The 123233-nt window shown below is 41.5% G+C and overlaps 7 protein-coding genes across 9 annotated transcripts; 3 read left to right on the forward strand and 4 right to left on the reverse strand.

Annotated features, from left to right (window-relative positions):
• Window positions 1-1615: 1615 nt before the first annotated feature.
• On the reverse strand, window positions 1616-9049 carry LOC135495753 (zinc finger protein 184-like). Of its 2 annotated transcripts, none has more exons than XM_064784638.1 (2): window positions 8987-9049; window positions 1616-8504 (listed from the first exon to the last, which is right to left on the reverse strand). In XM_064784638.1, the coding sequence occupies exon 2, from the start codon at window positions 8451-8453 to the stop codon at window positions 4692-4694; it is 3762 nt and encodes a 1253-aa protein (XP_064640708.1). In that variant the 5' UTR covers window positions 8454-8504; window positions 8987-9049; the 3' UTR covers window positions 1616-4691. The 2 variants fall into 2 exon arrangements, with proteins under 2 accessions (XP_064640708.1, XP_064640707.1); XM_064784637.1 differs by having other exon boundaries at window positions 8957-9042.
• A 1614-nt stretch (window positions 9050-10663) lies between these two features.
• LOC135495529 (E3 ubiquitin-protein ligase AMFR-like) lies at window positions 10664-21237 on the reverse strand. The gene is made up of 13 exons (XM_064784275.1): window positions 20816-21237; window positions 20314-20406; window positions 20023-20187; window positions 19683-19835; window positions 18684-18724; window positions 16939-17071; window positions 16369-16610; window positions 15930-16126; window positions 15471-15715; window positions 15092-15166; window positions 14820-14950; window positions 14389-14499; window positions 10664-14226 (listed from the first exon to the last, which is right to left on the reverse strand). The coding sequence occupies exons 1-13, from the start codon at window positions 21071-21073 to the stop codon at window positions 14040-14042; spliced, it is 2031 nt and encodes a 676-aa protein (XP_064640345.1). The 5' UTR covers window positions 21074-21237; the 3' UTR covers window positions 10664-14039.
• A 244-nt stretch (window positions 21238-21481) lies between these two features.
• On the forward strand, window positions 21482-23017 carry LOC135496104 (DNA replication complex GINS protein PSF3-like). Its single transcript, XM_064785239.1, has 3 exons — window positions 21482-21657; window positions 21878-22152; window positions 22307-23017. The coding sequence occupies exons 1-3, from the start codon at window positions 21522-21524 to the stop codon at window positions 22538-22540; spliced, it is 645 nt and encodes a 214-aa protein (XP_064641309.1). The 5' UTR covers window positions 21482-21521; the 3' UTR covers window positions 22541-23017.
• Window positions 23018-33990: 10973 nt separating this feature from the next.
• On the forward strand, window positions 33991-45254 carry LOC135495410 (uncharacterized). Its single transcript, XM_064784014.1, has 5 exons — window positions 33991-34204; window positions 43242-43339; window positions 43702-43906; window positions 44340-44489; window positions 45098-45254. The coding sequence occupies exons 1-5, from the start codon at window positions 34124-34126 to the stop codon at window positions 45200-45202; spliced, it is 639 nt and encodes a 212-aa protein (XP_064640084.1). The 5' UTR covers window positions 33991-34123; the 3' UTR covers window positions 45203-45254.
• Window positions 45255-46496: 1242 nt separating this feature from the next.
• LOC135495407 (L-proline trans-4-hydroxylase-like) lies at window positions 46497-49980 on the reverse strand. Its single transcript, XM_064784012.1, has 7 exons — window positions 49856-49980; window positions 49268-49349; window positions 48874-49066; window positions 48447-48538; window positions 48100-48190; window positions 47633-47914; window positions 46497-47311 (listed from the first exon to the last, which is right to left on the reverse strand). The coding sequence occupies exons 1-7, from the start codon at window positions 49869-49871 to the stop codon at window positions 47201-47203; spliced, it is 867 nt and encodes a 288-aa protein (XP_064640082.1). The 5' UTR covers window positions 49872-49980; the 3' UTR covers window positions 46497-47200.
• Window positions 49981-50127: 147 nt separating this feature from the next.
• Window positions 50128-56882, forward strand: LOC135495409 (L-proline trans-4-hydroxylase-like). Its single transcript, XM_064784013.1, has 7 exons — window positions 50128-50280; window positions 51162-51243; window positions 53673-53865; window positions 54210-54301; window positions 54572-54662; window positions 54965-55246; window positions 55532-56882. The coding sequence occupies exons 1-7, from the start codon at window positions 50265-50267 to the stop codon at window positions 55631-55633; spliced, it is 858 nt and encodes a 285-aa protein (XP_064640083.1). The 5' UTR covers window positions 50128-50264; the 3' UTR covers window positions 55634-56882.
• A 14785-nt stretch (window positions 56883-71667) lies between these two features.
• On the reverse strand, window positions 71668-92354 carry LOC135496041 (homeobox protein araucan-like). Of its 2 annotated transcripts, none has more exons than XM_064785150.1 (7): window positions 91800-92354; window positions 85865-86104; window positions 83614-83723; window positions 80851-81179; window positions 74767-75294; window positions 74501-74584; window positions 71668-74101 (listed from the first exon to the last, which is right to left on the reverse strand). In XM_064785150.1, exons 1-7 carry the CDS (start codon window positions 91812-91814, stop codon window positions 74085-74087), a joined length of 1323 nt encoding a protein of 440 aa, XP_064641220.1. In that variant the 5' UTR covers window positions 91815-92354; the 3' UTR covers window positions 71668-74084. The 2 variants fall into 2 exon arrangements, with proteins under 2 accessions (XP_064641220.1, XP_064641219.1); XM_064785149.1 differs by having other exon boundaries at window positions 74501-74587; window positions 91800-92353.
• Window positions 92355-123233: the final 30879 nt, after the last annotated feature.

The following is a 123233-nucleotide window of genomic DNA, read 5'->3' on the forward strand; positions in this document are numbered from 1 at the left end:
TTCGTATTTTACGTAACCATTAATCCTCAGTACTTGTCCCGCGACAAACTTGGCTGCAGGTCTTCGGCGATTCCCCACAACCGTATGCTACCTTTCTTCTCCAGTTGATCTGCCCATTCATTTCCACGTCTCTACAGTGTTGGCTGGTCTCTGAGGAGTACTCTTGTTTTGAAGAAGACTTCTCATTTCTGATCTATTGTTTCAGACGTGGGTTGTAGTGCGGACCGGGAGTTAGACTGGCTGTGACCATTGGTTACACTGTCTCCATTCGTAGGACATCAGTCTCGTCCAATATCAAGTTTAAGATAAACTGGGTGTGAGCATAACAATGAAAGCCTCATGGACTTAGTGGAGACACCGTCTCCTGGCACAACCAGTCCTTCTGGTCAATGTAACAGTGAAGGCGATCCTGTGGCCTAATGGTCTTAGTGGGGACATTGTCTCCTGACACAAACGGTCCTTCTGGTACGTCAATGTAACAGTGAAGGTGGTCCTGTGGTCTCATGGTCTTAGTGGGGACATTGTCTCCTGGCACAACCAGTCCTTCTGGTCAATGTTACAGTGAAGGTGATCCTGTGGCCTAATGGTCTTAGTGGGGACATCGTCTCCTTGCACAACCGGTCCTTCTGGCCAGTGTAACAGTGAAGGTGATCCGGTGGCCTAATGGTCTCAGTGGGGACATTATCTCCTGGCACAACCAGTCCTTCTGGCCAGTGTAACAGTGAAGGTGATCCGGTGGCCTAATGGTCTTAGTGGGGACATTGTCTCCTGACACAAACGGTCCTTCTGGTACGTCAATGTAACAGTGAAAGTGATCCTGTGGCCTAATGGTCTTAGTGGGGACATTGTCTCCTGGCACAACCAGTCCTTCTGGTCAATGTTACAGTGAAGGTGATCCTGTGGCCTAATGGTCTTAGTGGGGACATTATCTCCTGGCACAACCAGTCCTTCTGGTCAATGTAACAGTGAAGGTGGTCCTGTGGTCTCATGGTCTTAGTGGTGACATTGTCTCCTGGCACAACCAGTCCTTCTGGTCAATGTTACAGTGAAGGTCGTCCTGTGGCCTAATGGTCTTATTGGTGACATTGTCTCCTGGCACAACCAGTCCTTCTGGTCAATGTTACAGTGAAGGCGATCCTGTGGCCTAATGGTCTTAGTGGGGACATTATCTCCTGGCACAACTGGTCCTTCTGGCCAATGTAGCATTAAAGGTGATCCGGTGGCCTAATGGTCTTGGTTGGGACATGGTGTCCTGGCACAACCAGTCCTTCTGGTCAATGTAACAGTGAAGGTAGTCCTGTGGCCTAATGGTCTTAGTGGGGACATTGTCTCCTGGCACAACCAGTCCTTCTGGCCAATGTAACATTGAAGGCGATCCTGTGGCCTAATAGTCTTATTGGGGACATTGTCTCCTGGCACAACCGGCCCTTCTTGCCAATGTAACAGTGAAGGTAGTCCTGTGGCCTAATGGTCCTATATTTTCCCATATTTACAAAAAAAATTCTTAAGACAATGGACTGACATGTCAATTAGTCCCAATTGCCTCACTAGCATAATGGTTCAGAAACCAATATTGTCCAACAGAATGCCTCATGAAGAAACAACAAGCACAATATTCACTACATCCAATATTATTTCATCATCTGCAGTACAAAACTAGTTATTAAAACTCTTAAACAGTTGTGTTACAATGTACAGCACCAGTAGAATCTTTTAAAATCCAAAAAACAATCCAAGTGCACACACAAACTATTTACATGTGCATCAAAATTGGTTCAATTTTATCTAGGCAACAACGTTGGTGCAAGGTTTTATTTAAATCAGTTAATCTATTCCTCAGCTTCAATTTCTTTAAATCTTTGCTAATTTTAATCTGTTCTAACCACACAAGTGTGCATGCAACAAACCCGGAAAGAAAAGGAAGCAGTGGAAATGCGTGAAAGGACTTGCGTTTGAATGCTGACACTGCTTTAGAAGTGTACAACCTGACCAGATAACTGTAAACAACACCTAATACTAGAATAAATGCATTAGACTCAAGCGTAGGGGGGTCAGTGCTCAAAATAACCCCCCCAAAAGTGTCTTTTGGAGCATGACACTTGGCCCAGGACCCTCACTTTTAAAACTCTTTAACTTAGAAATCTGTTACAGGACTCCTGAGATTTTGTCAAGACTTTAGTTTGACTCCCGAGTAAGAAAGTCTAGCTCGAGCTGCGAGGGGTAAAACTTCTTACAGTACAATGCTATTTAGACGATTTTGGTGCGTCTCTTTCACATAGGCCTATTATATGTAATATAGCCCTTTTGTACAGGCGCATGGCTACACAGTATCTTTCATAAGTGAAAATCAGCTGGATTATATACAAACCAGGTAAGTTTGATCATATTCTTTAATTCAAATCAAATTTTAAATGTGTCACTGTAACTCAGATGCATAAAACCATCAAAAAAGAACACAAACATATTTACATTGATGAAACAAATAAGTTTCGTTGGGTAAAAGCAGACGACATCTCTTCAAAGGATCAAATATCTTTACGCCGACCACACTGAAATGGACTGGACGACTGAGTGCAAGAACATTTTGAGTTATGAATATGTTTTATGGAAATACATTGTACCGGTATGTTAAATGATAACAAATTCTGATATTCTTTGTATCAAGTGTGACCGTATGAAATAGTAAGCACTGTCTAACCGGAACCCAAAAATCTGCGGCTTAATTTATTCAATACTTCGTTCTTTCTATATATGATGAGCCAACATTAGTAACGTGATTTATTACTAACCAAATGTTATAGTTATTACACGCATTAGTGACAATAAAAGCAATAGAGTACATGATACATACCCTAAATGAGATGTTAACAACTACATATTATATGTCTATGTAACAGCAAGAACATAAATAAAGTATCATACTTGATAGATCAATGGTTATGGAGATGCAATAACTTACAGGACAGCTGCCTCAGATAAAATGAACACCTTGGGGTAACGCTAGTATATAGAGAACTGTAGGTCAGCTGTTGGGAGATCCTTCTCTCTTGAGGACACCTTTGGTCGAATTGAAAGGATATGGCCAATTTGGATCCAAAACGAGTGTCTCAATCATGCAATAGAGAGGAGAGAAACACTCAAAAAAGATATCAAGCAGCTGAGCCTACTGTACTGAAGCTTGATAGGGGATTACACAAAAGCTATAATAAAGTCAAATTATATAGTTATGAGTTTTCCTCATTCCTTAACATGTACACAATGTCCTTAAACATGTACCGGGTATGTACATTTATTCCAGGTTTAATTTTTTCCCTAAGAAAGTACAGCTTTTACCAAATTATGAATGTAGAAAAAAGTGCACCGATTTCAACAGCAAAACGGTGAAAAAGTCCCATGAGTAAAAAGATGGATGGAATACCACACAAGCATTACAAATTATTTACAAAGCCAAACCATATTTAAGTCACCACTAAGTACATATATAGCACTACAGATAACAAACAACTTAATACTACATCTACAATGTAAACTGCGAAAGATGCTGCAATATTCATCTCAAGGTCATACATCTTTATCTGAAGTACATAGGGACATGAGGATAAATCTTACTACCAAGATTCTTAATGATATCTAATTGATTGATAGGCTACTTTTTGTTTACACTATCAAACGTTTTGAAGTTCCCCATTTCAAGACATGTAATAGGGAAAGTGAAATCTCGTGATGGGGAAATAGAAGATTCGAATTTTCCCATTACAAGATTTGATTTTTCCCATGAGAAGATTTGAATTTTTCTTATTACAAGACTAGTTCTGTACTTGTTAAAGTAAAACACATTTTGCCCAATCAAGAGCTACGCCATTCGGGTCAGCTCTAGCAGTGAGGCAGACGACGATAACCAGATACCTTGATAACTCAAGATAGTAAAACAATGTTAACACAACATATATGAATTCAATGAGGCAGTGGTTTAGCTACTTGTACATTCAGAGGAGATATGGATGTAATCTACATGGCTAACCAATCTACATAGAGAACTAAAACAATCCCAATATACACATATAAAACCAGAGAACACAACACAACATACCCATAACTACTCAAAGCAGAAAACAATAAAGCCACATTGGCAACAGTAAAACAATGCTAAGAAATTACCTATCAAATCCCCCATACAGCTTCTTCTTTACTGATGCAATTATGTAGCAAAATTAGAATAACAGTTGATAAACTCCCTCTGTTCTCATTATGTTAACCATTCAATGAGACCATGTTACCCAAAGTAAACTGTGTCTGATTATTTGCTCGGCCCAGATGATCCCTCAATATTTACCACGATACATTTTGTACTCGATTGTCACAAAATACATGTGTAAATAGAAGTCCAAGTGCCACATACATGTACAGTTGTAATTATACCCTCCATTATTCCCAGATACTGACAGTCAAAGAGGACGTCAACTGTCTCTTTTGACCTGTGGCACAGGACAGACCAAAGCTTGACATCAGTGCATGTACCAACAAATATCAACAGGCTGCTGTTGTCTCCCTTCCAATTCCTTTAAAGCTCAATTACACTCAACTGATCAGTTCTTGTAGCAATTTAAACCTTCAAACCCATTCCAGAACACCGTCCCGATTGTCACTGCTAATGCTGAAATATCTACGGTCAATATTCGGACACCAGCACATCATTTCTTTTCATTAACATCCACAACAGCCTCGAGTGGTGTCCCCTTCTTGTGATTCTTATACTGACTAATCTCTAAAGTCTTAGAAATAATGTCAGCGTGTTGCTTCATATGGGAGGTCAACTGAACGCGACTGATCGATTCGAAGCCGCACTGGCAGCATCGGAAAGTAACAAGGGTACTGCCATCTGATTTTCCTTCCCTGGTAACGCCAACCTTTACAACTTTTTCAGTATCCAATAGTTCTTTTACATGTTCAATAACCTGGACGTTTTCAGTATCGGCGTCAGTGTCGTCATCGGTGTCCTCACGTGAGGCGGCAACCTCGGGCTGACATTTGATCGGCTGATTCATGTTGTTTTCATAATCTATGGCAGCATTAATGGCATCATTTGCATCCTGGTAACTGTAACCGGTTTCGCTCGCGTGGCGCCACATGTGGGATTTTAACGACGGTAAGTGATGGCAGACGTACCCACAAAGATTACACTTATACTGCTCCAAAGGCTGTTGAACGTACCGCTGATCATTGATATGACGTTTCATGTGCGACTTCAAACTGCGCGTTGATATGGCCGTGAAGTCGCAAAGATTACACTGCATTGGTTTGTCATCGAGATGCAGACGACAATGATTACGCATCCGACCGAGCGTGGAGCACGAAAAATTGCACTGTTCACATCTCAGCTGTTTGATATGAGATTTCTGATGTTTCTTGAGATCATCCTGCGACTGTAAAACCAAGCCACACTCGTCACAATAGAGATTCCCGGCAGATCTTTCTTCCTTCTCATGATTTTCATCCTCGCATTTCTCCGTGTATGCAGCATTACAGTCCTTGCAATGATACCTCTCTTTATGAGTTTTCGCGTGATTGCGGAACTGGATCGGGTTGAACGTTTCAAATTCACAAACGTCGCAGGTGAACGGTTCCGTTTCATTATGAGCTCGCATATGTGCACGCAACTGGCTCTTATAATTGAATGTCGACGGACACAACTTGCACTGATAAGTTCTAATCTTGCAGTGCTGCAGCATGTGGTCTTGCAGTGCCTCACTGGCCTCCGCGATAAAATCACAGAGTGAGCACTCGAATGGTTTCTTACTCTTATGTAACCTCATATGTTGCAACATAAGTGTCGTCGACGCGCTCATGTAGTGACACAGCTTGCAACGGTATATTCCAGTCTTGTGTTCCAACTTCTCGACATTTTGGAAACTTTCAATATCAGCCATCTCCTCGGAGGAAATAAGTTTACTGCGAGAGCGTTTGGTGACTCTTGAAGCAGGTTGAACTTTTGTTGGACAAGGGGGAGGAGGATCACTCTCCTCATGGTCACTGTCGGATTTTGACCGCTCCCGAAGTTGTTCGATGACAGCTAGCAAAGAACTACTAATACCACTTTTGTTGCTGCCACGTAATTCCCTTGATATACCACTAGTAGATGACCTTGTGCGTCTGCTGACTGAACTTGCCTCATTGGTGACGACTAAAATATCCTGTCCAGGTGTAGGCCTACCATCCAGCTCATCAGATCTCTGATGTTTAGCATCACTTGTCTTTTTATCGACAATTGCCCTCTCTGCCTTCTCACATACCGACACAAGCGACTGGGTCAGCTGATCATCCGACATGGGAACTTCAACCTCATCCTGAGATTCAGATGCTGGCTCTACCAGAGGGATATCAGTAGGGACTGGAGACACCCCTTCGCTTGCCACAGAAGATGCATCACTCGTAGCTTCAATCACTGGTACTCTCGGGCTCCCACGGAGAGTCAAATCCGCCATCGGGCAGGAATCTTGTACATCCTCAACGACCACATTTCTGCCCACTTCACTAACTTCGAAATCATCACGGCTCCTCTTCGCATCAATTTCATCATCATCGTTATTCAGATCTTCATGTTTTCGCTTTGGAACGATCTCTGCGTGAGATTCCTTCTCCTCTTCCATATCCTGGTTCACAATCACTACATTCGACATGTCGGCTTCAGAAAGGAGACTCTGCAACTGTGTCGGGTCAACATTCAAGACAACCACTTGGGCACATGGATAATCGGGCGTAACATCCTGTGAACTTGCCATCCTGCTGATAACATTTAAACCATTCTCAACTTGCCCTGGCAACACAGCATTTGACTGAAATGCCAGTTTATTCAAGCCTACAGACCGGACCGTGTTACCCGAGTTGGGCAGCACGACTGCTTTACCAGGACCACTAGTGGAGGCAGACGAGGTGATAGGTGCCTGACTGACTCTGATATTTTTCAGAATTGGGATGCCACAGGCTCTGGTAGTGTTGGCAGAGCTCACAGTAGCAACAGGGAAGCTGGAGGATGCGGTGGCCATGTTTGGAACAGCAGAAACTGGCATAGGTTTCATGTCTGGTGTGTTCATTACAGCAGACGCTTCCATCTGTATACCTCCAGGGGGTTTTCCAACGATAGTCATCTTTGCCAATTCTTGAGTTTTCACTCCTCCCTGCAGATCGTCATAAATGCTGAGGGGCCCATTCTGGAACATTGGGTAGCCGACATCTTTGTGACCAGAGTGCTTCCATATGTGCGACTTAATCGTACGCTGGTGCTCGCATGTATAACCGCAAATACTACAGCGAAAGATCCTCATTGCTGCATCGTAAGAAAATTTCGCCGAATCTGGGTTGAGGCAAGTGTTGTCAGACTGATTAGGTACGAGGCGTTTGGGGGTAATTTGTGTCGCAGAATGAGATTTCATGTGCTGGACGAGACCCTGAGCATTCTCACATGTAATACCACAAATTTTACACAGCATCTGTTCGCAATTTTTGCTCTTTTTCGGAACAGTAGGTTGAGTATTTATCTTTTTCTTAGGAGCCAAGACAGGGTCCTTTACAGTCGGTGGGTGTAATGACTTTGAAATACTTTTACTAGTGTTCGGTGCCATGTTATTTAAATGCTTGTTTATGATATGATTCTCTAAAACATCCTGCTCTGTAGACGTGAACCCACATTCTGAACACTTCAGGAGGACAGTCTGGGTTGTGTTTGATGGCTCCATGTTGTGCGTGGCTCTATGAGCGGCTAGTTCTTCTTCCTTCGCAGACGTGAAATTACAATTGTCACATTTTAAAGTGTTTGCACCTTGGCTGCATGTCCCAGATTCAATATGCTTACAGATAAGTGACTTGTCTAATGTCGCAAACAAGCACTGCTCGCATGCGAAAACATCGCCATCGTCTTTTGCATGTTTACCGACATGCTCATACAGGGCGTCGCGAGTCGGTAATGACGTATGGCATATTGAACAGTCAAAATTCCACTGACTGGCATGCATTTTGATATGATTTGTTAGATGTCCTTTCTTGCGAAATGTAGCGTTACAATGTGTGCATTCAAAAGGTCTATCATTGCTATGAACAATCAGATGTTCTTTCAAAGCATAGCTGCGTTTTCCAGCATAGTCACAAAACGGGCACTTAAAAGGACGGTCAGTGCTGTGAACGAGATCAACATGCTGCTTCAGATAATGTTTATTATGACTAGAGTAGTCACATTCATCACATTTAAATGCCTCTTTTCTTGTCGGAGATGTTTTTGGTGATGAACCAGGATTGCCAGATTTTATTGTGTTTACCTGGACCGGTACAACACTAACGGCAGGCGTCTGCGATCCTACAGATCTATTATCAACATCATCAGTGTCCGGTGTCTTACTACAGATCTCAGATAATCTTTCGATGACAACGTTGAGGGCTTCAGTACCGGTTTTTTCTTCCATTGCTTGCCTTCATGAGGAGTGGTGATGACATTTTACCCAAGACAGGTGAACCTAAAAATAGAAATGAAAAAATTTGTAAGCAAGTTTTTTCTATCATAAACCTTAAAACTTGGTTGAAAGTCAAACGGCAAAGGCCCAGTCACAAGGCCTAATAATGATGATGATGATGATGATGATGATGAAAAGTCATTGATTTGAATATCATCGATTCAATAATTGATTGTTCATGCACTGCACAGTCACAGGTAACGCGGTTTCATCATGTGGGGATAGCACTTCACACAGTATGAATAATGAATGGGTATAAAGACCAATAAATTGTGTTGTGCGCTTTGTATGTGCACGTGTCCTGTGTCTGTCAGTGGTGTGCGTTGTTGTCTGGCGCAGCCTTTTTGTTGATGGGCCTACTTTTTAAACAATGTTTTCTACAATATTTCATCAGTATTTCGACTCAAAAGAACAATATATGGAATCTTAATGAAAATATATTTTATTCTAATTACATTTCAATATCGATCCGGCCAAAAAAGCACCTTTCATTCAAGATTTTCAAAAATATTTTCCCTCGCTACAAATCACAAAGTTCAACATGGCGATAAACGCAGTCACGTGATCAGTTTGTATGCCAAAGAAAGTCACATGACTAGCATTTTATGCATGCCATTCGAACTTATGCCTGTAAATAATCAATTCGGAAATAATATATTTGTTATTTGGTACCAACGTTTATATTGGACACCAATAATTAAATATACATCGACTAATAGCCTTCTTACCATAGGGTTATTTGACAAAATGGATTAAATCCAACCTAATTATCAAACTCTCGATTTTTCTCGCGAGTTCCGGGCACCTGCTTTAACCACGTTCCCAAGTTTGGCATGTACATTTTACGTGCACAAATCGAATACAAAACCAACTGGCTTCACCGGTGAGGTTGCCGGCGAAGCCATTGCATTTCTTTGCCACGTCCACTTCTGTTTTGGTCCACAAAAGCATTAAATTCACCATGCCTGAGACAATAACGAACGTTGTGAAGAAGTTCTACAGTGAATACATGAACAATACACCTCAAAAATTGAAAATAATAGATGCATACCTGTTTTATATCCTGCTAACGGGAGGGTTCCAGTTTTTGTACTGTTTGCTGGTTGGAACTTTTCCTTTCAACAGCTTCCTCTCTGGTTTCATATCCTGTGTGGGGTCATTTGTCTTGGCAGGTGAGAATACACTCTATACGTTTTAATTTATGTCTGTTTAACATGACTTGTTGAGATTTTGGACAAGACAGTGGCTATGGTGGTGTCTTCATCACTGACACTGACTGTACTGTAATCATCTCCATCTTGGACATAGGCCCTAATTACTATTTGATACTTGGGGCAAGGCTGAAGGTTTCACTTTCTTCAGTGTCTAATTCTGCATCTCTTTTCAGTCTGCCTGAGAGTACAAGTCAACCCATCCAATAAAAATGATTTCCTCAGCATCAGTCCAGAAAGAGCATTTGCAGACTTCGTGTTCGCTCATGTGATTCTTCATCTCGTCATCATGAACTTCATTGGTTGAGCCACCTGAAGGTTTGTATTCAGTCTGTTTACTTATATCAATTTTCACAACCACAAGACAAACATTGACGCCATGTTATGCCCAATTTGAACTGACACTCAAAATATCCCTATTCTGTCTTACAGGACATCGATGCTGTCTACTTGAAGGAGATTGTGCTGCCATTTGGAACGAAGGACGTTTTATACTTAAGATTGAAGATCATGGAAATATCACAAACAGAAGGAATGGGGAACATTTTATAGAAAAAAAGCAATTTAAGATGTATTTATTGTGTATATGTCAAGTGGAAAAAAAGATTTGAAATGCATTCAATTTTGTGGTCTTGTTTATTCTATTAGTAGCCTACACTTTAAAAGTTTTGTCACAGAGTATTTTATTGTTGACTATGACGACGAGAATACTGTCGAGCTGGTGATGTGATAGTCTCTAAGACGTCATGACAGTCTTGTGCAACCAAGCGATCTGGTGATGTGATAGTCTCTAAGACCACTCTGCCTTGACAATTCGGCATCCGTCTCCAACCAATCGAGCCAGTGATTGTCCCTAAGATGTCCTGGCATTGGATACCCAAGATGAAACCCTAAAAGCTGAGCTGTGCTAAATTCAGACATTAATATGTAATGAACAGAGAACAGTTATGGTGTAATCTTACATATTTATTCATAAAGAATATGAAGGAAACAAGTGTTATTTTCGTAACACTTCCGGACGATAATAAGATGAATACACTGACCGCAAATCAAACTGATGACTAAGAGATAAGGCAACACACATTCTTTGGGTTATGAATCTATCTATGCCAGATATTCAAATGGAAAAAGATTTAGATGGGAAAAAGTTAATCCTTTGAAATTTCTTGCATACCCTCGACAGCAGGGTGCCCCAAACTCAAAGAATAAGTGCAGCCATTATCTGAAGATAGATGATTGGTTGTTCTAACGATGCGCCGAGTGTTGCACTTGTGATAATATTACCTTAAAGATCTACGCCGTTCGTATACAGTACTTTGGTGGTTTACATGAATATGGCATACCACTAAACTAACCTGCAACAATTGCAGACTTGTTTCACGCACTGAGCTGATGTCCGAGGCCTTTATGATATAACACCAACACCACGCACGGACATTGTTAGAACAACCAGACACAACACATGTACAGCTTATAATGAAGCAGGCAGTTTTTCAAACATAGGGAGCATAGAATACAATAAGGAATCTCATAACATCATACCACCATTATCTCTCATCATGTTCTGTTTACCACGGCGAAATAATACCTCCCCCCCTTCTTTACGCCAATCTTCCCCCAAGCTATATCCTAGAGCAAGAATACAACTACTATCATAGCACATTATTTCACTAGTCCCCACCCCCAAATTGACAACAAAACCGGTAGGTTACCTCTCGTCCATTTTAAAAGGCAAACACGAAGTCTTGGACAAACAGGAATACACACTGTTAAACAGGATGAAATACATAGCTGAAGTACAAAAATATATATTAGCATTTAGATATGATGATATTCTATACAATTCACAATTTTCAAAAGACAAAATCATAAATTTTTTTGCTAGGCATACAATTTACATAAATTAAACCCAAATGAATTAAAATAATGAACACGCTCAAAAGTTCATGCTAAATTGTTTCATGTCATTTCATTTATGCGAAGAATTTTGGAACTTTCAAATTTAACCATCCGCAAATTTTTGAAAATGAGAACCAAGCTAAGCGAAGCACTAAACACTAATGATGATAGTTTGGAAAAGATGCATTGTTTGAATTCGAGGTATTTTATTTAATTAAATATAATGTTATCGTTACACTCAAGGAACCAAGTGCAATTTACGGCAGCAAGTAAGGATTAGATTAGAGATCTTATCTATACTTGATGGCAGTGACAACTGTTGTGCAAGAACCCCATCCTGGATCATTAGTAAGTAGTTGTGACCCAGTGACCTCAGTTGAACACAAACTAAACTTGCATAACAGCATTTCAATGAAAAGCCTATTGTAAAAACCTCTTTATTATCGTGAGCCTAAATGTAAGCAAACAACATCCTTTTCAGATTTTGTTTCCACTTTAGGCTGTCAAAATGAACAGTTTTACAGTATTTGCATCCAAATGATTAATAGCCACAGAATCTTACACAAGTTTTCCATTCAAACAATATTTCACTGTCAAACTTCAAACTGATACTACTTAATATGATAGAAAAGATGACAATTTCACTGTGTATTTGACATCAATCTGTCCTACATACTGTGTCGACACTATCTAGCGGGTCGAGGGGGTCTGTACATCTTACCTTTAATAGGCCTATGGGTATCAGACACGCCTGAACAAGCTAAATAGCATTTACACGGTGTCACTGATACAATTTTGTAACTTACATTTAAAATGAATACAAAACACTCTAGAAACATATGCAAAAGAAAATAATACTTTTTTGGAGACCATCCAAATTATCACAATGTTTTGCCTTATTCAAGACACAATGTCTCAGTACCACACTGTCCCTATTGGAACCAGTCTTAAGTATATACAAAAAAATTCCCCCCAAGTTTTTTACCAATGTAGCCAACATGAGCGTGAAAACCGTTCCAGCGACACCAGCAAGATGTTTTTGATATTCATGGATGGTCTCAAACTACAGGGCACATATATTGCCATTGAAAACTTAAGCAATCACAGCTTCATTTTAGAACTGGCTATCCTACACTATTGCATTCCTCAATTTGAAAACAGCACATCATCGTCAATACTCCGAAATAAAATTATAGTCTGATATCACCTATGCTCTAGGTTATCATCTGACTTTACACTTAAAAATGACTTAGTAGATCTCAGATGAGCAGCTCAATCAATGGTACAACATGGGCATTTCTGACCAGGACCCATTTATACATCTAAAGTCGTACTTCCACCTATCAAATCCCCGTGTCTTTTGCGCTTACACCTATGAATTGCCGTGTCTAAATAGACCCGTGTGTCAAATCCCCGTGTCTATTAGCCCCATCGAGCTCGATGGGGCTAATCGGGGGCTAATTTAGACTCGTGTTCAACACGGGTTTTTTGATAGGTGGAATCTGAATAGACACGGCAATTGCAAGTTCTAAGATCCGGCGACAGATGGCGCGGTGTAGTTGCCTCGGTATTGCGCCCCCTCCAACGGGAAAGAAACACAGGAGAGCTCCCTACCTACAGCGCACCTGTCGCCGGGGCTATTAACCATTATCTAACACAACTGATAGGTGTAAGTGCGCCGTGGGTTTTTTGACACACGGCGAAGACACGGGTCTTGAAAAAACACGGGGTTTTATGATAGGTGGAACTACGACTTAAGTGTAAAGTAAGGCAAGTTAAGACAAAGAGACCAGCCCAGAGTCTCACACCGACTTAGGGATTCAAACCAGGGATCTCGTTGTGTTGAAATATTATACATTGGCTACGTCATATGAGGTGCTGCCCTATTGAGAAATACAGACATTCATATCGACCGTTGGCTCAGAGTTACTCTGCTACCGCACTATTTTTCATTTTCATGACATTTTCAAATGCACTCCCTCTCAACTTTGAAAACTATGGTATATACATGTACAATGATGTCACAAAATACTTGCTTCTTAACAAAAACTCAGCAATCAAAGAAATATACATACTGGCACTGCTGTGACAGGACTAGTAAACGCTGTATATGCAAATATTTTCGCGAATCAAAACTGTCCCAAATTCTGAGACACCCCTTGTGCCACACTCAGCGATTTTGATACTGTTGTTGTTGTAATATTGACATCAATAACACATGAACGAGATTGTGTTGGAAAAAATGATGTTTGAACAATAAGCAGTAGGCATCATGGGCTATTTTTTGGGCTCTCTCAGATTGGTTTATTTCGTCTTGTTCAGATTGACCCCGCGAATTTGCAAAATACTGTCTTAAACAAATAATATTTTCTCGTGAAACGTTTTACGTATACAGCATTAAAGCCAAAGTTCATATGACAGAAACGACTCATTCATCATCTCTCCGGGCTAGCAATCGCTGCTGTGCTGCCCGGTAGGCCAGCTCCCTCTGGTTGAGAATGGGAGAACGACTTCCCCGGGAAACATTTGTGTTATCACAGTCCGACTCGCTATCACTATTTTCCACCTCATCTGACGAAAAGCACGTCAACTCTTTATTTGCCATCATGTACTTCCTGAAATGTCAAAAAAGATGGTCAGTTTAACAGACCACAACCCCATCGCATAAAAGATCCAAGAAAGAGAGTGACACCAAACTCAGACAAAAAATTAGACACATCATGTCTCTGTCGCACAATGCACTTGTCGTGGCACATTTTCATATTAAAAATACTTACTTCTTTGCGACTTCCAGCATCTCTTCTTTACGTTTTTGCAGCATATTTTCCCTTTCTTTTGGCGACTTGGAGAATCTGAATCCACTGCCAGAACCTTGCATTGGCTCATCGCTGCAAAAAGACGGAATTAGAAATTTAGGTACTTTAAACCGGGAGATATTCGTGGCCATTTAAGTTAGCGGTTTTGTGAAATTGCAATTTTGGAACTTCGAGATGAAACATGCAGTACCGGTGTATTCACATGGTGGACACTACAGACGACAGGATTCAATAAATTTGGGTGATGCAAAGCCAAAATTCTAGGTTAAGCCATCTGGTAATTTCCTTCACAGGTGTTATTCTGCGGGTAAAGACATGACCCAGCAAATGCCGCTGAAAGTAGAGGAACCTTCTCGTTTCACCATTTATAAAACGTGAAATCCGTTACATACCATTCATTCACTGTCTCCTCACTTTTTGATAAATCAGGGATATTATCATCTTCATAGAAGTTATTCATGATGAGATGCGACCTGTCTGAATTGCGACTGGTACTTTCATCTGAATGCGTTGATTCACTGTCCTGAAAGCGGGATTGAGAATATGAAGATGGATTCCATAAAGTTTCTGTAGATCGAAACTTTTCCCGAATTGTACAAAGCATGATCAATAAGTGTCAGCAATTGGGGGATGGGTGGTCACCAAAGACCAGTAAGAATCTTACCTCTTCATTTCCCTCATTGCTGGATGAATCTTCATAAACAGGCCTGTCCGTCGTGAGGGTGGTAAACGCACTTGTCTGAAATAAACAGAAGCAGGGTTGCATTTTTATGTTCTATTATGCAAATTGGCTCCACAAACTTGTCTGAGAGTTGGGGCTTTGAGCTTTGATAAGTTTTCTGATTGGCCTGAGCTACTGTTATCTACAATTCAAAAGTAATATAGTAAAAGGTTTAATTTGTGACAAAAATGAGGCCCAACAGCTTGAGGAATGCCAAACTATAAAACATAAATCAGATCAAAAATTACACTTAATTTACTTCAGGTCGGACACTTTCCCCATTTCCATAATCTATTCTCGACTCTTCAAAAAGAATTCTTACCGGTGGTGCGATCACCCTCCCCTCCAGGATATTCTCGATTGTCTGCTCGACAGAATTCGAAACTCGCAGATCCTCTTCCAGGACGCTCAGGGGCATATTGGGGAATACGCCCTGCACCTGCCGTGCCATGTGATCGAAATGTGAATTCTGATTGGTCGGAACAGGTTGGCGCTGTTGGTTAGCGAGTAATCGAGTATGCGTGACCTCCACTGAGAAACTAGGGAACCAACTGATGTACCTTGAGCCTTATAAAAAGGAGAGAATTTATTACAAATGATGCCTCTAGATGCAAGAGGACCCTCAGTTTTTATCCAACTTCTTCAATTCTCAACTATTGGAAAATAGCAAAGCAACACCAAAATAACATCTTGTGTTGATAATTTCAGGCTTCTAATGAGAAAATAAATCTTTTTTTTTTGGAAGTTTATTGGACTCAAGTTGGTCTACTCCTAAACTTACCATCAAAATGGAAGAAATGATTGGAAGTTTGATTGGCATTGCCATTGGCATTGACAGTGCCGTCCGGCTGCCCCGTATCAGCATCCCCAGCACCCCGCTCCGTTGGACCAGCTGTCTCCTCCTCCAGGGGGTCACTCAGAGACGTACGACACGTAGGACATGTCGTATCTTGCTCCAGCCATGAGCGCAAACATGAACTGAAAATGGTGAATATAATAACAAACCACTTTATATTACGCTTTATCCTGACATAGGTCTAAAAAGGGCTTTACAATAACTGACACTATTTATAAAGGTCACAACTTCGGCACTCCGGGATTTCAAATAGCATCTCAGTCCATTTGAGCGCGACCTGTGAAGAAGAAAGGGGTTCGAAGAAACAACCCTAGCATTGATTGAGACTCGATCGGGACACTGTAATGGAGAAAGTGAGACTTACTAATGAAATATATGTCCACAGGGGAGTTTCCTGGCTTGTTCCATTTTATCCCAGCAGATGGCACAATCGTCATCGGCTTCCAGGTCTTCAGCTGTAGCCATGGAAAATCTTTTCTCCATACTATTAACAACTCTGAGATAATTTTTATGTCGTTTGATTCTTCTTTGGAATTCATAGAACAAGTACCTCAGCTGCATACAGATAACGAGGCTGGCCATGCTCAGGAAGATGTTACCCCAGATCTGCAATATATAATATATGATTACACCTTTCCAGAAATGGGGCGCTGAGTGTCCGAAATAGTGATGTCATAAGGGGAAACTAGGCCTTATGGTGGAGGGACAAAGGAGATAGTCATGGTTGACCAACACACTTGAATGCCTTTGATGACGGACAAGGGGGAAAAAGTTAGTTCCAATGCAAGCCACCAATTTCGGGAAGCATGTATAACCCCCTCATTTTCATGAGCCTCATATCTTTGCAAGTCTTGCGTAAAGGGGCGAACATTACAAAAGACCATACGATTCAAGATGGAATCGGGACACCCTGTAAACTCAACAAGTGACTTACTAGCATATGAAGGTGGTGTGCAAAGTCCGTCAAAAGGGCCGCCAACTCGAACACTAATTCGGTGTAATAAATATAGAATCCGCGATTTTCCCATGTCCCTTCCAGGCTGATCTCCCACAGATGAGTGCCATACCTGCAGAACACAAAATATAACAAAACTGATTGAAATGAAACAATCTTTAAAGAGTAACTCGTGTCAAATTTCACCATATAATGTTTTAGCTGTTTTTGACAAATGACTACGTCACTTTCTCATAAATCGGGAAGGTTTTCGAATCGAAATGCACATTTTCGAGAAACTGATGGTTTAATCCCGCCCGGGTGGCTTGCTTCGATGCCGTTTTCGTTGATGACGTCACAACATGAACATTTTCGCGGTCGCGGTGGTTTACATTCAGCGATTTTATAATAAATCTAATCAAAAATGGAAAATTTGAGCTTTACATTTGTGATCAACAATTAAAAACGGACGTATTTCCGCAAAGTTGTAAATCACATCATAGTATCACTTTAAGGGCTATTTAGATATTTGATTATATTTTTAAAGGACTTGTAAAGAATTTTCAATTATCATCATCATCATTATTAGCAGCATCCCATCGGGTTTTGGCCTCCTCATAGTGTATATATCACTATAAGTTATATTTGAGGGCAGACAAGACAAGTGCCTTAGACAAAACATCAGTGTACATGTAAATTTTAAATAAAGCCGTTGTCTTTAAAAGTTCAGCCCAATCAGTTTTAGCCAAGTCAGTCATAATACATCAATCACACACATCATGAATAGCTTAAAATGACAACTGATATCAGTCTCAGAGAGTCAGAAGATACAGAAATAATCTGATGAGCTATTTGAAAAATGACTGTTGTTATTTCCAAACAGACTGAACAGCCTCGGGGCACAACTGTCAATGTACACGTGTGCTTTAAATCATCTCAACTCATCTTTGTCCAAACACCAGTACACTAGCTGTCCTATTGATTTCTGTTAAAATGTGCAAGTGACATTTGCCAACTTTGCATGAATCGCCTTCAAGTTGTGTTGAATTTCACTTCGTTTTCATGTTGGTAAAATAATTCTAATACAATAACAACGATTTTGAATGCAATGTAATAAATGTAAGTCACACGAACATGTACATCGTAATTCAAAAACAAATCAGACAATTCTACATAACATAACAAATAAAATTTCACAAGCATTATAGCTTGCTTCAAGATGAAGAGTTTTTATATCACTCTCATTTTCACTATTCACAATAATAAAACCCAATCAAACCTAAACTTTACAATTTAAGCCTAATCTAATAAATATATGCAGCTGTTCTATCTGCTTTGACCATATATTGACCAGTCTAGACTTCCCTGTGAACAATTGTTCTCGAAAACCGATTACAGAAAAAGACAATGATTGATTGAGGTCACAGCCGGCAGATAAAGACAATGATAGAGGTCACAGGTGTCACAGCCGGAATTCAGAAGTCTCAACAAGCATTCATCAGAGGTCTCAACAAGCGTCACACTCCCTCTTGATTTGGCCAATCAGAATATCAACACATGAATCGCAACAAGGTGTTTGATGTTTGTCAGAGTAGAGGTCAGTTTGGAGTGACACTTCCTCTGTGCTTCCAACATGAGACGTCATCCCTCGTTGGGGTCAAGTTTATTCACACAAAAATGAAAATCCAATACGACAACATATCACCATGAAGGGGGAAATAGGGGATAATTCCAAGAACACATACCTTGTTATGACGTAAGTTGTGCTGATGATTAACAGGATACACTGAAAAAAAAGAAAGAGAACAAAATTAATGACATACAGTGTAAAATAAAGAGGCCAAATTTCACTGGAAGTACAGTTGTCAGTGCATGGAACCCCTCTTATTGGACAACTGTCCACAAAAGGACACGCTCACTAAGAAGGACACAGGTTTTTGTCCCAAAGCCGTCATTTCCATTCATTCAACTGTATGTAATCAGGACAACTCCATTTACCAGGTCAGTCCCAAGGGTGACCTTATAGAAGTACTTTTATGTAAGAATTCGAGTTAGTTACATATAAACTGCTGTTTTCACCTTAAGTCATCTTCTTTTTGGTCATGAACTTGTAATGATAATCATGACACATTTATCATTATAATCATTATAATAATTACAATATATTTTATAAGTTTATTATCAGGCCACATGTCTGTAATCACCTATGCCTCCAGCTACAACATCTATACGTACAGCTACACAGCCAGGTAATAATTTCCACCATGAAAAACAACAACAGGCCCATCAATATTATTGCTACAAGGCCTTTCGAACCCAGCTGGCTGATATCTAGGCATGATCTATTAAACTGAATAGGCCTATACAAATGCAAATGTGTATGCGTATAGCCTGCAGGTTGTCACATAAACTTGCATATGATATTAAAATCATCATCATGAAAAAATACTGGTAGTAAAATCTGCACATCAGTCATTAGGCATGCCAGGATTTACATGAGGATTGTTTTGGAGGAACCATTTCACTCAGGAGGGGCAGTAGTCACAAAAAGCCAGCTTTGATGAGAAAACAAACACATTTCTAAGAGCTAAGTTTGCTGATGCCTGCACAGTACCATCAACTCCCTTGATTGGTGGTACATTCTGTCGTGATTGATGGTACATTCTGTCGCCACAACCCTTTACAATGACGTCAATGTGGCAGAAATGGAAAAGAACCAGTAACATGGTATCTAGAATCCTCACCTCAGCGACCATGAACGCAAACGTGTTGAATCCGGTCTGCAGGCCAACATAAGTACAAACCAAGATAAGGAACGAACACGACAACAGTATCACTGCGAGCAACGCTAGGACTCGGATGTGGGTCCACTTGGGGGTGGTCGGCGAGAATGAGAGCTGTAAAGAAGGAAAATTATTTAGGCAAAGTTCTCAAGGAGTAGGACAATGTATGTTTGATCAAGTTATCGCAAGACAACATCCAATCTAAGTTGGAAGTTTCTTCAATCATGTCATGCTATTGTCTAACAGTGTAACCCATCTTCTAAATTCACCAACATGTATTAGTATTATGACAATGACTTACATATTCAAAGCGGTCCTTGCAGAGTTGAGTGAGTAAGTGAAGGAACCCTAAGACGGAGAACCAGCCGCACCACATGACAACCTCATCCATGTTTTGAACATTCATCACTCCGAAGATGAAGATGAACTTATAAAACACAAAGTTCCAAAATTTGTCCCGGATGTGCTGTAACACAGAAATATATTTATGATCATATTTATGATAATAGTTTTAACTGAATTTTTACATTGGACTAAATAATTGATAATTTTCCTTATGCCAAAAGCAACACAACCGCAATGAGGGGCTTACCTGTTGTTCACTGACTCTCAATTCTCCGAACACCATATTTTGTATAGTCTTCCCGACCAAAATCAGACCGCAGTATGCCATGTTTATCAATGTCTGAAATAATCAATAAGAAAATTGATGATAGATATTATCAACTTGTAAGACATGAAATTAACACGAGATAGACATTCATACATGTTATGTTAATAATTCCCTTCAAAAAGTGGCGATATAATGCACAATCTTCTCACGAGGTGGCAATACAATATCGCGCAATGTTAGTTGGAGGTGCCATCGAGACTGAGTGAGACACTGAGAGCCACCGACAAAAACTCATCAGTTGCAAACTAACACGACTTAAGAGTCTGTGTTATCACATTACCACGCGTTCTTTTGTTTCTCGTGGCTATATTTAGATTTGATTTGATCTGAATGGCAGTGTCTGCCCGTTACGATGTCAACTATGAAAATCTGACAGCTCTTCTATCACAGTATCTGTGCTGCGCCAATTATTAACACTCACCCAAACACACCAAGTTTCCTGGATCAATATTTGGAATACATCAAATAAATAATGATCCCATTTTTGGAAAATATTCACCGCACTGTCATTGTGAGTGTCAGGATCCTGACCAGTATCAGTGATATTTTGAGCCTGTTCATAATTTTCAAAAACAGCTTGATGTGCAAAGAAGACAGCACAAATCAGGAGGCCAACACTGAAAGTTGTGTATGTTTGCAAACTTGGAAGGGGCAGTCTTTCCAGCAGAACTACTGGCATGATGACGATCGGTGCGAAATCCAGATTAATTGAATATAATCCCTGTGATATAGACAAAGACAATTCCGTGTTGATTGCCAATATTATCCACTACGATCGAGGAAAACACTGTTTATTTTCACTAGATTTTCTGAACTGGTTTCATCATTTGTAAACATGGCGTGACCGAAGAACATACAAACTTGTCGGCGTGTGACTGCGCTGTTGCAAAGTAATGCACATAGCCAAAGTCAGTTTTACTAAGTATTCGTTCATTAAATTGATAACATGTCACAGACTACTAGAACCGTATAATTATACTTTTAAAAAGAGTTTCATAACTATGTGTTTTCCAATTTCCCAAAATGCGTATTGATTAAGAAAACCTAAAAAGTAGTTTTTCTCGTCTCGTCTCGCGCACTTCGGCGGTATTTACAAAAGTTGACCTGCTTTGAAAAAAGTGACAATAATGTCATTTTCAGGCAGTTCTACGCCAACTTTAAAATCCACACCAGGTTATGCTGAAGGTTACTTCAACATAGATGATATTCTTGCATCACAGGAACGAGTTCCATGTAAATTTCAGCTCCCAGTGTATGGTTTAGGTAGGTTTTTTATGAATATTTGTTTACCATGACTAGGCCTACAGGCTGTCCCAAAAAAGGGGAAACGATTAGGATGTCCAATCATCAGTGGTCATCAGTGACAATTCTGTCAATCTGTTGCTGTTAATCAAAGCAGGGAGTGGACCTGATGCTTGGCCTGTGGTTCCTTTTAATTTCACTCATATAAGTTTTTTAATCCAAACTCTACTTTCTTTTCTAGGTTTTATTGATCCTAGTTCAGATGGAAAAGACATCTTGCCAGGTACGAAAATGGAGTGTCCATTTTGGTTGGCGAAGGCGCTGTGTAGTCGCAAGCGACGTATTGTCTCCGTGGAGATTCCTAAACAGTACCGTGAAGGATACAGAGAAATTCTAAAAGCTGATGCAAACGTCGTTGATCTTCACAAACTTGGTCCACACTTCTATACCTTTGGAACCCAGCTGCTCAGTTTTGATCACACAGAGTCGACTGATATTGCGAAGTCACTGTTACAGGTTGGTTTATTTCTTCTTTGACAAGCAAATTTAGGTAATTTGTCTTTCGTTTTTTATTTTGCTTGTAAATACTGCCACCTGGGGAAATCATTGTAGTGATGAAAATAACTTTCTCCTGCTGAAGACTTACATGCTTTTGTCTTTTCACTTTCAGACATTTCAAGATCGGTTCAGAAAAATCATGGATTCCTCGCAGAATGCATATTATAAAGACGCCAATGAGCTTGTGTCAAAACTTGATGAAAAGGAACGGGAACTTTTCAAAGCAGGACAACAGGGTCTCAGTGACTTTCAGCGTTGGGAGACAAGACTTTCTGAAAAACTTGTGACTTCTCAAATGGTAGCCAAACACAGGAAAAGGAAAAGGGCTGCTATGGAAACATCATAATTTTATACAGACGATTGGTGTCCAACAAAGTGACATATTTCAATGTACCAGTATCAAGGTGTCTAACTCAACTGTAAATAAAATGTAAAATCCAACAAGTAAATTATCTGAGGTTTGTTATTATTGTGGAACTTTCTATTCTGTATTCATTGAATATAATAATAATTTATTGTAAAAAACCTCCAAATAAGGAGCAGACAACACAAATATGCAATAAAAATCATACACAGAGAACGAATAAAAAAGCGATCAAAAGGGTGAAAGTAAAAGCTTCAATAGTTTATGGCGAGTCTCACCGACAATCGTGCGTGAGGAAATCTATTCTGGTTGTGAAAATGTCTTGTTAGCTTTGCTGTGATTGAACATTGGTTGTATCTTTGCCTCTGCATTCCCAAGGTTGTTATAGCGTCTCATTACCCCAACCTGCGATTGCAGAACTGGCTCTGACACTTCCTCCAATCTTGGGATGGTTGGTTGATCCAGTGGCAATTTCGATCAAGTTTCTCTTTGAGCAGGTCTGCATTGTTGATGATGCTCATTGAGATCTTCTTTTCACTTTTGTGCATTGTTGCATCTGAATATTCTATTGCCTATCTACTGGACCAGCTGGATCTGGGACACTTTGAGGTATCATTATTTAGGTTATCAACTGTCATTACAAGTGACTTATTGGAGCAACTAGCTGGGGAGAGTGACTCAACCAGTAACTTGATTACAGCGCCACCACTCGGGGCCTAATGGTATTAACCTATGCTGCCATCTGTCCGAAGGAATTGGAACTAATCAGAAAGGTCAGCAGGTGCGCGTGACGTTCTTCCCAATTCACCCCAAAGCTGATGACGTTTTGCACAGCGCGCGCGCTGAGATAAACACAAAAGCTAAAAAACTTCAAACACTTTTCGAAATAAACATGGAAATCGCCAACAAAATCCAGAAAGATGTGTGTGAGAAGATAAGAAAATACACATGGCAGGTTCAAGAGGTAAATTGATGTTGCAAATGTGGGAAAAAATTCAGTAAACCGATGATCCGACTTGCTGTTTCCCTCTTCTGAACTTTCCATGACCATGTTATGTAATATGATGTATTGTAATTGTACGATAATACATTGCTTGCTTGAATATATCACATCCTTCCTGTTGTCAGTGTCGCCTGTGTATGTGTTGGAAGCGGACCTATGACTCTCCTATCTAGCCCAAGTTTAAGCTGGCTCCAGTCGATCGAGGCTGACATCAAAATAAGATTTATTCCAGCCAATGGCAATGCCTAATGTGTGTTTAATAAACAGTAATTTTGTTTTGTACTTCCAGGCATATGATTGCACTGTTGTATATCAAGACCTGCCATGCACTGGTCTATCAGTGACTTTGAGTATGGAGGACGACAAGTACTTTTCAGTAATACCTGCTGTTTTAAATACTGCTGCGCTGTTAGCGGATTCCCAAACAGGAGTGTGAGTATTTTGATGGATAGTAGTCCCCTATTATATTCCTCGGGCAAGGGATTCAGCTAGAGGTTTAAGTTCGACTCCTACAATTCACACACAAATGTGTGATATAAACGGCAAAGTAAAAAAAAAATGGTCAAAAGTTAAATTTGCATCAGATCGTTTAGCAAGGCACGGCATAAAATTTAAATTCTTCTAATATCTTGCCAACTCGCTGCCACATGTATTATCATCATTTTCTTTGTTGCCTTTTCAGTGGTGTTGAGGCCACCCAGAGAGATGTCGACTTTATCCGCATCTTGATTCTCGATTGTGTTCTCCAGTGCCTTGACCATACAAGTTCAGAATCAAACACATTAGATGAAACAGTAGTTAGTATAGTTTTCTATCAAAGGACCTCACTTGAGCATTTTGAAGAAAAGTCAGGAATTTAACCAAGGGTGGACTACGTCTGCCAGGAAGGGTCCATGAGAAGGGCCTAGAATATTCTTAAAACTCCTCAGATACCTGCTATGCTAAAGAACCTGGACTCAAGATTAAAAATACAGTCTGTCGATCAGTTTTAATGAATAAACATTAAATGGAATCATTTTATATATTATTTGCAGATCAAATCGTACATCCTGAATGTCAGCAGGTTTCGGACCTTAGAGAGATGGGTTGATGCACCATCAAGGTGAGTTGCATAGGGGTTGCATAGTCCAGTGGTTGGCCTAGTTGCAGCCCTAACATGCTGGGTTCCTGACCCGACTCTGACTTCATTTGTGGCAGTGGGTTAGTCACTTTAGCTTGTTGATTGCCATCTCCTTTGGATTAGATGCCTGTGGTCTCTGCACCTTTCAAAAAGGGAGGAGTACCCCTTAAATTCCCACCAATGTTTGCAATGAAAAGTCAACTTCCCTCAGTTGAACACTAAGGATAGGAACTTACTTCAGCTTCAATTTATTGTTCTGTCCCGGTTTCAAAAGCTTGTGTTTTCTGCACATTTCAGGTCAGGAAAGGAACAGATGAATTTCCTGCCAGATCCTCAAGCGCCTGTGAAAAATTGTGCTGAAATAGACTTGGGCAAACACATGAAAAGTTCTACCAAGACAGACTTGACCCAACCCAGCACAAGACGTCGGGACAGGGTTTCAGATAAAAATGTTGGCTCTGATCATGAAACTGATGATTTTATGGATTGTGGTAAAAACACTGTTGGCACTGATCAGGAAGGTGATTTTTGTGGCACTGCTTGTTCTAATTCATTAGTTGAGAAAAGCGCAAGTCGGACGGCTGTCCCTGAGCATGAGAGTGGTGAAGAAAAGAGGAGAAATTGTCAGGACGCTTTGGTTGGGCAGTCCAAAAGAAAAAAAGCAAGGCAAGAGAGTTGTATTAAAAGACTGAGTGCTTCCCAGGAACTCGGTCAGATGTCCAGTAATCGAAGCAGGCGGTCAGCAGAGTCCTGGTCAACTCCTCGTCGAAACAAGCAAAGCGGAACTGCAACCTCTAGTGCCAGTTCATTCTCAAACGAGCATCATCCTGTATCGGATTCCCTGATGAACTACAAGGGTGAAAAGTGGCTAGATTATGTCAGGAAAAAATTCCCTGCGCTGTCTGAATGTCATGTTATGAAGTTGGCTGATGCATTCACAGACGAAATTGAAAGAATGCGGAATGCAAGAAGAGGTAAGAGCTCTCCCCATACTATTCAGAAGTGGTCGCGACAATGAGAGTAATGAGATAAATCTCCAAATATCATTGTAAATGAGAATTTTTTTCACAGAAATTTTTGCACAGAGGTACACTCTTAAACAAGCGGCAATAGTTTGTTACTGCTAAAAGGTTGCTGGAGAGCCTGGGGTAAGGGTAAAGCTGGATGATGGCCTCTAACGTTGTTGATATCAGGCTATCAACTCGAAACCATTTCCTAATCTCCTGACCTGTTCTCTTTTCAGGTAATAAATTTACTGCTTTCATAAAGAAAACAGAGAGAACTTCTGAGAAAGGCAACAATCCAGCTGTGGTCCGTGGAAAAAGTATCCCCAGTGGCGTTGCAAGGGAGTTATCTGAGGCTTCACCATTGCCTGTGAGGAGGAAGCAGGGAAGTAGTCAGAAATCAAAAACTAGGCAAACAAGGTCAAATACGAGTTGGAAAACGGGGAGACTTGATACAGATGGAGACAGAGATGTTGTAATTTCATGTCCAGAAAAAGTTGTGACCACGACCTCTGAATATACTTTGAAGAGATTGTCAGTCTCGATTCCTCGGCTGAGGATTGCTCGAGACGACACAATGCCACAAAGCACGACTGTTAATTCTGATGATGGCAATGTTGCTGGACAGAATGGGGTTAATCGTGATAATCAAGTAAAAGGGAAGGATAAAGCAACGCCTTCTGTTAGTCATGCAGTGAAAGTAGGAACTGTTGAGGCAGGCATAAATGCTAATAATAGGGACATTTCTGCAGCAGAAAACGATGAAGAGGTTGATAAAACGTTAGACAGTTGGCAAGCCCAAGTCAATGCAGCGAAATGCCCTGGGATTGAAGCATCAATCTTGAGCACAAGAAATAAAAATGTTGCAGGTCCCATGAGTGACTCTAACACTTGCGGGACAGTACCCAAGACAAAGGCGCTGTCTCTCTTCAAAGAACCCAATTCACGTCGAGAGCGTGTCCGATTCAGGAAGTTCTGCGGCCTTATTGATGCCATAATGGTGAATTCGCCGATGGAACAAATATTAACTGGGTCTCTTGCAAAGTCGGGCATGCCTCTCGGTGAAATGGAAGATCTTCACACCCGCCCTGGGGACCAGCAAACCGGTGCAAGTCATTCGGTGCAGGATTCCTCATATGGTAGTGATATGTTCGATACATTCCTCGACAACTTATCCCCCGCAACAATGGAGAGAGCATGTCGTGTCCCATTGGTTGAGGATAAAAGTGGAAATGCAGTTTATAAGGAGTGTCGCGTGACACTTGTTGACATTTATAAATGTATTGGGTCGGCTGAAGATGTTAATGAAAACATCGCTGTTAAAAACATTGATGCTTGCAAAAATTTGACAGATGAGTCGCTGCTGCTTGCTGACCCCAGCCCCGATGTGCAGGTCACACCGTCAAAGGGAAGTCTTTCTCAGTTACAAAGGATTGTGAGGCAGTTGGAGAAATGCGAAAGTGTTGAAATAAAATTGCCACCGAATGAAGAAGCAGTTGTTGACACTTCCGAATCAGATCAGACGTCTTCTGTTCATGTCAGCGTAAGGCCATCAAACGATGATACTGGTCTTGTGCAGTTTAAGGAAAAATCTGATGTTGTCAAGTCTAAGGATGATGCTGGTATTGGGCAAGGAAAGGATGATGGTGTTGTTGTGCAGTCCAAGGACAATGCTGGTGTTGTGCAGTCCAAGGACAATGCTGGTGTTGTGCAGTCCAAGGACAATGCTGGTGTTGTGCAGTCCAAGGACAATGCTGGTGTTGTGCAGTCAAAGGGCAATGGTGGTGTTGTGCAGTCTGAGGATGATGCTGATGTTATGAGACCAACAAACAATGGTGTTGGGTCGTCAAGGGGTGATAATGGTGTTGGGTCGTCAAGGGGTGATAATGGTGTTATATTGAAGGACAACAGTGTTGTAGTTTCAAAGCATGATTCTGCTGTTATGCAATCAACGAAAAATGCTTGCGTTGAAATAGTTGACAAATTACCTGTAAAGACAAGTGATGCAGTTTCCAAATCGACAGTAGATGTTGGTGTTGATGATACGCAGTCGGACAAAGATGCAGGTGTTGATGATGTGGTTGGAGAATCCCGAAGGGTTAGTCCGGAAATCCTCATTGTGGATTCAAAGAACTCTAGGACAGTGGACAGTGATGAAAGACTGTCATATGGGGGCACTGGTATTGACAGGGATGTTACACAGATAAAGACACAAGCTGATGTTGACATGGAAGAACTGGTTCCATCAACGAGTGACGAAGAAGAAGACGAGGTCGGAACTCAGATGCCACTGTCCTGGAACCCTGCTGTCAGAAAAGACATGGCGATAACTGATCAGGACTCTAAAAACTGGGCAGACGCTGAAGAGAGTATTGCAGAATCTGCCCAAAACGGTTCGAAAGTCATGAAGGAGGTCGCAATGTGTGAATCTCATTCCAAAGAAAACAATGAAGAAGCTCAGAGTGTTGTGATTTTAGACAAGGATTCTGAGCATAGTTCTGTCTGCATCATTTCTCGATCTGGTTCAGTTGACAATGATTTGTCATTAAGTGTAGATGACAAAGATGATACAAGTTGTCCTGGAGGTGGGCCATTGAAAAGGCTTGATGTAGCTCAAAAAGCCAACAGATCTTTGAGTGTTGAAATAATAGAGAAGGGTGTTATGGGTGGCTCTGGGGCTCTTGTGTCAAGCGGGTCTGCCTCGGCCGAAAACATTGACAGATCTTTAAGCGTTGAAATTATAGATAAGGCTTCTGGGTGTGGCTCTAGTAATGTTCAGTCCAGTTGGTCAGGTGTGGCAGAAAAAAGTGAGTCTGGTACGAGCACCCAGCCTCCCAGTGGCAGTGTCACCAACAGTTCATCAGAAAATCACTCGCAACCAAATAATGCTAGGGCAATACCAGATCTTAAACGAGGTCATCAGGCAACATCCTATGTTCGTCAGTTTTTTGCGTTTGTGCACAAAAAACCTAACCCCTTTAGTGGTGTGAACTTTGGTTACAGTCCTTTGTTAAGTAGTACACAGAAGGAAGATGTGTTTATCAAAGAGTCCATTGTAGACATCAGCACCCTTGAGTTACCTAGTCAGATTGTTCCCGATTCCCAACAAGGGAGGATCAGCCATATTTTGGAGACTCAAAATCAGAGTGGAGGGAGTAGCTCTTTGTTTAGTTCTGCCAGTGGAGCGTCATGTCCCATCTTAGGTGCTGGTGGTGAAATAAGAGATGCTGAAGAAGAAGGTGATAAGTTGATGGATGCTTCTGGTGATAAAACGACAGACGCTGGCACGGAAAGTGGAAATACTCAGTCGAGTTTAAAATCTGATCAAATAAACTCTGTGGCTCGTAGGTACACAGACACTCACATAGATGATGTGAATGAAGTGACACGTTTGGGGAGATTATCGCATCCTGGAAGTAATCAAAACTTTGTTGACGAAGTAAATTCTGTGGAATCGTTTGTCTGCGCTGGGTTTACTGGGATTGCCGAAGAGGATCATGGGCTTGATGATTCTCTTGAGTTGGCATCTGCTGGTCAAGAAGTTTGTCCAGGCCTTTCTGGCATCGCAGAAGAGGGTAATTTGATGGGCGATTGTAAAGAGTTTCCCTCAACTAGTCAGGATGCTGATGTCTCTGGTCAGTCGGAAGATAGTTCTCCCAAAGAACCAAGACTCTGTCGTAGAAGTGCACTTGGTCAGTCATGCAGTCAGGACGCCGATATAGAAAGTGATAATGAGACTCAGGTGTCACCACAAAAACAAAAGTCAAGGACTGCTCCTGTCAGTTCTGGTGTTGTTGGGACATCTTCACTAAAGAGGCCAAGACTAAGGCCTAGAAAGAGTCAACTTGATTCAAATTATCCAGTAGCTGCCGTTAGTGTTAAGGCTGTTGGGCCACCATCGCCGAAAATTCTAAGAGGACGCAGAAGGAGGACTTGGGCTCCTGAAAAAACACATTCACGGGTTATAAGACCAAAAAAACCACAGATATCACCTTCACCAAAAAGGCCTGTAGGAAGACCAAGGAATACACAGAAACCCCTCACAATTAGAGCACTGCTCAAAATTAAAGAACAACATGATAAACTACGAGCGAAGAGTCCTGAACATTCTCAAGGTCACATTGCAGCTGGAAATGTTTCTGAGAATGAACGAAAGATTTTAAGGGTCCAAGGTAATCAGAGTCCTTTTTCCGATGAAGATATCTTTGCCCCTCATCCAAGCCCCAGGAAAATGGTTTGCCTGGAGAGTCAAGGCTTTACTGTTGACGTTGAAGAGTTGAGGTTGAATGAGTATAGTAGGTCAAGTGTTGGAAAAATGTGTGACAGGGCTTTGGCTGGTCCGGAGTCTAAAGATCAGGATGTGGGGAATAATAATGAGATAGGTGAAAGTCAAGGTTTTGAGGTTGATTTTGGCCAGGATTCAAATGGGATGGACGGCAGTGGTAATGGTATTGCCGGTATTCACGCTAGTCAGGGTTTTGATGTCAATTTCCATGACCATAGTCTATAGTAAGAGACCCTTACACAGGTTTGATGCTCTGACCTTGGACCGGTTTTGACCAATTCAGTCTTTCTCAAGGAGTATCGGAATAAAAAATATCTGCCTCCATAGCCCCAAATGATGCGGACATAACATCTACCAACTTGCATCTACCAATAGAATTGTTTGAAATTGTAATAAGTTGGAAATTCATGGTTATTTATTGTTTGAAAATAAAGTTTGTGTTATTTGCCATCCTCAAGAAATCGATCATGGGCATTTGGTTTTGAATGTTAAATTTACTATTTTGAGGAAAGCGGAAGTATTTGTTGGCTTCACTGACTGCAGGAGAACATTGACCCCTACTTTCAACTTGATGGTAATTTGCATGAATGTAGGTGACCATTTGTGTCACTGTCAATTAATGTTCTGCTCAGAATTCATCGTTGCAGTCTTGGCATTAAGAGTTTGTAAGATGAGTGTGGTTAACTGAGTTGATTGAAGGAAATTCTCGGCAGGAACTCTGTAACAAACTGTTGTGATGGCAATCAATCCTCCTTGCTTCTCCTTAAAATATATTGACAAATGTAATCTTTACTAATTTACATTCGTTTTGTCTCTATTAAAGTTTGAATGTTATACATGTGTAGTTTTCGTTTACATCTGAGTTGGTGAGAACCAGAGTCTATGACTAACTAAAGTCTTAGTTCCACCTATCCAAAATCGCCGTTTTTTCGACACCCGTGTCTTCGCCGTGTGTAAGAAAAACCCGGCGAGCGCTTCCACCAATAAAATCAGCATAAGATATTGTTAGTCGATCCGCCGTGTCAAACCCGTGTTTAAATTAGCCCCATCGAGCTCGATGGGGCCAATAGACACGGGGTTTTCACACACTGGTCTATTTAAGGACGGCAATTCAAAGGCTAATAGACACGGGGTTTTCACGCACTGGTCTATTTTTGCACGGCAATTCAAAGGCTAGTAGACACGGGGTTTTCACACACTGGTCTAAGCACGGCAATTCAAAGGTGGAAGCGCAAAAAACACGGGGTGGAAGCGCAACTTAAGTGACTCTGACAAAGGCTTATTTAGCTTCACCCATTAACTCATAGATGGCAGCTCTCCACTTTCCTTTTCTACTTTTGCATGAAAATATCAGAAGTTGAGGACCCCCGCTGACCCATTTTTGTATGTCACTTAATCGACTCTGGTTCTCACCACCTCGGCTGTGAGTTATTGAACCCCTGCCGTGAAAGACCCTGTGTCCCGAATAGATCCCCAGTGGTAGTGACCAATCTAGATAGAAGTTCACATACATACATTACCTGTCCCTGATGGAGCCAATTGACCTGAACAATGTGTTCTAAGGCTTGAGGAACTCCGTTATAATGGTCGTAGTCTCGTGTCTCTTTTTGAGAAAGCACATCTAATCCCATCTCATTTCGAGACGGAGACTTGGCATTGAGCGAACTCGTTGACTTTAGTTTCTGCGACATTTGAGTCTCGTGATCACTATCTATCGGCGTCCTGACTACAAGGTTGACAACGTTCACTCCTAACTCAGAGGCTGGTTACTCTAACGACGGAGACACCATGAAATGATTTGGCCAGAAGCTGAGCCCACGACCTCAAGATCATGATGCTGATACGCTATCCACTGCCCCCACTCCTTGCATCTCTATTACGCGCACGGAGAAAATCCCATTGCTCTCTCAAATCATTGAGTAACCGAAGATATTTGAGCATATGTTTAACGTTTCTATCCATCTATATCGGCGACATCACCACAGATATTACAGTGAGAGGTTCCATTGTACGCTCTTCAAGCAGGGGATAGCCTCGACGAAAAGGTTCCTGTCTCCACATAAGACCTATTCATGTCAATTGACCTCCTAATGCACACCCATTTCTGATTGTGACTTTGTCTCCCGAAAATGGAAAATTGGGGACATCTCGCCTCTTATAATTATGGTGGCAGTAACGAAAGCGCCCCACGAACAGGCGATTTGGAAGAATGCTAAGAAGATACAACATTTAGCTAGAAAACATGCCAGTCATCAGGCAAGGTTGCCTGGACAACCACCTATTCGACCACCTTATATTGGATATTGATCGCACTCTTGCTGTAAACCGTGTTATTTCTGAAGATAAGTTTGCGGACATAAGCGCGGAGGTCCTTGTTGACTTCAACGATATGATTTACCAATTTTATCTGACAATTCGATACACTAGTTGACAATAGGTAAGATTCAGCGTGATATCGCAAATTCAGTCTTACGGACGATTTACCGTCCTATGGACGGCCCTCGCCTATGATATGAACAAGAAAAGCCAATGCTAGCAAGTCAGGCCTCAATGGACCAGAGCCGGGCGTTTAGTGGATGCTCTCGGTATGGTATTTTAATTTGCAACTGAATCTTGTGGACGACATTGCGTCCACAGGACGACACAGTCTAAGAGGACCAACGGCCCGGCCCGCCCTCTGCACATTCTCGTAGACGCGGCTGCACAACCTCTCGTGTGCACTCTCGACCACTGCACGAAACCCGAGCAGCTTAGCGAATGTCTCAAGATGTCGGGTCCGCACGGGAATCCTAACGCTGAACAACTCCCGATCGATTCCTCACCGCATGTTCAGGCGTTTTCCATAATGGGTGCTTTCTAACTGTCCTATTTTACGGTCCCTCATCCGTACGGATATCCGTAGAAAAAGACCCGCGTGCCACTTGTCCTAGATCATCACATATTTAGTCGTTTGATAAGGTAAGTGGTCGGCATGTGCTGGCCAGGAAGTCGTCGGCGTGGGTAAAGCCCGCCCGAGGGCGCCAATAAGGTGGGCGCTTCGAAGGCCTGTTGTTGACAGACAAAATTAAAATTCGTCGGAAAAACAAGGACTGCAATCATTTTTATATCACAACTATAATAACCGTGGTATCAATTTGCCGTACAGTAGTGTATTTCGTTGGCGCTGTTTCAGTTTATTTCAACGGCAGTCAAGGATTCAAAATAATATATCATGTACCGGCTGTGACTTAGTGAAAGTTTCACTAATTCGGAATTATCATTCTACCTCTTATTAAGTCTAACATTACGTTCTAAGTCATTTATATAACATTGACTCATGCAAAAACACTAGTAGCTGATTGAACATTCACCAGACAGGAAAAACGGTGACGGAGCCTGGACATCAAAATCTATATTTAGTTCAAATATGATGACGAAAGCAATTAAATTCGTCATGACTCTTGAGAAATGTTTGCTTCCAAATCCATTGATCTTTAAATAAGGAAACCTTTCTCGGATGGCGGATGCAGGACTCTGTGGGAAGCGGTTGTGTGCCGGCGACTGACGTCGGGTCGTCTTGATTTCGCCACTCAGTCTCTGAAACTATTTTAAAGTTATAAGTGAATAATATTTTGTTGCTTAATCATAAATAGCAAACATTATACGCAATTCCAGGAACATCTATTGAGATGTTGATCAATTGTTCACCATGCCACTTTCACCAACTCAGTCAATCGGTTGACGATCCAAGCTTACTCATCACAACCACATAAAACAAGCTAAAAAATACGTTTCTCCAGAACCGCGTCTTTGTGAGATTACTGGTAATTCGGTCAGTCATATCGAACGACCGAACTCCATTACTAATTCCTAGCGTGTGGAAAGGTAAAGATCGATAAAGTAGTATTTATGTTGTGAATGTGAATAGTCTACAGGTGTTATAACCATTTGCTTTGAGTAGGTCACCTTGAGGCGAGGTTGGAACCATGTGACGTCGTTGAAAGCAATGTTTACACTTCGTTGAAGAAGAGAGAGTTGACAGTGACGTATCGTTTGGTATAAAAAGCGCGCGCTTTCGGGTCGCACTCACAACCAACCACGACACAGATCTCACCATAGCTCGAGCAGACGTGATTTTGTTTTCGTTTTCTTCATTTATCATCTGAAAGGAAAGATGGACGCCGCAACGATCTCACAGCATCTTTTCGTATTCTTCCACATTTTTTCACTTCTTCAAGTAATATTCGGCTGCGAGGTAAGTGAGATTTTAAAAACTTTCCTTGTTTTTTGCCCATTTATTCCTTTTGATCAATGACATACATGTAACTACCAAAAAATGTCAATGACTTTTCTTCCCAATAGTTTATTGCTATTGATTGATTGAAAAAGAAGAGATGATATCTGATGATTTCAATTTGCGAAAAGAAATTGGACAGGTTTTTGAAAGAAACACGCATATCACCTGAAATATTTAAAGTTAATACTACATCACATGCAGTTGGTCACTTACTTTGCTGGAAGGTTGTCAACAAGGTCACTTTATCACAAGCCGCTAGACTATGATTGATGTCTCTAACATAATTTTCGCGGCACAGGAAAATTCATAAACTAAAAACGTGTCCTGAACAGTTTGATATATGTATTTCGATCTGCACTTTAGGTTAACGACTTATATCCAATACATTGATTGATAAAAGAAGTGTCTTTAATGTATCTATCCCCTCTGACTACGGTAAGGTATACTCCTAAAACAACCGCAAAATTAACTTTTGCACATACTTATATACATTTAATGTAACTGTACAGGTACGTAGGCCTGAAAATACTTAATAATCTGTAATCAAAAACACGACAGTAAAACGTGCACCCCACAGTCGTGCCTGAAACTCAAGCTATGTGCAATGTACAAATAGTGACAAAAGTATAGGCCTAATCCAAAATATTTTCAAACCATCATATTATTTGCACATGAAATACCAATACAGAATACGCTTTTATAATTACACTTCGATAGTTTACACCAAAGACAACCAACCAATAGAGATATAAAAAAGATTCTGTTTGCGCGCGGAAAACACAGTTTGGAAAGCGCTGAACTTGAAGAATGTTCCCTCCTGCCCAAAAAACAATTACACGAATACGTTTTGATGCCAAACATTATACGCTCGATGATGAGAATAATTTTAATATTTTTAAATAATACTACGTCCATCACTTTACACCTAAAATATGGCTTTTTAAACGCACCGGTTGATTTATAAATCATCCGTATATATTCTGTAATTTGCCCTTCGCGACCTGCATGTATTAAAAAATAATATACTTCAAACGAAATATTGTAAGACAGAATGGTCTTAGGAAAGAACTGAGTATTGTTAGTGTAATGGATATTGCTCTACATCTTAGTGCATGTACTCGATATTTATAATAATGAGAACATTTTTTTCCATTGCCTCTCAGGGCTCGTTGCGAACCTTATAAAGTTTTCTCACAGTTTCTCGACAACCTGGCCTAATTTTTTTTGAATTCTTGCTCAGGCTGTAGAAAGGAGTTTTAACCTAATATTTCAACTTTCAGCTATAGACCAAGTATATTTGTAAAAATATTTGGCAACAAACTATGGTTTCTGCAGAACAGCGTCACTTCATGCATTGATGCTTTGGGAATTTTCGGCCTGGTTATGTTGAACTTGAAATTTACCCCCCACCCCCACACACTTCACGTCATCAACAAAACTGACCAACCAGAGCACTGTTACAGCCCCGAGAGTAAATTTGTAGTCGTTCATTGACTTTCTGAGTTTATTGACAAAATGTCTTCATTGAAATATGTTGTAGACTGTGGATATACGCGCGTTTAACATGTCAGGATTATCCGCTAAGCACTTGACTTCATTCCCTGAGCAAAGTGACCACTTAGGGGCTGTGCCCTTCCCATACTTAGCCAGGCTTGTAAACATTGTTCAAAATGCCACTGATTTACAAATAAACTCAATGATTTCAGGACTGACGCCTGGCGTCCCTTGCAAATTCAGGTGTGAAAAATTGTGAAAATATAAGACAGAATTCTTGCTTTACTGGGAAAAAACAAAAAAATTGTAGTGTAATCAATATATATCTTAAGAAATTTGTACTATTTGTAATATTCCATATTGGCACAAAACCATGCAAATGGATTTTCTGGAAGCCTGGCCCTCCTGAAACTGACTCACAAACTAAACCTATAGCAAAGCTGTCCAGCGCTGAAAACCTCCAATTCTTGGTTAAAGTTCAGTTGATACAAGACTATGAGTTGCAGCAGTTGACCTTCAGTTACATTTAGCTAGTGACTTTTCTATCAGAGAACTTGCTGATAGCGCGATTTTGAATGATATATGAAATGGCACATCATCAATCATTCATTTCTGCCGGAGGCTTCCATTTATATAGGAAATTCAAATGAACGAACTTCGTTATATTTTTAAAAAGTTATTATCCGCTCCGAAAGGGTTAACCACCCCCGCCACAGTGCAATCGTTAACGCCTCAATGTTTATAGGTTTAAGTGTTGACATATTCCATTTATACCCTACCCGGAGGCCCCGTATTGTATTCCACATTCATTATCAGCGGAAAATAATCAGTTTTCTCTGAAAAATGATCACACAATATAGATTTTCTCACTTGATCTTTTTTGTCCGCCGCGCCCACACCAATGAACCAATTAGATCAAATGTGAACTCGATATCTTTGCACATTTAATTTTTATTTTAAAAAAGAAACTGGCCTTTTTTCAAACTTCATTCAATATTCTCATGCTTGTTTTATCACGTGATATAGGTCACATTACCATCCCGCCATTGCTTTTGCCACATGATCCAATACGGCCTTGACGTCATGAGCTTAGACGCGTTGTGATTGGTAAAAAAACATTGCCTCTTCACCAGGTTGAGTAAAAGTTTTCCAAGCGGGTGGGGTCTTTCAATATCGGAATGCGATGAAATTAACACTGATTGGTTATTCTCTTCCATCTGATTGGTTGTTATTTGTGTTCCATGAAAGAACACCTGGTCGCCATCTTGCAAACACTTTTGTGAAAGCATTCAATTTCTCAGCTCTCTAAAACGCCAAAACAGGCCTACGATTTGAGAGTAAAAGCACGTAGAATATGCACTTCTGACACTCAACGTTATTTCTTTTTAGTATTATATTAGTCAAAATATGTATATAGGGTGATTTTCAATCGGGAAAGTGGAAATTTTAGATCCGAAAGCATGAGCCCTAGAATTGGTACTTTGGCGATGTTGCATGCAGCTGCAGTTAATTTCAATCCGCAAGGACTATTTGATCAGCGCACCTGCTTCCTTGTTGTACACGAAGGAACAATGCGGTTGTTTGAAAAGTAGTTCAAGCATTTCAAACTAATTTGAGATGTCAATTTCGTCACGTTTTATTGGACACTCCAATGTCGTCAGGGACACCTGTGGTCACAATTTTAGGGATCAGTCACAAACCACGAGGAAAGGCCTGTTTACCAACCATTGAAAATGCTTCCGTTTTATTCTTTTAGCAAATTTTCTGACATTTATACCCTGGGAACTGGAATGTAGAAGAGCCACTCGAAAATTTCTGGGGAAATGATGACATAATCTACATATGACATTATATCTTGACCGAATTATTCTGAGATGATAAGATCTTGTGAGCTATTATTAGATTTTTCATTTGTTTTCTTTCATTTTTACGAATCTCAGGAACTTCAAAGATAACAGGAAAATCAATCGATGTGTGTATTAGGTTCAAAGTAAAACGAAGTTACAAGTTTGATAAAGTTCAATTAGTGGACTGAAATTTAACAATATGCATGTACTTGTAGCAATGACATTTTAGCAAAGATCGATCTTTGTATTCCAATCATTTGCACATAGAAAGCCGTATAGTTTCGTTCATCGTATCGTACATTTTATGAACGCGTACGCACCAATCCTAAGACCACCTCTAAATTGGTATCACCCAGGAAATCCTGTGCGTTATGAGAAGTTTATTGCAAGTTATTTTACCAGTTCAATGGAAGGCGTAACTTTCATCTGCTTCGGCGGAAGTTAGCGGTTTTGAGTTGTCATTTTATGGTCCGAACTTTTGGTCAAATGGCTATAATGTCATTAAGAGTCGTAATATTGTAGTTGACTACAATCGATCTTCAAGCCACAATACGTACACTTATAATAATTTCCGCAGTCATTTGAATATCTGTTTTCAATGTCACGGATTGTGCAGTCAGATGTATGAGGTTTGTGTTTTTCAGAACGTCGTATCACGGTCAAGTCAGTTAATCACCACATGGACGCAGAGAGATCGATAGTTGGAAAGCGTTTTGGCCTGATTGATCTGCGTGGTCAATCACCATCGCATTGTTTCATTCGGATGGTTGATTGTGGGGCTTAAAGACAGCTTAATCCCATACATTAATGAGCATTAACGTTTATTAACCATCACTTACATGTTATCAATGTTATGTGGTTTTGTACAGTTGGTTTAAGGGCAACTTGAAGAAAATGAAGATAGTGAAAAATACTGATGCTAAAAGCACTCTATCGTGTCAATATATATATATCTCAATTGTTTTAAGTCTGCATATTTCTCAACAATGAAACGGGGCCTATAAGGTTGGAGACAATTCCAGTTAAAACCCGGAGGTATCATCTGCACTCGAACGCGGCGTCTAAATCCGTTTCGACACCAACTGTCCTTGTCTGACCGCAAAGGCCTTGCTGTTGATCACCACTCGCGAGCAATGAAAATGAAGCCGCAGGTATATGACCAAACCTATTTGAGGCAAATTCCTAGATATGTTTCATATTTATTTCCTGAATTGGTCTGCACCTATTGACCTCGTATATGCCGGGACATTGGTAAATATTGATGATGATCCATAACAATAGGTTCCAAGAAACAAGGAGTCGCCGCATTCATTATTGTAATCATTTTCACCTACGATCGGTTTGATCTGATATCGCCAAAATGTGGAGAGAAAGTGGCTTTTTTCGCGAATACTAATCTTAGAGCCATTTTCTTGTTTCGTCAAGCTTTACTTTGCCTTATTAGGCAAGGATCACCAATTAGCAAGTTGTCACCAAATCGGGCTATTGGCGTCGATTCTTTTTTCTCCAAGGGATCAAACGAAAATGTTAGAATCCCTAGACTTCTGATTCATTATAATTTGTGATATTTGTAGTAAGCCTTTCTATCAAAGCCAGTAGCGTAAAAGTGACATGTTCAACACGATTCAAAGGGCCGTTCAATCATAATGGTAAAGGTATTATCAATATAAAGTAATACATCAAACCAAGACATTGTTACAGGTCCTTCCGGTCTGCTAGTAAGTAGTATAAAGGCCGATACAGACCATAACAATAACCATTGTGATATTTATATATCAAAATGTCCAAATTGGCGTTTTGACTGTTACCAATTAATCATTTCTTTTCACCACTTCGCCGACCTGACCACAAAACGTGTAATTTGCTACAAATTCTTCAGATATCATTTTGGCATTTTTGATGACGCCTTTATATCTTTTAAAATATCTGCAATATGATTGAAAAGGGCCATCGAGGTCCCATCATCATTGATATTTTTATAATGTAAGTAAGTCTTTGTTACAAATGGGTATTCTTATTCAATGGAGCTTTTTACAATATATTAAACAGTAAAATCTTTGTTATGAGTTGTATTATGGTAGAGATTATGACTTGGCAAGTCCCAGGGCTTCCTTCCTGCATTTATGCATGTCTTTTGTTAGGCCTTCCGTCAGTCTGTCATCCTTATCTTGTTGACTATCAAGTCTTCTACGTGCACGCGTCTTCCTTCCAAAAACAAGTCGTTCACCATTGTCAAATCGAGGAGAAATGACCGCGAGTGTGCCTCCAACAATGGTTAAGTTGACCCGAACTTCCGATGGCATTTGTGCAGAGATATTCAAAATACCACACTCGAACACATTGTATGACAATCTCATATATAAAAACCTAACAATGACCATTGTACATGTACTCGGCACTATCAAGTTTTGGTCTTGATCCCGGTCCTGATCGAAGCTTTACAAAAGCTTGCAACGTCGTACGCTTCAGGGTCTCGCTTTTGGCTGATCGAAGTAAGTTGTATCACGAAACGTATTTGCATTCAGTGATCACCTGATAAAATTCGTCGGTTATTTTTCCCATTTCCAATATCGAAATGGAAATCTCATCTGAAGAGTCAAAATATAACGTTGTCACTGACGAGGTATTTCAATTTGACTAAACCTAATGTTGGTCGATGATGTCCAGTCCAGGTCATATAGCAACACATTCTCTATATACCTTCCATGATAGTGCACTATGCATTTCAAATGCGGTGTTCATGATATTATCAGAAATGATGACAGATGAGCATCCCTTACTTAGTTTGCTACACTAACTCGGATAGACTTTGCATTACTACCAAGGCTATCATCTAGCATGTGTTTGCTGCTCGTAAGTACGAACGTTTGCTGCTCGTAAGTACGAACGTGCCTAAAAAATCATTTAAAGTATTGATACCAAAATGTGACCTACAAGACTTCATGTATATCGTTTAAAGAAACTGCACAGGCGTAGCATGTGTAAATAACTAAGACCTGTCAATCACCCGATCAGTTACCCTGTTAAATCGGGACTTAATTGGTTTAGTCATGTGATCTCATGTCAATCCCATCGAAGACTTGTAGTTTAATTTGCTTGAATTCACTTTCTGCGAAAGGCCCGTCAATCGAGATTTGCACTTTTGAAATCGTGCCAACATACCCACATTTTTACCTTTGACATCTTGCCAACACGGACTTTTGTCAAACATACAGCCAGGACTTTCTTCTGGAATGTCGTCTGTCGCGAAATTCGTTTCAACATTAATAAATTAAGAAATTTATCGCCAAAGGTTGGACACAGTAATTCGTTTTAAATCTTTATATGTCCACTCACCTTCTTGTTCCTCTTCTGCTCCAAGATGCATGCTTTTGTTATGATACATACATGTATTTCTGAATGTAACCTTATCGGCAAGCAAACGACATTGCGGCCATTTTGAATTGAAAATGTCTTTTAGGACCGAGATTGCCTTGACAGTCATTTATCACTGCAATGATTGGTTAATGAATGGGATTTATTGATGGAGTACCTAACGTCTGACTGACTCAGTAAGCCACTAATATCGTTCTATAAAAAGTCAGGATTGCATTTTGAAGCCAGACTCAGCTGATTGTTTATGTTCGAAAATCAATCGGGCTTCTCGGAAAGGATTCACTGCTGCGCGGCTGGCATCATAAGCGGTATGGAGATGAAGGTCAAAGGTCACTGAGAAGAAAAGAGCCAAAGCCTTCTTCTGAGTACTATCAGAATTGCGTTTGTCAAACGTCCTGCTTCCATTATTGATCAATTATAGGCCTCCATTCATCGATTATCAGTGAGGAAAGCTTCCTGCTAATTTTGAAAGGGTTGAAGCAGAAAGCCTTCCAGCCCTCTCGAAGATGATGTGTACTGACAAGATTAATCCGCAATGTAAAGGTCTGAAAGCAACGTTCCATAAATCGTACGCCCTTGACACTGGTGGGATCGTACAGAAGAGTAGATGTTACAAAATCACAAGCCAAAAGCGACCACCATCCATCCTTAGAGTTGAAGACATATCAATACAAGAACTGACATGTTTTTTTCCTTAAATATTCTTTACCCCTCTCATCACTTTGGCTTCCTTTAGGCATCCTATTCTAAAAGGTTCTCCCTGTAGTCTGCATGTACCTACATGTACATGTATATTGTGTAACCAACAAATCATGCGTCCGTCTCTAAAAAGCCTGTCACAAAGTCAACTCACGATGGTCGGATATGAGGTTAATCGCTGTAATGACGTGTCTTGACGGTTACTGCCTGGTTAGGAGTGGGGAACTACCATCAGGGGAAACACTATCTCAGCATACTTGCATTGCTTTCACATATGAGGTAATAAAGCAGGCTTAGGAATGGAGCGCTGCCTTGCATACCTAGTATCATGGGGAACAAATCCTCTGTGAAATATATCTGCTATTGTCGAAAGTGGTATTACTGACCGCCACTGCATAAGCTCCTGACCAAACGACTACCGAAGATGCAGAGTGGGGCTCTTCCTTAACGAGCTAAAAACACCTAAAGGCCCTTGATTAACCACTGCACCTTAATTGCAAGACCCATCCCTGCCATAAATAAAATATCTCAAATGTAAAACCCCGATTGTCGGCTTTAGGTAAAAGAACTAAAGGCATCGGAAGCGAAGAGCATGCCGCCTGAATGTCATTGAATGTTTAACGAATATCGATCCAGAAAAGGGAAAACGCATGCACCTAATAAATATTTGCACCTTTAAAGGCGATATCATGTAATTCAATATTCGAATTATCCTATGAAGTGTACTTTTAACAAAAGCATTCCGATCTTGCGATCAGTTGCCTTCAAATGATTTTCTGTTTTGATTACAGCCCAAAGGCGTTGAAAATGCTGTTGCATCGCGCGCGTTGTCAACCAACCCAACTTGATTATAACCACACCATAAGTCCATATGCTCTATGTACACCTCTTACAGGTCTACTCAACTCATACCTACCTCACCCATCCCTCTCATAAATGAATGATGATGTTGATTGTTAGAAAGTAAATCATTTGATCGCTGCAAGCCTTACTTACTGGTGTTCACCTGTTTTTCAGTCAACTCCCCCGCGCTGGATATCGAGCGCGTGGAGGTATTGATTGGCGCATTGACGGAACTGACACTTAGCTGAGCTAAATCGCTTTATCTTCAGCCATCAGCCTGTCATGGCATTTTGATGCACTAAGTCAATTGTCGCCATTAGCTTGGTGATATTAGAGGGAGTTGGACTTGTTGTACTTAAAGAACGGAGACAAGAGGCATATTTCAATAGGTTTTCTCAATGAGAACACTGATGTTGGTTCAACCGGACTGCCACTCAACATGCCTCAGGAGCCACTAGCGACATGCTAGAATGGTGAAGTTCCGGTTGTAAGGCGTCATAGAATATAGACATGATTCCTACGGTACACTCGATAAAGTGACCACCCTTAAAGGAGTGATTCGAATCGCTGCGATCTGCGACCTTGATCGCATGCGACAAAAGGAGCTTGTTTGCGATGGTCACCGTTTGTGCCTGCGACAAGAATCGGTGATCACAACACACGAGATATCTTTTTGTCACACATACATGCTTCTTTTGTATCACACTGCAATCATGCCCAATGCTTTATCTTTACAGGATGCGATTGACATCGGTGGCTCGCGGGGAGTCCAGATCGAAGGGTTCCACGGAAGCCGCGTGGAGGTCAAGTCTCTGCCAGAACCATTCACAGACGGGTACGTATTAACTGCCTTTATATTGAAAATATTAGAAATCTGAAAGGTATAATTATTTTGTGTCATAATTTAATCATCAGCACGGGATTAAGATTAACATTTAGGCTAAGACAGTCTGGCTTACATGAGTTTTAAAATAGGAGACGATGGAGTTTTACACGGATTTCATCATGGCCGCGCTGGTGTTAAATTTAGTTGAATCACCATCACGGTTTTAATGCCTCATCCGTTATTGGTGATATTGGCACTTCTTCGTCACTATAGCAGCTAATTACGGACCCTCCAAGGAAAGAAACATACTATCTAAGAGTTTGACAGAAGATTCAGAAGAGTTACAGGCGTTCGCTCAAACCTCTTTGCAGATCTGTCCTAAATATTGATTTCCGAACCATAACTGACTCCGGCCTCATCTTCTTCGTTGGCGAGCGAAACACGAAAAACATGGCCGCCGCTTACTTGAGGGATGGTTACATATTGTACCGGTTCAGGTGCAACAGCGCCAAGGGGGAGTTCATTGTCAACATGGCAGAGGGGAACACGGACTACACAGACGGGCAATGGCACAAGGTAAATCTACAATCATTTTCTCTGCTTGGTCCTGCTTTTATTAGAATTGTTCTTCCCATTTTCATCATCTAGAAGATTGCAGGGGTCCCTCACATCCTTCGTCATCGGGCTCATGAAACTCCTGATACTTTAATACACAATTTTCTGTTTTCTATTTTCAATGTCGAATTTGATCAGAATTAGTCAAAAAGTACGCCCTGTGACTGGTTCATTTCTTACTACTGCACTGCTGTTGAATAGAACAAATGATTTGTTCTACGGGGTATCAATGCACTAACTTTTGCTAAAGAACATTTCCGATTTCGTGATCATAAGAGGTTTTAACAAAAAAAACCCTGAGAAAAACAATGTTCTTAAATACATATGTAGTCTCCCTTTGCAAGGGACTTTGTGACATTCTTAACTTAACCAATTAAATTCTTTGAAATTTCAGATTTCCATCACGCGTAAGTGGGGCACTGATATCGTGAGGATCGACAACATCAAACCTTTCAAAGACTACTACTTAACTTGTGGAAATTATGACTATGCTTTCCTGGGAGGCTTGCCAAAGTTCTCAAGTGAGGAGATACCGGAATCTCATGTGAGTACTTACCATTTTTACGCAAAGGTCTACGAATTTGCCAGTGATAACTCTTGTCAGGCGGCCATCTTGGTTTCCCACAAAATCATTTCCGACTGAACAATCCGAGGGAATCTGAACAATTTACGTGTGCCGACTGGCTAACACTGATCAGATGACCGACAGAATTCATAGTTTGGCATGACCTAATAATGATATCAATGATAGGCGACATGATGGTGCTGTCAGTGTAATATCAAGACTACACCGACGACGGGCAGACTAGACATCATTTGATGAAGCCGAATTGAAAGTTGGAAGAGCATGGCGCCTGCTGTACATGCTTTACATGAACAAGCACGCGCTTTGGATATAGCCGATTTTTTAAATATGGGCTACGGTATCTTGCAATCAGCATAGACTAACACACACTGTGTGTAAGATCCGATTTCGTGGTTTCGTGGAAAGTCGAGATTTTAGTAGCTTGACACACAGAGGCCCGAGATATCAAAGTCCCTCTAACGACTGCCTGTTGTAAAGGTGTCGTTTGGTAAGAAGAGCTTTCAAACTGCATCATGGATGCAAGATCATGTGGAGCCCTTGATGATATTATATATGTTTTCATTCAGGGTCTCCAGCGCAACCTGCATCACAGCTGCATCAGGAATTTCCAAATCAACACCAAACCGGGAGTGGCGTCGAAATACTATGCTGTCTCCTCTTGTCTCTGGTGATGAGCCCCCGGGTCAACATAAGGAGGTCAAGGACGTTTTCTCTGCTGGCCAACAGAGCCAAAGTGATAACATAGAGAACTATGCAAAAACGAACACAGCTCATGGACAATTCGATCGTACGTGAGATATCAAAAGGGAACTGGCCAGTCATGCATTCGTCGCGAGGGCTGCGTATAGGCCTCATCTTTAAAAGATCAAATCGCGACTCGGGGTAACCCAAACAGAACCCGGACTGCACATGCTGTGGTGTTGGAAGTTGTTCCTCACTTGTCAGAAGGTTTCGTGTTTTCCACCGTATTCCGCCGGTTAAAAATCGGGATATGTATTTTGCTCGGTATTTCTTTTTGAACTAAGCTGATCCTTTCAGCGAGGATATTGTAATTTATTGTAGGCCTGCAGTGTTTTAGGCAGATTTGAAATGTAGGAAGCGAAACCAGACTGAGTCTTGGTCCGAACTATGCAAACCTGAAACGCTCGATTCCTTGATCAAAAATCGAAATTCAGTCGTATAAATATGTAAATTCTCATGACCCAATTTTTCATGCAGATTGCAAGCCTATATGCATTTCCGTGCAGCTTACTTGCATTATTCATGTACTGCATGCACGCCGAATTTTCCAAGGGTAGGTTTTCCACTGAATACGATTTTGCTTGCGCAAATCAAAAGCTTTTGTTCGTTCGGTGCAGTGAACATGAAATAAGGTACGTTCTCGCAATCGCACTCAGTGGAAACATTAACCCATACGCGCAGCTACATGTACATGTAGTGTACGATTACATGTATAATCCTTGCCATGTGCTGAATCTTTCGTCTGTGGGTAAAACCGATAATCGCTGCGTTTGATATTGACTCGCAGGTCGCTTGCGATTTGTGTAGCCGAGCCGGTGTAGTTGTTTAAGATGTCCTACGATAGAATGTCCGGTGAACAAGGGACTACATCATGCGCTTTATCTAAGCTATTATTACTCATGGCCTCCATAATCCGCCAATATTCCTTCCAGGGGGACATTTTCTACTTCTACGCCGGCGTTCAACAGTGTAGTGTTCAACAGTGAAATAGAGCCAGAACCATCGTCCATCTTTTCTCTCTTGAATAATTCTGCCAGAACCTTGAAGAATTATAGAATTTGTTTTACGGATATCATGGTTTTTCTGCGTTGTGCTATTTGGGGATAGTAATCTTCGGCCTCGAGGTTGTAGTATATACTTGATGTCGTAACATACTTAAGAAATAGGTGCTGCTTCATATTGGCCATCGTAGCAGTCATGATTAGTAAAATGAGATGGTTCAGCTTTAAGGGATGTATATATTTGATTCACCTCATTTCAATCAATACTGTTGGAAATATTGTAAATATTTATCGCAAAAATTATAAATGTAAGAAATAAACCCGAAAATATCATATACAAATCATTCGTTTTCGTTTCATTACATTTGACGGAGGAGGCCAATTCGATCAGAGAGAGTGCCACGATCCGCGATGAAGCGGCCTTTCCGTGAATCGAACCAAAGACAGAAAGGACAGGCTTGCATTGGAACTAACTTTCCCCCTTGTCCGTCATTAAAGGCATTCAAGTGTGTTGGTCAACCATGACTATCTCCTTTGTCCCTCCACCAGAAGGCCTCGTTTCCCCTTATGACATCACTATTTCGGACACTCAGGGCCCCATTTCTGGAAAGGTGCATAGCAACGATGAAATGCCTTCATTCAGAATTACTTTTAAAGCTTAAATAAAACAGAACTTGACGATTGTCTCTGACGCAGATTGAAATATCTGATGACAGGGCTTGGTTGTTCAAACAAACAAATTTTGTCACCAACACTGGCGTTAGCTCCTTCGGTTAAGCCTAGTTAAGTTCCCGTCAGCGTTAGTGACAAAATTTGTTTTTATTTAAGTTTTATGTGCACTCTATTATGGTATTGAAATCATAAGCCAAGGACGGAAAAAGTTCGTGTGATGTAGTGGACGGCATCGATCCTCTGGACCTGTAAGGGCTACTTCTGTTCCTGTAGCTGTTTTTGGTAAGCCTGGTCATCGTTTATGGCATCAAGGTAATTCCTCTTCTGAGTCGACTTCGAGCAATTTTTGACCTCAGAGTTTCTCACCTAGAAGAAAAGGAGAGAAGAAAAGGAGAGAAAATGCCTCGGGTAAGTTCTATAAGTCCGTAGTATCACAATGTAGTGGGTGAGATAGTCTGTTTGTTTAGCTTCGTGCAGGGCATGTAAGACCTCGTATTGCTAAATCTTCAAACAGCAAGGGACGCTTACTGTCCTTATGGTAGTCTCCCGGGAAAGAGCATTTCTTTACCACATACCAACAGTGTCGCTGGCAATGACCATTTTACTACGAAACCGCCATCTAATGGATTTGCACGGGTTTATTTAGTATTTCTGATATCAAGATATATTTCGTTTATTTCAACATACCCTTTTCAATGGTTTATATGGCTGATGGTAGTCAACTATAACAGGCGAGTTATTGGCCCTGTTGTAGGCAAACAGCATTGCCCATCTTCTGTTGGGACTGTTGTTCTGGTCACTCTTGTGGAGGAGGTTACAGTGGAAGAAGAGTGCATCACCTGGATCCAGTTCCACGTCGACCACATCGAATCTTTCTGTGAGGTACTTCATACGGTCTGGGTCGGCCCCGACCTGTTCGGCTACGACCACGTGGTGGATGCGACCTGCTTTGTGGGACCTGGGCAAAACCTAAAAAATAAAGGTAAAAAAGTTTCCGTTTAAACATCAGACATTGTATACATTTAAAATGTCATTAGCCGGTTTCTATTGCCAAATACCATTATTCTCTCATCAGGCATTTTGTAATCAGGACTTCGTTTCCAAGGGCCACAGACTTTGGTTACCGTTGCGAGAAAAGTACAGGCAGCTATTACCTTCAGGCATCCATTCGAGGTGTCGGCCCTATCAATGGCTATGCTGACAGTTCCTAAGTCAGGAACAAGGACGCCGTTGTCATACCAGTACCTAAAGAAGCAGGAGTTGGCGATGTGGTTAAACTGCGTACAGGCGTACACTGCTATACATGCTGGCAGAAGACTCTACTGAGCGTATTCTTTTGTAATGCATCTTACACGGTATGTCAAAACCATTTGGGGAAGTTTTTGTATCGGCTATACACCGGCGGCATTAAAATGTACACTTGTCCACCCTAAATAAGAAAGAATGTTGCCATTGGACTGTTCTTCCTGTTTGGAAAGCAATGTATGGCGCCAATACCTACCCGTAATCCTGATGCCACACGAAGGAGCCGCCAGTAAAAGCTTCTTTTTGCACAAGTTTCGTATGAAAGTGATAGACTTCCCCTCCAAGCAGCTGTTGAAAAATGCGCAGAATGTATCAAGAGGTTTGTCTATGATGAATTAAATAAAGCCTTCCGTGAAGAAGAAACACGTTTTGTAATTTTTCAGTATCGCTTTTCCCGTGAGAATTTTGCGTGTCTTTTGAACTGCACTGTGGTCGTCATATGGTGGCGGACTAATTTTTTAACTTGACCATCGACAAATGGTATTAGAGGAACTAGAGGTACGTAGCGATACATGTAGGCTTGCCGCCAACGGGTGCAAAAGTGCCAGAGCTAGGCCATAATAGGTCCCTTAAAAAATGCCAGGTAAAAGCCCGGTACCGAAGTATCTGTGATAACTAGCTACCTCGTCGAATGTCCCAGCCACTTTATCCGATCTTGCCAGGTACCCCGTGATGTCATCCCCAGGTTCGTTCCACAGCGACAGCTTCACCTTTTGTCCGTCACCATCGTCGCGCTCGAAGCAGTTGGACAAGACATCCCGGTCCTGTTCCATGGCTTCCTTCAACATGGTCACCTCTTCCGAGTCGAGGAGACCCCTGGAAAGTATAATCTAGCTTTGAACTTGGAGACTGAAAGTAACTGGCATAGTGTCACCGACGGGTGTCAAGTAGTAACGAGACTAAAGGGGACGCAGAAGGGACTACGACCCTATAGCATGACTGCGTGGAAGTAGGCTTCTAAGGCTTACAAAGCTCAAAACCTTTATTTCTCGGAATGTACATGTAGACACTACGTACTTGACAACAATGTATCCATTTTCATCGAAGTATTCCTGAACTTCCCTCGTAACCTTGAATCCATCTTCATTTGCAGAAAATTCTGAAGAAAGGCAGAGACGGTTGCGTGAAACTCCAGCAACAAATAATATTATCCGATGTCGGATGATGCGTGAAGCCTACCCTAATGTTTGAGTTATACACTGTTAGTTCTAAGCAACATCATACATGTATGACGAAATTAACCAAAAGAAATTGGAAAACTTGTTGTCAGTTTGTTTTGAGATTGCCACACAGTTCTTGTGGGAGTTTGAAGATCTTTATCTTTACATCACGTGGTACGTTTCAGCCAATCGACGACTGCTCTGCTAAATGTCCACCAACACGTCAGCGACATTCGTTCTGAGGAGTATTTGTCCGATCCGACCATTACCGAAGGTAGCCGAATGTGTTAGATGGAGGGATAATGTAAAGTCGGTTCAGTGATCTACAGAACTTGTCCTACCTTCTACATGTAGCTTCTTCTGCCTCGAAAACCAAAGCCTTGGAAAAGACAAACCTAAATGCAGTACATGTAAATAGATGACGAAGCCACACTTCTGCACTTACTTTTTATGTTGGTCATTTCTGAAGGCTTCACTCTTCTTGCTTGTCAATAAAAGGGGTAGGCCCTGTACTTCTTGATTGGTATTTGGTGAAAGGCCACATGACATATCGCAGTCAACAGGTGAGATATAGATTATCTTTGTAGGTCTTGGATATGAACTGATATATTTTGGATCGAACTTTCGATCTATTTGGTCTGTGTCGACAATGAATAATGGATGAATGATTCTTGTGATATGCAGTTCAAGACCCACTCGATATGGGTGCAGAGTTTAAGAATTAAAATATCACGGACTCTAGGCAGCATTGTAGGACATATCATACATGTATAGGCCTTTGTTCACGAAATAACATTGGCTTACAACTTTACTACATCTAACGTCCCCGGTATTTCACCGCCGATAGCTTCACAATGGCCGCCATCAAAAGTGAGTAGGTTTAATATTTCTTGCATCATGGGTGACAGGTCGTGGGGTTGATTGACACGAGTAGCTACAGATTTCCACGCCCATGTCTGACAGGGCAGGCGTTGACGCAGCCTTGATTCATACATAGAGCAGTTACAGATTTTCACTCCCATGTCTGATCAGTGCAGGCGTTGACGCAGCCTTGATTCCTACGTAGAGCAGTTACAGATTTCCACGTCAATGCCTGATCAGGGCAGGCGTTGACGCAGCCTTGATTCCTACGTAGAGCAGTTACAGATTTCCACGTCCATGTCTGATCAGGGCAGGCGTTGACGCAGCCTTGATTCCTACGTAGAGCAGTTACAGATTTCCACGTCCATGCCTGATCAGGGCAGGCGTTGACGCAGCCTTGATTCATACATAGAGCAGTTACAGATTTCCACGCCCATGTCTGATCAGGGCAGGCGTTGACACAGCCTTGATTCCTACGTAGAGCAGTTACAGATTTCCACGTCCATGCCTAATCAGGGCAGGCGTTGACGCAGCCTTGATTCATACATAGAGCAGTTACAGATTTCCACGCCCATGTCTGATCAGGGCAGGCGTTGACGCAGCCTTGATTCCTACGTAGAGCAGTTACAGATTTCCGTGTCATGTCTGGATGACATACTGGTACTTGATTCTTTCATAGCGCAGCAATAGATAATGTCAGGCGTTGACACTCTTGATTCTTAGCGCCCAGCAGCTACAGATGCCCACGCCATGTCAGATCAGGCCAATGGTTTAAAACCCACTAGATTCTTAGATAGTGTAGCTGCAGATTTTCACCTCATACACGTCCCTGTAATGTTTTGTGCACGATACCGAAATCTTCAACAGCTTTTCCGTTGCGTTTTATTCAGAATTTCAAGCGAACGAAGATGGTTTTGAGGTGACAAATACGGTTCTTGAATACTTCAACGAAAATGGCTTCATTGTGGTTAAGTAAGTACATTGTAGTTCATATCTAGGGTGATCAATACTTTCCGTCCGCTGATTGCTATTCATCGTTTTCCAGAACCTTTTTCTCTAACCTTTGAACTAAACTATCGCCCCCGTAAGACTTTTCACAGTTGACATCTACTGTCTATACTTTTAACCCTTCGTCGAAGATTACAGCCTGTTACCGGGCCTTCGTTTAAATGTTAGAAGTCGCATGAGTGACCTCCGAAATTTCTGCCCTGTAAGACAATAAACATAGAAATTCACGACACTGGTGAGAATGCCAACATAATATGACACTTTTAAAACGGTATCCATAACATTGTCCACCTCGTAACTCAATTTAATTGCGTCGACGAAATCAACGAGGATAAGGTAGACCTGCATGAGGTTCTGCGGGGCTTCCAGAATGATAAAGACTACGACAACGGCCGTTACCCTCATGGTGACTTGACTGGTTTTATCCGTCCGCTGCTGGGCGTTTCCTGAGAGTGTGCTCCTCGCCGCGTTTCTCAGTGCTGCGAGCAACGAGTTCGCGAGCAAGATGAGAATAAAAGTGGGGCAAAAACACATAAGGATCATGCTGAAAATATACGTATACCCAATCATAAAGCTTGGATCTTGTGAGTACTTCCTGTCAAAGTCCCAATATGGCCGCACCCTGTTGGTGCAGGGGTCGAAAAAGTAAAAGGTCCTGATATAAAAAATGGTCGGAAAGTTTGATGCGATGGAGAGTAAAACGACTATGGAGACTGCAATACGGGCGTTCCGTAATGTACACAGCGTAGCCGCCCTCAGTGGTTTGCACACAGCAATATACCGTTCAAAACCGACACATATGGTCAGATAGACGGACAAAGTTTTAGTAAGCCAGCGTAAAGTCCAAAAGTACATTTTTGATTTGTGAAAAAATTCAAAGTACACGTCGAAATTTCCAATGTATTCGGCGATGCCAATGAGAGTCTCTAGTAATATGTACGAACAGAGGACTAGATTATCTGCAAGTGCCAGTGCCTGCAGTAATACTGACGTAGAAGTGTAAGGTCTCTCTGAGCCAATGACAAAAAACGCGAGGGTGTTCCCGACCAACCCTACAATCCCGGCAAGGATTGCCAAAGGAACGTAAATAACGAAACGAGTCAGGTAATAGTAGCCACTGAGACGTTTGTCGTGCTCGGCATAGAGACACTTACTCACTCCTGCTGCTTCGGTTGGGATCCACGTGGTAACTGAGAACGATTCCTCCATCGTGTGCTATGTCTATGTCTCTATATTTATTCAGACAATGTTTTACCTAGGGATTCTATTATGTATTACACGTACTATCTACCATTATTCAGTAAGAGCCCATTTAATTTTTTGAGACGGGTTCTTAAATGTAAACTATTTGTGTGACCTCTACACATTTTCTCCTGTTGTTAAACTTGCAAAAAGATTTTTACAATCACTTTGCAAATTTGCGCACAATGTTTTACACTTTCATGATGTTTTTAAAAACTTATTGTACAGTGTTTAGAAAGGGTTTGCCATAGCGCAGCTCTATTAGCACTTTTAATAATAAAGTTATTATTATTATTATTCAAGCGCTATTTCGTTTCACGACGGCCGGGCAGACCTGTTCAGATAGCAGCTTCACCACTCGGCCCTGAAGTTAAAATTCATACTCCGACGCACAACCACCGGCGTTCGACCCGTCTGCAAAATTTCAGTCAAAAACGATGTAAAAAAGTAGGCTGGCGTTCGGCGTTCGACGCACCATAAAATTCTGGACGCCGACGTACCTTGCGTCCGAGTATATGAATTTGCCATAGATAAGAATTGCCATTTGAATAAGACGACCCGGGGTGTTTGGAACGCGTCCGTATGTATCTTCTGGTCGACACTGTGTATACGGTATTGTCCGGCCCGCTACGTGGTAGGTAAAAAAGCGAACATCTGTGACCAACACTGTTCTGAAAGTCTACTCTTGATCAGGCCTTCCCGCCGTCGTCAGAAGCATCGGCAGCATGTCATCGAGAATTACATGTACCAAATATTTGAGTCATATGATCTGTTAAACGACATTCTAATTGCCCGACTCGTGTTACACGCGACGCGTTTTTCTGCGGGTAAAATTTAAAAAGATACATCAAACATGTATGCATGGTTACGTAGACAAAATAGAAATGTAAGCAAACTATACATGTTCTGTAATCTTTGAATCTCAATCTGAAACGGGACTCCTGTGTCCTATGACAATATATCTTCCATTCATCTACTGTGACATATCATACTTTACCGATATGGAGGACCAGTCATGGTTAGGGCCTATGCAAGTTTCTATCATAGTATATCATAGATAGGCCAGTCATCATAAATGCAAGATTTTGTCAGAGTCATTGTTATGCAAGTTTCTATCTGAGTATATCATGTAGATATTTGTTGTGTTCTAGGGGTCTCGTAGATTCAACTGAGGTGGCGATGTTGAAGGAAGCCATGGAACAGGATCGGGATGTCTTGTCCAACTGCTTCGAGCGCGACGATGGTGACGGACAAAAGGTGAAGCTGTCGCTGTGGAACGAACCTGGGGATGACATCACGGGATACCTGGCAAGGTCGGACAAGGTGGCCGGGACATTTGACAAGGTAACAGACTTCCGTTAATATCTTGACGAGTCGCTCTCCGCCGACCTTTTCCTCCAACAACCTCAAGAAAGAATAGCCAAATATCTTTGGTCATGAAGCGGCAAGTCACTTTATATCGGGAAAACTATTTTTTTTAAATCCGTGTTCTGTGGCATTGTCGATGGAAACTACTGTAGAGTGTAACGGGTGACTTTGCAGCCGACAGCTGCTTGATAATGATGTGTTCATTTACTCCCTTGGTCCTCGGACCTAAAGGCAGAGCTGTCTGGGTTCGTGGTTACCTCTAACGCTTGCTCATAAGAGCACGAGACGTATTCAATATCTTATCGATATTTATTCAACAGCTGTTTGGCGGGGAAGTCTATCACTTCCACACAAAGTTGGTACAAAAAGAAGCTTTTACGGGCGGCGCCTTCGTATGGCATCAAGATTATGGGTAGGTAGAAACGTTGGATGAAAAGCAGTCCTCCGTGCCTATCTTAAAGGCAAAGCTTTGTTTATTGTGAAACCCAATCAATAACTACCTGTAGACAAAAACATATTTAGTTACGCCAGATGTCATAAAAATATCAGATTAGTCGTGTTGTCATTATTATCGTATACCCTAAATGCACTGATCCGTCAGACTTAAAAAAGTATCTGTGGTACATGTATATGATAAATATGATACTGCCGAACACTCTATTGACAATTTTTATATCGTCAGATATTGGTACCTCCGTGGTGTTCTTCTTCCCGACGCTGGTACCGTCTCCATAGCAATCGATAGGGCGGACAACTCAAATGGATGTCTAAAGGTCTGTATATTGTCCATTGCTATACCAACTCCGGCAAAACCAGTTTCATATCTAAAACGCGATTTGCGATTTGTGCATTGTGCGGGTGCAGTGCGGCGAGAAGTTGTTCGCGTGAAGCACGGGCAGATGCGTTGTCGCAATGGCGCTCAGTGGAAACCTACACTAGGGTAGTGTCCTATTCCCGGGGTATTGCTGCTTCAGCCAAAGGAACGCTGAATGACTCTCCAGACACGATCGATGACAATTGAGCGAAATCATACTCTGACTATACAACTGTGATACGGCAGTGTTTCTAAATCCAGGTTTTACCGGGTTCCCACAAAGCCGGCCGCATTCAGCACCAAATTATTGGGGAGCAAGTTGGGGCCGACCCAGACCGTATGAAGTACCTTACAGAAAGATTCGGTATGGTCGACGTGGAACTGGATCCAGGGGATGCCCTCTTCTTCCACTGTAACCTCCTTCACAAAAGCGACCAGAACAACAGTCCCAACAGAAGATGGGCACTGTTGTTTGCCTACAACAGGGCCAATAACCCACCGGTATTTGAGGATTACCACAAGGGCTATAAGCCTTTGAAAAGGGTAAGGGGAGGATACCTACATGTATCATGCCATAATGTGCGATTTGGATTTCGCATGAATTCCACACTGGCAACGCATTCGAGTTATTTCATTGTTTTGATCGGGCGATTTGTATTGACGGCGACCCAAGCGGAGACGCCGTCAGAGAGCGGAGAAAAAGAGCGCCCTCTTCATAGAAAATGAGGAAGTCATACGACCGGACGTCGGACATGTCACAGACTGGTAGCAGGAGTTAATGCATCGCTTTACCTGCCGGCGATATAAACACTGGCATTTCTCTTTCAGATCAGGAACGCCGAGATCAAGAACTGTTCCAAGTTATCTCAGGAAAGGGAGTATTTGGTGGCAAGAAAGGCCGATCACGCAAATTTATACGAGAACAAGTAGCGGCCATTCGGGACGCAGGAATACAGTCCGGGGATTGTAATGAGGTTATTCGTTACTGTTGAATTCCCTGTTCATCTATAATGTTTGTTATAACTCAAAGAGCCTCCCTTTTTATCAGATATTGTTGCGTACGACTTCCAGGTAAATTTGATCAGACTTTCTTGAAGGTATCGTAGCCTTCTGCAGTGTTGAAAAATGCTACAACTGGGTTTGGGACGTTTCTGTAGGCTCTCATCCAATCGGAATACATCTGCTTAGTCCTGTATGGATTGGAGTCCTTTTTGAAGTTCCCCAAATCAAATTTGTCACAACTGTGATTGTTTCCCTCCGATATGTGGCTCGTGTCAACGATTTGTTCCAAGGGTGAGGCTGAAAATATTCAATGGATTCCAAATTTGCATTATAGTGTGTTGAAGTTTATTGGAAAATAGTAGGTTTAAGGGATTGTCACGTTGATGATAATGTGAACAAAACACTTAAAGGACAATTTATATTACTGAAGGCATTATTACCAAACTGTCGGCTACCAAGATCAGAGTTATCGTCTGCGGGATCGTCTGTTGCTAGACTTCCCCAAATAGATGCAATTTTCCAAATCCAGCGAAGCATCCTCGCAAACTAATGAAGCGGTCTTAAATAAGATGAAGACACGGGCCCACTTACGCTATCAAAACAAGGAAAGAAAACAGTTTACCTACCCAAAGCGAAGGATGCTTTACCAGCTTGAATAATGTAGCTAATTTCGAAAGAATGTAAACACCAGGCCTGCAGGGGGTCCCCAACGCCACCAGTCGGGGTGCATATAAAACACAGGTCTGCTCCGCGGGTACGCGACCCGGAATATTCGAACCACGTTCAGAAACAAAGTGACCGCGCTGGATAAACAAAATTGGCAACATTTAAGAGTGTTCTTATCGTGTCGGTATCGCACGCGGCGGAACTCGTGTTACGCTCATCTAAAATTGATTTCGGGATTTGTTTGTGTTGTTTTTGTCGGGAAATGAGCGCGTCAGGTACTGCACATGACGATAAGGCTACTTCGGCTCTCCTTATGTTGAAGGTGGTATGCCATGGTTGATACAGATGTCCGCCATGAAATGTTGTCAGTTCTGCTGAAGGCGGTGTTTTCGATACCGGCGAAGTGTGCATATTAAACAGTGTATCAATACAAATAATGACTTTGAAATCTAGCACAAGATTTACATGCATGTAGTGTCCGAAACAAAACAATAAACAGCATTTCTTAAAAGTCAATCGTTTTTAGTGACGCACTCTGTACAAAATTTAGTTCATTAGAATTCTCGTAGGGGCGCTGTGTGCCAGTAGCCTGGCGTCAGTCTACCTTGTATGGTTGAATCACCTCGTTCCTCGGGTGAGCTAAATACATAAGTGAGGCAATCTAAACTTATCGTTGGGGATGTAGTCCCTGAACCAGCAATGTACAAACTGAAGTATACACCGCCACCAGACGTTCAAGGCCACCAGCGGAGGACTAATTGAGGTCAGCGAAGCCAGCGTATTCCTTGTATGGACAAAAAAACGGTCACGATGGTTCCTCTAGTTCAAGAAATGCGAGCACTACAGGTCCTTCAAGAAGTTGTTAAATCTAACCATCCCTTTCCTAAAATCATAAACGTCGGAAACGCTGCCATCATGGAATTGAAAGACCAAAATAACAATGCATTTACATTATAAAAAACCACTGACTTAAAGCGAAATCGCAAAAAATACGTTTCATTTTCCAATCGGATCAACCACTCGTCGAGTTAAGACGGTAAACATGTCACAGTGGCCAAGTCGCATAATCTTGATGGATAACGCCGCCATTACATCGGTTAAGATATTCACCTCATTGCTTTACTTGGTCTCCTAATGCGTATTCCATGTTTTCCTCTCGTTCACCTGTGTTACACATGTCACGTGAAGACCAAACGACACAACATTTACGTGCCGTGTAAACAACATCCGGGGCTTGTGTCGGCCATGTTTATAATAGGGTAGTACACGCGAATAACAAACCGACCATATATTATGACCCTCGTAGCCAGAGAAGCACGAAAGTGCAAGAAAATGCAATCTATTATTATTGTCTGATTTGTTTTTCTTCGGAACATGGGTTCAAACATAACAAGAAGTTCCATAAATTAATATTTTCTTGCCATGCGAAAAGGCAATTTGGAAAAATCCATCATTTCTGTCGACATGTTCTGAGTGCTCTTAAAAAATTCTGTTCATGCTGGTGCAGTTTCGAAGTTGGTACCGAAGTCACATGATGCCAGTAAAAGAGTCATTTGTTCAACCAAACAGTATAGGCCTACCCGAGAAAACATTCGATTCGATGGAGTGTTGTTTCGATAGACGCTGTATACCCTGCAGGGGGATTAATGATTATCATCGTGTACGCATGTCATGGGCCAAGACACCCCGCCTTCCTTCCGGTGCACCCATATAATCCGCTATGGGGATTTGTTGAGCAAGTAATCCCTTCATGTCAGCAACACAGGAACTTTGAGCGGAGTGTGACACCAATACCAATCCCCAATTTTTAAAACACGTCGATACTGGGATGTTCTGACGCATTGGTTGAGCCATATGTTTCCATAGACGAAGCCCAAGACGGAAACACGATGGTGAATAAAAAGTACCCTAAAATGCAATAAAATATTGGATTAGATAGGAGTTTTCTTCATCTCAATGTGCAGCACAGATAACTTTAAATGGTTTGCCCACAGTTTTATGCACAGAAATACATGTATACATGATAATGTATGTTGTGTTTTCAAGAATTCTGATATGACGTTCTTCCACTATCCTCCTTGGACGTCACAGATAACATTTCACTCGTTGTGATCTTCCTTAAAACAATGAATCTTACTAAATAGACCGACAGTTTAAACTAATGAAATATTTTCTAAAGCCGTTAAACTATCCTTCTCAACATGGCACGCCATTTTGGCTTACTGGCTCAGTTCGCGGTGATCTCTCTCGCAGCGTGCACGAGACGGCAAAGAACACCTCACAGGCCACAGGATCGCCCGAGTAATTGGGGCTTCGAATAAATTGGATGTTTCAGGATGAAACATATCCTTTTACAAGTGCAAACTTGTGGAATTTCATTCAGGGAGTTATGTTGTCAAAATTGATCAAGTTGATTTCTTGTGTGGTTCAGCCTGTAAAAATAAAATGATTATTTGTTGATCTGGAGGTTGAAATCACGGACCTGTATCTATAGTCCTGTAAGTCTCCAACGTTTGCTTTGTAGAAAGACTTTCTGCTTAGCTAATGTGATTTCGTACTGATATAACATTTATGGGCCACCCTATATATGCACCATGGTTTTTGGCTGTCCAGACTTGTACGTGACATTGTAAGGTGTACTTCCGTATCAGCGTTTCACGACTTGACGGCTTTTTGTTTAGTAGAAAACCACAGTGTCACATTTATCCTTTCTAAATAAGCAGTGTATATGGGTCTCAATTCCATCATTCACGGGGCAGCAACGCGCCCGACAGCATGGAAAATATGGTAACAGGAAAGGGGCGTGTTACGCCGGAGGCACCGTCACATCATTAAAAACCCTCAACACGAACGACATTGATGTTTGATACTCCGAAATCATCATAGTGCAATTACCCTGTGAGTAATTAATTATAAGGTTGGTATGACCCTCGTTAGAATGGTATTGTCTGAGATGGTAGCTTTATGACCCGTGCACGGTCACACCAACGTACCGCCCCGAGTCGTCACCAACCACTGTTGTCATCGTGCAGAATCACTCCCCTAAGAATATTGCCCTTTCATCATTTTCACCTTCCTGTGAAGTTTAAGTTATTGTCTTCTAATTATTTACAACTTCAGATGGAAAGTTGAGTTAATTAAGGTATCACCTTTGACACTAGACCTTATTAAGGTATCACCTTACTGTTGACATGCTGTCTTGTTTTCTCATCAAAACCATCCAACCGGATGACGTCAGTAATAATTTCGATGGAAACAGTCCTGACTTCATTATCAGTTTTGACGAATATTGAGGTATGAAAATGTATCACCTACTACCAGCTCGAACTGAAGCCCGTCTCGCTCAACAGAGGAATTTACATTAAGCGGTTCGATGTCCTGACTGGCTGTGAAACCAAAAAATGAGGTTCAGCAAAGCCAAAATCTGTAATTAGGGTGTACATTATATGGTAAAAATACATTTTTGGCAGCGGGGCGACGGGGCTGTATAGGGAATGACTGATCAGATTACCCACTTCTCTCCTGAGAGTGATACTGCCATGTTCGAGTACAAGCACGTCAACCTTTTCACAACTTTCCCGAATGACTTCTTTATACAAAACGACAGAAATTACCACCTGCCATAAGCGTGACTATGTCTACATTAGTTTATTTTGAATTTAAATAAAATTACATGCCCTGATGTGCAAATTTTAACCTGTAGACGTTTTAATTGCCAAATTAATTGATTTTAAAAACGTGCATATCATTATATCTCTCTTGGTTAAATTCCAGATGTAGCAGAAAGCTGAGGCAACGAAAGAGACTTGACTACTTACAACGTTTAAATGACAAGTTATATTGAATAAACGTACCCTCTTCAAAACACTAGTAGTGCTACCTAATAGAATAGAAATTATTATAAGTGTATATAATGCACATACATAATACAGTTCTATTTCCGTTTTGTAGGTGCCTCTCCTGGTATTTTTAATATTGGCACACATACAATGTATTCAGGCATTTTATCCCTTAAAGGCATATTTTCCGAACCATAACTCTGTGTTGCTAGTACCATACAAACACACCAGCCAATTTGTCCAGTCTATGATATCAATGAAACGCTGGGTTCGTAATATTTTTCGAGCTACACGTACAAGGTACAGATTTGGTACGTTTCGCCTGGCGTAGACTTCAGGCGTGGAATTGTGTGTTTCGGTGCGTTCTCAGGACAAGCCAACACTCTGATGACGAAACTCTCATGCCTCCACCGCACGGGTGCCGGGCTGTCCGCAAGCCTGGCGCTTTCCCAGGACAGTACGGCCACAGATCCTCCCATCTTAATGAACTTAGACGAGAACTAAGTGTCTTCAAGTGGAAAACACTTAATAAAGTTAGCGACGAACAAGCTAGCCACTTGTCTTATCTGATCCCAGGAAGCAATGCGACACTAAACTTCACAAATTTCCAGTCATCGTGGTTCAGACTTTTATAGCTTTATGTGGATTGTTACAGAGGTTTTCGAGTGCCTTTACAACATGTCTCACTAAGGGTTTACCTAAATGGAGGAGGAGACATAAAATTGCGCCTTAATTGCTGGCAATCTACCTCTGGCATGCGTCTGGTTTGAGAATGCGCGACGACTGCTAAATATCCCGCTTGCTGTGCAAACACGTTGCTGTAGTATGGGAAAGAAAACAATTAGACCGGGAGGGCTGAATGTTGCTTTTCGTCTTGTCCTAAGAATAACTCTACCTCGCCATTCGGCGCTTATAGTAGCTCACGATAGGCTGACTAGTTTTGTGGTTCGAATTCTTAGCGAGTTGACGCAATATACCGTGTGACGTAGAGGTAAATGTTTGGACAGAGGTGCATGCAGGGCGGGGCATTTGAATAAAATATTGGTTAGCCGCCAATGCCACTTTTGATGGTCATCAAATGTGCCCAATCGCTAGGTAGGCCTACTGATTCTGTGCATCATTCAGTTTCATCAACCATCTGATGCATTGGCAACCAAACAAGCCGACACAACAAGAGGATTGAAGAGCCTGTTTGGACAGTTCTGTTATTCCTTGAGAGAGTATGTATTGAATTCGATCTTCTTTGTATTGGTATTCCTGGTAACACATGTTGTCATTGACAACAGATTGGAAAGGATTCAAATCCGCTGATCTGGTGACAGGCATTTGTCGTCCTTTTGATCACGATGTCCAGAGATAAGAGAACATGTGTCATGTGATTGATCATTGTGTCAAAGATGGTTGTATGTACATCGTTTATCATGTACGACACATTGGCCTATCAGGCGTCCGATCAATGCCCGTATTCGAGTCGCTCTCACGATTCAAAGACGGTAGAATTATGGCATGAAACGACAAAGCTGAGACAAGACCGACATGACAGAGGTTCGATCTACGACCATTCACGCCATGGTGCAGTGTTTTAAACATGTACTCGTTGTTATTCGTTTGAAAACAGAAAGATACAGACCGTTGCAATCACTTGAAATTGAGAGCGATATTTTGAATACCGCAGTGCATTAGTACTACAGGCATAACAGGCGAATAGGCGCACATCCATCGCAAATTAAAAGCATATTAACGAGGAAACTCATGTTTCGAGTTTGCAGTTTTCAATTTAAATGCGCAGTATGTTGAAGTTGATGTCCCAGGTATGTCTGTACGTATATATAAGTAATTTACAAGCATATTAATTGCTAAACATGCGTTGAAAATTAATTCGACAGGTGAGCTTCCTAATTAAATGCTTAGTCATATTAAATGAAATAATTCATACAATCAAAATTGATAGCCGAATTATAGTTGAATGTCATTTAGGAGTGGCGTGCTTCTCTTCTTTTTCATCCAGGGAATATACACAGGACAGGTTTGATACGAATTAATGATAATCCGTTTTTGCAACGTGTTCTAATTTGAGTTTAACGTGTGGCTAATTTGCACACTAATACATGTACATTTGGTAAACCAGCCGAACAAGTTGAATTGAAATTTAACCGTAGTTAAATTGTCGTAAACTAAATAAAAGACTTGGGAAGTCTATTTAAGTTGTCGAAACTCAAGACAAACAACTGTCCTTTTAACCAGAGACAAATGTCTCACGTCGGAGACGTTGATTGCCAGGCTCGATGCCTTAATTAATGTAAATGGCCCGGGATCCCGTGAAACGACTTGGGCACTGGTAGGAATACTCACTCGCCAATTCAAAGCTCCAGTGGTGGATTTATGAGTGGTCCATGAGGCGCACCCCGATTTTGGCCGGAGAGCAATGATTTTTAGGAGGCCTCTCCATAAGAAGCATTCAACTATATACAGGCCCTTCTGAGCCCGGAAACGAAAATAATCAAACACTACGATTACAAACATGCATATGCTACCCATATCATATCACGATCGCCTCTTTTGTCATTTTTAATGGTATTGCCCAATATTATGAATAAAGAAAAAATGTTAAAAGGTCAATTTACCCCGTGGCACAACATTTATTGCCAAAATGTTTTAGCTAGGAATAACATGTGTTTTTGCGCATTCTGTACATTCAGTTGAAAAGAGCAAACCTTTTCTTAGGGTTTTGGTATAACGGCCCTCTCGAATTCTAGTTTTCATAAGGTTTCCTGTATTGTTGATGTCCATGTTTGCCACACAAATAGCGGTTTATTCAAGCAATAGTTTAAATGCCTGTCCACAGGCCAAGAACAACTTGTCATCTTTTGTTCTTGTTCAAAACGGTGTTTGTGTCACTAGCCGTTCGTTATGTCAACTTCTTCTTTCCCCAATGCGGTCCGTCAGCTCTAATGATATAATGAAGTGGCAGTGGCCAGCCCAATGGACATGTTATTAAACGGTTGCTTTTGAAAGGTTTAGCATGTGGACTTAGCTAGAAGCACGCCCCCAAATGCCCTAAAGGTCTTTAAGGAGTGATCTAAAAACAATCAATTCACGTACCTAATATTTGCACGATTCTAATTTGACAAATTCTTGCATAATATTTGAATGCTGTCACCAATTGCCAATGTAGAGCTTATTATTCATCGAAACACAGCGAAAATACCAGAAATATCTTGCTTTATGAAGGAAGCCTTTTTGGGATTTTATCAAATAATTGGCGTTGGCAGTTAAGCGCTTAGCGCGAACTCCACACGAACTAAAAACAGTGTTGGACATTCTTGAAACAAATAATAGACAAAATATTATTTCTTTTTGGTGTGATTCTTGACATCGCAAATAGCTTACCACGTGTGAGGTTTGGTAATGTTGAATAGTATGGTATGGTATTTCACCCTGCTTGACATTGTGTAGTTGGTAAAATGATAGGCGCGAATCAAAGTAATGCGCCCCATCACGGAAGAGACGTAACAGAACAGCTGACATTGATAACCAGTCCCCTATTTGAACCGTCTTTAGACAGTTTGATTTTGAACCCGGAAATGCTTCCGTCATGATACTCTTTCAAACCAAATAATCATTTAAAAAGCAAGGACGACATGTGGTTACGGCGACGACAGTACGAGTAGACCACCAGTATTGAAGTTAAAATGCGGGTGTAATTGCCGTATCCCGGTAGTGACTTCAACACTTTTGTTACTTGTCGGCGAAAAAAATTTCAAATTTTGCATACATGTTGTTATGATGTTCATTTATTCTATATTATCTGAAATTTTATACGCTTTGGCGGAAACAGAGGAGTAATCTTTGGCAAATTCGTTTATAAAATAGCTCAATCCATCTTTCAACACCAGGCGTTGCGTCGGCCTGGTTCTCGAAGAATCCTCTCCTCGCCCACACATCACCAAACGTTCAAACTGATGCTGCCGATTTAAAAAAGAACATACCAATACCAATGACATTTCGATGCAATTGATTATTTTCTCGATTGAATCCAAAATAAAGTGTAGGGTAAATCTACCTGGCAGGGACTTTAAATCGCAGTTGGCCAACGGTGGTTGGCAACAAGTTCGCCCCTTTGGTTCTGAAGTGGTACCCTGTGTCCGCCGGGCTGCCTGCTGACAGACGGGAGCATGGAGCCATTTGAGAGCCTACGACAAATTCACGCAGGCTACGACAACTTCATGGTGGCCTGCCAAGTAGCTTCAAGGTTTTGGTCAGAGAATGCCGAGGAAGAAAGGTCATATCATCTCCTCCATTCGTGGCTTTCAATTCGAAATGTTTTTTCGAAAAAGAACACTTTAAATCCACGAAACTAGGTCACAGGATAGGGAATTTTATTCAATTTTACTGTAAGCGGGATGTAGATCAAATTTGAAAAAAAAATTTCTTCAAAATTTGATTTTCATCCCGGTTCCCCACCATTTTAAAAAAATTTCAATTTGATAAAAAGTGCATGTCATATATACATGTAAATGTACTTTAGGCGGGAAATGACTTAACAACCAGGAAGTGAAATTTGGGATGAAAATATCACCCAATTACAATCAATGAATAAACTTATATGTTACAATTACAAATCCTCCCCCGCTTGTCTTTGAACTTTTGAAAAAGATACGATCGGACATTTACATTTTGTCACCACAAAACGGGCAATAAAATGGTTAAAACGCGGAAATATCTTTATAAACTATTTCATCAGTAACATGAGTTATATATAGTATATATCACTCAGACATTCAAATTATAAAAAAAACATTTAATCAAAGTGTCATGCATATCACCACCATTCCGAAGTATAGGTCCGGATAAAGGACTTGATATCATGTGACATATCATTAATACACCCATATCAACCTTAACCACAATTGATTAACATAAAAATGAAATACAAAATCAAGAGGTGATCCGGACGATTCCGTTATACTGGTTGTCACCAATTTAGGCCAAAACCAAGGCGGCAGCCAATTTTTTTAGGGTAAATAACTGTGTCAAACGAGCAAAGTTTCATGAAGTTTGATCGACCATTAACATCCATTTCAGTTCTAAAACATCTCAAACTAAATTAAATGCAATTTTGGCTATTTTGATTTTGCACCTACCGAAGCGGTTATGGCCGCTGCCGTCAAAGCGAGGCACAGTACATGTAGGTGAAAGGTGCATTATTCACTGTAAGAAGTAGTTCTTTGTAAGCAAGGTGTTTTATAATACAATTCTAATAACTATGTTCTGATTAGAACGACTATTTTACGTCTGTCAAATATTTAACAGCACTTGCGGACCCCGTCTCCCCCTCCACTCTGATACCAACCAGTAGGAGATCGTAAGACTAACGAAAAGCGGAGAAAGGATACGAAGCTGATGATAGCGATGTCACAGGAATTAAAATTCCTAAGAGAACCCGATGTCGGACACCCGACTCTCAAGCATCACACGTGATTCCGGCCACAACCGACCCGCCGTTAACCAGTGTGTTTATACATACTATAAAACGTGTAATTGTCAACCTATACCAATGTTTTACTGACAGCTACAAAGATTACATGGAAACTGCATTAGTAAGAAACTGAAGAACCAAGCAGACGATGATTAAACCATTCAGAACGAGGCCCTGTAGCCTCCATGACCGGAAACCGGAAGTACGCGGATTGCCTGTCCAGTCAATCTGATATTATTCCTTATTTTGTTTAATCTTGCGTTTTGTTATCATTGCTGTTCAGTCATCTTCGTTCCCGAGATTATAAACACTTATGGCACTTGTGTTCATATGACATTCTTGATGCAGTTTTAGATCTTTTGTTTGCGTTCAAAATAAGACTCAGGTCGTGCGCGGTGTTGTTTTTCACCGACGGCATTGATAAAATAAATCTGTATATCGAATTGAACGTTTCTTCGGTGGTTATTTATCCAATTGGGCATGTTTGTCGGAATTGATTTGAGATTATTTGTAAAAGGTTGTGTACCATGTTCAATTCTGGGTGACCGTGCCTGCTGAATAGCCACTGATCACTAACCTATCAATCTTACGTCGGCCATTATTAAACTCCTCACGACAACTTCACCGAACATTCTTTGAATATAAAGGAAAGAAAATACTCCGCCGTAGATACACCAGTTGTGACCCATCAAACTTCAACGTTCAGTAGTGCTGAAAGGGTGGATGTCGTCCTGGGTGCCGACAAATGGTACCCAGGTTCGAGATCGACTGGACAATAAGCACCCTGGGTGCCATTACACTAGACAAACAGCACCCAGCTTCTTTTTGCCTGGCTTACGGATCTTAGGGACGACGTTTCTTGCAATCTCGTTTTATCTCGCGCCGTGGTACTTGCGGCATTATTTCGCGCACTGCTAATGCCACAAGCCAGGCAAAAAGAAGCTGGGTGCTATTTGTCTAGTGAAATGGCACCCAGGGTGCTTATTTTCCAGTCGATCTCGAACCTGGGTACCATTTGTCGGCACCCAGGACGACATCCACCCTTTCAGCTTCAGTAGTCAGTTTGCACGAAATTGCAATTTCTCTATCTTATACCATTCCTTCCAGAACTGACCTAACTTATATGGGTCACTTCTAGGCCGTCTTGAAATCCAAGATGGCGGAGATCCTATCCTAGCCTGTCAAACCATGAAATTTTCGTTGTACGTTATGCATGATAATTTCAGAGTTTGGGGGCCTGAAGTTTGGGGGGGGGGGGGGGTTGACGACTTTTAAGGAAGGCAAAGAGAAGTGACAAGAATACAGACCTATTACCACCATAAATCAGAACTAGCTACATCCTACTCAAGTCACGTTATGAATACATGCATGCACAGTCAGGACAGTTTCACGGTTGAGCAGCTCGTGCGGGCCCAGCATCATCAGGATGGAAACTGCCGGCTCCGGGCTCTAAGCTCCGGTTGATGGATGAGAGAAGTTATCAGTTCTTCATCAGGATAATGGCCTGATAATCCCTAATCAATAGCTCGGCACTTGTTTGAAATCGCTGCGCCATAATGCGGATTTACACCCGCGACACTATCATGATTGCTGCGTATGGTATGGATGGTGTGTGTCTACACGATTGTATGTCCACAGGGTCATCAATAACTACCCAATTTGGTCAGCCACTTCAGGAGTCTGTTTTCAAGGCAACGTATGTAACGGATATGACAAAGAGATGTTATGTTTAATTCTTCTAGAGTAGGGACTAGCCAAAAAAGGAATCTTTAAGCATTGGTGGGAATTAGTGCACTGCATTACCCTGAAGCATTCTTCCGCTGCGACCCCTACGACAAAACTGAACTGTAATCTTGTGTTAATAAACTACCATGCAGTTGGCAATTGTAGATACGTTTTGAGTGGTTAGATAATCATATATGTCTCTTTAAATGAGAATATCTTTGAAAACATTCAATGTTTGATCCTCATAACTTCAAGGTTGGCTCCCAGAACACCGAATTCTAGCATAACCTTTACATGCGCACCTCGCTAGATGGAATAAGTGTTACGAGGCACTGCATGGACGTCGCTGAAAGTAATTGAAATATACATATTGGAGATTTACAGGTCCATAACACCTAAAGGCAGATAACGTTATTGCGAGACAATTCTACTTTTTCTGAAAAAAAGTAACTCCCGTTGAAAGTCCTTTATTTTGAAACAGCCTCTTAATGGGACCATTGGTTATGCAGGGAGAGATTGCCCGGTGTGATCCGGCAATGGGGAGCTAATCTCCTCCACTCAGCACAGGCACGGTAAGCAACCATCCAGAGTCCACTCGGGGAATTGATTTACATCCCGAACGAGCCGAAAGGGAAATCCCTCAATGCTTTCCCACTCAATAAAGCCCGAAATAATGCTGTTTAATTCAATTTTATTGTGACCTACGAGCCTGAGGGATTTGTGCTGCGCGTGTCTATCCTTATTCATTCCTCCTGTTTTATTTTCTGTTCTACTAGTGTTACACACGAGATTCCTTTCATCACAATTAAACCAGCAAAGCCTCAATCTTACTTTAGTCTGATAAACGAGCCCGTTTAGGATGCCTTCCCAAATGAGATTGGTAATCAGTCAATTGCGCAGGCGCAATAATGTGTCACGTGAAACTAGGATTGCGGCGAGATTATGACACTGAGAGAGACTAACTTTCTCAACTGCATCATTTCTTCTTCTTCGACTTGAATTTTTTTAATATTCTAATATTGAACTTATGATAAGGACGACTACGACTAGTAGTAAAACGCACTACATATTGATAATCACAAAATTACATATCTGCAAAAGTCTCTCCTCCATGAAGGTTTCATCGTTTTTACACACGCTGTTGATCCAACGAAGCCATGGGAACGAGGATAGCAATATGGCCGCCTGAACTAGCAGCCATCATGGACATGGCAAGGACGCAGTCTTCCGGAGAACACGTTCATTTGCAGCTACACTGGTTCCACTCAGAATAATATTTTGTTTAATTATGACGTTTCGTGTCATGCTCATTGATGCCTGAAAGCAAATCTCCTATCATATGGTACTTCGGGGACAATATCATAGGCAGATCTACATTAGATATAGAATAGGTTGCCTTCAGTATATATACAGCACCTTAGCTTATTGACATGTTGACACCAGACTCTGCAGAACCACAATTTCTTGGATCTTGCTATGTTGCTTTCTGTGATTAGATTGAAAGAAGGCATACATGTATTGAAAGTTAGAAGCGCCACTGAAAAACGAAAACAAATCGTAAAATTTGTCGTCGCCCCATCACGAAAGTCTCAACAATCACAATGGGACAGAATGAGGGGCGCGTTTATTAAACAAAACAGGCGCTCTTGTTAGCAACCCGCGGTTGTTCGAGAGATGTATGTCTAAACCTATTTCGAAACAGCGACAGGTATCATACAAATGTGTACATCTAGTCAGAAATGGCCGGTTTGAGATGGCCCCTTTGTTCTACCGCAGGGATGCTCGCTGACACGGCTCGTCAGGAGACGAGGTGAAGGCAATTAGGAAGAGGTTTCAGAGGGCAGTCCTCTGTCCCTTACGGACTCTAAGTCTTCCGAACGAAATGATACGAATGTGTAACTAACTGAGCATGCGTTTTGTGATAGTTCCCAAAGGAGAGGGATCATCTACTCGATATGTTTATTTAGGAGAAGATTCATTAATATGATCATCTGGTTAGGTATATGCTTCTGTTCCTCTGGGAGGGAGTCGGTTTGTCATTAAGTTGGTCTGGTGGACGCTGGTGTTATCGTTGGTTAGAGAGGGACCAAGCCAGGATTATCATAATCATGCGCTTGTAATAAACAATTAATATTGGTGTGGGAAACAAGAACCTGTGATATCATTATTTGCACCTTCTATCAATATGTTCAATGGGTACAAAGGACACGAACACCTCCCATCTTAAGTCGGAAGGAAACAACATGACGGTTTCTTGATGAGGGTGAGTGGTAAGGGCCAGGATCATTCATATTCGAAAATTAAAAAAAAATTGAAATTCAATTTCAAATTTTCCAATGCAACGTAATGCAACGTAGGTACATTGTGCATGTAGTTGTGAATACACGTACTACTATTCAAGCACAGTAATTTGGAGGCCGTTTGTACATTGAAAACATTCTGCAGATATTAATAATCGACTTGGCTTTGCTGAAGAACGTACTGTTTACCTATCGTTAGAAAATGGGTTGATTCATCGAGGCTGGTCCGTGATGCTATGATCAACGAAGGTGACTGAATCAATCGAATCAATCAGAGCAATCGATTCCGTTGGTATTCAACCAGCCTCCAGCTCATGAGCTATAGTGTGGCGAGCGCCTGGCATGGCTGCGAATAGATAAAACACGAACACTGCACAATGAGGTGGAAACTTTCATGTTTTTCTTCAAAAGGTAATTAAATGTAGAAACATGGTGTTCAATTTGTGAATCCGCACCTTGAAGACGCCAGCCATGATTCCGAATCAACATCACAGTTCATTGCTCAAACCATTGAAAAAATACCTTGCCGGTATAAAGGCTTGTTGCCTCAAGCAACATTCTTGAAAATACGACTCCTGGGATAAGACTCACTCGTTGATGCGTCCAACTCGATGTGAAGGGAAATACTGTCCCAATGAATAAAGTGGCCGAAATTGCAGCAATGAGATCCTACTGGTGCCTTAATCTTGGTCATCAATCTTAACTACCATGATTTTGCAAATTCATCAGAAAGTGCACTTTCGTCAAGAGACGCGTAAGACTGTTTCACCAGACTCTCACATCCTGGCAAAAGGATCCCTCTAGGCAAAAGAGAACTTGTCCTCGCGCCCAGAGAAGGGGACTGCGGACAAGTTGACACACTGCAACGAAGGCAGTGATAGAACTACAAGTATTTCCATCAAGGCTCTATAGATATCTCATTGGTGTTCGGTTCCACTTGATGCACGTGACCTTCGCTAACCTTGATTCCCGATGGAGTGCCTAACAAGGTATAGCAAATCTCGATGTTGAGCGAGCAAATAGCCGGGAGGTCTTTGAAACAACACCGTACGGTCAATGAGCCCAATTTCGACAGGTTTTTCGTTTCAATTAAAATAACATCGCACTTTTTACACTTTCGGCTTCTTAATCAGTGATTTGATGGAATAAGCTCTCGGCTAATTGGGAACACTAACCGAGGCCTGCTCATCCTATGCTGACCTTCATCACCAGTGCTTCGATCCATACAAATGCACATGTCTTACCAGCAAATCAGACACAGCTGGTTGAAACGAACTCTATGCCCAGGTGAAAGCATGCAATGTTACTTTTGACATACTTATAATCTCTATCACCTTTCATTGGGGGACTCCTAATTTTCCTCGAAGGTGTTTTCACTCTTCCCGACTTACCAGTCAGTACCTCTCTCCAAGCATCCTGTAAACGCTCATTAGGAATACAAGTTCAATATTTCCAGTGGAAAGCTGATATCTGTCTTGCGATATCGAATGGCGGGAGATCCTCTCTTTCAGTTAGTACAAATTATCAGCTGGAGCTAGAGTAGCTCAGAACATGACTTAATCATCTGAATCATCTCACCTCGATCATCTGAAGTTCCAATGTTGACCTGGAGCCGTTTTCTTAAACTCCCCTTTGAAGTCTCTGAGCAAATTCTAACGCACTTCCAGATCTTAGGGTAGCCGGCCTAAGATGGTAACTCTAAAGCCAGATATATAAAGTGCTTCGAGCCGTCTCTTTGATGTGCAGAATTGCATCACGAGCAATCTCTGACGTCAGAATGGTTTTGAGTGATATTCACAGTAGAGCATACGCCGTGACAACGCTACATGTATCAGACCAGTTGAGGGGCGCCTGTACAAGGTCATCGTAAGTATAACACGCCCACGTGAAACAGACACGCCAAAACCGGCCAAAGCATGGACACAGTACAAAGAAAGACGTGCAAGAACAGTGTAAGTTTAAATTCATTATTTTAATAAATAAATTTGATATGATATGTAATGGAATATGGTACAGAATTATAACTGGTCATACCACCTAACAGAGTGCGCATTACATACATGCATATTACATACAATGGTACCTGTCAGCACAGATTGAAGTTTCAAAAGCTCAAAATCGAAGCCTTTATTTCTAAGAGTGGACTGAATTATCAAGTTCGTCAGCGGTTCGGTGAGTTGTCCCCAAACTGACCAAAGAGTTTGGTCACGAGCAGATAACCAATCTAAAAATTTTCAACTGATTTTTTTACGAAGATTCGTTTTCAGTAATTGAAGTCAACCACAAAGAAGTTCACACCTAAGAAAGTAGGACTCAAGAAATGGAACATGGATAGGCCTCGCCATCCCATTCATCGATAAAAAAAGGTAATGATATTTTCGAATGCTTTTTAAACTGACAGGCTCCATCATGTGTGTTTAACACATTCATTTACATTGCACAGGTTCCGTATTTACAAGGAATCTAATTTTGAATTAAAACCAAAAGCCTCCCAAGTTACATTCACACGAAAATCAAGTGACTTCTTAATGCGTTTAACCGTACAAGATGCACAATTGCACACGCAACGTGTGTGTAACCAATTTCCATGCCGACATGATAACAGTTAATGCACATATAAAATTATCTAAACGTATGCAAGTAAAAAACAAGGAAGATTCCGACGTATGCTACACAAGGCTTTGCCGTCAGCAGATTTGGCAAGATGAAAATAAATACATTTCATTGGTCCAAAGTAATACAGAAAATGGCCTCATTCCAATTTACAGTTACCTATTTAACACTATCGTCTTCAAATCAACACAAAGTGAACCTGATTAATTTTTAATCTTCTTGAAGAAAAAAAATTACTCAACAAAGTCAAATTAAGCTTTCACAGCAGTCTTGTAAACACGAAACTGATACTGATTGAGATATACGTAACGATAAGGTACATTAAGACCAAAATGGTAACGCATTGGTAATCCTACTGTTTGGTGATTTTTGCTGTTGGTCACAAGCTAGCCAAAGAACCTGTCAAACAAATGCTAGTAAAAATGCAGTTATTGGTCATGTTAGTCAACTTAAATATGTATATTACACTGTAGAGTATATGATTAACCATCACAACATTCAACATTTCAGGATGCAGCCCAAGTCTGCATAGGAATTTCGCATCGTAAGTGAAGACAACGTGCCACTTCATAAGCACAGCAGCACATCAGGCACCAAATGTGCCTTCAATTACCTCGAAGGGAAGGTATGCTAATTTTAGGCAGAAAATCCCGGCTTACTACTGAGTGGGGTTTATCTCTATCGGAACATTCGTGATGGTGTTCTCACAATCACTGCTCAGAGAATTACCAATGACCTACTCAATCACTGTCACCGGTTTTATTTTTTATGTTCGATCTGCGATTCGGGTTTTATCAGATATGACTGGGCTTATCTGCAAGGGAGAACACCGCGTTTGTCGCCCCGTGAGGGTGGAGAACTATTGATATGCTACCAGCGTACCCTGAATACGAAAACATATTTTATGACTAGTACGACTCCTGCATACTAAATAATGGTAAAGCCAAATTTTTATGAAAACGTTTTGTTTCATACCAACTTAGCACTGAACTATCGGGCGATCAAGACTTACAAAAATACTTCTAGATGCCTTGGATAGAACTACCAGTTTTTTAATGGCGAATTCTGCCAGTGTCATATAATATTTCATATTATGGTGGCATGTTTCCAGCAGTCACTAGTATCTTATACGACGAGTCCGTTTAATCTCTTGGGTCACCTTGTATATCAAACAGTATACAATATTCCCTGAAAGTTGTGCAAATTCGTCTCTCTTGACAGACATTTCGTTTTTACGTCGACAACCTCTTAATTCTTTTTCACTACGCTTATGCACCACAAACCTGCCACTTTTCTGCACGTCAACTTCGACTTCACCCAAAGGAAATGCATTCTTCCTCTTCAGCAGATTTTTATATGTCACAAGCCTTAACCAAGGAAGCCATTGTCCTTTGCTTGGTTTAGGCAGGGAATTGCCATAGCTTTTTACGGATTGACCATTTTACCAAACTATCCAGTGTTAAGTCTTTTTGCAATTGTGCAGCAGTCTACACAACAAGCCCACACCATCAGCAGTCTCAGGTTCTCTCGAAATTATAAAATACATGTACAGTATTTCCAATTTATTCAATAAACACATAAATGCAGCTTTAAGCCTGAATGCCTCGCAAGCAAGTCCTTTGGAAGATCATAAGACGTATTTCCTCCACCAGTTTGGCCACCACAACCACAATAGAAAATGTCTCTCGCTCTTTCTCCATAGAGAGTCCATGCTGCCTCTCGTCTTGGAATCATATGAGAAGTGATGGAGAACCTCTTCACCGTGTCGTTTGACCTGCAATGACAAGGGCATTTGATATTTAGTTATCGTCATGAAAATAGTTCGGTGGGTCAAACTTGACAAATAAGTTATCGTAGTTTAATCCTGTACATTATTAGACAGGAAGGGATGTTTCAAAATACATGTAGTTACATGTACACCCTTAAACGGTGTGCAAATCCGATCCCTTTATCGTTTTTTGTTACAACTCATCACGTGAGCAACCTCCAATAGGTATGCTTGGTCTTTAACGTCAACGATGATATACCTCACTGCCCGAAACCCTAAGAATAAAGGACGGGTTACACTGCAATAGAATGCCATTGGTGCACAAGTTGCATGTGAATTTTGTACGACATAACATTGGTCAACCCCAGATACAGACAAAATTTCCTTTCTCTTGGGACAACCTACCTTTTTCTACTGGTCTAAATGCTGTTGAAACTCCAAATGCAGGATGAATCAGACTATCGTTGAAACCGTTTGTAAGTCTGGAGTCTACTGAAATGACAAAATAAAGGTTTCATCACAATAATGTTCTAAAGGAAGAGACTCCTAGTATAAGGCAAGACTGGGTGATAGAGGTGCTAGCCCTGGACATGTTGAAGAAGTACCTAATTAGAAGTCAAACTCTTTATCAGAACAGCCTTTCCATTATTTATATCAAAACATGAAATTACCTGGTAGTCTTGCGAGGCCGTTTGGTAGGCTGGGCTCGGTACTGTCTCTGCTCACTGGAGTTGGGACTGTGGGTTTTCCAACACTTCCGTACGCACCCAGCGGGTACCTCGGTGCAGCAAAACTTGATGGATAACCGTATCCCAGATTTGAATAAAGGTTTTTGCTCCAGACTGATGACACGTCGAATGTAGATGGCGCCGTTGTTAACGTAGGTCCACGAGATGGCGCTGTGGTCGTGGCAGATAAACAAGATGGCGACCGCCGACTTGGTGGCGGGCTATTTGAAGTAGCAGTATGTGCTAAAGACCAGATTTTTGGTTTTAAAGCTTTGTCCGTGTGGTTATTGCACTGTGAGTCCTCTGTTGTGTTAGATTTCAAGCTACCAGAGTCTGAGGGGGTTGGCGAGCCGAATGAATTGCTAAAGTGCGAGATAGGACAGGAAGTTGTTGTTGCGGTAGATATTGGCTGAAGTCGAGGAGGGCTGATCACGTCTACATTTATTCGTTCACTGTCAGAGTCGGTTTTATCTGCAAATATAGGAGATGAAGAAACCTTTGAGTGATAAAGTGTCATAAGGATAGAAAAGCATTAAGAAAGGGCATCTTAATAACTGTACTGTCGATCTATCTATGGACCTATCTTGAAGTAAAAAGCGAAGGCAAAATATTAGCATACAATGCAACTTTGTGTTTGTATTTAAATGGTATGTTGAAATAAAGTTTTATTACTCTCCTCCCAACGGCCCCTAGAAGCTGGCTTGGCGGTCAGAGCTGCATGAGAACCATCTTTGAACTCGACTTTATACCTCTATCAGAGTTTAATTCAGGAGCAAACGGAATGACATGGGGCTTTTTATAACAAGGGTCGACGGAATCCACCAATGCGTCAAGACGCTATGACTCTGTCCCTCCGCCACGAACCCTCACTTTTGCAATCAATTAAACCAATGCTCTCGCCTTTCTAAATCTAACGACATCATTAGGAGCATAATTAATTTTGTTTCCTGTACACCTTAGAAGAGGAAAATTCAAACACACAAACCAAGGAACAGGATAACTTAGCAAATATTTGAACCTGTCATTTGAGCTATTTCATTATGACTGGGGTATTTTCTTGCCGTGTGTACACCGCTCCCTACTCGACAATCTCCAATCGCTCTTTAATCTTAATAGATTTTTGTTTAATGTTGTCTGAATGTTATTCTTAGTCACATAGATTGAGTCGATCATATGGGCAGGTTGAAAGCTTTTCTCTCACCGAGTTTGATATCCATTTGACATTATCGAGAGTCTGGCGACCTATTTAACTCGACATTTGACTGAGGTGAGGTGAGTCCCAATTCGGGACGTTTGGAACTGAGGGCAGAGAGTACGACAACGTGACGTTTTATGCTCTTCATTCAGTCAAAGGAAGACCAGTCGCTACCATACATCTAACGCACGGACCCCAGTCATGCAGAGAACATAAAAACTGCAAAACGCTGTTCTTTCTAGTCACGACGGATTCCAAGTACCAGACCAGGACCTGATCAAAATGTCCTCATCAAACACCTGTGCTGCAGGCTATGCCTGGTTATTTCATTTCCAGCTTAATCCATTTGGAGTGCACATGCTGTAGTGAATCATATACACTGTTTCTAGCCGAAGTTAAGTTGAATTTAACATCGTTGGACATAATATTCCCAGTCACGGCGAAAACCAATCACGCCAGCCAAACCCCGACACAACCCAGCTGTAACTATTATTCCTTTTTCATCACCTCAAATCACAATTATTTCACAAACGCCAACAGATCTGGGAGCACAGAGTTGTGAAATCTCATCATCTTACGTGAGTAATTTCGGCTACGCTCATTTGCCTGTCCCAATCACTCCGGGGCCAATCCCGAGAGACCTCTCTATTTACGCTCGCATCATTCCCAATCACACACTGCTCGCGCCAAGTCACAAAGGGCCAGCCAAGTTAATTAATTTCACTAACCTTCCATTAAACATCAGTACAAGTGTCAACGGCACTGATTTATTAGTATTTTCACATCATCCTGCGTATAAACATTTGTCCGACATGTTTGAGAACACTACGGAAATTACCCTTGAGCAGACGTTTACCCGTTCACCCAAAATTTACTCAGGTCATTGGATGACGGATGATAACCAGTCTTGTTTGAACCACCAAAACTTCAATATTTGCTGATTCCACAGCTAAACGAGGAATTACTAGAAAGTGCGGTGTACATTACTATTTAATAATCTGCCGTATAACTTACGTTCAGCCTTGAAAAGTCAGGTGATATGTTGTATTTTAGGAAGAGAAACGTCCAATTCAACATATACATATATATGGGATTTTTTGGGGAAAGAAAAATGCTGGTATAAGCGTTTTCAGACATTATTTTATGGTGAGGTGTAAAATATCCCGTGTACAAAGGTGCTATTTTTGACCAATGAGATGTTGCGAGGTATGTGTCGTTGGTTCTGGTCCAAAACAACTACCAATCGACAAGTTTTATGTTGTCGACTGCCCGAGGGATGTCCAAACCAAGGTGTGTTACAATATCACTTTTGAAGACGCCACAGGCTATAGAATGTCTACTTTTGTTTCCCGATAGTGACAGCTGGTCCTTAGACGACTCGCCACAGGCGATATCAAACTAAAGTGAACAGCCTATCACATATTTCTTTTCATTTTATTTCATGTAACATGATGGGTATTCAGCCGCAAGACAATGACTTACATGCGGCTGGTTGTTTTAATGGTTTGTAACGTCAGAGATACTGCAAGAGTTAGTGGAAAATACATGTGGTAACACATGGCAGATGCTTGTTTTCTGTCTGTCGTAAAACAATGCGGTTTGCAGCTATCGGCTTGAAAAAACCTGTGATATGACAGTCAATATAATAGTCGTGTAATATTTTATTGTTGCATTATGTTGTTAGGCAATGATTATACAAAGGTTGACTTCATACGGATGTACGTGCTTTTCTAGAGTGAAATTGTCTTCTTATCAACCAGCTACAGAGCTTGGCGATTCAGAACGAGTGTGAAAATTTACCATAAAGTGGCGCTTTTCATCACGTCGGAGAAAACGACTTTTGTCGTGAACTGAAAAAAGGTCACCACCGTGTGGCGCTCCACACGACCGAAAAAAAGCGGTCCTGCAAATCTAGTGCAACAAACCACAAACTTTGATGTGTTGAAATAGGTACACACACTTGTATTTGACTGTCACAACACATTCCAGATAATGTAAATGATCAAATACTTTTAACTTGTCATTCAATTACAATGAATTATCAATATTAGCTTTGACCATTATCAAAATGTCGCGATATGAAAACCTGACTAATCACAGTTAAACACCCTGTTATCAAGAGGGGAGTTTAGTCTTTCAATCAGTTGTGATAGTAATAGGTTTTATCCCGATCCTTAATGCAAAACCTTCAAGAACAAGTCATCAGAATGATTAACTTGCGTTTTTATTAGGTTTTGAACACCTGCGATAAACCCAAGAGTATTTAGGGATTTCATTATGAGTGACACTTGGCCCTCTTGGGAAGGGGTATTGTGCAATTCTTTAAGCAAATGTGTGCTCACCTCTGTCACTTGTTTATTCGCAGATTAATTTGTAGATTTTCCAAATCTCGTCAGAACTGACAAGGGTAACGTGCTTTATCACTATTTGTTTTGGAAATAAAACATATTAGGTTAACCCGTTTTGAGGCTGTGTTTAACACTAATTGCCTGTTTCACCTTTGTTATCCTTCATGATATTTTGTTCAAAATAGAGATGCCACGGAAGGAACAAAAGTAGAGACACGGCACCAGTCTGATGGAAAATAGGAAAATGCCCTGCCAAAGAAATTGACAATGTGTAGTCGGCTACCACTGCATATAGAGGGCGGAACTGTTTTGCAATGGCGTCGTCCACTTGACAGAGCGTACATTATGTATCTAAAATCTTCGGAAAAACGAGATTAGTGATAATTTCTGTGGCAGTGGGCGATAATAATCACTAATCTGGGTTACCATTGTCGTTATTGTTGACAAACGTGTAAAGAGGTTTACCATTATTGGTCGCTGTTTTATCAATTCGTAAAGTGATTGGACCGGCTATGTTCCTAATAATGTGTTTGGACATAGTTTAATATAGATCATTAGGTGAAGATAATCTACTGCCTAATCAAAATACATGTGTTTATCTATATTGTGGAACCACAACCTTTTAGTAACACAAAGTTATTAAGTTTTTTATCTTCACGTACTATTGTCATTACAGTTATCAATAGGGAAAATCTCTTTATGAATAAGACATTTCTAAATGCGGAAAACCACGGATTTTGGATGTCTCTTCGGAATATTAACATGATTATAATTGAAAGGTTCTGAAACGGTTGATTGACAACGGATTATTTGGACTTGAACGCGAAATGATTTTTTCATTTGTCTAAATGAAACGAACAAACTGCGCCTCGGATAAATCTGGAACCAGATGACGAAGGCGAGATGGCGGCCTTGGCGGCCATTGTTATAGACAGTGAAAAGACAAGGAACAAATGTGGGACTGCCCATTGGCAAGCTGTGGTGTGGCATATGAATAACTGGCTTAAAAGTTGTTCCATCCTTAATAGAGCAAAATATACTATTACATACAGTATGTCGTTCAATGACGATACTGAATTTGTATTTTACATAAATCACATTGTTATAACGCATTGTCTTTTGGAGTCGAGAGGATCTTTGGCGGCGTCGAAAAGACAAATGATACTGCTGTAACAGCCGCTGTCTTCTTAAAGACCAGCAAAAGAGTATATATAAAAGGCCAATTCAAATTCAACAGTTGACTGAAATTATTTATGCATTTCAGAGCCGAGGCAGCTTTTTCGTTATCAAATGTTATAAAATCTCTGTCAAGTCATCATGGATGAAGATATTATTTGCACGCATTAGTAGAACATTCTGCGCAAATTTGGGACTGAAATATGCATCGGCACAACGGCGTGGGTTGAAACTGGTATGTGTTTGTACATCTACATAACTGTCAGCAAAAAACGCCCAATCAATCACTGTCGCCTTTGTGAATACCTTTGTTGATATATTGTCATACTACTTAAAAAGCAGATAAATCATACAAGTCAAAGGCGTGCCAGTGCTTTATTGAAGAAAAGTCACCGCCAAGTCGTGGATATTTCTAAACGAATTCGTGTCGAACAATATTGGTAACATCACGGTCCTGACATTTCTTTTCATTTTTAACCAAATTATTATTCCTAAACATTATTCGGTGCTCCGACCGCGTGTTTACTTCTTAGTTTGGCAAAGTAGGACTCCGGTGTCAATCCCATCAAACGAAGCTTTAATCACATACTGAGTCCACACACAATGTATTCATGAGTCTTGTACACTTAGACTGAAACGTACCTGGCAATGATGTTATTAATTTTAATCATATTTGTATTTAGAGTGCGTGGTCCGCTTATTCATCTTGTAGAGTAGTGGTATGCGTGTTTCAGATTTTGATGTATGGCATGATCTTGCATTCTTGGTCATCATAAAGCGAGTTATCAAAACAAATCTTGCCATTAGAAGGCGAAATCTCGCAGAAGAAATCAACGTATGCTTGGTTAGGTCCGTGCGTATAAAGTTAGTCCAGGAATGAATACATCGCAGGCGCCTGATTGGTCCTGTCAGGCGACGAGTCCCATCTGCTACAACCGGAATTAGCCGCTTTCTGCCCGGTTCATGTTCTACGTTAATTTGCTCAGAAATCTCTAACACAGTCATGGTGTGGTGGTGCAGCGACTGAGAAGTCTGGGATAATAACGCCATAGCATAGTATAATCTTGGTTTAGCGCTGAATGAAAACATACATTACAGTGGGAAGTCCAACCAGCAGAATATCCCGCCATGTATGTATTTTGCGATAACAAACCAATGACATTCGGCCACGACCAGTAACGCCAAATGTTACAATCATGCCACACTACTAATCCCTGCCAAAAAAACCTTCCACCACCTCATACACTGGTCTATCAAAGACTTAGTTTCACTGTAGCGTTTTCCCGGACCAAAAAAAATCATATTTACCTTCGCCTTCCTTGTCACTGTCCTTGCCAATGTCGGCATCGTCATCTTTATCCTCGGCATCACTATCCATCCGATCTTCATCATCATCATCGCACCGATTCTTCGGCGACCAGGTCATTTTATTCTCCTTCTTCAGTCTCCGCCGGGCGTTGGCGAACCAAGTCGAGACCTGGGTCAGTGTCATTTTTGTAATGATGGCCAGCATGATTTTCTCTCCTTTTGTAGGGTATGGGTTTTTGATGTGTTCGTGTAGCCATGCCTTCAGTGTACTTGTGCTTTCTCTGGTTGCGTTCTTCCGCCGGGCACCGTTCAGGTCCATGGCACCGTACCTTAAATGAAAAGAAATATTGAGAAATTTAGAAACCACAGTCGGTTGATACAAAACCGGCCAAGTGTTCTTGTCAACGTATCAGATCTACACCTAGACCTAGAACTAGGAAAGAAGTGGACAGAAATATAGGAATAGATCTCACTTTGGCGTATTTCAGATAGGTATAACATTGACCATTCCAGAAACCAGGCTCTTCAAGAGTTCAATATATGTTTATTAACCCCTTCTTGAGGAAAAAGGAGAGGTGATATGCGTCAGGCTGAGACTGCTGAATACATTCGGTCACGTAGTGCGCATCAAGGTCTGATGCAATCAACATATGATCACCAACTTGACCAGAATGTTCAAGTGCAGATGGAATTTGTTCGTTCGTTTCATACACTGCCCTCCAGCGGAAAAGACCCAATTGTGTTGCCACCTTAGGCAATGTCACAGAAGAAATCAGGCAAGCAAAATAAACCCTTGCAAAAGAGTAGTGGGTACTTTGGTCGTGCGTCAGGCAATGGTGCATTTCAGAACCTTGGGTGTGGTCATGGAAAAGACCCTTGTAGTGGCAGCCTAAGAATACAACAGGGTCGTTGGCTGATCGAATTTCGAGGAATTTTGTCAAAAAGGAGACAGTTGGCACGAAATACTTTACTGAAGTTGAATACCTTTACGAAGATAGCTCACGTAATAGGCTATGAGTTGCGAAAATCGGCCACTTAATGACAGCATGAGGAGTTACTTTAGTCATCCCATTCAAGAGAAGGACCATTATACACACTTATGAAACCCATCAATGATTTTTCTATGGTTGACTCTTCTGTAGACAAGTCTAAGCTTTGATGACCCTTGTAGGCAACCTTCAAACCCTTGGTTTCGGATGGGCGCAATTAATCAAGGCTCTCGACCTGGCCCTTCTATTGTCCCCCTGCTGTGAGATGAAGATGCGTGACCCTCTTCGAGTGCAGAAGGAGCTTTATGGACTTGTGATACCCCAGAAACAACCCTGGTGGTAATAGTCTTGGTCGCCATATTTTGCCCTCTTTTCACTTATCTTTTGTCACATCGGCACGATACTTTCAAGACTAATTCACCATTACAACAATGGAGAATATTGTTTTCTCGGTGAAGTCTTTTTTATGACAGTAAATTCCATCAGTCTGTCCCCGGGCTGAAGGGATTTGCTAGCCAACGCAGAGCTCTAACCAAGTTGCTTAACCTCTGTATTTTTGGGATTACATGTACTTTTCTCATACATCGTATTACGAGATTGGTTCAAACCTGTCAAAGGTTATTTTTCAATCGGAGCGAGCCCATTACTTCACAAAGAGTTGTCATATTCTTTTGTGAATAGTTGAATGCGGTGAAAAGAATAACAATTGGAGTGAACTGGCGATGAGTTAAGCGACCAACTGTTGCACAGAAGGATTTTTTAGTGATACATATCAAATGTCATTTTTCACTTTCAAAAGGTTTACACATAGTGATCCGCATACATGTACGTACGATTTTTACAGACACGATTTTTTAATGAAATTCACACATTCTGTCTGTACCCGCAGCTGTGGAAGTCGACAAAAGGCGAAACGACTGTGAGAGTGAAAGTTTACACTCTTATTTCATTCAATTCAAACTCATCGGCCCGGACTGATGTTACAACCTTTCTTCCCAATCCTTTTCATATTAGTACAAGCTTTGTTAGCGGTGACTAAAATAGTTGTAGCTTTAGTGTAATGGGCCGAAAACAGTCAAGCGCCTCATGTGGCGATACTTGTCCAGGACAATTGACGCCTTTTCATGAGATCTCGGAACGCTGCTCTTTTCTCACTCCGCGTTGCCCCGGACTTTTACAACATTGTCCAAGGTTGTTCTGGAGCAGAAACGCCTGGAGGCTTTCGCTTCTGCTTGGTTTAACCGTTCTGCTAGGCTACCCAAGCTTTTGAAAATCATGCGGGATAATCGCCATGATTCATGAGAATCTCCCAGCGTAATTACAACAGATCACAAGCAGGTTAATATTGATATCAAGATCTTAACTGATCTCCTCCATGTCGTTGACATTGAACAGGTGCCCCTGTTATGTTACCATGACATTAGCCAAACAAAAGGCCCGGTTGTTTGTGAAAGAGGGATATTTCTCGCCAGGTCACGGCACACCGATTGCAACTTGCCGCGTCATTTTGCAATCTATCATCAATTAATAGGACTGGAGAACACACGTTAACTTTAAGACGGTTGACTGAATGTAAAGTATACACAGTACTATCTAAAAAAAAGGTAAATCGTACAACTTTTAGTCAATTGTAACTTCGATGACTATTAAAGTATATATTTCTGTAATCCCTTGAAGGATCTTCAGAAGCCCTCTATGTTTTTCAAAACCTTCATCATAGGAGTTTCTCGTTTCTCAAAGAACATTCAAGTGCAAATTAGTTTAATTTACTTACCCATTCATGTAGGGATAGGCTGCCATCGTGGTGTCGTATGGGTAGCAGGCTGTTGGCTGTGGAATCCCCCGCCAGGCGTCCATATTCTCCTTCAGGCTGTATGCGGAATTCTGCAAGAAAATATGAGAATAAAAAACATTTTAACCGAACCAAAGGAAGCTGCGAACTGCCGGGGCCTGGTGCTCAATCGCCGTTAGCAGCAACGTTGAACTATTGAGCTAACGCTGACGTTAGTCTCTAACACTGATCTGGGAACTGGACCCAGATGCATGTGCTTAGTAACAGATTATAACGGCGTAATTGTTTGCAAATCTTACGAACATTTTGACATCCAATTCGCCACGGTGTCTAATTCTATCATGTGGCTATTTTCGTGTGTAATGAACCTTGGCAATATATCAGGATGGTCATAAATACGGTGCTTTCGGCTAATGATAACAATGGGGATAACAATAGCTGTATTCTTGTTCAATTGCGTGGCAATTATGGACAGGGGCCAGGGAGTTAGTGTACTGTCACAAATCATGGACAAATCATTGAACGAAAGGATAGGACTTATCACAAGGGGACTAAATTTACATTCACACTTTGCTTTTGCTGACAGGCTCTTGGACATAATGAATTACTTCCATTGGACCTGACAGCCGAACAATACATGTATTCCCATCCATATCACAACCATATGTCAAATAATTTCAATGCAGGTTTTCAATTTTCTGTTCGAAAACTGCGCACAGGTTGTTACATGCGTCATGATAAAAGTGATCATGCATCATGATAAGTTACATCGATGACACTTAATTAAGATATTTGATTAAAACATCAAGTAACTCAAATGCGGAGATATCTAAATTCATCACTTTCCCATTTACATTGGATTAAATTGGTATATGGCTTAATTGTCCAATTGTCATATCTAATAAGTATCGGAGAGTCACAGGTGTTATTCTAATGCATTTTGATGTTGGTGATAAATGTAATTCGATGGAAGCATTGCCAGGTTTAACTAACGAAATCTAATTAAATCTACCGGTATCTAGCTACGGTAACAGCAGTGTATTAGAGTATGATGATGATCATTAACTGTTCACAGATTTCTGGTCTGATTCCTCGACCATACGGTGACAGTTGGTGACACCTTTTAGATCCCAACAATAATAGTAGAGTCAGGGACACGAGTTCAGAAATGTCGGACAAGACCATTCCGAGAATTTTGAGGTTTTACCATGTTTTGCCTTCGCCTCATAACATGTTGGCTTCTAATGAATATTCTAGTATTCATGTTTCATCGGTAATTACATCCCAAAACAAGCCAAAACCTCTTGGGATCAATCTACCATTCTCATACTGGTTGCAACATGCGAAGCGCAGATATAATTAAAAATTAATTTTAAAATTAACTCATCTCTGACGAGCAGATGACAAAGTTCAGGCGTGAGATACAAATCTCATCCACTAATTAATTTTTCATACTACATGTAATTAGTTATCATTACTAGCCATAGCTTCTCGTGTGATGTGCTACGCGTTAAGAAGAATCTGTGTTTTGTCACACACATGTACGTTTTCAATGGAGGAACGTGTGGATGTGATCCAGTATCCCCGGTCAGTTTCGCCAATAACATCTCAAAATGTCAGCCACATACTGTTCAAAATCATCAGAAAATTTATGGCACCTTTTGAAATTTGCGATAATCTGTAAATCGCGAAGGGATGTTCGCTAATTACTAAACAAGCTGTTACCGGTTTGCGTGGAGTTATTTTCGTCGGGGGACTATCTGATATCTCGTATTGTTGCCCTGGTATCTGATTGTAACAGTTGTGCTTAACATTCTACCGTCAATAGGTAATTAGTGATGTGATTTAAATGACTTAATAAAGCAATCCGTGTGACATACGGCTTTTCACATGACAATGTGTAAAGAGGTTTTCAAATTGTTAAGTTTGTTAAGTAGGTTTTCTCTCTTATTTGAAATTAATCAGAAGGGGAGCAACGATGCCGTCCACAGAGACCCCCCCCCCCCTCCGTAGGTTGCCTTGAGTATACCAAGGTATAATCAGTTATTGTCGACGCAGAACGCTCCACCTCATGAAACGATGCAGGTATTGATACATAACTGTCCGTATTGGTCTCACCAAACACTGCAGTGGCGTTTCATGCCGCGTATACGCGACCCCTTTATACGCCATGTTACAAACATGTGGCATGAAACCCGAATTTGGATGAAGGAAGTGCTCTTTATTTACTTACCAGTGGCGAATAGAACGCGGACGGATCTGCAGCAGCAAAGGCACTATAGCCGGCTTGTGCATATGCGGAGGAATACACCCCGTCAGGAAGACCGGCCACGGCCCTGGAATAGTTTAGGAGTGGTGAGCTGTAGCGGCAGGAACACACTGTCTGGCCGGTGTGAGGGTCTGTCATCAGCGGACGCCCGCCATCGCAGCAGGAGGTCGCCACGGTCGTTGGCGTCGTGGTGGGGGTCAGCAACTGCAGAGAGACAATGATAAGTTCGTGAGGATTCAATAAAAAAACTCGCTGTCTCTGGTTGGCCAATTCGACCGGAAGACCTTCCACCAGCGCTTTCTTGAGGCAAATACTTGATTGATATACGATGTCGCAGAAAGTTGCATTATGAAAAATTAGTTCACCATTGCCATTATTTCTGAATTGTTCCTAGTACTGTTAAGTAGGCCTATCCCATGCTTTTCGAGCAGTTGGTCCACCCTTACAGATGTCGGGTTCACAAACTTAATGTCAAACTTTGGCTTAAACAAAAAAGCCATTAACTAGTCTTATTTGTGTATTTTAAAGTTTACGAAAGAATCCCGTGTCAAGTCACGGTCCGGGTGTGTCATGATTGATTGACGCATGACGTCACAATTTAATGATCGCTCCCGCAGAAAAATTAATCGGCTTCGATTTAAATTTCTTTCATGGAGGTAATTGAAATAGTGTAAACATTTTAGTCAATCCGTGCATATCGCTTCGAAAGACAAAAGGCCTATTAGGTCAGGGGACTATTATTATATGCGGAGAGTGATTAACCGCTCTGGCGAAATTTCAAGTACACTTCTTCGTGTCCAGTGCGTGTGGAAATGAGCGCTCCAAGTGGAGGTATTTACGAAGGAAGTCGTGTAAAACGTTTGAAAATATTCGTCTTATTTTCGTAACTTGGGGGAATTCGATGTCTCGGCTGCATAATTAGCCCTCGTTGGGTTCGGACTTATGATGAGTTTAATAGCTCTGAAAGCCTTGATTATGACATGTTTTTTACAAGAAGTTAAGGAGCGAATCTGACAGGTCCAGATTACATTTTGACACCGAGATTAGCTGGTCAAAACAGTACGCGAATAGGGTGGAAACACACTGTTCTGTGTACAACATGGCCTTGATTATGTTTTCAAATATGCACACGAGAATATTATGTATCTAAATGTCAGCAAGATATGTTAACATGCGTTTTGATATAATTCCTTAGTGGAAATATGCAGTATACATGTACGTGTAGTGTAGATTTGGTTGGGGATTGTGCAGCTTTAAATTTTCTCAAGGTTCAGGAGGCCTATGAATATGATCATAGAATAAACTGATTGACAAGACACAAGAATATTGCAACCTACAAAAGTGTATTTTATCGTACTTTTCTTTGAAATGAAAGCGTGTGTGACAAGTACATGTATTCAGTATCGCTCAATTCCGCATGCATAAAAAGTCCCATTCACACTCTTGTCGATGAACAAGAAAAGCCACTACAATGATAATTGAAATTACATGTAAAATGTTATAAATACAAGCAATCTTTTCTGTTTCAAAAGAGGTACACGGAGCAAGCATCGTTGTTCACCCAGATACGGATCAGCGGTGCGACAACATGTTGCCGACAGAATAACCTCATGCAACTACCTTAACAACAATATAATCTACCGAAAAAAAAATCAAAGATCACACTGAAAATTCAAGGTTCTATTCAAATATCCATCATATTTTTAATTCATGATATGAACGAATCTGTCAAATTCACCTGCAAAACATGTTCCGCAGATCAGTGGTCCGTGAATTTTCTCATATCAAATGACAATAAAGATGACATATTAGGCCCAGCACTCCGTAACTCGATAGTTTTTTTTTCACCAACAACCCGATTTCGAAGCCCATTACAAAAGTCACCTTGTTTCTTACAAAGACACGCAGTAGCCTTTTCAACAATTGGCTTTAAGTCGCCTTGGAATTATCAGGTTGGGCAGTTATGCCTTGATATGAATGTTATATTAGGAATGCAGGTGCACAACACAAGACTGTACAATATGTTTTGGCTTTAAAGCCAAAACGGTTAATTTGAATAGTAGTCAGTAATAAAATAATGATGAATAATTGATGCAGTCACCGAAGGAATTTCGGCTTGAGCCAAAAATTAAGCAACCATTTCACTCCAACAAAAGCAACTCTCTTTTTTCGAAGTAATTGTTAGTTTGTCTTTATACTCCTAGACAGCGCTGTGAGTGCATCATACTCCACGCATCGACATCTACCATACGCTTGCGCCCGAGAGAGCAATTGTGAAGGAATTGTATCGCTAGCGCGGAGCATGCCTTCCGATCGATTCGGTGATCCGCTCCATCTATCACGCTGCCATACCGCTACATTATTTATGTAAAGACAATTTCCACAATGCGACGCTAAAGAGATATATCTATTGGAATTCGTACACGCCTGAGAGCCCTCTAAAACCAACTGGAAAATTCTAATTACTGTTGGAGATGCCGGACTCATTTTTGATTTTACAGAGAAATCAAGCATAGGGAGTAACATCATGTGGTTAAAAATCTGAGGATTGGGAACTGCTCGAGTGATTTTCTCGGAGCGAAATGTCGTACATTTATGCCTCTTTTCCGACGCAGCCTTTTAATTCTTTTACAAGATTAAGCATAGACCACTTATGATTCAAAAACGCTCACCGTAAATAGTTTTCATTTTGATATGAACCTCCTAATAACAGGTGAGAACTAAATTGAAATGCAAGAAAAACAGATGTCGGAACGGGGAACTATGATTCGAAATTAACCAGAAATTATTTAAATTAACCATCGGCGACATGTGGATAAATTATTAATATTCAACCGCACACGATTAGTCGTTATTGTCATGCAATTCTGTTAGGTGAAGGGAAGATTTGTCCCAGTGTATGATTAAAGGAATTGATAGTGGTGGTAACGAATTTTACTCCGGACCATATCATATTCTGTACGAAGTCCGAGGCATGGGTCCATATACGCTGCCAACAAGACCACCTCCATATATCACCCGAAAATGTCAACGTAATAAAGTTTACAAAAGTTGTCTTAAGTCCCCAAAGAGTTAATTTGGAAACATTCTTAGGCCACTTAATCCGCGTTCATGACTTTGTTTTTGCTCAGAACTCCTGGTGAGTGGTCCGCCTATTTCTCTTCCGGGACAAAGTAGGCCTACTTCACGTAGCGTGGTTTCTCAACCTAATACCCACTTCAAATAAGAAATACCTTTAAAACCAAAACATGGCCTGTCGACCCTTTCTGGTACCTTAAACACGACACGTCCGTTTTCACAGTGGGGTACACACATGTTAAGAAATACTAATAAGTGTCTTACAAATAAATATAACAAAATGAAAAGGGTTTACTGTCAAGAACAAATGGGTCGTTAAATTTAACAAATTTTGTCACCTAGGTTAACAGAAGGAATAAACAATTTCCTTAGCAAATTAATCAGTTGGTTACCGTGGGACTAAGGATGTTTTCGTTGTAGTTAATCCTTGCTTCGTCAATGTACTTGATTTCCTTGGCCCTAATGACTGACACTTCCAGCTTACGTGAAGGGCCTTGGGAGACAAAGGTGACACGAAGGATTGTTCTAAAAAGGAAATTACCCCTAGCGAGTGAGCTGTTTCTTTGGCGAAATAACAACGCCTCCAATGCTGTCTTGGATTATTTGCAGGTTCCATCTTGATCTTAGAAAAAATAGTCCTACGAAGAACGATCTACACATATCTATTCAATACGCTGAAAGCATCTACAGTAAAATCGACAATATCATTTTGTCACAAGTTGCAATTGATTATTTGTTAGGAACCAGGACCATTCCAATTAAACGAGTGTCGTACCGTAAGCTTTATCATTTCACTAACCAAGCCACAAAATTTCGAAATATTTCCATTTTGTACATCATATACATGGCATGTATGTGGGTACAATTGTACAAGCAATTGTGCTTGGCAAAGGATGTTTTGCGGCAGATCCTGCATCTCACCAACATCTCACCAATAATGTTTCCAGTCGAGTTGCTGAAGACAGGGATCCAGTGTTGATGTGTCATTTGATTTCATACTCCAGCCAAGCTGGGCAAATGTACATGTGCATTTAAGTACATCCAAAATACTCTCTAAATACTCTCTAATAATTAGGACGAGTCAAGACAGGTGACCTAGAACTTGTTGAAAACCACTTGCTTCACCAGTTGAGAATGACAACTTGAATTAGGCCGTATGTCACCTTGAGGAAACTGGAAACCAGAGGTGATTAGAGTAACACGGAGAAATGAACGGATTGTACACATCATTGTGTGTATTCATGACACTGCACACAGCTTCTTTCCAAGTGAAGAAATACATTGTTTGTTATATTTTTGAATGCTGGTCGTGTATTACATGTAAATGCAGGCGTCGTGATATTTTCAGGGTAATCATTCTTGGGAGTGAAATATGTCAGTCCTCCATCAGAAGCATATTAGAATATGTAACAGCAAGACCGTTATTGGCTACCCGATGTCTTATTTTGAACTGCCAGCGTCGGAAATCCTTTAAACAGTGATGGAGTCCTTCTCTTGCACTGTTAAAGAAAACAACGGGGCCCAAAACCTGTTGATAATCTCCATTCACCTGGTGGCAATAATCATCGTATCCGCCATCTCGATCTCATCTAAATGGTTTTATAGAAACAATGCCTTAAAATGCTCTATTAACCAATTAAATGGATTGGCAATATCGCACACTCCGAACTCGGAATCTCAGGATTTCCAGCGATGACTCTAAGAGCCTGCTTCTATTTTTTTGTTTCTTGGCAGGCGGCACAAATAAAAAAAAAATTCATTGCACACTGTATCTCTGAATGTCGGAAATAAATATATGTGATATTCATTTATTTAATTTCAGCACTTTATACTTTTTTGTAGCCTTGTCTTTCAGGCGAAGTTTATAGCAGAAACAGATTTGATTAAGGAAGGACCGCTAAATGGAAACTGTTTCTCTCGGCCTTGGGAGCGGGTAATAAAGACAAACCAACCGAGATGCAATGTCCATTAAATAACGGATGATGACATTGCTGTGATTAGAGTGAATCAGTCGATGATGAGGTCTATGTCTCATCTTTCATTAGCCATTTAGCCTTTGTTACAACGAGCCGTACGGCATCAAGCAGGGAAAGAAATCGTTTTTATATTTTTCAAATGTTTTTTGGAGAATGTGGTGCGTTATTCTGATATCTGCCATAAAGAGTCGTGCTAAAACAATGTTACAGCGAAGGCGGAGTCAAAAACTGAGATAATACTGTATTGTCAGCAATTTAACTATGTCGCATAGAAGAAACGTGGAAAATGTAGTAACTGTCCACCCACGCCGTGAAATAATTTATCAATTTTCCTTTTAAAATGACTGCAGTGAACAAATTCAACTTGCCGTAGTGAAAGGCGATTCACTAATTTGGGTTACTCGTAGCCTACTTTTTTTCGACGGCCCTGTTTTTTTTGCTTCCCACGCAAGATTCGCTCGTTGCCATCGTCATGTCGGTTGTTTGACGAGGTTGGATTCGGATTAATGTCCGGCTTTAAACAGTCAGTTACGTTCAAGATGAAAATGTAATGAGAGGTATTGGCTATAACACCAGGCGACTTCTGTAAACATTTGTGACATGGATGAACTACACGTCGACAAACTAACGAGACGGATCTCATGGAATTTACCAACTCCATAACCTCCATAGCCGATTATTATCACCAAAATGACACCGCGTTGTTTCGACAAGACAGCGCTCCACCAAAGGCTGTTTAAAAGTACGACGTAACATGCGGTACTTCCGGCCAGTCACAAACCGCTTCAAAAATGAAAGACGGGCAAAACACTGAGACAAGTATATATTACTGAAATCAGACTCACCTGTGATGTCGACATGATAATGGAATATACAACTCCTCCTGGAGACGAACACGAATCCCAGAGTCTTGCTTGCCTTGTCACAACTTGTCGCAATGTCCCTTCTTGTAAACAATCCCAAAGGTCCACATGGATGTCGCAAAAGCGTGAACAGAGCCAGCGGTTTCCTTGCGGTAAGCTATGCGGTAGCGTCCAAAATGAAGTGCGAATACACAATGTTATGCTAGGCTAATTATGTCCTGGTGGTGATCCTCCCCTTTCTATCTTCAATCTTGTGTCTCTGTTTGTCCTTTCGTAGCAGTTTGTTTTTAGACCAGCAGAAGTCAAACGAGTGACCCAGTTGTTGGAATGACTTTGTGGAGTCCTCTGAGGTCCGGTAATGAACGTTGTTGCCTTTAGCTGCGAGGAACGTGGAGTGTCATTTTGTTGATAAAATAGCGCAGCGGGTATACACTTCCAAACAAAAACTATACAAGCATTGACTCTTGGCTAACAAGTGTATTTTATGGGACTGGGGACAGATAACTGACCTCAAATAGACAGACGACTTCCAGTCCTGCTTCCAACCTATCAGAAACTTTGTTACATTCTGTGTAAACCACGCGGTAGCTTGTTAAATGACAGGTGCCCTTTTGCTACCGTCACTCTGTATGAAGTGCTAAGGTCCGCCCTCTTTCCTGTCACCCGTGACACGCCTACTTTTATATGAGTGACAGTCCTCGCGACAGCCGCGGCTTATCTACGACTTGAAGGATATAGGTATTGTATCGGAGGACTTGCCATGTGAGCCACGATGGCCTCCAGTTCTCTCAGGTGCAAAAACAATACGAGCGGTTTCAGTTAAGAATTCACAAAACGAGTAATTTTCATTCTGGTTTATTCTCATTGGGCGTGCCGCCATTTTGAATGTTTTGATGCCATGCATGGTGGGTTAGGGGTTTATCATTGACTGGCATCAGTTCCTCAATGCCCCTGTGACAGATATGGCGCCATAAAACGAGCTTACTGCCAAGCTTGAGAAAGCCCGAGCAAAATGTCGTCAACCTTCTACCGATATGATCTTCTCGGTCTTACAGTATTGTGGTATGGTATTGTCCCTTTAATCGTCTCGGCGTCTACAAAACTCCACATGGATTTCACAATGTGTAGAGATCATGGATAAAAGCTTGTCAATAAAAGGACTGGTCTATGTTAAATTAAAGAGATACTGGTGTTATACTGATCATGACATTCATAAACAGTAAGATAAATGGATCTATCAAGGTCGTTTTCAAATTTTGAAATAGTTTTCTTTCGATTCATCGCGTTTACTAAAGCTTGGGGTAGGCGGGTAGGGACTTGAACATGTATGATATACATATTGAGGAATCTGAATGCCTTAGCCACATGCCGAAACCCAACACGTAATAGCATTTGAACCCGTTTTCTGACCAGCTGACACCCGTCCGTCAACTGATTTCTGCGAGGGCCTCAAAATCTACGCGTACCGCCTAATTTACATAGAATGTAACAAAGTTTCTAATAGGTTGGGAGCAGGACTAGACGTTTGCTGTCCATTTGAAGTCAGTTATCTTGTCCCAAGTCCCATAAAATACACTTATTAGCCAAGAGTCAATGCTTATATTGTTTTTGTTCATACGTCGCCGATCCAGCCTCCAAACCGATTACAGAAATCGAACGATCTAGCTGCGTCTTCATTTCAATTTAAACTTACATACAATACACCAGGCGGCAGTAGTTGTCAAATTTAAATCGATCGAGTAAATTAGATTTGAACGTTTCATTCACGTCATTTGTAGTATAGTAAATAAATAGTTGCTGTTTTAACAATAGCTATACAGCCCTCACTCGGGTCACATAAACAGGAAGCTGGTGATATTTCAGGCCTGCAGTCCTCGGTCTTACGGTCATGAAGGTCATGATGGTCCGGTGGGTCTCCAACTGGAGTAGGCGAGAAGTGGATGTGAGCAATATGCGGGGCAGTGCGGTTGCATCCATCCTGTATAGCTTCGTTGTCCGGGGTTTATGAAGGCACGAATGCGCCTTCACCTCAAAACGTATCACTCATTAGTATATTCTAGAATTAGTACTCTTCTTATATTCACACCGAGGCCTTCTAACGGAAACTGAGTGTCAGTGTGTCACCCGTCTCTCTTAGTGCTGATAAGGAAGGACCCTAGGTCATGTTTTCGCGCCAACCGAATCACTGTGTTGACGGATTTGTGACTTTTGCATCACCAGGGCAATATTTTGTGCCACATAATCAGATAAACCCACAGACGTTTACAAACAAGTTCTACGCGTGCTTGGCCGTTTCTTATGAAATGTTTTTGTAAGTCAAAAAAGTATCCATGATTAATTGGCGTTGTATCGCTTGATAAAGGTATTGTCAGTATTCGAAAAAGAAACTGATGATCAACATGCCATCAAGAATGAATAAGACTGCATGGTCTTCAGAAAGCTTGGTGTACAAAGTCGAACCCGCAACTGCGGCGCCCATGGTGATATCGAAACAGCCGCGGTGCCGAATCCGGCAATTCCTCATTTGGAAACCGCCATGAAAATGAACGCTGTGAATGCCTCGGCTGATCTTTGTACCCTTTAATATCGGAGAGTCTTAAATTTATATGTTAAATCATTACTTCTTAACTTCTCCAAGTGAGATATTTTGACATTATAGTCGGCATTTTCGAGAATAAAGCTTTTTGAATGCCTGCAAGTGCTCTGATTCTTTGGCTTCTCGACGATTTTCATGTTTCATCGTTTAAACCTGATCAATCACTGTTGATTAAACCAAGTGAATTAGCCATAACGTTACGACAGAATGGTCAAAAAGTTTAATCAAATTCATCACAATTTATACTGTTAATTACCCATGGGAGCCCTTGCTCAGATTAACAATGTACACACAACATCCGAACATAATGCACGACGTCTTTTTCATGTAGTAGCGCAAAACGTACAATGATGATAACAGCAGTGCATTACAATGCAAATGCATTGCGTGTTTTGTCATGATTGGGTGAAATATTCCTGGCAATTCACGCAGCTTCATCTCAACTAATAAGAGTACATGTATTTTATGATTAAAATAAACGCAGAGGAATAAATGACATTGATGGCGATATATTTTCATAACGTGCTCCGTGATGTTCATTGTTGTGGCAATTTGCAGTATTATTAGTTTGGTACAGAAGGCATGAAGTGAGGCGAGAATAATGGCGGTTTTGGTGTGACGTATGTGTCATGTGTCAGGGGGGTCAGAAATTAGAAGTGCCACACCGAAATGATATAAAACGTGGTTGATTTACATTCGAGGAACATTCGTACGAAAGAATAGGTCAGGCGTAATGAAATTACTCCATGACCACAATGGTTCGCCAGTAACAACTATACGCAGCCTTCGTCAGATGGAGTAGCCCCCCTCCCCGCCACCCTCCCCGCGCCCCTCCCGGAGTAGACACAATGACGACAAGCGGTGTCGTGAAAGTAGATGTTGTTCCCTTGGAGTGCGGAGAGTAATCTTCACCGCTGACTGCGGCAGAATGCGGCAGCGGCGACAAGAGAACAAAATCATTTACAGGAGACTACGATTCTTTCACACTATAAAAGTCTGCATTAATGCCGGTTGAGAAGGACCTCACTAGAGCGAGCTAAGCTAATGAAGTGAACCAAAATTGAGGTCGCATGAAGAAGCTAGATAGCCTATGTAAAGTTGCTTGTAAAATTAGATACTGTCACTACCTCACCACTGACCATTTCGTAACTCATGAAATGGTCTCCCCATCCTCACTAGCGGAGGAACAGAATTACCCGATCATGGACTTGGCAATATTACAATGATGTCCAACTGATGGAACGACCAGGTTTATAGACATTCCGCCATTGTTCAAATCTCGTGTTTACGAGCTCAGTTCTCGCGGTACCATTTCGCCGGATGATATTGATGGTTTTGGTGAGTGCTACGAGAATTGGCTGCCAATGCGGCATTGTCCGAAAAGAAATTGGCCAAGTAAATTTATGTTTGCCAATAATGTGACAACATGACTGAGCATTGAACATTTCTGCAGACATCACTAGGACCGGTGTTAAAGAACATGATAGATATTTCGTGTCCGCATATGAATGGACAGTGTAACCATACTGGTTTCTTTGATATGATTTTTGTCTTGAAATCAAAACAGTATGTAAGTTCTTATTACTTCTAATTGTTCCTGCTGTAGGTAAAAAATGACATACAATTTTATGCAAATCCTGGCAGAGCCACTGTTTCATCGTCAGTTGTTAGTGGAAATAAGTTTTGGGGGGCATCTAGTGGCATATAAGAGGTCGGCTGTCACACTGGCTGCCCCAGACTATAGTCCCCTGGTGCTCTTCTCCGCCGCTATGATGGATAGCTGTTGGGATAACACGTCAGGCTAATTTGTCTATGCCGCTATCAACATGAACGCGGATCTAATTATGCCTCATTAAGGGCTACCCAACTCAATACCTTCTATGACACGGTAGCTAGTGAAAGGTGTTAACAAATGACCGCTCAAATGACGTTTCATTTCCATACAGATAGCCTCGAAGCACCCCCAGGGTGTTTTGGCAAATTTGCCAAGAACGTATCGCTAAGCACGCTGTCAGACTCAGAGGGTGAATTTCAACTTAAATTGAAGAATAAAATATCCGGAACAATGTACATTGATGTATTACATCATCCCATAAACCCGGGCTGAACTTGACTGTATCATTGACGTATTATTAAACACCACTGATGGTTTAAAGTCGATTTCAATTTTCAACTCCTCATCAGAGGACAATGAATTGCCGATCTATTGCATATCGACCAGGGGTAGTCGCAATCTTTATCCTGTGATTCTCGCTGTCACGCCGGGCGATTCGCAACTATACCCCGGAAGCCAGGATCTACCGAAGTCCATAAATGGGTCCGGTATTCACGGGTTCCGAATGTTGAAATTTTGGGTTTTGGCCTGTCCCTCGGGCCCTCGGAAGCTGGCCCATTGTTCGGGCTCCGCTGTTAGGTCATCAACCCTCTAAGTAACGCAACGGGAAACCAAATAGGTCAACTAACCCATAATCTTCATCGTGGCTCTTATGATTACGGTATGGACCATTTGCCCTGGAGTAATTATGACCATCAATGTAATGACAGTCAGGGGTGCCCAAGGAATGCCCACAATATTATTACCTCCGCGATCATGCAGCGCTGCGGCCGGCCAAAGACTCTCAAGCCATTTTCACCAGGTTTTCACTCATTACAGAACATTTACACTAAAGACTCCACACCACGCTCTGGGAATACAAATTATTGTAGCTGCTTCAAATGGGGCAGACATAATACCGAATCTGTCACTGCGGACTATTTTTTTCTCTTCAAATCTTGGCGCTTTCTGTTCTTTGGCCACTCAACCATCTATTGCCATCGCATTACCTGAAAATGATATTCCCCGATGCGCGTACAAAGCGAGCTAAGTATTCCCTGAATCAGGCATGTGCGAAATGAACATTTTGTTTCTTTTGAAAATGGGCAGAGGACTCGATAATGCACCGCTCATTTAAAAGCGATTACGTGTTTGGAAATATTCATTGGTCGTTTTGACTCATTCCGTGTATTGTTTTTCTTCATGTTTCCTGCTAGTTTCCACCACCCCCCTCCCGCCACCCGTTCTGCCGTGTGGTCTCAGAAATGGCGGCGGGTTCTACGCACCAAATCCAACCTTACGCATATGCTCTATCTGAGCGGCCTAATTTGCATGCTGACTGAAAATCATACCATGCTCTACCAAGCGGCCTAATTTGCGTTCTGACTGAAAATCTTATCATGATCTACCCAGCGGCCTGATTTGCATGCTGACTGAAAATCATGCCATGCTCTACCAAGCGGCCTAATTTGCGTTCTGACTGAAAATCTTATCATGGTCTACCGTGCGGCCTGATTTGCATGCTGACTGAAAATCATGCCATGCTCTACCAAGTGGCCTAATTTGCGTTCTGACTGAAAATCTTATCATGGTCTACCCAGCGGCCTAATTTGCATGCTGACTGAAAATCTTACCATGCGCTAGCCAGCGGCCTAATTTAGACGCTGACTAGAAAACCTTTGTGCTCAACACCACAGCCTGCTGAAACAACCAATTCATTTAGGAGAATTGCCAGTATGTAGATTAGACCGAAACGCAGGGCAGGCTTTTTCGCTAGCATGCAAATCAACCCATAAAACAATGATAGTCCAGTCCTTCAAGAGATACGGGGAGCAGTACCTGACCCAAATAACTTATTGTCCACTTTCGTATATCGCCGAAAAGCTTCCATCTTGAACATACAGAGGTATTCTCTCCGTAACCCTGCCATGTCCACCTGAAGTGCCTGGAAAGCTTGGCAATGTCAAAATATTGGGGGTCAAGACAAATAGCTTCCAAAATCGTTGCATATGCCGGTCACCGCACCACAATCTCTTTGAAGCAAAAAACTGCATCTTTATCTGCATCAAGCTCTTCATTAACCAATTCGGTCCCTGTCAGCCTTAACAAGATGGATCGGTGCTATCATTTAGCCTCATTACGCACGGTCCGAGACATCGGCACTGATATCTTTAACAGCTAAACGCTAATACGAAATAGATAGATTCAAGTTCTAGCTTGATAGAGCAGATAGCACATGCCGTGTCCAGTTGCAGTATGAGTGTCTGAAGCAACATACCTTTTCACTGAAGGCAACATTGATTGGTCGTGTCAGTGGGACGTATATATACTCTAGTGTCACAGATCTAAGACCTTCCTGAATATTGGTAAAGGTTGCCTGAATGATGGGACATGTGTGTTATACCCATAAATCTTTATAGAACCATCCAAAATTATCTTAAGAGTGGGACCACCTTAAAAACTAATGCGACTTTTCTAGCCACGATGCGCCCATTATGGCAAATTTTATTATTGAGATCTTTTTTTCTATTTCCTGACAAACTGCATCATAAAAAGATGTTTGAATAATTAAATAACAGCAGCAATAATCAGATTGAAATAAAGACGCACACAAAGAGATTTATTGTACAAGTGTGCCACCCACGCACGCTAATAATTGTTGCGGTTGTCATTTACGAACAGATTTCTTTCCCGTCATGCAAATAGGTTGTCACCAATTGTTTACCCCGGAAGTTGCAATGTCATGTAAATACCCGGATGTATATATCATTTTTGCAGGTAAAAAAGTGATCGGATATACGCTTGTCGATCCAGAGGCGGTGGCCGTGTGGCTATTATTTTGTTCAACGTCGTGTTAAATACCGTGGGTTTATATTAGGCGCTGAACGCTGACAAGTTCATACCAAGCCATCACAATCAAAATACTTGCAATGAATTGAGTAGCCGTTGGTTCTCCATCTCTTCCACGTGCCGTGTATGTTGGGTCAGCGGAACTAGGCCATCACCAAAGAGAGTTTCCAGAACGTTTGCCATCACATTCAGGAGAAAAAATATCAAAGAGTCCCATTACAGGCACAAAAAAGGTCTACATGTATTATGCAGCTATTGTTAATTAGTACAGAGATCCATGATGCTTAACCAATGTATACTCGAAATAGCGCTGAAGACATGATTTTATATCATTCAGAGGTACCTTATGAGAAGTTCTTCCATATCCGATGATCCAAAGACGCAATGCACCTCAGATTGCTGGGGAAGATATGCGAGCTTCTGGTCGTAGGGATGGAACGTAATGGCATCGGTAATGATCTAAAATCAGGGGTTGATCAAGTGGCTGCCTTATTGTCCTGGTAAAGCCTTTGTGGCATTCTCCGTGTGGTATTCCCTTTGCCACACTGGGATTACTGGTATGTGGCTTGTGCCAATCAGTCCCACTTTCCTCCCCTTTGGGGCCCCTCATCATCCATCACCCAAACCCCCAATGTCTGCGACCATTACATGAATTTCATCATGTCCACGACCGGTGGAACAACTCGCCAACACTAATTCTACCCCATTTCATCTAGTCATACATCGTGCTGTCGTGGGCTGAATTACAGCCAGAAAATAACCCTGGCCAGGAGTAAATCAAACGGGGGACCGGCTAAGTAATTAACTCCACCGCACAGTGTGTCATCGAATGAATATTGCCGCCGAATTGGCCGGGTCCGATCATCCATCAATCGCAGTCATCCGTTTTAATCAAGACAATAAACGGCCTGGGCATAATTTTCTAATTCTGTTAAATCAGGAGAGACAATCGGCTAGTGGTTTCACTGTGATGCTATTACATAGAAAAAAATAACAATTATCCAACATATATGTCCAGTGGGTATTCACCAAACTTTTCTTCTACAATCTGTCTATGTTTATGATGACCATTGCTTGATAATGTCCACATCAGCCCGACCAAGACATCTTTAGCCAACCTGTGAGACATTTATCGTAGAACTGAGGGTGACATCATGATAAGCACCGAAGGGAGAAAGCATATAATTTCTTTAAAGGTTTCATTCATTGACCTCATTGTTGCCTTAAAAATGGTGAAATATGAAGAACTCAAAGAATTCTTCACCATCCTTCCCCCTGTCATGCCAGTGCTCCGGCCCGCACGGAAATGGACAACCGCCATATTGGTTTAATGCTGCCTCTCGGTTGGAGCAATTAACCTAAGTCTTATCTATTTCACAGTGCCACCCAAAATGACCATCAGCAAAATCTTTCATTACATGGAACCATGAGTATGCCTTAGATAATGACTAGCGCTGGTTATTGCCAATTAAAACTGAGGATGGGTCATTAAGCGCTATATGGCTAATTGACAAGCGTCTTAATGAGATTGGCCAATGTTTTACTCGAGCTTCGGCATGCAAACACACATTTCTGACACAGGGAACACCATGTAAGCAAGGCTAGCAACACAGCTTAACACTTTGTTTTTTAAAGAAAATCTCATAACCGCCAAATGTACGATAATACAATTGAAAAATTGAAATCAATCTGGCCATCAGTCGTGCAGACAGTCTCGCGTGCATCCGGGGTTTTATTCAACCAGAGCCTTGTTTTGGGCGAAGGCATTTACATATAATACTCCAAAACCTTTGAATGCTGATGTGCAAAGGATATGATGGGGTGAACGGATATCAGAGTATACATTCTCTCTGTGAACAACAACACCCAAATTTAGAAGAAGCTGGTCACCGTACATCATTATTAATGGTGGAATCGGTCAATTTGAAGAGTTGTCTAATGGAGGACGTTCAATTTTGCCAACTCTACAATTTAGCTACCAATATGTTCTTGTGACAACTTTGTCCCTCCTAACGATTTACATGTAATCAGATATTGTGAGATATAGTGACAACCCTCCAGAAACGTTTTCGAAGAGTTCCGATTCCGTGTTTCAAATTTCCTCACCCGTGTTGCTATTGGGCGTCAGTAAATATCAAAATGTGCGCTGAATACGGGAGTATCTCGCCTACCTTAATTCTCATGTTTTGCATGCAAACCACGTCGTCTTTTGGCGAAGACATGTTTGTATTGTTGGTCTAACTAATGCCCCGCAAACAACAGCCTGTCACCGCTGAATACAGGACATCATGTTGCCCTGATAATCCGGGTTGGTTATTCCATTGAGGTGACAAAATTAGGCGGGTTTAAAGAAAGATAACCGCACATACGCGTCCGTCCATTTTCTGTATAATTTCGGCCGCTGCCTGAGCACTAAATAGGATCTATAGCACGCTGTTTTAATGCATATCAAACCAAGGGATATTTTCTTAATGAAATCTCTGGATTACACTCAGTCTATACCGGGTTAATTCGTTCATCGCGCCCATCTCTTCCATACGGAATGAGCCTTTCCATTGGCGAGGACAGTGATTACAGAAAACCGCAAGAAATACTCCCTTTTTCTGCCTGATTAAATGTTGGCTTAGAGCGACAATGGCTTCGCGCGCGTTTATTTACTACTTGAGCATCAATGAAATTAGTCCAGTATCTAATTTAGGGACCCGATTTCTTCCACGGTCCCAGTGCGCTGCGATGACAATAACCACAGACTCCCATCTGGTTTTAATACGGAGTTCGAATGGAGAAGAAATTAGGATTCCTCGGGGTTGATTTTGCATTCACGGGGTTTCAATCGGGCGGCGGTGGCCGGTACAATACGACCCGAAAATCAGAAGGAGTCATGTCGAAATTAGTTCTTCGCGACAAAGGTGTGATGTTCACAAAAGCTTTGGATATGAATAATGCATTTTGGAGCAAGACGCTTTCATGGTACCCATATATTATAACCGGTAATAATGCTCACACAAAATTGACTATAATTAGCTCAAAGGGTGGCTATAGATGGCACAATGCGTTGATATGGACACCGGGTTTATATAGTTTGCTTTAGACGGTTGCAGCCCATCATTATCCAGTCAATTCGCTTGTTAAACTCGCGGCCAAAGATGGATACAAGCAGGGAAAGGTCCGTGCCATTGTTGGAGCAATTCCGCACCCGGTCCGGCGTAGCTCCGCATCAGATCGCTTCAGCGGCGTCATGGGATTATACGACCAGTGAAGCGACTGACGGACCCCGCTCGTCCCAACGGACTTACTATGTCAACACGTTTGTAATAACTTGTAGACGGACCTTACTGATCATGTTGACTCACTTTATGATATGTTTACTGTAGGAACTGGTCCTTTATTTTCGTGATATTTAGATGGGTTGAGCGTGAAAATTGAACAGCGCTAATGCCGGCCTGCAAACTTGGGGCAAATCATTGTAAACTCTACCAACACAAAGGTCACTCATTAGTAAGCGATAAGTTTATGCGTTGTTCCTTTAATAGTTTCAATTTGTTAGTTTGGTCAGAAACAGCGTGAGAAAATTGACAAGACGGACACGTTGTGTAATTAGTTAACAGAAAGGTTTAACAATGGGGACATCGTGTCCTTGTCTATGGGATGAGATATGTGTCCAGACCGACTGACAAAGTTACAGGGAATGAAGCCGATCGTATGATGGTTTTTTGCACCGAAGTACTTCAGTACTAGGTTCCCAACTTTCAGAAAAATGTGAGTGATCGTCTGAAGCATATATATTGTAAGCTACAGATTTTACAGGTCTGGATGACTTTTGAACTTCGGCATACATGTACACGGGATAATGTACATTGTAGGCCAGGCAGCGGTACATAATGGTTAATGCAATGAGCAAGTTAAAAATATGCAATTGGCGAACGGGACTGTTTTGCAAACTTTGATTTTACCGGGATTAGTTAGTATCATGAAGTTAATCCACAAATTTCACACGCGTCGTCGAAGTTGTGCAAAATTTAACGCTACAAATCTTGAGTCTTAACCCTGTTATTGTGACTGGAGAAAACGGACACGAAAGCTGATGTTCCTGGGGCCAGATGTCACAAGATAATACAAGAAAATTTTAATTAGCGCTGCCGAATGCAAATTAGTGCCATCAACAAAGCGGGCATTACATTACTGTGGCGTTGGAGACGCAGCACGTTGTCCCGAATTAGATTAAAATCAAATCACACAATGTCTGTGCTCACAGAAATAATTTAGCCCTAGAAAAACCGGTCAGAATTCAAATGTGTTAATCCCTGGTACTCGGTGGCGAGTGTGTGGTGTTCGGGTTCGTCATATTCCCTGCAGCCTGGACAGTTGGGACCAGCCCCCAGCAATTATGAGGTGACAGCACTGCCGGGATTAGGGCGACGACATGCGTGATGCCCACTTCTCGGCCGTGTTCATCCGCAGGACGTTTAGGCAGCATGCAGCCAAATACGGCGAATAGGCCAACTTGGTGTGGAGATATCACTCCTAGGGACAGAAAAAAACGATCATATCACCCAAGAAAAAGGGCTATATTTTCTTTATAACCTGACCGTCGGCATATTTGGCCTCGCTTGCGCTATCTCTTCAACTTAAACAAAAACAAAGGAAACTCCAAAAGCGTAGAATTGAAAACTGAGAAAGTTGTCATGGAGCGAAAACGACCTGTGTTTTGATTTGCAAAGCTCGGTGAATCGGAAGGAGTCGGGATGTTCGGGCAACTCATGAACAGCGAGAGAATGTTTAGCCCCATTGTTCCGGTGCGGTTCGTCGCGATAGCGGGGCAAAGGAACGCATGTATTCAAAACCACAATAAGAGTTTTGCATCTTATTAAAGTCTGATGTAGATTTTCGAAAGAAGTTTGATGCGCCTTTAGAATTTAACGTGTAGCAATCAGTCGAGTCTTTTCAGGGCGCAAATCATTTAAATTTGGCTTCATTGATGGGGTGCGATGTGGAATCCTGTTAGCCTTTTAGGAACACGCAAGTCATTTAACCCTTTTTTGGTTGGAGTCCAAAACGGATAAGGAAAGTACAGAACTCTATGTATGTAAAAGATGAAGAAAATATGTCTAACAGGTTGACGGAGTTGTGGCCTATATTCAAATGGCCGCCAAGATGGCTGCAATCCAACCGCCATCACGAGGTAAGGCCCAAGCGTTGCACATGATGTACCTGGTCAGATTAGACAAGGGATGTGAGGGTTTCTTGGGGCAAGAACGGCCGGAAAAGGCCAACTGGGGAAAGTGCCACGGATCTCTGGTGGCAGAATTGGCACGTTTTAACAAGGGAAGTGACCATTTGCTGAAAGATTGGCAATGTTCGGCCACGGAATAAGACGAAAGAGACTCATCGTATTGGTGAATGAAGGTTTATACAATGTGTGTCTCTGGTCAAGGGCCAAAGCAAAAAACAAGTGTTCGCCTCGCATGAAGTTGTAATTCTTGAGTGTTCTATTTCAGAGATGAACAAAGTGGTGTTGGACAGGTAGATCTGTCATGGAATGGATACACTGTTCCCTCCGGGGGTAGGCTCGATAGTGTAAAACAATAAACTGAACTAATCAGAGTTTATCCTTGCGGGGATAAGGTGCGGAATATTGTATATCAAGAGTGGCCCGGCACCCGGGGCGGAGTCAGAGGTTACACAAATCCCGACAGGAAGTTATGAAAGCTCGCATGCGCACTAGGGTTATCGGATGACGGCGCCGCAAGGTAGCCGCTTATCTAAGCAAACTGTTCAAGCCGAGAATGAGGCTTTTGCGCGCTTAACCAATGTTGCAATTAGAAGATTGTTTCTTTTAGCATTTTATTGCTAAAACTTTCTAACGGTTCTATAGGATGTCCTCTGACGCCGATCGATTCTTGAAGAGCTCAGATGCAAAATGCACAAATCAAGTCTTGTCACCTGTCCCTCTATGTTTGGCTCGATCGCGTCTCAATTCCCAAAAACTATTCTTTCTATCCTGCTAAAAGTGCATCCAAGCCTACATACATTTTTATGCTTTTGTCCTCTTAACGATCGGCAGTAAAATATGAAGAAAGACAGATCTTTGCGTCTGAATGATGCAGCATTATTACGCTTGTGAATAACACCATAAACAACTTGTAACAAAGACTGTCTGTTTTTTTGAGACAAAACTTGGCACATTCTCCGAGAGAAAAAAGCCTTGGATGTAACATTAACATCAACCACATGCTTATATTACGCGTGCCGAGCTTAGCGTGGGTCAAGGGGCAGCCCCGGGGCTCGCTGCTCCAGCCAGTACCTTATTTTCCAAACTCGAACCTGGCCTCGAAAGCTCCGGGAAGTGCAATCATTCATAAAATACACCTGTAAACCTTTTACACTGCGACACCAAAAAACATTAACTTGCCCGAAAAAAATACAACGAGCTTCTGTGAACCATTCCAGATCACCACGAAATTTCCGTTAAAAAATCGCCACAGTATATGCAAAAAAATGATCACGGCGCATGGTCTGTGCGCAGCCATGAGTTGTTATTGTTTTTATTTATGTTGGCGTCGCAGACGAAATGATATACACCTGTCCTCACGCCAACACTTGTTAAATGTGACACTTGCAAACACACATGTTGTGTTTAAAAAAGTGTCTGGCCAGGCGTGGGATGAGACACGATTTGCATCGAAAGTGTCGAATAAAAAGTAGGCATTTTTTGTTAGTACAACGGCAGCTACTTTAGTTTGATTTGTCGGGTACGTGTTTGCTGCTTAGCCTAGTGGCAACCAAAGAACTATACGCTCGCGAGGGCCAGTAATATGCAGTGTGATGAGGTAATAGACTAGAATAAGGAAACAGCATCCCTAGTATTACCAAGAAGACAATGCGCCCAAACTCGCCCAGGCGTGTGTGAGAGCGGTAGCACACAGAAAACACCTGTTCGGTGGCTAATATAGCTAATTCAGCTAACGCCTAAAAAGCCATGTAGCCAAGACGTGAAGAGCTAACCCAGGCTGCGTCATTAGCTCGGAACGCTCGATAACCAATTCAGAAACAATTACAATTTTCCGGCCGGTTGCTCCAGCCCGGTGCGCCGATGGATGGACGAATGCTGTCTTCATATCGATTCTCTTCTGGGCTGTTACACAATCTCGGCGAATGACAGGGCGGGATGCGCATGTGATCTGAATCAGGCAGCTGTGCCGGTGATCCGTGGGCCCGAGAGATGGACGAGAGAAGGTCCGCGCAGATTAGTAATCAGTGCGCGCAGCAGGCGACGGAGGGTCAGGTTTTATCATGGACATCGGTCTGCGGACTGTGAATACAGTGACAACATTTTCTGTTCTAAATCATTTTAGCACCCATCGGAATGAACATTGTATATCACTGGCAGTCTTGCCTGGTTCTACTATTTGACGAATCTCTTTGACCTTACTAGTGTATGTCAAATATTTATATCGTTGCAGGCAGCGCTGAACAATCCACGCCTTGGTTGAAACAACAAAAGAACTGCAATGTTGTTGATTTCGGCTAAAACAAGGGCAGCCATCAGCGCCTCCTGTTCTCTTCTTGAAAAACCATCGTCGTCTGATGGCCTCTACCTCATTTCCAGATACGCCAGACCGGTGTGTGGCCAATAAAATATCTGCCCCAATTAAGGTCATTAAACGCATTGACAACAAGCCTTTTCAAATTAATTTGATAAGAAGGTATACGATGAAACTAAAGGATATTGTTGTTTCCAATTGGATGTACGCAGTGAAATTTCCCAGAATTAACTTGTCATGAAAATTGCCGGATTTCCTCCATTCTTGCTCAGGTTATCAGGCGATTGTGGCGACTGGGTAAGCCCTGTGACATGGCTGGCACATGTCCTGCACCTGTACCTGCCCAGGTCGCGTGCGGCCCGGCTAGCAGTTTGGTAAATTTATACGCGCAATGCCCCACCCGCGTTGAGAAATCACTTTGCTTAGCTCTTGACGACTGAGCAAGGGGCCTCATCGGCAGAAAAGTGTGTAGGCCTATACTACTTGATACTGAAAAGCGCGGTCGAGACCTGACCTTGCTTTTATTTACATCCCAACCTGTCCAACACCAGAACAGCCGAACTACGCCGCCACGGTAATTATTGACCAATGACGTCGCATTTAGTAACAATGCTTTAAATAGGTCATTCATGTGTGATCCTTTTGAATAGGCTGTTGCTGCACTACTTGTAAATAACGCAATGTTTTAATTCTTTTGTAAAGTAGCAGTAGTAGTCTTCCTTTGTTGGAATTGTGATGTAATTGGCTGACGGTCTGTGTAGTGCATGGTATGACATGTATGAATGCAGATTCGAATTTGTCGCTGAGCTGGGAGTATGTTGAGGACGACACAGCGGTCACAGCCGTATGGGATCTGTAAGATCTTGGCTATGACCGTGGCCGTTCCTTACTTCTTTGTTCACTTTTTCTTGTACATGCAGTTAATTACCTGTATGAAGTTGACCAAATAAAACACATATGAAACCTAAATGTGCGTGCTGTTGGTTTTTGGTTTGGATTTTTATTAGGAAATAAAGTTACTTGTTTACTTACTTGTTCTCTTTTTCTTGTACATGTAGTTAATTATCTGTATGAAGTTGACCAAATAAAACACATATGAAACCTAAATGAGCGTACTGTTGGTTTTTGGTTTGGATTTTGATTAGGAAATAAAGTTTCTGAAAGAAATCGGGCCGATTCTACAACAAGTTGCTGTACTTTTTCAACTGCAACCACCAGCGTCTATTGGCTAAAGAGCCTTTAGAAAAATAGGCCTTTGTCTATATCTGGGTGTAGTCTTTGGTTTGCCAGAAGTTACACCTGTCTGACATGTCTGGCCTTTAAAGATCACCAAACTGGGTGAAAATTTACAGTAACTTGTCTCTAATTGCAACCAGCCCCGGACTCAGAAAATCTTGAACGTGTTCTCCAGAAGTAGCGCACCTTGCTGCTAGTTCAATGCACCTGCAGAAGTTAGGTGCCAAATTTGATTAGTGATATTACTTGTTTAAATTTTGTTTTCCGGCATCCTAGGGGGCGGGCGTAACGAGCCAGTTTTACAACACTACAACTCCCTGACACGCACTATGCTGCGTTTTATTAGGCGTAACGTGTTTCAGGCCATCGTAGGAACTAAATAACACCACCAGGACATGTGTTTACTCCTTACGACATCCTTTAATAAACCTAAATTGTTTTACGTTCGTCTCGATGGGATTCAAACCAGCGATCAAGCAAGCTTCTAATTAAAACATAACTCAATTAAACTGTGACTTAATTTACCAGTTTAATTATCTTTTGACAACATTGATTCCTTAATTGACAGAGATAAAGGTGCAATTTAACACTGGGTCCCTAATGTACTCTCGTTCTCAAGCAATTCTTAACCAGATAGAAATAATGCGGGAAGAAAATGCCAACATTTTGAACACATCCCATGAATGCATCCCCTTGCGAAGTGACTGACGCACTGGCCCGTACCATGGGTCAGCTGCGGACTTTTGACCGTAATAGGCGCAAAAATATCACATTTGATCTTATAATCCCAATAACATCAACTACAGGAGTTCCTCTCCCAAATGACCGACCCAGGGACAAACACCTTCGGTGCCCATCAGAAACCAACACGGCGAGAGTCAGAGGTCGCAGAAGAGACTGACGGATATTCCATCATGGCGGCTGTCATCACCATAGTGACCGGTACAACGGTCAAATCACGCGACGATTGATGGCGGATGGGAGCTGCTAAAACAAGATACCGGATGATGAATCGGTTGAGACGAAATCCAAACCTGAACACTGAAGTAAAATCGCTGCAAGCCATACGTATTCATATATGCATCAGATATGCTTTCAAGTCCTGCGCCGAGGTTTGGGATTTCGCCAAGGGCTGATTGATGTCGTCTGAAGCAGACGATACTTTTGATGACAGATTTTCGTCCGCTCGCCGAAACCTTCACTTTTGACATTTTGTGATTTCACGGGCCATTTGCGGCGAGAGGGAAGGTGACCGACCTGGTCTGTCATTGGGGAATCGCTGGCTGGCTTGGGGTGCATTCAGGTGGAGAGTCGGAGTCAACAAGGGGTCGGACATCACAAATGAGATGTAACTTCGTGAAAATGCGATAGGTTCATATCAAAAGGTGTTGTTTCTGCCAAGCAGTTCAAAGGGATCAGTCATCAGGCCTCTGAGTCTCATGCACTTGGAGAAAGCGAACCGTTTTTAATACGCACCCTGGACATGAGTATATGTCTATGAAGTCATGTTCAAGTTTAAATCCAAATAAAACGACTGTCATCGCAAAGCATTCATTTGTAACCTGCATTAAGAATTATACAATATCATCCAAGCGAATGTCATCAATCACGAAAATTAAAATGTCATTTTAAAAAAGGATAACAAAAGGAGTAGGGAATATCCAAAAGATCCTGCAGATAATGCTTATTGAAAGGATTGATAACAGAGCCATCGATGGAGACCATGGTTATTATTTTACCAATCCTTCATGTTTTGACAAATCAATCTTCCAAAGGTTGATTTTCTACCAAGCCTATTTTCTTTCAACTGATAGATCTATATTCTCTCGAAGGATGTTCTCTCTATGGATCTATTTTGAACCAAGCAATACCGATATCACATCCATAATTGCCAGTAATGACAAAATCAAATGTATTAAAAAACCGGTGTTTCCCAGATTCTGGCCCATATCAATATACCGGTCTAGACACCACAACTCGAGGACGTGGAAACCCTGGATAACATCTTTATTGTGGTCAAACTGTCAATCAAAATCAATATCCCCCTTTCACGACTGTCTCGTTGCTTGTGAAGTCTTCCGGAGCACCGAAGCACCTATCTTGATCGCGACCTGACCTCACAAAACATGATTGACACTGCTCAGATATCAAGTATTTGGAAAACGTACCCTTACAAATCCAAACAAACCATTTTAATCGCCATCTCATATATTGACATCGATAACCTTAAGATTCAGATTTTTGCATTTTTGAACCAAAATCGCGATAACATATCTGAGATCTGTCAGATCGGTATTGACATAGACTGGTTGTATGGTTGGTTGTTCTACAACTATCACAATCAGGACTCTCAAGTTGACAGCTTGAGACTAAAGGAACACTTGTGGGCGCTTTGTTGCTTGTGGCTTATTGGGTGCAAGGATACGGCCACCACGGCAGCTAGAATCGGCACGGAGACAAAGGAGATGACTTGTTTACAGCCCAATATTCAAATCTGATACATTAGAAGCTACTGTACTTTACCATGTAAACTGAAAAGATGCCACCTTCCTTATCATCCCACATTCCAGGGACGGGAAGATGATCATCTGGTCGTTACCATTATCACAGATTATCATAGGAAGCCATTAGGCGGGCTAATAGACTGCGACACTGTGGTCAGCTGCCGAGGGTCCGAACATTGTCTTGGCACGTTGACCTTAGTAGGGTGGGAGGACAGGGCAGCTGGAGAACAATGGGATACGCTGAAGGAATCTCAAGCATGACCGGTTCATTAGGGAGCTGGTGATTAAATTAGCTATTGCTATGGACCAAGGTTGTTACTGGCTATGGACTCAAACGACACAGGCATTACCAGGCCCAAGTGACAATCTGGACCTCAGTCAGGGAAGCAGGGCTGGTGTGATGTTTTTAGCTTTCTTCATATTTCAGTGTTCCCATACAATAGATAGCTCAGTAGAGAGACCATGACTGTCAGTCTTCATGTTTTGAACAATCGACTCAAAGTGTTCAATTCTGAACTTTTCATGTGTAGCAGTCAATATCCGCTCGGCGAAAGTCTTAAGCCAAGCATGACAGGATAAACATGCCAGTTGAATCGTCGAGCCATCCCTCAAATCATGTAAAACATTTCTCAGACAAAGCTTTGGCTTTTCACAAATCGCTTTCAGGAAAGTTCTTGTCGTTACTTCGTGACAATACGGAGGTTTTAGCTCTTCGGAGTTGGATTGAATGGGACTGGATTGAGTTACCGTGCTTAGGAATGCAATGTGGCATTTACGAGAAGTTCCTTGTCAAACTTAAGAACTCGCTGAGCCATTGAAAGGACTTGGAAATCTGCAAACATGACCTGGTCCGCTATATCTACAGTTATTACAAATTGGAGTCACATTTTACACTGTCCCGTCAATGCCCCGCATTATACCTATTCAAAATCCGTGTTTTACAGCCACCCCGAAGTCTTAACAGTTTTGTCCCAATATCTGCACCTGTGTAAAGAAAAGTCCATACGAAATGGCTACTTGTGTTTCGAATGAAGATGTCCCGCTATGAACCTTTTGTTGAGTAGGTTTCTTGACAAATGTCTCAGAAGACCCAGGGGTGTCCCAATTTTGGTGGTAAAGACTGCGTCACATACTTCGGACCACTCCAACTTTGTGGGATGTCCACACTACAATTTTCGCTAGATTCCTCGACATTGTCATAATCAAAAATGGCCTCGGACTGAGATTACAATTACCACACATTACATTAAACCGCGACAAATGATGAAATGCATAAACCATCTTGGTTGAAAGTGACCTAGTCTTGCCAAGGTTTATTTACATGTACTCTCCGGACCTCACGTTACCCTTTTGTATTGACCAAAGCGATATCCCTCCCGATATTTCTTCTCAGACACCTCTACTGCGCTTCTTGATAACACATTGAATTTGACACATGTTATCTATGTCGAACCGCTGTCTGCCCCTTGGAGCTATCGATGCGACCCTGGTAAGCACCGGGTCTAATGATTCTACATGTCCTACACGAGTCCCAGCCCTGGCCTCCTCATCTTGTCCCGTGTTCAACAGAACTTTTACAAGTGTACCCTCTCTCCCGCTACATCGCGCCGATACTTAATTACAAGCCTCGGCGTGGTCGCCTTTCAAGAAAACTTGTTGTCAGCGGTGACATTAGACGTGTAGAACTCGCCGAGAAAATGTCGTCATTATCCAGAAAGACCCTAACCATGTTGTACAATTTCTCACATTGTCAGCGCTAACTTTATCATTAGCTAATTATAACGTAGCCACCAGGCAAGAACCTATGATAAAGTGTGAGTTAAAAGCAATCTTGTCGCATTACACGGCCGGCAGAGGAAGCGAGACGCGGGACTACCGTCATAAGAGACGGACTCGGGTCCGCTTCCAACGTATTAATTGGGTACACTCGTAGACGCCAGAACATTACAACTTCCGGTACGATTCGTCAGCGCCGTTGAGACTTCCGGTGTACATTCTACATGTTCTACGAACTTCCAGCGTCACCGCTCGACTTGCTTTGATATTTGGTTGAAACAAAACCCTGACGAAAGTTTTTGGCCCTTTTGGTTAAGCTTAGCCCGTATCATTAGGGGAGGCGCCCCTCTGAGTACGAGCGCCAACTCCCCAAGCTCCGTACCTTTGATGTATTGGCATCATTGTGTGGCTCCGACAGGCGACCTTTCATGTTCTACCGTACATGGAACATCTTCTGCGATCAGGATAGTGGAATGTGGCCTGGAGGTGTTTGGATCATCGTGATTCCGATCCCAATAGTCTTCTCATTTCGGCTAATTGGCTTGTTAGTTAATGATACAACGTCTCAGGCGACTGAGTCAACTGCAAAACTCCTATACGACAAACAACAATGTGATTTGATTTTATTCTTCAGCCTACGATTTTTGTTGATGGCGTTTCAGGTCATGTCTTCATCACTGTTGCGGTCAAAAGGATTAATATTTTCAGCATTTCTACAGAAGCGTGCACTGCAAACATCTACTGCAGCAGAGGTTGCAAGTTGGTCCGATAGCCATGTCGTTTCCCTTAAACTTCTCTCATGCCATTGGTGAGAATCATGAATTATTTTGTAAGCACCTATGTCATTATGTCAACAAACACCTTACACTCTCACCATGGCCGTATGCACTAGTTTACAACCCATCAGCCATGTCCCAAGAAAGCGCTGACACTCTCGTAACAGCATTTCACCTGGTGGAACTAAGCCAAACCCTCACCAGAATCTAGAAAGTCTACATCTCTGGTGACGGCTTCACCACTAAAGACCGATTTAGAAGATGAACAAGCAATCCTCAAATAGTGATTTGTCATCAACATGCTTTATCACAGTCCGACAGAGCGTTTTCTTTCATGCTTCGCGGGCTTCAGCTCACAATGGCTTAAGGTAAAGTCGTAGTTGCTAAATACGATGCGCTCCCTTGGCCATGCTACACCGCTACATCATTTTAAAAATTGAAACATCATGAAGTTACAAAGAACACGGTTTCAACATAAGATACCAACCTAATTAAAATAACACTTCAATTATGTTTTACTCCTGCTTAGCCCAATCATTGTCGAATTACAATTTTGCACGCAATGTTTTGGCATTGAGATGTCTATGTATGAATTAGTTATGATTTTGTTCAACATTTCTGAGCAAGCTGTCGGTGTGTAACAGAGCACGTAAACTTTTATAAAGTGCAGTCCATTATCACCCGATATGCAACAACATTTCGGGGCGTTGGTCAAAACTTACAAAGTACATTCCAAATGTATGACTCTGGTTTTCGTCAATACCCCCTATTCTGAGATTTTGAAGATGAGCTCTTGAATGCTTTAGTGAGGCATGTCCGGTCAGTGTCCATATACAAGCACTTGAAATCCCACACTTGGGATACTTTGAAGTAGCGAGAAAGTACATTTGACCCTGCCCTTGGTCAGTATTTGGTGAATAGTGCATTCTTCCCCTGCAGCGCATACACGTTACTATGTATTCAATGTACATGTACATGTACGTACATTGTCTTGTGGTAGTCCTTTGATGTGTAAAAGTCAACAGAATCTCAAGCTTTGAGTGAAACGTACTTTTTATTGGCGGACTATACTACTAAGCACAACCACGTACGTACCAAAATGCCTGATGACGTACATTGTAGTTAGAAAGCAGCTGTAAACATAAAAGTACGTGAAGCGTGTGTGCATGATGTTGATACTGTTGCGTTGTATCTTCTGTGCAGAGATGTACACATCACAGTACACCAAACGTAAACATTTCGGTGGTAATAGCGAAGGTAACTTTAGCCGGGATCTTTAGACAGCCAAGCACTTGACCTACCAACTCACCGACACGGTTGACAAGCCGCTACAGAAAGGTATCCATCCAGAGGACAGGATGGGAATAATAAGGTACAAATTAAAGTGGTTTTCCTTTGATCTAGGCAGTGTTTACGTATGCAAGGACATGTCAGTCACGGGGCTGTGAGTCCTGAGATGGCACATTCACAAGTTCGGTCGGACCACACCTGCATGCGGGAAATAGGGCAGGACCAGCAACTTTTATGAAGACGTCATAGCTTAAGAACCTCTTTGGGCGTCAACTGAATGTATTATTGCCCTGTTGTCATGTCATGATAAATGTTCGGATGGAGTCACCATATTCGCGCACTGACCATAAGTTTTACTTGACTCATGTTATTTGTTAGGTTTTATTTTGACAAAAAGGTCGATCCTATAAGGTATTGGCGTTTGTTACCAAGATACAGATGAAAATAAACTTATAATAATGTGCACCATATTTCCTGATATTTTGCTGATTTTACTCTTACAAAGCAACAAACCTTGCCGTTGCCAGTCGGTCGCATACCCGAACAAAATCTTACAAGCACGGCCTATAAACTTAACAAACATGAGATCCGACCTAATCATTTCTAATCTCCTCATAACACCGAATATCTTGTTTTTCTTTGTTATTTTTCCAACTACATGTACAATGACCGGCATTTAATTCTCAAAGCAGCACAGACATATCAGATCAGACGCCGGCCTCGTGGTGCCTTTCAGACTGTTCCCGAGCCTTGTGTCTTGTAACCCCGTGAATATCCTAACTAAAAACTTGAAATGGCGGTGCCAAGGAGCCTGGAAACATAATCCTAATCCCCCTTGGTTTACTGCGTCAGATATTTATGGAATTTTCATTTATGTGACTATCGTCTGCCCCGTGATATTGCCAGACGACACGATGGCAAACGGAGTTCGTTTCATGCTGACCTATACTTCAGTACATTTAGGTGTACAAACACATATCAATGCACAGGGATATATGATGAAACAAATTGTATTGTTTATTCCACTTTAATTTTGGAATAATTCTCAGTGCACTGTATACAGGAAATGTACACAATTTACATGCAGTTTGCCTGAAACAAAAAGCAGGTCCTGGAGCCAGGATAAAGACAAACACGCCGCAGTCAAATATTATCCAGGTTTACATTTTCAACTTCAAAGAAGACCCAAAGACGCTATTAAAGTCATTTCTGAACCTCCCCTACAGTATCGAGACATATGTCCCCGTCTTCTCTCCATAGCGTGCCGGGGAGGTATCTCACGACATGAAACCCACAATTAGGGTCCGTGCCATATGGTAGGGACTTTGTCGCACCCGGTAACGAGCGTCCACAGACAATTATCCGCTCGTTATAGAGTCCTTTGCGGAATCATTTCTGAAGTTTTTGATTAGTAGTTATGAATCTGATAACATCTGACTGTCAGGATCAGATACAACGATATCAAAAGAGGCTGAGAAAAACCGTACGCACGCTATCCCGGGTTTTTATGGCATTTTTCACCTTCTTCACGCATCGTGGGCACCAGCAGGTAGGAGGTAGCATTGAATTAAATACTTGTTGGATGTCCTGCACATGGTTTGTCAATTCGGAATTTCTGTTATCTATATCAAGCAATGGTCAGTTCTGCCGAGCCAAATAGCTTGGAACCTTCTGTAAAGGGCCGCTGTGTAAAATAATGTATTGGGAAGCATTATGTTACCATGAAAAAGATATACCGCTTTAGATCTGTCGGTTTGCTCTAGAATCATCGAAACTGTAACCCAAAATAGAACTCACTTTTGCGTTGGCTTCTGAGAAAATTAACAATCCGTTCCTTCATTTTGCCTTCCGCATGATCCCAATATCATAAGAATGCAAATTTAAATTACCGTGATGAGATTTTATCAAATTTAGCAACAGATTTCTACAGAATTATCCTAATTATAGGTGCCGTGCATCTTCAACAAGATCGCTTTCAAAGAACGTTTCATATTTTGAGTGTCAGCAATTTTTATCGACTGAGCCATGCCTAATTTGCCATGGAGCTCCAAATTACTTTGGAATCATCAAAGACCTGGAGTTTCTACTTTCGAATCTGACATTCCCTGTCAGATGTCGGTGTTGTAGGGGACACTGTGCACAAGCTACCGTGCAATGCACTCCGGAAGAAAAGTCTTAATTTCACGTGCCCGTGCTAGGAAATGTATAGGATAACTTGATTTTCACCCAGCATGAGGCGACCTCGCCTTGCTTATCCCATCGATCGAGACACATGCCCCAGCATCTCATTGTATCGCAATGATTTAACACCCTGACCATGTAAACACAATTAGCAATGCCGCCAATATCTTCAATACGTTTATCAGTATTGCTAACATGATAACTTTCACTTTTCATCAAATATTCACGCGGGTCGATCATAAATAAGGCATCGTTATCCCCTTGTTGATTAATTGGAAGGAGATATTATTGAATATTAGATTATTAAGGAGAAACATTGTAGATTGTGCGACTAATTACTCGGACGTGTCATGCGATTTGTGTTGTGTGTATTGGTCGTGTCGGACAATCTAAGGACATAAAAATGGAGCTGACGGTAGACTGGTTCCCGAACCACAAGCTGTTAGTAGGATTGCAGAACCGCCATACCAGTAGGCTCGGAAACCAGCCTGGGCAGACGATAGATGAGGTGTTGATTATTCGATTACGACCAAAGTCCCGAGTCATGACGGAGACTAATCGACCTTAAGATAGACGCAAATTTCATCAAATACGCTTTGACACCAGTTCAATAAATATCCAACCAGGGGAAACCCAATCTCGCACAATCTCGCATCAGCGAAATTTGTTGTACTGATATCTTTCTGATTTCAACTCGAAAATGATAGAGGCCATGTGGTTCTTTTAAGTAATGCCAGCCATTATTCAAAATACTCTCGCGATCTCGTCAAGACGAGATGAGATTTCAAAGGTCGTCTACATGAGTCATTTAGAATAGGATTAAATTTGTACCCGTAACTGGTGAGATAGATAACGTTTACCAAGAATTAAACCAAAATAGCTGCTGTTTAATTCGGATGATTTGTCAAAGTTGACACGACCGTGAGTGTTAACTAGAAAATGATGAAAGTTGCAAGTGTAACTGGCGAAATAGATAAAGCGTTTACATATCAAACCAACCAAAATGGCCGCCATGATTTCCAACTCTCATTTGTCATTCTCAGTTTCCAATTTTGTTTTGGTTCGCTTCGGTGGCGTTTTGCTCAGGGAGGGTATGAAGACGAAGTGGGCTCTCATCGGTTGAGAAGTTGCTAATATCGAACAAGACGCGACGGAATACAGTGACCTTGCTCTTCATCTCGTGATTAATGGCCAAGACTGACAAAGTTTGACCGTCTGGAAAACCTGAGATGAACGATCGGTAATCGCTTGTAAATTGTCATTTTGTTTCGGAACAGATCATTGGATAATCGAACTTGGACCGGGATGAACTGCAAGAGGTGCGTATGTCGCCCGTGACTGACGTTATTCTCACTTTTCATAATCGCACCAATTACCTTACCCAGTCATATGGCGGATACACGTAGGTACGGATCGCGTCAGGACAACACATCGTTAGAGTTGTCACCGCGTCATAAGGAAAACTTTGGTTTGACACGCCCGAAACGATAGAAATTTTCATTAATTCGATGAGACATTTCACTCCATAAAGACGTCCTTTGTTTGTGAAATTTTAAAACGTTGCGTTCCCCATGCACATCACCTCTTTAGTCTTCAAGAAATATCAAAACTTATTGCTAAGTTAACTGATAAGTGTCGCAATTGACCCTCAGGCAAAGGGTGGAATTTGGTCCCTTGTCCGGGGTGTCAACCAGACGATATCGGTTCCTACCATGTTATTATTCACTTATGATAAGTGGTAGGCGCTTAGGAGGACACAAAGCAATCCGGAGCTGGTGGTAATAAAACCATATTTATAGCCCAATTGATTTTTATAGAATTGGAAGTTAACATTCCACGCTACAAATAGCTCGAAGCCCAGATTCTTGTCACTAGGGGTTATTAAAATATTTTCATCGGGAGGCGACACTGATGGGAAGTCATAGAATTTGATAAGGAAATGAGGAGTGCCCTTTTATATCATATTCAAACTGCTGTATTAACCGAATACCCAGCTCACGTGTAAAAGTGTGAATATTGTAGACCAGTTCAAGATGAACATCACTTTTGAACTGCCCTCTCTGTAATAAAAATATATGATGAACAAACTATCATTTTGTTTTCATTTCATTCAGAATCTGAGTCACTTTTTTAACGCCATACTGGTCTCCTATGTTCTTGTTGAGAATGAGTTCCTAAAAATAGACCTCAAACACCAGGCCTTTGTTTTTACCTCACACTGTGAGGATGAGCCACTGGAAGAAGGATGCTATATTGTCTAATATAAGACCATCAACAAGAGGATATTTTCTATAATTTTCCCACAATTTATGAAATCCAAAATATGCTTTCGCCTGACAGGATGCGCTTGTGCTTCGCTTCGATCCAAGGTACGGCGTATCACATCTCCCTCCCGTCGGTCGCACCCGGGATGAGCTGATTAAAACGTCCAGCAGAATTGACATTCCACGTTGACACTAACCCAGAATCTCACACCAAGGCATTATTTCAAAATGATTGCTCTCTTACTGCGGGCATTCACATTGTCTATTAGTTATTATTTATAGCCCATGGTGTCCGTTCAGACTCCGCAACGCCCCTTACCACGATTGTCCCCTCTCTCTTTGTGGCGTTAATCTCCTACATGGCTCCGACAATGGCCGGCGCACTTTGTGCAAATCACACCTAACAAATAAGTCATAACAAATTCAATTCTCATTGTCATTGGGATTCAGAGGCAAAAACCATCGCTGATGGCGCTGGGCGATTTCTAAGAGGAGGATATTAACCGATGCAGATGCGAGGAGAGCTGCTGATGGATGGCCAATAAACGCGTTAGCAGAATCTGCGAATATGAATGGCGGACAGATAAAGGGTTTTGTAAGCCCTGTATTAACTCTAATCCATATAAATGGCATCGAAAGCCTCTAAATTTAATTCTGTTGAATTTTGTTATTGAAAACTTGCGTTTGACACTGATTAATACACAGGGCCCGGTATTAAACGGGTGAGATGATCTAACGAACCGTGAAGAGTTTTCATTAAAAGCTCGTATAATGAAGTTAGCTGCGCGGTTCTTGACGTATAGATACATGTTACGCTAGTCAACCAGTCATTTCGGTTAGATTCATTACACGTGAGCAAGTCCACAACATTACTCACGAATAATGTGGACAAGTGAAAGATTATAGTACACGTCCTGCTACCATGTTAGCTGCAAGGTGGTGCTCAGCTGATAATGCGAATCGGAGTCTGGGGTGGATGCCATAGCTCTGGATGCTCCAGCACCATCTATCGGGGGTGATTTGCACCCACTTTAGTCCTAGATATGAAACAATGTAATGATAGTCATCCGAGGTGATGTTGACTGGACCCCGAAAAAATAGAAGATAAAACTTCGGACCGACGGATTTTTCGTATGATTTTGGACGAGTTACCGCCCTGGATGAAGGACTGATCGGAATCATCTTATTCCTATAACAGCACGAAACAAATCCCCAAATTCCATGCATACAATTAAGCAAATGCCTGCAAAGTGGTCCTCCTGTATAAGGACTACTTGTCAATCGTAAAAAATCCTCGATATTACCCGCATTACAGTTCCGAGATCCCTTGTCACATGTTTATGTGCGGTGCTATGCTAAATCAATGCCTCAGCACGTTTTATAAAACCGGTCAGATTTGTATTTCAGGGCAATAAAATGAAAATGCGCCCCATGATGTCGCTGAGCTGTCGAGATATGCCACTGAAAGGCACGGACACGGCATAATAATCCACCAAGGGGGTTAGGAGGCTGTTTTACGGCCCAGGAGCGTGTTTGTGCTAGAGTCGTGTGAGGATACGGTGAACCCGTGTTGACGAGATAGTCCGAGGGATTTACACATCCTGATTGCCAACCGACATTATCCTAACCCAAACTCGTTAATTTAATTAGTATAGAGCTAGTGAACGCAAATGTTATACGGTTAATAACGCTAAAAGGCTCCGGATATCTCCGCGACCCTTCACTGATGAGACCACTTCTTTCGGGTCGTTATGTTGTCAGTGTAATGAATTGCTCGGTCACGAGTTGACAAGCGACCAGATTGATACAAGGCGAAGGCTATGATCTGTTGGTCTCATCTGATGGACATCATGGCGTTGACGTTCTCTGGTGATACCAGGACTGCCCTTGGGAGAATCAACTGTCATACAGATGTCTAGCTCAGGTTAATCTCTATCAAACCGCTAGTCCGATCGGTGTCTACATCTTTCTTCGGCAGGATAACGGGTGGGTGCTGGTGTGGGTAGAGCTTTCTTTCTATCGGGAGGCCGTCGTGGGTTGTCGACTTCAAGCTGGCACTCCTGTCCCTGTTTAAAATGACTAAAATATTCTCAACTGCACCTGAAAAACGCCGAAGAAAGAAGAGAGAGTCAATATTATAAAGGGTGGTGAAAACACATGAACACGCAGCCTACATCTATGAATGAAATAAGACGTTTGTGGTCCATTCGTTGATATCGGTAGCCCTTTCCAGTTTTAGGTGAGGGGGAAACCGGCATCGGCCGGACCGAACTAACTGGGATGGCGAACAGCGCATTCGTGATCAACGATTATACATCTACTTATACAGCTCCCTGTCAATCTAATGAAGTATACATCTTTCCTCTTATTTGAGGTTACCATTTAAAAAAATGACAATTTAAGACAATTTCTAAAGCATCAAATCGTCTTTGTAATTTGAACACTGCAGAACCATATCAAAATTAATCTAAAATTTAGTGAGTCAACAAGAAGGCAATAACCATCATGATATTGATTGCACGGTGAAATTCCTAATTGTCGTTTTCATTTGGTTGAATTAATTAGCTCATTAATTACTATTAATTGGCAAGCATTGTGACGGAAGATAAACAGGCGAGGTATCAAATGGATGGGTCGGATATACAAACTTACAAACGACTGTGCTGTCGCCTGGTGAAATAACAATGAATTTGGAGCCAAATGTAAACACACTAAAACTACTCATTAGCGTAATAATGGCGGGTGATTAGCATATTAATGGCAGGGCAAACATACAGACAAAAGAAGCGACAACTGACTCCATCTGATGACAAAAATCCTTTTGCAACTACGGCAGGCGTTTGGCAACGAAAACATCACTTGCATTTTCGACTTTTGCAAGCTATGGACAAAGGAGGAACAAATCACGGACAATGACTTCCGTTGCTATATATATATATATGATACGTTTTATACAATTTTACAGCCCACTAATGAGGGAGAACATTTAAAGGCGTTCAACCTTCCAAAATCTTAGTTTTGATAAAGTGAGATACTCTATTTTGCACGAAATGCCAATTCTCAATAGTTTGCCTTGACGGGAATGAATCCGGATAAAAACTGGACAATGATGGGAAAGGTTGCAAAATTCCGTAAAGGTTCTGGTCCCCGCCGGGTCCTTCAATGATGCGGAAAGCGAGTAAATGTTTTCAAATCATAAAAACCGTTTCCTGTCGCGTGTCAGACCTTGGAGGTCTACTTTCGGACAAACACAATAAACAGCCATTACACTCGCACTTTTTAGCGACTCATCTGTCTCTGATGATTTTTGTGGTTGTTTTTTCTTCGGTTTTTTCTCCAGCCTTATCTTTCGGCATTGTTACAGGTGAAGACAGATTGGACAAGCGTCAAACGTATCGCTTACTGTAATTTACCGTGCCAGTTATAGTTTCTATAAACTATGCTAACCAGAAAGTACCAATGATTTGGAGAAAAGACAAACTTTCTGAGACACACTTTATATAGGGTACATATTGTTGGGAGACACTTCAAGGACGCCAAATGGCTTATATAGATCATACGAAAACTAGGAAACGCGGCGGTTCAAGACCTCACTACGGGATTATCAAAACAGCCAATTATTGTTTTAGACTTTTCGTCTCAGCCCTTGAAAAAATAAAACATGATATTTTCGAGGAAGTGTCTTGTACATTATTCATGTAGACGGTTTAATAGAGAGAGTAAATAAAAAGCTCCATGCATGTTGGTGTGTCGGCGACTTTTCTTCAGTAATCCATGCATCGGAATCTATATTACTAACCGAGGGGCAATCTTGCCTCTCGTAATAAACTGAGATGGTAATTGAAATGTAACATACATGTATTATCACTATCTCAATGGGTCCCTTCTCCAAATGAAAACTACAGTTAATACCACCGTCAATCCGCCAATTCCGGGCCCAAAATTCCATTTAAAACATATTTTGTGATGAAAATTGTCAGAATGACCAAAATTGTATGGATGTAAATCACAGGAAGAATTGAGCACTGGAGATGGCATAATATCTCGTTTGCAATAAAATATAGTTTAAAGGGTCATTGTAAGTTGAGCGGCGACAACCGTTTGACACTTTCGAAATAGGACAAAATTAAAATGTTAGTCTGAATTTGATAGGATTATCTACCAGTAGGATCAAGAGAGGGTCGACCGGCGTCCTACAGACGACATTCGTGTGAAATATACGACAGACGGTTCGTCTTTAGTAAGATCAACAAAACTAGACCGGTTCGGCAAACATCGTTACAAAGGCCCGAGGCGCAGGCTTCATTGAGTTCAGCACAGCGCAGTCTTGAAGATTACAGTAACATTACTTTGTATGTATACATAATACCCAGAAACAAGTATCTCTATTGTGAACAAACAACGGTCAGGTAAAAATCATATCTTTGGGGTTTTTATTATGACATGTGGATGGTTAATCCTAGAAATCAGCCGACAAGTGTGTGAAAGTGACACAGAAAGGGTTCTCGGGAGCGAGATTCGCGCGATCCTCGGATCGGACGAGAAAAGCATGAGAAAAAAAATCGGCGGTGTCAACATCAATGTCT

The sequence above is a fragment of the Lineus longissimus genome, chromosome 11, assembly GCF_910592395.1.
Source record: "Lineus longissimus chromosome 11, tnLinLong1.2, whole genome shotgun sequence".
In the NCBI taxonomy this organism is placed as follows: Eukaryota; Metazoa; Nemertea; class Pilidiophora; order Heteronemertea; family Lineidae; genus Lineus; species Lineus longissimus.

Excerpts from the sequence above, each read along its gene's own strand:
- LOC135496104 (XM_064785239.1), top strand. The coding sequence starts at position 21,522 with ATGTCATTTTCAGGCAGTTCTACGCCAACTTTAAAATCCACACCAGGT. Across the intron at positions 21,658-21,877 it reads GCTCCCAGTGTATGGTTTAG|GTTTTATTGATCCTAGTTCA; the intron begins GTAGGTTTTTTA and ends TTTCTTTTCTAG. Across the intron at positions 22,153-22,306 it reads TTGCGAAGTCACTGTTACAG|ACATTTCAAGATCGGTTCAG; the intron begins GTTGGTTTATTT and ends TTTCACTTTCAG.
- LOC135495407 (XM_064784012.1), bottom strand. Across the intron at positions 48,539-48,873 it reads TGGCTGGGACATTCGACGAG|CTGCTTGGAGGGGAAGTCTA; the intron begins GTAGCTAGTTAT and ends ATTTTTCAACAG. Across the intron at positions 48,191-48,446 it reads GTGTGGCATCAGGATTACGG|GTACTGGTATGACAACGGCG; the intron begins GTAGGTATTGGC and ends CTGCTTCTTTAG.
- LOC135495409 (XM_064784013.1), top strand. Across the intron at positions 54,302-54,571 it reads GTATGGCATCAAGATTATGG|ATATTGGTACCTCCGTGGTG; the intron begins GTAGGTAGAAAC and ends TTATATCGTCAG. Across the intron at positions 54,663-54,964 it reads ACTCAAATGGATGTCTAAAG|GTTTTACCGGGTTCCCACAA; the intron begins GTCTGTATATTG and ends TTCTAAATCCAG.
- LOC135496041 (XM_064785149.1), bottom strand. Across the intron at positions 75,295-80,850 it reads CAGTGACAAGGAAGGCGAAG|ATAAAACCGACTCTGACAGT; the intron begins GTAAATATGATT and ends CTATATTTGCAG. Across the intron at positions 74,588-74,766 it reads CGGCCTCGCAAGACTACCAG|TAGACTCCAGACTTACAAAC; the intron begins GTAATTTCATGT and ends TTGTCATTTCAG.
- LOC135495529 (XM_064784275.1), bottom strand. The coding sequence starts at position 21,073 with ATGCCAGTAGTTCTGCTGGAAAGACTGCCCCTTCCAAGTTTGCAAACA. Across the intron at positions 16,611-16,938 it reads CACACCACCTTCATATGCTA|ATCTGGGGTAACATCTTCCT; the intron begins GTAAGTCACTTG and ends TATATATTGCAG. Across the intron at positions 14,951-15,091 it reads GCAATGAGGGAAATGAAGAG|GACAGTGAATCAACGCATTC; the intron begins GTAAGATTCTTA and ends TCCCGCTTTCAG.
- LOC135495410 (XM_064784014.1), top strand. The coding sequence starts at position 34,124 with ATGGACGCCGCAACGATCTCACAGCATCTTTTCGTATTCTTCCACATT. Across the intron at positions 43,907-44,339 it reads CAGACGGGCAATGGCACAAG|ATTTCCATCACGCGTAAGTG; the intron begins GTAAATCTACAA and ends TTGAAATTTCAG. Across the intron at positions 44,490-45,097 it reads AGGAGATACCGGAATCTCAT|GGTCTCCAGCGCAACCTGCA; the intron begins GTGAGTACTTAC and ends GTTTTCATTCAG.
- LOC135495753 (XM_064784638.1), bottom strand. The coding sequence starts at position 8,453 with ATGGAAGAAAAAACCGGTACTGAAGCCCTCAACGTTGTCATCGAAAGA.